Source organism: Orbicella franksi, chromosome 15 (genome assembly GCF_964199315.1).
Source record: "Orbicella franksi chromosome 15, jaOrbFran1.1, whole genome shotgun sequence".
Classification (NCBI taxonomy): domain Eukaryota; kingdom Metazoa; phylum Cnidaria; class Anthozoa; order Scleractinia; family Merulinidae; genus Orbicella; species Orbicella franksi.
In genome coordinates, this window is record NC_138159.1 from 7,937,040 (window position 1) to 8,079,400 (window position 142,361).

The window sequence follows — 142,361 nt, forward strand, 5'->3', positions numbered from 1 at the left end:
GCTGTTGGCCAAGTCGGGCTGTCTGATCGCGTCTTCCATCAGCACCAGGAACTCGCTTTGGGCTTCTTTCGCCCGGCCACCAGAACCGAGAATGCTGCTGCGGACGTTGACTTGCGCGCCCAGGACACAGTAAACGAAAGCCTCAATTGACTGGTTGATTCTCGACAACCCCGCCTGCGTCAAACCGTTCGCAGTGTTGGGTGCAAACCAGTCGAACTGCCGATCTCCAAAAACATCGGGCCGTATAAACTCGATAAGGTCCCCCTTAATCAATTTTCCACCTTCGTCGCTAAACTTGTTCCAATCAGGATACTTATAATCTGTTTTTGTTGGCGATTCCCCCCAAGGCTTAACATACAACACCCCCAGACCACTATTTGCACCCGAAGTAAACCTAAAGTCGCTTGAGGGGTCTATGCCGAACTCGCCGCATATCCTTTTGTACGAAGCAACGTCATAATGATTTTTCATCTGGTCGAACGTCGGGTCTCCGGGCAAAGCGCTTATGCTCTGAACACCTCCTAGCTGGAACAAAATTCGCCTGACCATGAAATACACGTGGAGTTTGTAGAAAGCTCTTATCTGCGGGGGGAGATTCATCCCGCTGTCAAAGATTTCGCGAGAAACTCCGCAACCCTGTGTCGCGCAGAAAACCGCGAAGTTGAGCTGCTGCGGCCAATATTTCATGTCTGGCCCTCCTAACCAGTGTTTTGATTCGGTTCCAGACGTGTGTTTGAGTTTGGTGTCTTGAAATATTTCTCTGAATTTCGTTGTGAAATATTGGTCAGGCGTGACGTAGATTTGGATTACATCGACGAATATTTTTTTCAAGCTTGGCGCTTTGCCGTCGAAAGGTACCGCAGGGATGGCCAATGAAACTTTTGAACCAAGTGGCGCCAATTGGTACGGAAAACCCCCGCTGTCTCCCAAACCAAGCGCTTCTTTCATTTCGGCGCTCCAATATTTCCTGTCTGAGCCGAAGACGCTTTGAAACGAGTCTTCGCTTTCTTTGAAAAACACCTCCGCGGTCACGTTATTTTTCTCGTCGACGCTTCCTTGCGAAACGAACCGGCTTTTGTCCGCTTTGGGAAAGCGGTTTAAAAAGTTTGTCCACGCCTTTTTCTTCGCAGCCTCCGCTTTTTTTAACGCAGGACCATTCCACAAATTAGCCATATTATTTGAACACAATTTATTTGTTAAATATAAAAATGGTTGTTCTCACTATTGTCACGCAACAGAACGGCGAGACTATCTATTTTGAAAAACCGATACCGAAAGTGCATTTCATGAAACTCATTTCTTGCAGTTTGTACAGCAGCTGGGACAATTTGAAAAAAGAATTTTCTGCAACCTTGACAGAAAAACAAAAAAAAGAAACCAACAAATTACTCCCGGGGCATTATAGTTTAGAAACATTTGCAACAGAAATTGAAAACCTTTTCCCCCAAAGTAATTATAAGTTGGAAGCAAAGATTTACCAACCTTTTGGCCAGCTTGTAATCAGAAATCCCGGGATAAAATTGATACATTTTGATCGAGATTTCGCCGATTTTCTTAGTATGAGGCAAAAGCAGGTGCTGTTTGTAAACTTCGCGAAAAAGATTATTTTCTCTCCCACGGCATATTTCATTCATTGCGACTTGATCGACAAACAGAAAAATGTGTTTAATGGCAAAAGGTCAGATATCTTGGCCTCGTTTGATGTGAAAGAGGAACCTTATGAACAGGTGCGCTACCAAGCTTCTCCGCAACAGGTTTTGCGAGACTGTTCTACAGACGAGTTCATAAATAGCATCACCATTAGCGTGAAAGATGAAAACGCCGAACTCTTTGATTTCAAGGGCTTCCCTCTTCTTTTTGAATTAGAGTAAAATTAAATTTCTATATCTACGCAATGTCTTCGGCGAATCTGTTGCCTCCAGGCGCGCCGCCTGCCGAGAATGAAAGAAGAATCTATCCAAGCCTTCCCGAAACGACGAATGCCGAGAATTACCGGCTAACCGAGATAAGCAGAATTGAAAAAGAAATATCTGCTGAGGTCGAGCATTACAGGCTTGTGTTGAAAAAATATAAAAAAGCCCGGAAAGCGCTTCACTATTCCGTGGTTGGCCTTGGCGCTGTCACGGCAGCTCTATCTTCTAGGGCTGTTCCAACATCACTCACCGGTGTTGGAATTGTTGTCGGCGCGCCTGTTGCCGGGATAGTCGCTTTATCTGGCGCAGTTTCCACTGGCCTGACCGTTGTCAACAAGAAGCTTGAACGCAAAGTTAATAAGCACTCGAGAATCCACTCTCTGGCAATTGCAAAACGTGACTCGATAAACTGCTCTGTCTCACAGGCTCTTAATGATAATCGGGTTTCTGACACGGAGTTTCAACTGATCACACGTGAAATGCAGAAATATCGCCAGCTTAAAGAGACTTTACGTTCGAACTTTGCACAAATACAAACAAATCCAATCCAGCCAGATATCGAAAAAACAAGAAACCAGGTTCGGGAAGAATATAGAAAAAAACTTGCGGATTAAACAGCAGATTTGAACTAAATTTTGAGAGAAAAAACACAAAACTTTCTCTTAGTCTTATCAAAAACAGGTGATTGTGTTACACCGCGTTACCTTCACGCGTAGAGGGGGCGCAGTCAAGTGTGAAATAGGGAAAATCCCTTGATCAGCAGTTTCTTTTTATCGCTCTAGTGAAATCTCTTTGTTCTACCGCGTTTCGTGTCCAATTTTTGGTCGAAAAAAGTTGAAAAGTGTTATTTTTGACCAGACCGAGAAGAAATACCGTATTCTAACAAACTGTGGACAAAAAATAGAAATCTGACTGTAAAATTCCTCTTGGCTTCAACATTCCTGATGGCTTTGAAAATTCCTGATGGCTTCAACTTAAGCCATCAGGAATGCAACCGGCTTTAACTGAAGCCATCAGGAATTCGCAACGGGAAGCTGTTGTCTGATGGCCTCAACCGTAACCGCGTCATGAAAGCAATCAACAACTTCGCGCGTAATATCGCGCACGTGTCTCTGCCACTCAGGCGTGAAATATTCATTCACAAGAAACGCAATCAAGTGAACACTGACAAGCATGTTTTTATGATATGTAAATGAAGCCGTGGATTTTTAAATGTAAATTCGACCGGTGGTTATAACGTCGCCGCCTTTTTCGCTAACGCTCCCGGCCAAAAAGGAACCACTCGTGCCAATCGTAACCATCCCCGGAGCATACTTTTAAAAAATTCTTGTACTCTGGGCTGGCTTCAATGAAATGAATTAACTCCATCGGAGGGTTAAGAGTCGCTTTATGAAGAGTTCCACTTTCGTAACAGGGGAAACAACATCCCTCGAAACGGCAGTTCGCATATTCAAAGCATATTACCATCGGTACAGTCTGCTGCCTGTATTGGCAGAGAGGCAGTTTTGAAATATGCACGTTAACCTTATCGCAACTCGGTTTTGGAATATGCTTGTGTACCTTATCCCAGCCCATTTCCTTTTTTTCCTTAATTTTTATCGCGATGTACTCCTTGAGAATCATCTCACGAAGCTCTGGAGGGAGATTTTGGATGAACTCGGAAAGTCCGCCGGCAGCCATGTCGGCGTATACACCGTGCATGCACTTCTCCAATAGGAAAAATTTTCTGGCGCACTTTTGAATAAACTAGTGAAGGGCACATCCGCGCATATTGATTACAGAAGTTGAACCTTCGCTGGACTCGCTATTTCGCCAAATTTTTCTGCTGTGCTGTTGCGTTACATACTCATACATTTCTGGCGCAGCACTCACGCAATACTGTGTCCTTGTCGAAAATTGGTTGTCGAAATTTGGTTTTGACAACTGCTGTTCTCGCACACACACATATATAGTGAGGGTTCTGGTCGCAAGCGAACGCACACAGTGCAAGCGTAACGCAACTCCGAATCTTCAGATGAGGAGTTGCGTTACGCTTGCACTGTGTGCGTGAGCGCTGCGCCAGAACCCTCACTATATATGTGTGTCGTGATTTTTAGCCATTTTAGGAGTTAACGTATTAGGAGAAGTGCTTGTGTAAATGTTTTTTGGCTCGGTTCAGATAATCAGTCGTCTAGATAGCCAAAGTAAGTTCCAGATGTTTACACTATTTTTCGGCCGCCATGTTCAGTTGGACGACTGAGCAGGTCCTCCAACATGGCTGCTGCTTGCTAGGCTCTATAATGTTGCGTGGAACATCTCGACGAACATATCGACTTTGGGACGACGCACACGCATTAAACTTGGAGAACTGTCTTCTTTATTTATCGTCTACAATATCACAATTTCTTGACTTTAATTTATCCAGTGAATGACTCTTGATTTCATCTTTTATTGCGTGGCAATGCACACTCGCTGTAAGTGAAAAAAATATCCTTAAAGTAATGGGCGTGGCCTGCAGATCACGTCGTCACTGGTGTTACTGATCATGAAAAGGTTAAAACACATGAAATAACTCTGAACTTACTAAAAATGACAACGTTATATGAGAATACATTTTTCTTAGCAACGGCTTAAAAAGACCCGTTAAAGCTTGTTAATAGGCCCTTTAACCATCAGTTTAGCACTTAAGTTGTACTAAATAAGATGAAGTCCGCCTCGATGAATCATTTGTCCTCTGTCATCTTTATATTCACAGGCAGAAACACAAGCACCGAGAAAACTTTGTCCAGAGGGCCGGAGAAAACGTTTCTAGAATAAACGGTCCATTCTCTGCTCTGCATAAATCTTGGTAACCAGAACCTAATGGTATAGTAATGGAGTATACCCCAGAACAATTGAACTATTTCCGAATTTGCTACGTCGCTTTTAACTTGGTTCCAGAAGGACTGCGAAAACTCCTCAAGCAAGAATGGGAATTCCTATACAAAACAACGCTTGGAGAATGGAAAGACACGCCAAAGAATGGTTTGGACTTTTTTAACAAGGAGTCTAGAAAAAGCCGTTCGAAGAATTCGCGCTATCTGGCGACTATAAAGAACGGAAACACGGCAGAATGGGACTGTAGTTGTTTGTTTTTCGCGATCCTGTACTCAGATAGCATTGGAAAAACGCTGAGTGCAGCCATCGGGAAAGAAGTTGATGATCTTCGTCAAGTCAGAAATGACATTGCTCATATCAGCGAGGCGAAACTTACTGATGCTGAATTCAGGGGTTATGTCGGAAGAGTGTTGCTGGCGTTCAACTCTCTGAGTCTTCCGATCAGTGATATAGAGGCGGTTAAAAACCAGACGAATTTTCCCACAGCAGAAGTAAGCAACTTTAAGGCACAGGTTGCTAATCTCCAGTCAGAATTGAAAGAAGTCAAATCTGACTTACAAGTTGCACAAGACACGATACAAAAAAAGGAAGAGCAGGTTGAATGTCTTACGCAAGAGATTAATTCCAAAGTTGAGTCTTTCTGCAATCTCACTTTCAAGCCATCCCACCAAATTATCAGACGTTCAAATGACGTCACAAGGATCATGACAAAAATGCAAGAGCTGGACAATGGAAGTAACAGAGCAGTCAGTACCATTTATTTATCAGGAAATCCTGGATGTGGCAAAACTCAAATTGCTCGTCAAATTGGAGAAGAGTTCTTCAAAATAGGATCAGGTGAAAGTGAAGGCTTAATATTCGTCGCAACCCTGAATGCCGAAACCCTTGAAACGCTAGCTGATTCCTACTTTAATCTGGCTCAACATGTGGGAATTCCCAATTACAGTTACACCAACCTGGCTACCACGAAAGCAATCAGCCCTGAGGAAAAAATTCAGCATCTCCGGTGTTTAATTTTACCAAAGTTTAAACAGGTCTCAAAGTGGTTAATAATAGCAGACAACGTTGTTGACCTGTCCTCAGTTTGTAAGTACCTACCTCAGACTGCCAGTGAAGAGTGGGGCCATGGTCAGGTGCTGATTACAACTCAAGATACCAGTGCAATTCCTACAAATGCTCCCTGTAGAAAACGTATTCAAACGACACTTTCGTAGATAAAGACTCTATTCAAAGACAAAAAAACTCCAGAATACAATTCAAGAACAACGACTTCGCATTAGTTTTGCATTCGTTCCCTTTCAGTTCAGTGTTCGAGGGGGATCAAATCGTGTAAGTCACGTGACAAGCTCGGTCCCAGTTTTCAACACACTCCCCCGCGTTGATTGACGTCATCAATCAAAGTTCAAAGTTCATTTAAAGTTGAAACAATCTTACGAGCATAAACTCTATATAACAGAATGAACTCAATACATCTATCTTAGTCAGAATTCACGACGACAACTGGGACATCCTCGTCCCTCACTACTGTAACAGGAACATTTGCCACTCGGGGCACAGGGTTGGCAGTTCCATTATCCAACCTCACTTCCAGGGGATAGAGCCTCTGCAATGGGCGTCTCCATTCCGCGGTTGGCGAATTACCAGACTTGACTCTCACCACTGCACTTCGAACATGACCATCTCGACCAGGAAGTAATCGTTCGATCTTCCCAAGCCGCCACTGCTGTCTCGGGGTTTTGTTCTCATGTAGACACACAATATCTCCCACTTGCACTTTACGGACAGAATTTGCTCTCTTTGAGTAACGATGGTACTCTCTAAGTTGTGTGAGATACTCAGACTTCCATCGGTTCCAAAAATGATCCAGTGTTCGCTGTAAGAATTTGGCTCTTCTTGTAAGTGTTCCTTCAGTTTGATCAACTTCGTTCGATGAGTTCTTTGATGGTACTGACAAAATTCTGCGGCCCACAATCAGGTGTGAAGGTGTTAATGGTTCCTCCATTTCATCGAAGACATATGTCAAGGGTCGTGAATTCAAGGCTGCTTCCACTTCTACAAGGACAGTAGACAGCTCGTCATAGTTTAACCGGGCATTTCGTATGACCTTCTTCAAACTCAACTTGACTGATTTTACTAGACGTTCAAAGAAACCACCCCACCAAGGGGCCGCTTCGACATTGAACCTCCACTGTGTACCGTCGCACTGACAATATGCCTGCACTCTTGAATCCTTAAATGTTTTCCCATTGTCACTGACAATCAAGACAGGAATTCCTCGTCTCCCTTTAAAGCGAGTAAGGGCTCTGATAAAACTTTCCGCACTCAGATTTGGGACAAGTTCCAGATGAACAGCTCGGGTTGCAGCGCACGTGAACAAAGCTATATAGACCTTGTTCAAATCTCCATTCTTTGAGAATACATCCTTGACATACATGGGCCCAGCGAAGTCCACTCCTACTCGAGTAAAAGCAAAGTCATCGCTCAATCGAAATTCAGGAAGAGGTGGGGGAGGAGGAACTGCATAGCTTCTGCCCTCTAACTTCTTACAAACAGAACATTTTCCTATCGCAGTTTTCACAGTCTGCCTTCCTTTTGTTACCCAGAATCTTGACCTTAGCTCTGTGAGAGTGTCCCTCACACCATTGTGAAGAACCTTGAGATGACAATCATTTATCACTAGGTAAGTTAGTCGTGAACATCTTGGAAGGAATATTGGAAAACGAGCATCATACGGAATCGGGGCATTTTTAAGACGACCACCACACCTCAGAATTCCCTTGTCATCTGTAAACAGTGATAATGAGATCTTGACCTGGTCAAAGTTCTTGTTGTTGTATACAGATTTCTGAACCTCCTTGATCCAAAGCTCTCTTGCACAATCCACCTCTTCATGCCTTATTACTCCATCCACTAACCTCTTCTTCATTTTACTTTGCTTGAGATTAGAAACAAATCGCACAACATATGCAGTGACTCGCACAAGTCTTTGAAGACTACTGAACCTTTCCAAGGGAATGATGCAATCAAGATTTAGTGGCTTTTCTGACGTCACCTCTCCAGAGGCAATGTTTGCAAGAACTGTACCATCATGCTGCTTTGTGTGGCTGTTACAGCTTCCCTTCTTCAGTTCTAGGCAAGGATCTGAATCGTCACTTGTGACTTCAGCAGAGTTCATTGCAAGACTTGGCCACCACTGCTTTTCCTTTCTAAGGAACTCAGGACCACTCCACCACAATTGGTTGGTGATCAGTTTCGAGGTCATCGTACCACATGAGCAGATGTCAGCTGGATTGGATTCTGTGGGGCAATAATTCCACTGAGTTGGCCTTGTAAGTCGACGGATCTCAACCACTCTGTTTTGAATGAATTGCTTGAATTCTCTGTTTACACCCCAAATCCACCACAGAACAATTTGCGAATCTGACCAGAAGAACACAGCATCAACTTCCAATGCTCCGTCAAATGCTGTCAACACAGTATTGACCAGTCGGGCCAGAACAAGAGCACCTAGTAACTCCAGTCGAGGTATGGTTTCTCCATTTATCGGAGCAACTCTGGTTTTTGACGATAAAAGCTGGGTGAAGACAGTTCCAGTAGTTGTTTCAAGGCGTAAATACACAACTGCTCCATAGGCTTTCTCATTTGCATCCGCAAAACCATGGAGTTGAATGCTTTGTAAATCTCCTGATGACAAGCCAAGGTGGTAGTGTCTCCTCACTTCCACCACCCCCACCTTCTTAGCATCTTGAACAAGCTTTAACCACTGTTCATGGATGAATGAATCCACGGGGTCATCCCAACCCACTCTTGTCTTGCAAATAGATTGAAAGATGATCTTCAGTAGAATGATGACTGGACTAATTAGTCCCAGGGGATCATACAACTTGCTTGTTGTACCAAGAATTGCTCTCTTCGTAACTGGACAAGTATTGCTAGTTTCTAGTGGAGAGGCCAGATCCAAGAGTAACAAATCATTTCGTCTGTCCCATCCAACTCCCAGTACTTTCAGTTTTGCTGTGCTGGGGTTCTTTGACGTCTCAAACAGGGAACTCGAGAAGGTTTGATCTTCCTCTTGAACAGGGTGCTCCTTGACAGACTTGCTTGTAACTTGAGAAGACTGGCTTTCAGATTGTTCAATTCTTTCCTGAAGGGCTTCAGAGTTGGAGACCCATTTTCTCATATTGAAGCCTCCGCTCTTGAAGGATGACTTCAGATTCTCATACATCTCGAAAACAGAATTGTCAGAATCATCTCCACCAACAAAGTCATCCACATACAGACTTTTCAGAACTCTCTCAGCAAATTCTTTGGGGATGTCAGCAGAAGTCAAGTGATGACGAATTGTTGCATTCAATAGGAACGGACTTGCGGAGACGCCAAATGCAACTCTTGCAAATCGATAAACTTGTAGGTTCGGGTGGCTGCTTGTGACATCATCAACCCACAGGAAACGAAGATAGTCACGATCTTTGGGGTGAACTGAAACATTTAGAAAAGCTTTCTCAATGTCTCCTATGAGGGCTGTCTTGTGAGCCCGGAACCTCAGGAGAATGTCATAGATGAGGGGAGATAGTGGTGGACCAGCATACAAACAGTCATTGAGACTTGATGTGTTCTTTCCTGATCGTGCACTGGCATCATAAACAATACGAAGTTTTGTGGTGTCCTTGTCCACGCGAATCACTTCATGATGAGGAATGTAATGTACTTTTCCCACACCATTGTTGACACCTTGATCCACAGGTTCCACAATTCCTTGTTGTTGCTGATCTTGGATGACATCATCATAGTGCTTTAACATCTCGGGCTTTAATTTCAGACGTTTCAGTAGTGAGACCAACCTTGATTTGCACAAAGCAAAATTATCTGGAAGCAGCTCATGGTCCTCTTTGAAAGGTAGCTGTACTTGATATCTTCCTTCAGTGAATTCAACTTCGCTAACAAATTTGTCATACAGAGACGAACCTTTATCTCGAATGCCAAGTGACTCATAGTCCCAGAATTTTCCAAGTTCAGAGGCAAGTTCATCTTGACCGACGACACTTGCTTCCACTTTCAGTACATGCGTCGCAGTAAGATTCACAGTGTTACCATTGTCACGGTTAGACACAATCATAGTGGGTCCGGAGAGGACATATCCTAGCTTTGTAGCAAGAGCAACAGGTTCCCACGGTGCACCTCTCACAATAGTACCTTCGACCAATGACCAATAATAATCAGCACCAATGAGAATGCGGATGGGCAAATCTCTGCCGCCACACCTGTCGGCTAAACTGAGGTCATGCAGATGTTCGTAGCTAGACTGAGCAAGCTCTGTGGGTTGTTGGGTCAGAGGGCCACATATGACTGGCACCACATAGGCTTGAATGTACACAATGGCATCGCATCTGGTTTTGATACCCACTTGAACAATTTCACATGTTCGTAGCCTGGCGTCAGACTCACCAAAGGTTTTGATTAGAAGTGACTCTCTACCAATTACTGATAACCCCAGTTTGTCTTTAAGGTCCTTAGTCATGTATGATCGCTGACTGCATGAGTCAAAAACCAGACGAACACTTAGTGGAAAACTGTCATTATCCGGACGCACAACTTCAGCGGTTGCGGTTTGCAACAACACCGACCCTCTAGACTGATCCACATACATACTAGTAGAGACACTGGCCACATGTTCTCGATCTTGCCCACCCAGGGTTGGATCAGGGTTACCACAAATTGCTACATGATGGGCACCTTGGCATTTAAGACACTTCATAGGTGCTTGACAGTTACGTGCCAAATGTCCTTGCTTGAGACAGAGAAAACACTTGCCCTTCCTTTTAAGAACTTCCCTTCTAGATTCAATACTTGTGACAACATTACATTTAGAGCTCTGATGATTTTGATTACAGAATGAGCACCAAACACGAGGAGACTGTTTATTCTCAGAACTGTCAGTGTACAAAGCTGATGTAGAAAATGGCGACTCACCTCTCTGATGTGAAGGCCTGGAATCCTTGTTATTGACAAGACATTGTTCTCTCAGTTGCAGTTCCTTGTGAAATTCACCCAAAATATCTTTCAGATTCCATGTCTCCGATTCCAAATTTCGTGTGATAGCGATCCGAAATTCCTCCGGTAATTTCTGCATAACGATTGGTGTCAAGAAGCAACCATACATTTCAGATGAGATTTCCATACTTTCCAATCCACGAACATGAGATTCCACTGTGTCGTACAAGCTTCGGAGTTTCTTTACTTCGCTTATCGATTCCACCTTGGGGAGTTTAGTGAGCACTTCCATGTGGCTGGAGATCACTATCTGTCGATTTCCGAATCTTTGTTTAAGCAGTCCAACTGCCTTTTCGTAGTTTGCACTCGTCAGGGCCAGACCAGCGATCGTACTACGCGCGGTGCCAGTAAGAAGTGACTGCAAATAATTGAATTTATCCACTGAAGACAAATTTGGGTTCTTATGAACCGCAGACTCGAAAGATTCCCAAAAGGGATACCAGTGTATGGGATTTCCGTGAAACTTCTTAAGCTCGAGCTTCGGCAACTTTGCCTTCGAAACGTGATCTTGAGAAGTTCCCGCGCTTTCGGAAGGAGGAAGTTGCGCCACAGAAGGGAATTCCTGACTCTTACCCTGCATTTCTTGAGCTTCCAAAACAGATTCTAACTCAACAATACACTCCTGAATGGAACTCATTATCTCACAGCTCTCAGAGACTTCGGTATCGATGGTTTTTACGTCGTCCACCAGCTCCACAATTTCGCGGTCGAGCGATTGAAGCTCCGACATTTTTGTTTCAAGGGCAGTTCGAAGAAATTTCAGCCTTTTCACTTCGATGGAATTGCCTTCAGAGATTAGCCCTTTGGCTTGTTCGATAGTTTTCTGGACGAACTTTCGGTGACCATCGCGAAATTTTTTCAAATTCCTCAATTTCGGCGGCATAATTAGTCGCCCACGTGCTTTCAGCTAGTGCAGCCTTGACTTCACAACAGCTTCCTTTGAGACGTTCTTCACAACGCTAGAATCCCAGTTTCAATTCCCGGGTCTCGGCACCAAATGTAGAAAACGTATTCAAACGACACTTTCGTAGATAAAGACTCTATTCAAAGACAAAAAAACTCCAGAATACAATTCAAGAACAACGACTTCGCATTAGTTTTGCATTCGTTCCCTTTCAGTTCAGTGTTCGAGGGGGATCAAATCGTGTAAGTCACGTGACAAGCTCGGTCCCAGTTTTCAACACTCCCCATACTTACCATGAGTCACTCAGTGCAGGAATGCAGCCCGGGGACGCAGCAGACCTGTTGGAACAAGTGTCGCAAATTTCCAATGACGAGCAAGTTCAAAAGGTCGCCAAGGTTCTCGAGTATCAGCCGCTTGCCTTAGCAGCCGCTGCATTTTACGTACAATTTGTGGGTCATGGTTCTCCAACCTATGGCTGGACAAACTACTTGGAAAGACTTACTGGAGGCAGTCGTGAAGTAACAGAAGAACCCCTCGCTGATAGGAATCCAGCCTATTCAAAAACAATGACTGCAACAATAAAACTGGCGTTAGAGAGCATTTTGGAAAGCGATGACGTTCTTCGTCAGACATTTCTCCTTTTCTCCCTATGTGATTCGGAACCTCTCCCAATTCATACAGCTGTCAAGTTTGTCAATGTTCGCACTTCGGGACAGACGGACGAGTTAATCAAAACAAAAATTTCAAACTCCTCCTTGATTATGGTTTTATACAGTGAAGATGGGGCACCCGGCTATTTAAGAGTGCATAACGTAGTTCATCAAGTACTCAGGAAAATGCCACTAATGGAGGCCACAGAGAAATATGAGTGTTTATCTGTTGCAATTCAGGTTTTCCACTCCCTTATTGAGTCGGAGCACAATCGTTTATATGAAAGTGGGGACGTTTGCGTATTGCTTCGTCGGATTACAACTCATTGCAAAGCGTTGTACGAAATTCTTACAAACATTTTTTCTCCTAAAGGTTTTTGGGTGAAGGAGTTAGCACCCTTCATTTCTCCTGACAATGTCGTTTCGTGGCTTAGCTCAGCTGCTTCTGTGTTTATTGATCTTAGTAATTCATCCAGTGCAATTCTGTTTTCAAAATCGGCCTGTGATTTTGTTCAATATATAAGTGGCACACGAGAGGGCGACGTAATTAAAGCAACTGTCTTTGATACCCACGGGTTAACATTATCAATGACATGCCAGTATAAATCATCAATATCTTACCACGAGGAGGCTATCAAGATCTACCGAGCAATTTACGGTGAGCATCATTTCAACGTAGCAGCAAGTTATGAAAAATTGGGAAATGCTTATCTCAACCTTGGACAGCACAATGAGGCAAAAGAATACTTCGAAAAGGCACTGATTATCACGAAAAAGATTTTCGGCGAGGAACATGCTGACGTCGCAGTAAGCTATAACAACTTGGGAGTTGTTTATGGCAATCTTGGACAGTACAATGAAGCAAAAGAATACTACGAAAAGGCACTGATTATCACGAAAAAGATTTTCGGCGAGGAACATGCTAAAGTCGCAGCAAGCTATAACAACTTGGGAGTTGTTTATGGCAATCTTGGACAGTACAATGAAGCAAAAGAATACTACGAAAAGGCACTGATCATCACGAAAAAGATTTTCGGCGAGGAACATGCTGACGTCGCAACAAGCTATAACAACTTGGGAGTTGTTTATCAAGATCTTGGACAGTACAATGAAGCAAAGGAATACTACGAAAAGGCACTGATCATCAGGAAAAAGATTTTCGGCGAGGAACATGCTGACGTCGCAACAAGCTATAACAACTTGGGAGTTGTTTATGGCAATCTTGGACAGTACAATGAAGCAAAAGAATACTACGAAAAGGCACTGATTATCACGAAAAAGATTTTCGGCGAGGAACATGCTGACGTCGCAGCAAGCTATAACAACTTGGGAGTTGTTTATGGCAATCTTGGACAGTACAATGAAGCAAAAGAATACTACGAAAAGGCACTGTTCATCACGAAAAAGATTTTCGGCAAGGAACATGCTAAAGTCGCAGCAAGCTATAACAACTTGGGAGCTGTTTCTGGCAATCTTGGACAGTACAATGAAGCAAAAGAATACTACGAAAAGACACTGATCATCACGAAAAAGATTTTCGGCGAGGAACATGCTAAAGTCGCAGCAAGCTATAACAACTTGGGAGTTGTTTATCAAGATCTTGGACAGTACAATGAAGCAAAAGAATACTACGAAAAGGCACTGATCATCGGGAAAAAGATTTTCGGCGAGGAACATGCTGACGTGGCAGCAAGCTATAACAACTTGGGAGTTGTTTATGGCAATCTTGGACAGTACAATGAAGCAAAAGAATACTACGAAAAGGCACTGATCATCACGAAAAAGATTTTCGGCGAGGAACATGCTGACGTCGCAGCAAGCTATAACAACTTGGGAGTTGTTTATGGCAATCTTGGACAGTACAATGAAGCAAAAGAATACTTCGAAAAGGCACTGATCATCAGGAAAAAGATTTTCGGCGAGGAACATGCTGACGTCGCAGCAAGCTATAACAACTTGGGAGTTGTTTATCAAGATCTTGGACAGTACAATGAAGCAAAAGAATACTACGAAAAGACACTGATCATCAGGAAAAAGATTTTCGGCGAGGAACATGCTAAAGTCGCAGCAAGCTATAACAACTTGGGAGTTGTTTATCAAGATCTTGGACAGTACAATGAAGCAAAAGAATACTACGAAAAGGCACTGATCATCGGGAAAAAGATTTTCGGCGAGGAACATGCTGACGTGGCAGCAAGCTATAACAACTTGGGAGTTGTTTATGGCAATCTTGGACAGTACAATGAAGCAAAAGAATACTACGAAAAGGCACTGATTATCACGAAAAAGATTTTCGGCGAGGAACATGCTGACGTCGCAGCAAGCTATAACAACTTGGGAGTTGTTTATGGCAATCTTGGACAGTACAATGAAGCAAAAGAATACTACGAAAAGGCACTGATCATCAGGAAAAAGATTTTCGGCGAGGAACATGCTGACGTCGCAACAAGCTATAACAACTTGGGAGTTGTTTATCAAGATCTTGGACAGTACAATGAAGCAAAAGAATACTACGAAAAGGCACTGATCATCAGGAAAAAGATTTTCGGCGAGGAACATGCTAAAGTCGCAGCAAGCTATAACAACTTGGGAGTTGTTTATGGCAATCTTGGACAGTACAATGAAGCAAAAGAATACTACGAAAAGGCACTGATCATCAGGAAAAAGATTTTCGGCGAGGAACATGCTGACGTCGCAACAAGCTATAACAACTTGGGAGTTGTTTATCAAGATCTTGGACAGTACAATGAAGCAAAAGAATACTACGAAAAGGCACTGATCATCACGAAAAAGATTTTCGGCGAGGAACATGCTGACGTCGCAGCAAGCTATAACAACTTGGGAGTTGTTTATGGCAATCTTGGACAGTACAATGAAGCAAAAGAATACTACGAAAAGGCACTGATCATCAGGAAAAAGATTTTCGGCGAGGAACATGCTGACGTCGCAGCAAGCTATAACAACTTGGGAGTTGTTTATGGCAATCTTGGACAGTACAATGAAGCAAAAGAATACTACGAAAAGGCACTGATCATCAGGAAAAAGATTTTCGGCGAGGAACATGCTGACGTCGCAGCAAGCTATAACAACTTGGGAGTTGTTTATCAAGATCTTGGACAGTACAATGAAGCAAAAGAATACTTCGAAAAGGCACTGATTATCACGAAAAAGATTTTCGGCGAGGAACATGCTGACGTCGCAGTAAGCTATAACAACTTGGGAGTTGTTTATGGCAATCTTGGACAGTACAATGAAGCAAAAGAATACTACGAAAAGGCACTGATCGTCAGGAAAAAGATTTTTCGACGAGGAAAATGCTGATGTCGCAAGTTTTAGCAACTTGGAAAATGTTTATCAAGATGTTGAACAGGTTTCTGGCGAGGAACTTTGTGAGGTATCCGCGAATTATTGCAACTCCGAAAGTGATGACGACAATTACGTCAGACAGCGGAATCAAACAAGGGGGAAACGTATTTTATTTTAGAAAATAGGCAAACAAAACAAACGAGCTGATCGGTTAGAAATCTTGGTTCTATTGTTCTATAGCAAGACAGAAACGTTTACGCAGTCACGTTGCTCGTTATCTTCTTTGGGCGCTCTTCTAGAAAAAAGACAGAAAACATTTTCTTTATGTTCTATTTAAACAATAGAGTGTTTCTGTCGAGGAACTCTCGGCTGATAGTTGCCCCGCGCAAATTTGATGTTCTTAAATTTGCCCGAGAAGCGAAGCTTCGAAGGCAAATACGCTAGTTTTAAGAACATCAAGTTTCCAAGGCGCTACTATCATACCGATAGTTCCGAGACATAAACACTCTATTGTCTTTATTGTTCACTACTAAATTTTCTTCCGCGCGCCAGTTCAAAAATCGTATTAAGTCATTTTCAACTTTTTTGATGAAAGCCGAGAAAGCCAAATGTAAAATTTGAAAAAGAAAACAGACGTAAACCCACTTATTACAATTTCAATTGCTTATTTTCTATAAGCCCGCTTCTTTACAGAAAAATTTTTATGGACGAGTACTATCCATTCGGGTATTTTCCTCGGACGGGCACTATGGGCTGATAGTGTCTCTCCGCGGACGAACACTATCGCGTCACGTGATCAATTTAAACCAATAAGAATCGGAGAAAATTTAGTTGTGAACTATAACGAGTTAGAGACACAATCCCGATAGTTTGGGAGAAGTCGGAAAAGCTGAGAAGCACTTGCCAATATATCAGCTCATGTTCCCACAGCATTTCTCGTTCTCCCAAGCTTCCACTCGTGTTTGTATTCAAAAAATGGCGTATTTCTGCGAGGAACTTTCGGCTGATAGTTGCCCTGCAAAAATTTGATGTTCTTAAAACAAATATTTGCCTGAGAAGCTAGTTTTAAGTACATCAAATTTCGAAGGGGCAACTACCAGGTGGATAGAGACATTAACAGTTGATCTTCTTTATTGTTCACCACTACATTTTCTTCCGCGTGCCAGTTCAAAAATCCTGCTGAAACATTTTCAACTTTTGAGATGGCGAAAGGTGATGAAGGACGTGAAAGCCAAATAGAAAATTTGAAAAAGAATCCGACAAATTGCGTTCAACCCGCGATCAGGCGTTCTTTTTGTAATTTTTTTACGAACGGGGCAATTGGAAAAAAGAACGCCTGATACATTTACTTCACGAGTCGCCTGCCGCCTCTTCGTTGCTTTAATACCTGCGAACAGCGATGTTATCTTGTGTCATGCTGTAAATGTGAGCCAATGGAATTTACCGGAAATTCATGGTGCCGGTTGGGAGCGCGAAAGAGACAAAGCGCAATGTACATGTTTACTTACCAGGCAAGTTGAAATGTCTCTTAATTCCGTTAAGAAACAAAAATCTCGGTTGAACATCAGAATCCTTATTGTCGGAATTAATCAAAAGAGTGGGAATAAAGATTACAACATACATACTCCTGGTGACTCCTCGCGACTGCGTCAACTGCACATGTTTTTGACCCTTTCGGAGTCATTATTGATAAATGACGCTCTTGCTTTTGCTCCAGATTCTGGACTACGGACAGACGACCCGTGAAGTAATTGTATCAGGCGTCCTTTTTTTCTCTCCTTCCCCCTGCTGTTTAAAAAAAAAACGCCTTATCGCAAGTTAAATTAAGTCTTTTAATTATTTTTTTCCATAAGCCCGCTTGCAAAAAAAAATTTCCCGCACGAGCACCATCAATCCGGGTATTTTCCTAGGACGGGCATTATGGACACATAGTGTTTCTCCGCCGATGAACACTGTCGCGTCGCGTGATTAATTTAATCCAATAAAAATAAGAGAAAATTAGTTGAGAACTAGAAAACTCGTCCGAGGTCTGGGTTCAGTTGTCTGTTTTCCTTTCTAAAATTTAAAATTTAATCTACATGTGGCTTTCACGTCTTTGATCTAAAAAAGTTGAAAGTAATTCAAAAAGAGAAAGTCAAGAAGTTGCGCGTGTAATTTGCTTTTATAAAATTACTTAAGTGTACTGAACTGAACCATTTTCTCCGTTGTCATTGTAAATAATATCCTGATGTTGTTGTTATTATTATTATTGTTATTGTTATTATTATTATTATTTATTGAAATCATATCATGCTGTTATATTTCCATATAGAGCGGTTTTCGTAAGACTAAAACCACAGTTATCACTCAAGCCAATCACAAGGGTTACGGACAACTCAGTGAACCAATCAAAACTCGAACTGAGTGAAGAAAGGGCACCATTTCTTTGAGCCAATCCTACAGTGTAGGAATGCAAAAGCAACTGCTTTTCGACAGTTAGATGAAAACCGCTCTTAAGTGTACAATACTTTCTGAGCTAAGCTTAGAGACAATTTATAATTTATATTCACGCTTTGCTTGAGAAGATACCACATGGCATCTCCAGCCGAGGAAGGCATGCACTTTCGGACATGTTTTACTTTTTCTATTTTGTTTTGACAAGTGTAAATACAAATATAATACATTTTATATCCAATAAACTGGACTTTAACCAATTTAATTCTCTGTTCAGTGAACCACCTTGATGGAAAACCTTTTTAGATGCCAGTCCGGTGTAGAAAACAAGACAGTATACGATCTCACATTGCGTTTATTTTTGTGTGGCTTACTAGCCACACTATGTTGGCAACCGAGAAGTTTTCCAGTTACTATAACATATGTCACATATTTGTAAGGTAATTTGAGGGGCAGAAGGAGAGGAAGAAGAAAACTGTCCCTTACCCCCACCCCTCTAGTAGCGTTGTATTCGCCTCGAAGGTGTGGTTTGGATCTCGCTTGGAATGAATACTTTTTAGTTCCGTAAAATGATGACATCTCGTTTCTCTTAACCCTGTTTAGCCGGTGGAGTTGGGGTGGGGAGCTCATAGTGCTCGCCCTCGCCGATGTCAAACGTTTTTAAAATTAAACAGTATTGAAGCTGCAGCGGTCTAAAATTGTGACCCTCCCTTAAAAGTTAATTCGCATATTTGTTAGCTCATTTGGGGGTCGAGGGAGAGGCGGGAATAAACTGTGCATTCCTCTCACAGCTCCAGCAGCCTTTTATGCGCCTCAAAGCTGTTGATTGATATGAAGAGTCTGGTCACCTAGGCTGGATCTCGCTGTCAATGAATCTGGGTGAAAATTACTGACAACTCTTTAGTTCCGGGATGAGTTCAGGTGATGAGAATAAGCAAGATCATCAACAAAGGAATATCGTCAATGATGTCCTACCAAATTCTTAGAACTTCTTTAAAGATTGTGAATAAAGGGAACGATTATCTGTTTATGAGATAGGGGGTGGTGGGAACTTGAAAAGGGTGCATACCAAAAGATATGGTTTCAAACGGAGTAAGCCAAAGAACATGGTGCTTTTGGGGCTCCTGCTATTAATTAACATTTAGGCACTGACTGCATCCATGATGGGTACAAAATATTCTACCACAAAGCCTAAAATCTCTCTGAAGTTATTATAATTTTAAATGTCCCCGGGGAAACATGACCCCAGACATCTCTAGTTTGTTAGGTACCTAACCGCATCAACTCGACCCCACCAGTCTGTTTGGTTGTAAATTCTGTCAAACTGGGTCCCACTATAGACACACGTCCCATCGATTAACAGTCACTCAATGCAATTGCAATAATCTTTTGCTATTACTATGTTATGTTCAGCTTGACAAGTTTAAGAGAGGCAGAAGAGCTCCCAACAACATGGATATCCTGACTGCACTTTATTTGCAATGGCTCATTACCACCTTATATAGAACTTTTTCCAAGGAACAACAAATACGAACGCGTGTTGGATGGGAAGAAAACCTGAGCTATTTCACAACTTACTGCGCCTTTCAAGAACATGCGGACTTAAAAATTCAAAGGTCAACAGACAACTGCGTTTTTCGCTATCGTCAATCAAATGTTCGGCGGAGGCTTCCAGCTTCGGATTTCTGCTAAGCGTGCGGTAATCAAATTAAATCGCTGAGCACAGTTCAGACAACGAAACAGTGCTCGGCAGTGGTCGGAAGCTGGGAGGAGCCACCGAACATTTGATTGGCGGTAGCGAAAAACGCATTTGTCGGTTGAGCTTTGAATTTTAGAGTCCGCATGGTATTGAAAGGCGCAGTAACAAATTGCAGAACAAAACCCTCGTATGTCACACTCGCAGTCACGCTCGCACGTTCACTTGTTTCGCGTTCATCCCCATGAATTTTCAAGGAAAAGATAGACTGCTGGCAGTCTACCAGTGATAGGGCATTTGATCAATTGTTATGGTGCCGACTGAAAAAGAGTGGTAATGTTTATTGATCAATTTGAGTTTCTGAAAAATGCTGGAAACCGCTGTAAGTGAGGGTAAGAAATAAACTTGCGGTAATTTTGCAGTGAAATAGGCATTATTACTCCGTAAAAGTAATCTTACACCAGCTGACGTGAAAAAAAAAATCGTGCAAGCTGAAAAAGTTAAACCAGCTCTCCCCTCCCTTTATCTTATACTTTATCCCCTATTAATGTAGGCGTGAGATTATCAGCGAAAACCGGCATAAAACTATTTGTTTACAACAACTTCGATAAAGCAGCTCAAGTGTATTGTTTAGAAGTTATTGAATTAAAACACTGAAATGTAGGAATCAGGAAGGCTTTATAACTCCTTTTCAGGATATCGCGCCGAAATAACTGGACAAGGGCCTTCAGAAGTTTTACACTAATAGGCGAATGGGACTGGGGGCCAGTGTTTTGTCCATCACTGTTTTACTCGTTAAACTTTGTTGATCCTACTTGTAATAAAACATGGCCAGTAGGCGGGCATCCCTAAGTTCTTGCATATATGCTTTTTGCCGCGATTTGTGGAGGGGGACTCTTTTCTCCCGCCTCAGGGTTTAACCCCTGTCAAAGCGAGTGGGTAAGAGCCGTTCAGAGACTGGAATAGGATGTGTTTTGAGTCTCCTAATTCACAGGGGATGGGAGAACGTTGGAAAAGGGCGGAACATTAGGGAGATAAAAGTACGGGAGGCAGGAGGTTTTGATCTCCTTTCCCTCCGCTCCCCCCTCCCCTCCCGCCCAATTGAATAATGCAGAAACATACTATCACCTATTTCTATAAGAAAGAGTTGTCGTAAATATGAAAGATAGCCATGATATATTAATGGAGCTTGAGATTGCAGCCAATTAAAATGCTGCGTTGGCATTCATTTGGAAATCTACCGGTCAGAATCCTTGCAATGCAATTATTTACTTTTATGAATTATTGATTTGATTAGTCTGCTGGTATTTTTAGCTATACTCTGTTTATTCCAGACCTTTCTTTGTGTGTCTACGATTGTTTGTGTGCCCAACCTAAACATTTAAAAAATGTTTCTGTTATCTGGTTACCTGGCATTTTGCAAGTATCCCTATTGTTTGTGTATTCAATTGTAAATGCTTTTTGTAGGCTGTGAGGAAAAAATAGTTTGTTGTTGTTGAACAGAAAGGGATAAAACAAGAAAACAAAATTATTCGGAATGATCCATCTGTTTTTATTATGTATAAAAATACACACCTTTTCCAAGGAATGTCTATTTACAAGCCATGTAACCATCAATAAATGTTTTTTTCAGGAAAGTATTAAACTACTACAGTTGTTGCTACATCTCACGATTTTTACCGACTTAACTGTGGATCTAGATGTAGACGCAATATTCTTTAGGATACAAATATGTGACAATTCCATCCAAACCTAGACTACGAGTAGTCCCTCCTTCGCTTAGTCCTTCGTGCGTGACCCAAAAGAAAACCACGGGAAAAAATGGCCACGCGAAATCCTTTCGCGCTCTTTGGGTTCCCAGGATTTCGCGCGGCCATTTTTCTCTCGCGGTTTTCTTTCGCGTCACGCACGAGCCCACGCACGACGGACTAAGCGAAAGAGGGACTACTCGTACAGTCTAATCAAAACCGTATAACTGTTACAATGCTATGATTGTGTTATTCACAATCCACTGGATTTAATTAACTACCAAGATAATGTGCTTGTGTTTAAGTTGTGGTTTCCAAGGACTGTTGTAAAGAATACAAAATCGAGCAAAACATTTAATCTGTGAATATCACAAGCAAAACTTGTTGAGTCAACATTAATTTTTGTGGTATTTTCAGTCTACGGATGAAACCGGAGCAGTACTTTCATATGGTATGTTTGTTAAGGCTTCACAATTAGGTTCCATGCAACTTTTGAGTTTGTCCATGAAACCCAAGTGTGCAACCATTAAAATGAAAGCTATTAAGTAGAACTTTGATGTGGTACTGTTTATTTTGCGTTATAAAGCGGTTTTAACTTCTAGGTCAGCAATGAAACCCTAGTGTGTGACCATTACACTGAAAACTATTGAGCAGTACTTTCAGATTGTACTGTTTATCATGCTGAGCTGGTTCAAGTTTGTGCATAGGACCCTAGTGCACAACCAGTCATAGTACATGTACAGTCATTCTGTTCAAGGTTTTAAACAATTTTTCAAAATAAAATTGACAGTTAATTTCTGATTTTTCTTTTCTAAAAAAAATGGTTAAGCTGTTAGTTTGCTTGATGTATGCACTACCTAGCTACAAATCTCATTTCCAGAGGCCACAATCGTTTTGGTTAACACCAAGAATCTAGACCTCAGAGAGAAATCGGAAGAACAGCTGTCATTAGTCACAGCAGTTCCTTTCTTCATGGACTGCGAGCAGTCTCCCTTTTGTTCGAAAAATCCACAGGACAGATCACAAAGGAATGAACCAAAGTGAGCGGAAAGCCGCAAGTAGCGCCGGTGTGTCTGTTTGGGTTCTTTCCTTGCAAATATTCATTCAAGCAAAAGAGAGACTACTTGCAGTCTACTGTCTTTATGCCTGTTCAGAAACCACTACTGAATTCAATCACATGCAGTGACAAACTGGTACCAGGATTTTCTGGTCTCTTGTGATTTTATCCAGAAGATATGCAGACTCTGGAGATAACATGGCCTTGCTATTAGTTGTACATTTAGTAATCTTCTTTTGGCAATTGCCTATGAACAGTCTGTAAAATTAAAGTAGGTGGCTAATTTAAATTATCTAAGATTTCAATTCCATGCCTAGTGTATTGTATTTCAGTTAAAATTGTTGTTCAAAATGAAATGGCCAACCTAGCTAGGACACTGAATCTCTTTAGGAATGTTATCTGTATAAAAAATTTTGACTCAAATCTTGGAAATCTTATATTGAGTGGGAAAATTCAAGCATTTGGCAAGAGACGAGTATTCTCGGGTCAATTCATGTATACTTCCTGGGGGTGGAGGCCTTTAAATAAAATATTTTGAACCGTCGCACGTTATGGCTATGTCATTTAATTTATTACTGTAAGCACTACATGAAAATGATATGATGACTGTCTTTTTGGGTGATGCAGTGTTCTAAATAGGTATGTGAAAAGAGGTATATTTTTCAATGAAAGGTACACAAAAGGGATACCTTTTCTGTGAAAATGGTATTAAAAAAGTGTTATGTGGTTTGACCTCTGGGTGGAGCCTCCCCATATAAATTTTGCACAGTCCCCCCTCCCTTACAGGCACATACTTCTGCAGGCTACTCTGTTTGTCACATGCAGATCGATGTAGTAAATTAAAATAAAAATCCCAAGCACTGAAGGCATAATACAGATCTGTTTGGGTTGAACAAAATTCTTATTTCTACAACACTGCATGATGAAAATTTTTGTTGCAAGCAATCCTCTTATAAAGGCTATCTCACTTTCTGCTCAATTAATTGTGATCACAGCTTGTTTCTTTAGAAGGCACAAACATTGGCACCTTCAGATAGAAAACAAACAGAGGCAATTCTTGTAATCTGCACAGCAGGGAGGAGGAGTTGGAGAGGAAGAGGATAAAAAGCAGCAAATCCAATGGTGAGGGATCAGGGAGGGAAATGTGTCATGTGTGATAAAATTCTCAGACTGCTCATACTTCAAAAACCCTTCAGCTCTATCACTTTCTTAGTTGAATTTTGCAGGTCAAATCTAAAAGAACAGCTCTTGACACAAGAGGTTCTTTCCTAGTGCCAAATGCCACCTAATAAACATACTGTAACATACTGGCTAACAAACACTGTGTCGAAAACTTTTCATCATGTCCACAAGAGATGTAAAGTTGGACGTGCTGTGAATGAAGGAATGATTAAGAAGTTCAAATGCAAAATCTCTTGGTGCCGGGTCACGCTCCAAGGTTCTCTGCAAAGATGACAGCAGGCGAGGAGACATCTGTAGAATAGAAGTAGAACAGAGATTATAAAGGAAATAAATCAATACTTGAAGTGTAGAGTTAGCAGTTTCTCAAAGTAACCCACAACCTAAGGAAGAGCTTCTGTAGGTTGGCACAGGTGATTGTGTGATTTTAACAAGAAGTTGATTCTTTCAAAACTTTGCAAAGATATTATAATAAGTTTTTCTAATAATAAGTTAAAATTGGGAGATTCTTGAGAATTTCTATTTGCCACATGCACTTAAGGTTATGTTAAACTTGAGACAACTGCTGGCCAGCTGATTCCCTCTCTTGATGCATGACATGAGGTCAGGCCATTTCACTTCACTTGTTTTATCAGCCTTATGTTCTTGCTTTATTTCTTCTTTAATTTTGACAAAATATTTTGGACAAGCACTTTGGGTCTCAGACAACCAAGAAGTTAATTCAGATAGTTGTCAGACTGACAAGTAAATGATGAAGTCTACATTTTTCTTCTACATGTAAACTCTGCCTTGAACAACAAGTCTATAATAATTATTATACAGTACAGCGGAACCCTGTTAATACAGTCACCAACAGGCCACAAAAATCTGGTCACATTAACGGGGTGGCCGTATTAAAGGGGTCCTTGAAATAAGAAAATGACTGACTGAGCTTTTGTTTGGGCCAGAATAAATTGGCCGTAATAACGAGGTGGCTGTATTAACAGGGTGGCTGTTAAAGGCAGGGTTCCACTGTGCTTCCTTTTAACAGGAAAGGAAAGAAAACCACAAAAACTTGACTGGGAAAACAATTCTTTTCCAAACTGCCTCTAGCTTAGAACTGATTGAATTAGCCATTTATTATAAACATTATCCATTCAGTATCATTTGTTTCCAAGCATAGCCTGCAAAGTGCTGCAATTTGCACACATAGTGCATAACAGGCCAAATTGTCATAAATGTATTTTAAGAGTCAGTGATTTTTCTCTACCAGTAATTTAGATTAATTTAACCTTATTTTTTAAAATTCTAATTTTCTTTTCTTTAAGTTGCTGTAAACAACGTATTTGATGTAAGATGTGTGAACAGTAAAATATTGTATTGTAAAAAAAAAATTATGCTACTAAATGCTTTGTTTCTGCAAGTTGTTTTTTTAGGTTGCTTAGTTGAACACTCACCTCACCATTCCCTTGTGTGATTGGTGGATCCAGGTCCCTCAGTTTTCTCATGGCTTGTAATGGAGTTTCACCACAATAAGGTGGTTCTCCATCAATCATCTCAAGAATCATGATCCCTAGGGACCAGCTATCAGCCTGTCGTGGAGGACACAACAAAAAGAAAGTAAACATACTGCAAGGAAATAATTAACAGCAATAAAACATGTACAATTACAGATAGAAATAATCTACACTTCTGCTTAATAGTCAAATTACAAACTTGAGTTGTTCTACAAGGCAGTACTGTAAGTCTGGAGAACTTCATGATCAAGATGACTATACTGTACTACTCCACAGAAAATGAGTAGAGAATACACTTTTAAAAGGAAAATTATATATTATCCACTGTTAACCACAGAGTGATGAAGTACATGTAAGTCTTCCCACTATATTCAAAATTCTTGTCATGAGGCTCGTTTGCATAGTGGTTGGTCAGAGTTCAAGTCCTGGCCAGGATTATTGCATTATGTTCGCAGTCAAGGTTCTATGGTTTAAATCACTTTGCCATTCTCTACCCAGATGTATGTTAAAAAAGTACCAACAAGGTACAATGTACAAAGAAAACCAATTTTCAAGAGTATCCTTAATAAAAATTGTTATGATGTCCTAGCCGAAAGTCATTCTTACTAGCACTGTAAAACATTTCTTACTAGCATTATAAATTTAAAATTAAAATAACACAATTATAATAACATTACAGAACATCTGTAATTTGAATATCCTCAAACATTCCCCCGCTTCAAACAACTTTAATTGTCTGTCGGGCAAACAAAAGACAGAATCCACTAATGCAACTGAAAAAAACACTAGTATGTCAGATAAATAATCCTGTTTTCCTTTTTTGTTGTTTTACTTATTACATATTGTATCTCTTTTTATATGTATATTTTTAAATTTCTCATATAGCTTTTAAGATTTTTGCATGTTTTACATTTTATTTTATTAATTATTCATTTATTTATTTTACACAGGACCCATGTTGATAGGAGTATTTATAGCTGAAATGGTTATCGTGCATAAATACATGCATGTTTATTTATTATTTATTTTCATTATTGTTACCTCTGTCCCATAAGGTTTCCTTGATATAACTTCAGGTGCCATCCAGTATGGAGTGCCGACAAGGGATTTCTTCTTAGCATTTCTTCTGTCACTTGGGCACAGAAACCAAAGTCAGACAACTTCACCTGCAGCAAGAAAAAATTTAAAAAGTTATTTCACATATTTTTGTTCAGTGCAAACAGATCCATACTTTTATAATAATTATAATCATAACCTGTGACCACTTACATGTACGCTGTGTGTACCCACTACATAATTTGATGACTTTGTCTGTTTCATACATGTAGTACTGAATCACATAATAGTAAAATAGAATAGAAGGCAGGAGGCTTAGATATTGGATGTTTTTCACATAAGGAAGTAGAGTCGCAGTAAAAGTTCACATACAATAAATTTAAAAAAAGTTCTGATTGGCTAACTGGCCCTATACCCACTTAGGGTTATGGTCAAAATCAAAATCAAAAAAATCTGATTGGCCAAAATATGTCTGAAAAATGCATTTTATCCACCTTTATGCACTTTCATTTGTGACCTGTGTGGGAAACAGGGAGATTCCGTCTTTACCCAGGAGACTCCCAGATAATCCGAAAGATTGGCATTACGTGTACATGTACAGTTGTACCTCTATTTTAATATAAGCAGCCACCTATTAAGCAGCCACCCCTTATTAGTGGCCAGTTGTTATCAAAGTCCCAAAATTATTGTCAGTAAAATATTGTAAATATAACCCCTATTAAGTGTCCACTGCCACCTTTTGGTCGTCCTGGTGAGGGTTTTTCTCTTGTCTTTACCCCTATTAAACAGCTCCCCAGAATTAAATGCACGGACTAAATTACCTTTGTTTTGAAAAGGCTATGGCAGATAAGAGTCCAAAATAGGTGACAAGTGATAAAAACATTCAAACACACTTTTATCATGACTGCCTTGAAGTGACTCCATGTTCACTAAGAAAAATATTCAAGGTAAACAAATGCCTTTTAATTGGCCACCTCCCATTTCCCTGAGGGTGGCTGCTTAATACAGGTTTGACTGTACTTTTATAAGCTATGAAAACAGGTTTCAACTGGGGGGATGGGGTACATGTACTTAACAAACTTTCATATGGGAAGGGTCTGATTGGCTAATTCTAGGGCATTATTCTCCTGTAAGGTCAATATCGCAGGGTCTTGGTTTGAGATTTTCCTGCATGACAGGACACACAGGGCTTCTACTGTAAGTACCACAGAGAAATGGTAGGAAATTTTCCTAGTATTCGTTACATACTCTCACTAGGGTTCTTCGCCTTGCGGCCAATGAAGGCGTCATAATCTGTTTCAGTGACATGCTGATGATATTAAATAAAAAATAAACCAGAAAGTGCCAATGGAATATGAGACAAGCTTTAAAATACAGTCATGATATTAATAGTGCTTTAAAAGTAAATAGTGCGTTTGATCGAGTTATTCCCGATGCTTTTAAATTTACCCCCCAAGAGTGCAAATTGGCACACAAGGTCATAACTTTGTGAATATTTGATAGACTTCTATGAATTTTTGCCATGAAAATTGTCTTGTGAAGATCTGCTCATTGAAGTCATAAAATTTTGACCCCCTTCCATCCAAGACATAGTTGACCACCCCCAGAAGTTTTTAGTTCCTTTTTCGGAATGCAAATGAAATGCAAGACTTGTTTCATATCAAGCTATACACAAAGAGCTGCTAAGTAAGCTATAGTTTAGGGGTGTACCTAATATAGTAAAAGATTGATACATTTTTGAAGTCGTTCATTTTCCCATTTTAAAGCAATTTCTCTCAAAATATCTACCTCCTCAAAGTGTGTATGACAGGAAAAATAATTTCCGCTTATTTGAAAGGCCTTTCAAAATACAGAAGAATGACGTTTTCCTGTTTGAAATATTGTTTTTCGTTTTAGGGATATTGACGTTTTTCTATTTACGCAAATTAGATCAGTGATGATATCATAAATATTATTGTCTGCAACTAAAAAGTGGAAAATACTAAATAAACGATATCTCTGGAAATATTGAAGCAGTGTTCTTGAAACTTGGCACCACAAATGTGCATCACAAAAGGAACAAAATGACACCCTTACTGCAGTTGCCATAGCAACTCTTTTGGTTCCAGTCTCTTTCTGTCAAAAAACCAAAAATCCCCATTTGCAACCTCTAAAGTGAGACAAAAAGTCCTACTTGGAACAGACATAGTTCCCATACTGTCTTACTCCCATCATTAGACTGGGTAGGGTAGATGGTTCTTGGTTCAAGACAAAAACTGGGAATTTCAGTTTTTATTACGACAGCACCAGTGGCAAAACTGTTGTCATGGCAACAGCACTAAGGGTGTCATGTTCCTTTTGTGATGCACATTTGTGGTGCCAAGTTTCAGGAAGTCTGCTTCAATATTTCCAGAGATATCCTTTATTCAGTATTTTCCACTTTTTAGTTGCAAACGATACGACGTCACCACTGATCCAATTTGCATAATAGAAAAACGTCAATATCTCTAAAATGAAAAAAGATATTTCAAAAAGAAAAATGCCATTCTTCTGTAGTTTGAAAGGCCTTTCAAATAAGCAGAAATTATTTTTCGTGTCATATACACTTTAATAGCTGCTGATGTCAATTCTTAAATAAGCTGATTAGTGGCTTTCAAATGGCATATTGTACACAGGCAGAGTGTCTTTATTTGCCGATTTGAGAAAAACTGCCGTTCACCTTAGGGGGTAAAGGGTTAAATGATGGCAGACTCTACCGACGCCAATAATCTGGAACAAAACATTTTATATCAGATCACGGCTAAACACACATGAAGAAAGACAGCTTGGGCAGGAAAAAAACACAAGAAAAAAACACTTGACCGGACAAAACTGGTAATGCTGATAAATCAAGCCTGCAATGATGAACAAATTACACAACATGAAACCTTCCTCTGCTTCCAAGTTCAGATCTACGAACTGAACTTAAAGATACCAAAGTGCCTACGAATGGATGTTGAGCACACGGAGCAGACGTAAATATCTTGTTTACCCAATGAAAGCCATCACAATAAACTCTGAGCTTGCATCGAGATGCTTGCCGGGCATAAAGGAACTTTTGATTAATCAATCTTAAACAGATCTTAAGGAATTAAAACCCAGATGACCTGGAATACTTTTCTGAGTATGTCGTTGGCAGTGGCACAGGCTACATGTACTTTATGTCAAAGTAGCACTGTGAAGTGAGAAGTAAAAAATTTTTCACAGATAATCTTGCTTAGGAGAAGTGCATTATTTACATATTATCTATTTACACAGGAAACTTCAACCAAAGACTCTGTTTTAATTAGTACAGTGTGTAGTCTTCTTGTTGAAAACCTTTTACTTGCATAATGAAATATTAAATGTACTTCCGCATCTCCCCACAAGAGTAAATGGTTTGAAATTAACCGTGAAATCCAATTACTGTGGAACTCACTGATTCACAGTTCATCGCTATTTATATTTATAGCAAAAGTAACATAATAATTTCAAAAATATACTTGAGAATGTTCTTTTTTTCCATCTATAAAGTGCAAAAGCCTAGAAATTAAGCGACGAAATTATAGATAGTCACCTCAGTTGGTTTGCTGTTTTCACTGGTTGCCCAGCACGTGACCAAGTTCAAGTTTCAAGTTTCATTTTTCTATAAACAGCAGACTAGGCTCTTGTACATTATGCTAGCATTTTTTCTAGCATTTTAGCGAGCCAAAGTGTGCATTATTCGAGCATTTTAGTGGCATTTTCCTAGAAAATTATTTTTTTCCACAAAAAATAGAAATAAAAGTTATTTTTTTACGAGAAAATGAAGCCTTAATTCAAAATTGAAAAAATTTTAAATGCCACCCTAATACAGCGGAGTGGAGACTGAGGAGAGGTTAGCGGTAGTCAAATCAAATTGAAGGCAGCCATCGGCAGGTATATTTTGCAGGTCGCAGGTTGCAGGTTGCAGGTTGAAATTCAATTATAACTGGAAAACTACTGGCACTTAAAAGAAACGTACAGGTGGTAGACTTACCATGACTGTTACATGACGCTGTTTACAGTCGCTCAGAAGGGTCGCTTCCACCTAAGTGCCAAACCGGCCAAAGCGATGGGAGGAGAGTATATTCCTATGATTTTAAGCCTGCAATGAATTATTGTTTTTGAAGAAATATCTGAAATATCATCTGAAATATCTGCTGAATTTGGTTTCTTCCCTGTGAGTACCAAAATGAAAGCACACTGAGCTTGTGCTAGTATATTCCGTCGGTTAAAATCTTATATTATTTCATCTCTTTATTTATTTCCTTCATTTGTCATGGCAATCCTCTGTTGTTGAGGGAAGACCCGAGCCAAATTTGGAAATGATGGAAACATCTGTGGAGCGGCCATCCAGATGACTTTGAAGAGATTTCACTGGTCTCGGCTTGTCGATCGATAAGTACTTATAGCGGATCGATCATGTTTTCGATGGACATGAGAACATCGCTCCAACCAAGTGCGATCACAAACATGTTGGGAAGCGTACAAAGTCTCTGGTTTCTGTACATAGCGTAGCAAGTTAGAAGATTGCCAAAGAAGGCCTCGATATTTATGACAGCGTGTTTACATTATGTGAAAGAGGCGAACTACTTTATGTAAGAACCCCTGACGAGTACATAGGTTATTAATTATTTTTAGTGCCAGCAGTTTTCTAGTTATAATTAAATTTCAACCTGCAACCTGCGACCTGCAAAATATACCTGCCGGGCGGCCATGTTTGTTTAGGCACCTTTGTGGAAAAAAAACCAATGTAGGAGCATTACACAAGCATTTTAGTGCTTTTTGCGGGACAACTGAGCATTTTAGTTGGAAAAATGAAGCATTAAGGGAGCGTTTTAGTGGGAAATAAAAAGCATAATGTACAAAAGCCTATAGCAGACAAATAATATAACCTGTTTTCACTGAATAAAGAATTTAATATCACGCTCAGGACACTGAAAACCTTTATTCTGTGTTATTAGTTCGCTCTTAAAATGATGGAAAGAAGAAAACTCGCACATCACGTAAGTCAATGCAGAGCCCTGCTTGTGTGGTTTCCTAATGGTAAATTTTTCACCATAAAAAACAGAGAATTAAAAACTCTTGCGAGCATCTGTGTAAGTCTAGACTTTCAAACTTGTCTGCCCCCTACCTTTGCAAGGCCCTTTGGGCCTCACATTTTTTTTGCCCGGCTGTCATAGTCTACTATCCGCCTGCTAAAAGTCTTATTGAAACCCCTGATAATGAATTTTAAAGAAAGAAAAATGAAAAACAAACTAATTCTAAACATTTCAGCAAGAAATCCTCTGCATCGAGTTGTGTTTACATTAAATACAATGTGCTATAATTTGCAGTTTGCCTAGTTACTTACATGAGACAGCCTATGCATCACTTATAAACAATTATTGGATGAGGTTTTTGTGATATCTAGAATAATCAAGGTTGAGGTAAGGGTTATCAGCCGAAGCCAAAGGCTGAGGCTGATAACACTAACTGAGACCTTGATTATTTTGAATATCACAAAAACCGAATCTAATAATTGTTTTATTATACATTGTTTTGAAGAAAATAACGACAAACGCTGGCATTATCTCACCGAACACAGTTATTTTCGACAAGCCACGTTTGTACTTCACTGTCCCTGAACTTGACATTGCTCTTGGAAATCATGCATTGCGTGCTCAACCTACAGATTATTCACTAATATGCTAGCAGATTAGCGAATAATAATAAAATTAATTTGTATTCCCAGTCTGGAAAATGGTCCACGAGGCTTTAATACAACAAGTAATCTATAAGAAATCGTATAAACACTAACACAAATTATGTTTATCGACAGAATCCACCTTTAAAACACAGTGCTAAAATTTAGCGTTCAAAAACATGCACAACTATTTGCTCTTGGACACTATTTGCTATGAAGACCAACCTAATGATCTAGTAGCTTATGTACTGACTGTGCTATGTAGTGTTAATGTTATTGCCATGTGCTGGAATTTACCTTCTAAAAACGCTTCCTTACGCTGCAAGTTAGTTTTCAATATAAAGGAGTAAATTTTGCTCATGATAGTACAAGAACAATCCACAGAAGAGCAAATAAAAACAGAAAACCGCAAAGTGTCTTACCTTGGAAATTACTACACCCGCCATATTTTCGAAGGCATCATCCTCTCCTGGGACAGCAGGTAAGCAGGTAAGGGAAGGTGGAATACCCGTTCCCTAAATTGGATGAAAATGAAATCTGAACGCAATAGGTACTTGGAGGCATCAAATGACCGAGGGGAATTAACGCTCACCCTTGGATAAATACGCTGGCTTCAGGATTGTGGTTATTGAAGAGGGTCATCCGGTGAATGTTTAGTTGCTGGGCCGGATGTGATGGGCACCATGTTGCTCAAGCCTGTTTGGCGGGGAGAAATCTAAATAACATCTAGTGAGGATCAACTTCATGTATCAGCGCAAAGTATACTATCCGACCAATACACCCCTAAACAGCACTATACATCCTCATACAGCACTATAAACCCCTATACAGCACTACACACCCCTATACAACACTATACACCACTATACAGCACTATACACCCCTATACAGAACTATACACCCAAATACAGCACTATACACCCCTATACAGCACTATACACCACTATACACCACTATCCAGCACTATACACCCCTACACAGCACTATACACCCCTTTACAGCACTAGACACCCCTATACAGCACTAGACACCGCTATACCGCACTAGACACCCCTATGCAGTACTATACACCCCTATACAGCACCATACACCCCAATAAAGCTCTATACCTCCCTATAAGGCACTATACACCTCTATACAGCACTATACAGCACTATACACCAAAACACAGCACTATAGACCCCTTTTAAGCACTATAGACCCCCATAAAAGCACTATACACCCCTATACAGCACTATGCACCCCTATACAGCACTATACAACCCTATACAGCGCTATACACCCCTATAAAACACTATACATCCTTAAACAGCAGTATACAACCCTATATAGCACTATAAACCCCTATACAGCACTATACACCCATATACAGCACTATACATCCCTATACAGCAGTATACACCCCTATACAGCACTATAAACCCCTATGCAGCACTATACACCCCTATGCAACACTTTGCCCCACTATACAGCACTATACAGCCCTACACAGCACCCTACACCCAAATACAGCACTATACACCCCTATACAGCACTATACACCCAAATACAGCACTATACACCCCAATACAGCACTATACACCCCTAAACAACACTATACAACACTATACACCCCTATGCAGCACTATACACCGATATACAGCACTATACATCCCTATACAGCAGTATACACCCCTATACAGCACTATAAACCCCTATACAGCACTACACACCCCTATACAACACTATACCCCACTATACTGCACTATACACCCCTGTACAGCACTATACACCCAAATACAGCACTGTACACCCCTATACAGCACTATACAGCACTATACACAACTATACAACACTATACAGCACTATACAACCCCATACAGCGCTATACACCCCTATACAGCACTATACACCCCTATACACCCCTATACACCGTATACAGCACTATACAGCACTATACACCCCTATACAGTACTATACAGCAGTATACACTCCTATACAGCACTATACACCCTGATATAGCACTATACACCCCTATACAGCAGTAGACGCCCCCATATAGCACTAGACACCCACAAAACTATAGCTAACACTATACATAACATAACACCCATAACACTATACATAGATACATCTAGAAACTGTTTTTCATTGAAGCGGTTGTCATTTTGTTAATAAGCGAATACTGCTACTCTACTCACTATCTACCACAGAATAGATAGTGAGTAGCGTAGCCAATAAGCTCACGGCATTCGTAATAGAACGCTGGCAGATTTATACTAATACTGAGCAGATGCACGGCAACATGGAATTTAATTATATGTACACGGTTTACTATGTATTTGCATTTGAAAAATGGCAAAACGACTGGCCATACTGTCGGATGGATGTCATTTTTCTTAAATAAAAATCAACTATCGACTGTCAACTCAACAAACGGAAGATATTTTACTTGATATCTTTGAAAGGTTAAGAAAACTATTAGCTGAGAAGGTTGAACAAGGTGATCGCTATTGTTCTATTCCCTAGCATCAAAGCATCTAGAAAACAAATTTTACCTTGACAATTATAGTTTATTATTTAAAAATAGATTGAAATGGGGATTCAAGCCTAATATATTAGCCATCATTAGTCCTATTCGAATAACCCCATCCCTTAACCTGAGCTACGGCCAAGGTGTATTCTATTCATAAGTACTGTTCGTGGTAAGAACAATACAGAAGTTGTTAATCAATAATTGGAAAACCCAAACAATGAATATTTAAAAGTCCTGTAAACCTAAAGCCACTTAATTCAGCCTGCTTAGCAGTCGTTCGCGTTAAAGAGGTTTTTTTTTGTTTGCACGAGAGGTCCTGCATAAGGATGTATAGTAATCTATAGCGCTATATAGGGTTGTATAGAGGTGGTTGGGAATGTATAGGGCTGAATACGTGTTTTAGAAATGTATCGTGTTGTACAGTGTCTGTATCAGGTTGTATAGGGGTGTTTTAAGCTGTATAGGGATGTAAAGTGCTGTATAGGGGTGTATAGTGTTGTATAGGGATGTATAGTGCTGTATAGGAATGTATAGTACTGTACAGGGGTGTATAGTGCTGTTTAGGGGTGTACAGTGCTGTATAGGGGTGTATAGTTCTGTTTACGGCTGTAGAGTGTTCTACAGGGGTGTATAGTGCTGTATAGGAATGTATAGTACTGTACAGGGGTGTATAGTGCTATATAGGAGTGTATAGTGCTGTATAGGGGTGTATAGTGCTGTAGAAGGGTGTATAGTGCTGTATAGGGATGTGTAGTGCTATATAGGGGTGTATAGTGCTGTATAGAGGTTTATAGTGCTGTATAGGGATGTATAGTACTGTATAGGGGTGTATAGTATTGTAAAGGAATGAAGAGTGCTATGTAGGGGTGTATATTGCCATATAGGGGTGTATATGGCTGTATAGGGGTGTATCGTGCTGCATAGGGGTGTATAGCGATGTATAGCGGTGTATAGTGCTCTATAGGGGTGTATAGTGCCGTATAGGGATGTATAGTGCTGTACAGGAGTGTATAGTGCTGTATAGGGGCGTACGTTGCTGTATAGGGGTGTATAGTGCTGTTTAGGGGTGTATAGTGTTGTACAGGGGTGTATAGTGCTGTATAGGGATGTATAGTGCTGTACAGGAGTGTATAGTGCTGTATAGGGGCGTACGTTGCTGTATAGGGGTGTATAGTGCTGTTTAGGGGTGTATAGTGTTGTACAGGGGTGTATAGTGCTGTATAGGGATGTATAGTACTGTATAGGGGTGTATAGTACTGTAAAGGAATGTATAGTGCTATATAGTGGTGTATAGTGCCGTATAGGGATGTATAGCGCTGTACAGGAGTGTATAGTGCTGTATAGGGGTGTATAGTGCTATATAAGGGTGTCTAGTGCTGTATAGGGTGTATAGTGCTATATAAGGGTGTATAGTGCTGAATAGGGGTGTATAGTGCTGTACAGGGGTGTATAAAGCTGTATAGGTGTATAGCGCTGTATAGCGGTGTATAGTGCTTTATAGGGGTGTCTAGTGCTGTATAGGGGTGTATAGTGTTGTATAGTGGTGTATAGTGTGTAGTGGTGTATAGTAACGTATAGTGCTGCATAGGGGTGTATAGTGCTGTATTGGGATGTATAGTGCTGTATAGTGCTGTATACGGTTTTATAGCGCTTTATAGAGGTGTATAGTGCTGTATAGGGGTGTACAGTGTTGTATACAAGTTTTTGGTGCTGTATAGGGGTGTATAGTGCTGTATAGGGGTGTATAGTGATTTATACTGTTGTCTACTGCTGTATAGGTGTGTATAGTGTTGTATAGCGGTGTATAGTGCTGCATAGGGGTGTATAGTGCTTTATGGGGGTGTATAGTGCTGTATGTAGGTGTATAGTGCTGTATGGGGGTGTATAGTGCTTTATAGGGCTGTATAGTGATGTATACGGGTGTATAGCGCTGTATAGGGGTGTATAGTGCTGTATAGGGGTGTATAGTGCCGTATAGGGGTGTATAGCGATGTATAGTGCTCTATAGGAGTGTCTAGTGCTCTATAGGAGTGTATAATGTTGTATAACGTTTATAGTGCAGTATAATGCTGTATGGGGGTGTATGGTACTGTATAGGGGTGTATAGTGTTGTATAGCGGTGTATAGTGCTGTATAGGAGTGTATAGTGCCGTATCGGGGTGTATAGGGCTGTATAGGGGTGTATAGTGCTGTATTTGGCTGTATAGTGGTGTATAGTGCTGTATAGGGTTTTATAGCGCGTTATAGGAGTGTATAGTGCTGTATAGGGGTGTATAGTGTTGTATAGCGGTGTATAGTTCTGTATAGGGGTGTATAGTGCCGTATCGGTGTATAGTGCGGTGTATAGTGCTATATAGGAGTGTATAGGGCTATATAGGGGTGTATAGTTCTGTATAGGGGTGTACACTGTTGTATAGCGGTGTATAGTGCTGTATATTGGTGTATAGTTCTCTATAGGGGTGTATAGTGCTGTATGGGGGTGTATAGTGCTGTATAGGACTGTATAGTGCTGTATGGGGGTGTATAGTGTTCTATAGGGGTGTATAGTGCTCTATGGGGTTGTATAGTGCTGTTTAGGGGTGTATAGTGCTGTATGTGTTGTCTAGTGATGTATAGGGTGTATAGCGTTGTATAGGGGTGTATAGTGCTGTATAGGGATGTATAGTGCTGTATAGGGGTGTATAGCGCTGTATAGGATTGTATAGCGCTGTATAGTGCTTGTTGGGGGTGTATAGTCCTGTATAGTTGTGTATAGTGCTGTATAGTTGTGTATAGTGCTGTATAAGGATGTATCGTACTGTATAGTCCTCTACAATGCAGTATAGGAGTGTATAGGGGTGTACACTGTATGCTATTACATGTAGTTTCCCCTCGACCCTCACCAGATGTTTTTCAGTATTCTCCGTTTGGCGGCGGCAAGAAGTTCGTCCAGCGGCAGCTGTGGGGGCACTTGCTCCTTCGTGTTAGCCGTTTCCAAACCGGCCGATTGTACAACTGGCGGACTCGTATGGTTAGCGAACTCGGTTGCGAGCTCTCAGAAAGCATAGCAAGCCACTGTTTGATGGCCTTTTTAAGCAAAGCCACTCGGTTTGTCTTTTGGAGAGCCTGTTCCGTGATGTGGAGTTGCTTTAGTTTCGCCTGTAGCATAGCTTCCTCATCGACGGTAATGTCGCTTGCAACATGGGCTTGATCCGCTGCTGCGCTGGCGAGTTCGTTTTCCGCGCCTGATGACTCCTGCAAAATTTTCAGAGCTGGTTGACGCCTCGGTAGCTGGGAGGCCTTGCGTACCCGGGCAGTGAGGTCCAGGCAGACCACAAATGTGGATGCTGTGGGGAATCTTGCATGCCGAGCATGTAATGATTCGTTTGTCCTCTTCTTTCTGGTCTGCCATACTTGTTATCAAGGAGCGTTCGAGGATCACAACGAATCGGTAAAACTGCCAAAATGCCAATAGTGCTTGCGATTGCTGGCTATTGCATACAGTGAATACTAAGAGTAAAATGCACGCTGAATATACTAGTGTGATTGCACTTTTACCAGCAGCCAGTGATTAAGTATCTATCGAACTTAGGTACGTGTACAGATATAGGTACATGCGGTGAAATTTCGATTACAAAATCGTTGTGCAATGAGGCTGACTGAGTCCCAGTATACACGTTTGTAATTTAGACAGGCCTCAGGTAGGATGCCGATGCCTTCCCTCAAGTAAGGGTATAAATTCATTTCATTACACACGGAGGATAAAATAAAATAAGATTAGCACCATAAGTTCCAGGGCTGTGCTCTAGAGGTGGCCAGGTGCCACAGGCCACTAACTTTGGCCTTTGGGCAACTGGAAAAACTTACTTTTTTCAAATAAGCTTAAGTGCTGGGCACCCAGGATTTCATTTCCTTTGATCACAGCCTTGATAACCCGTAGGTGCATGTACATCTATTTTCAATAGCATTCTATCCAGAAGGGAAGAGAAATACTCCTATTCATTTCATGCAACAGACACAGAGTTATGGTGTAAGTGTTGCCCGTACTGGCCACAACATATTGTAGCTGAATGTTCACAGGCGTTGCATGATGCTATTGATTACTGAGATTCACATGGTGTCTCTGACTTGGTTGGTTCTCACTTGCATTGTGTATAATAAATTCAAAGCCAAGCGACAATTAATTCAAAACATTTGTGAAGGTATACATGTACATGCACATACCTAGTCTTATTAAGTACATCATGTAACTTCTCTACTTTCTATCAATTCCCTTTAGGAAGTGAGAACTTATATCAAGAGATGACCTTCTTCTGCCATGGCGATCTCTTTATGACCTGGTGGACTTTACATTTCATTCAAAATATGAAGTGGCTGGACTGAAGAAACATCCCGTGTAAGTTTTGAGACCTTTTGATGCTTTTCTTGTGCAATTCAAGACAATTTGTGCCCTCGTCCGCTATCACATGATAGAAATCTCAAGCTCATAAACCAATTGTTTAATATAAGACTTTCAACACTTCCTGTGTGTGAAATTGTTATAAAGTGGATTTCCAATACAAGTTAAAGATTTAAGCTCAACTTTTACAAATTTCGATCCCCACATGCATAATATCATGCCACAGGGTTCAGTGGGCAATGAAGTGTGGCTTGGGCCATGACCCAAGAACATTTGATTTTCTTGCCTAGAGTATGTTAAATACTATACATGTACATTTTATACTTGATTACACAAGTGAAAGTTGAAGCAAAAATATTAAAATTTTTTATTATAATGATAGTAATAAAAGTGAACATTACATGTACTTGGTTAACAACTCACCTGGAGGCCCTTTTAATAGTTAGAATAATAATAATAATAATAATGATAATATTAATAATAATAATAATAATAATTACTAATAATGATAATAATAATGAAGACTTTATTTAAGGAGGGTTAACAGTTAATAGCCAAAGTCTAATAAACTTGTGGCCCTCGGAAAATAAAATACAAACATACTGAAAAATGAACAATACTATGAATACAAATATATAATATAACAAAGATGAAAAACCTAAAGTTACGAGAGATGTGAATAGTTGAATAACAATAATATTAGAAACTTCCGTTTAATATAGATATAAATAGATACAAAAGCTAAATCCTAAAATTGTCTAAATGTTGCTGCGCTGCAAAGATCGTTTTAAATAAATGAGTTTTCAAGGACTTATCAGAGTCTGATTTTCTGGTATTTAGAGGCACATTATTCCAAAGTCTTGCTGCTGATACAGCGAAAGAACGTCGTCCTCCAGTCTCACACCTTTACAGTCTGTATTGTTTTAAGTGTTATGTGTATGACACGTGAATAATAACAAACTTTTTTATTTATTATTTTCTATTATCTACCAGAGAACTTAAAGAGACAGTGAAGCATGTGGTCCGTGTTTCAAGAGTGTAATTAAGTTGTACAAAATGTACAGTATACTAGTTATGCAGTGTTTTTTGAAGGGTTTACCATGGAATATCCCATGAGTCACTTGCATTTCCTTGGTTTACACACAAGATTTGTTGGTGAGTTTGTATACCAAGAAGATCATACAAGTGCCAAGTAGGATATTTCATACATGTAGTACAGGTATACCAAAGAACATGTTGCATGTAACTATTATTTTAATACCATGCCATAGGAAATACAGTGGCAAACACAATTAACTCGGCACATGCTGGGAAAGTTAGATGTATTACTGTCGAGTATACAACACCTTTACTCTATTCTGATTGGGTATATTTTTAAATAGTATGGCACACTGTGTAAATGTACCTATCTACAGAATGTAGCATTTGTACATGTACCATGTTACTATGGGACGATTTTACATGCACACAAATTCTGTCTAATCAACATGTACATTTAGTTAACTGCAAAACTGTTTCAAGAAACAGGGATTTTAAACTACCCTTTACTTGACCCATACTTCAAATATTAAATCAATTACTAGACAGTCTGAGTTTAAGCACTAACATCACTTATTCAAGAGTTTGATTTAGGTTTACAAGAGTGCACTGTCTGCTGAAGACAACCATAAGAATTGCAGGGGATTAGATACAATAGGGTAGCATCCCAGTTCAAGTTGAGAGCGTGTCTGTATTGCGGCAATAGTCCAGTTTTGAGTTAATTGAGACTGCTGAATAAAAAGGGTCATGTGCAACATCATCTGTACAGGTATATGTACTGTGTCAGTCTCTTTGGCCATGTACACAATTTATTACCTTTAAATTGAAGAAAACCTGAAAATAATAGTTTATTAGCTAAAATATAGAAAAACACCAAAGAGCTACATGTAATAATAAACAATAAAGAAATACTGTAAGGAAGGGATTGACACAAATTTCAAATGACAAACTTGAAAAATTTAGGTTTAACTTTTCAATGTGCAAACCGTGACATAGTGACATAGATCCCTCAATCTGAAGTGAATTATCCACAAAATACCAGCACCAAAGTGATGAAGTGTAAGATGAAACAACATGCAGAGTTGCCCTTAGTTCATGCTCTCACCCATATTTACAAATATTTCACTTCAGATGGAGACAACTGTACAGATACATCTTTAGTCTTGTTATTCAGCAGCCTTGGTTAACTTTAAAGTGGACTATTTTCCCAGGTGAACTGCATATTACCAAAACCAGAGTGAAATGGTAGTGCTCTTCTTATGTACTGGATCAGAACAACATTGAACCTGCCTGTCTTGTTTTCAGGTATTTTTCAGAAGACTCCACCCAAGAGATGCTCAATGAGTGGAGTTGTTGATGCGTCCTTATGATGTTACATTTAGCAAAGCAATGTTTTACTTTTCCCTGTTTTTGCCAACAACACTCTTGCCTGAAAAGCACAACAATGGGTTCAAGTAGGTAGTAATTTGTTTATTGATCATAAATGCAGACATCAGAGGTTTCATTAAGGGCCGGGCACTGCACAAATTAACTGGCTGTGAGGAAGATTTTGCTTACCTGGTTTGACAATCTACTAGGTAAAGTTTTCTTATAAAGAAGTTCAGTTTGAAAGGTTTCACCTGCCTGTGAGAACGAAACCCCTGAGTTGTATAACTTTATTCATTTTCCAGTTTTTGCTTGTTTGTGTATAACTTGGAACTGTTGTTTGTTTAAAGCGCTTGATGAAAGTAGTAATATTAGTATTATTAGCTTAAACTGTAATTTGAAATTCTGTGATTAATATGACCGCATGAAGACTTGACACATACATGTACGTGTTCATGTACAAGACAGATTTTGTTCACCATGTTTGTTGTGCATGTTATGTGAGTGATAGACTTGTTTGTCACAATTGAATACTGCAGCAAAAATTCCATGCCATGCCCAGCAAGTATAAGTGGACAGTTGCCATATTAGTAAGCATTCCCTTTGCAATCAGTGAGCAATCAACGTTATTAGAATTTAGTGCAAATCTGTAATTTTTTTTGTTCTTCTATTTACATGCCTGTTAGGGGGAGCATCGCGTATGGTCTTGGGCAATAAAGATCCAGCTACCCCCAGTTGAGTTGGTGTGTATTTAAATGGCTGATATCCAATGACCATTAATCCTGTTAAAACTCTGGAAGGACAAAAATTAAGGTACATTGTATCCAATGTTCAGTTTTGATGGAATTTTATTCAGACATCACACTACACGTACTTGTTTGCACGTTACAACCACATGTACATGTTGATGATTTACATGACTGTATGGCCACTGTATCTGAATTTCACCTTGCTAAAGCTACATGTATGTGTATTAGCTTATTTTACGTATTTTAGCTACTTAAAAATTTGAGAGGAAATGAAGTATTAAATACAGTATATGTATGTATGTACATATGCATGTATACAATAGTTTTACTTACATTTAACTATGTTAAACTTACATGTACCACCATAAATTGTTTAATTTCTTTTTTCATTAGAGGGAGATTTCCAAAGACTTCTTGGGAGACCCCCATTCCAGAAGAATCTAAGCTGAAGGATGATGACCTGACAGCATTTTGTAGAGTGCCTCAAGCCTGCCATCATGCTAGCAGTGTTTAACAAGAGTGGAAGCTTTGATGCTGCTGGGGCACTCTAAAATCTGGCTCTGATCAAACCAGACATAGTTCTTTCAATTCTATTAGACAGGTAAGGTTTAGTTGGCCAAAATGTAATATTTTAGTACTTTTACAGTAATGAGTTTAGTGCGTCTCTCATATTTTAGCCTTTCCTGGGCCTTCCTCAAGTGGGCAATGTTGTTCAAACCCCTCAAATAATATGATCAATTTGGAGCTTAAGTATTTCCATACCTCTCCTTGAAAAACAGTCAATGAATTCTTGAATATATTGCTTAGGATTGTTTTGCCTTAATGCTGTTTTAATCAAGGAGGTTGACAAGCCACACATGTAGACATGACATTAGAAAGTTAGTCAAGTAAATTCTATCTTTAACATCCTCCAATACAGACCAATAACATTAGAGTGTGTACTGTCTTGTCAAAGGTTACATGTATATGTGGTTTTGGGTACCCTGACAGAACCTCATCAGTTGACTGCCACTTTAAACTGTGTAACGTCTGTAGTCAGGGCACTTGTCAGGGCAGATGAGTCATACCTGGCTGGCCACAGCCATGTTCTACCATTGCTACAGCTGGTGCTCCCTGGAATCGATCCTTATGACTTTAGGAAGGCTTTGGTGAGTGTAGATGTCTGAAATAATTGAGATCAGCAGGTCAAGCTTGTGGTTTGTGAGAGGACTATATGTTATTTGTCGGCTGAGAGGTCCATAGTGAAAAACTGTGACCGAGGTCTTTTAAGTCCGATGTTTGACATACTATGGTAAAAAGCTATCAAACATTGCACTGTAGTAATGCAATTTCTCTCTAATTATTGTTTAAGGTTGCATCCTTACATGTGTAAGTGATGGTTTGTTACCTGATCCACCAACTTGAACAATTTTTCATTTTGCTCAAAAGTTTCAAGATAGTAAGGGCCTCCTCCATGTACAGTATGCTGTGTTACACTGTCTTGTAATTGATAAGATGACTTTCAGTGAGTGGATTTGTATTTTATTGTAGTACCAGTAGATGTACAAGGTATAATACTTAGTTATGGTACTCTCAATGTGTTCATTTTTGTAGGGCACGCTTATGTTCATTTCCACCGTTGTTTGTCTGGTGCCTGTTGTGGACTGTTTAGAGGCTGTGGGAGTTGTAGAAATGACAGAGGTTACAGTAATGTTTTCCATGTTCTTTGCTGCTTTCATCAATTTTATGGTTTTAACTATGTTTTTGTAGTTACCCTTTGTAAGCAGAGATTAGTACTTGCGTTAAATTTTGCGAAAATACATATAATGTGGCTACGTTACAAATAAAGTTGCCAAGAAAATTACTATTAATATATTTTTTACATTCATGCAACAAGTTGCAGTTTTCTCCTACGTGTCTCCATATCAATTTATTACTAAACTCTTATTAACATTTTGCAGGATGAGAAAGAGTTGTGTCTTGCAATGGCTCAGTTTGAAGACTTTGTGCTACAATTTATGGACAGGTAAATTCTTAAACTGATGACATCAGACTTACTTTAGACTTCTCATTTTGTGTACATGTATGTAGTTTTATCTTGCCAACACTTACTGGTTCTCAAAATGTACAGTGATGTGTTGATCCCATGGTTAGCGTAACAGACTTCTGATTGAAACTGTTGAAAGCTCCTCTATTTTGACTGTTTGGTCAAAACTTTGAGTGTTGTGCAGTGCATCTCACAATCCACATGAACTGGTGTGTTGCTGTAACCCTTATCCAATACTAATTAAAGAATTCTTGCAAGGTACTAACATCCAACATTAACTATCACAGTGCTTCTCTCCATGCAGTTGTTTAAATGGGTACTGGCAAATTTAATGCTGGGGGTCACCCTGCAATGGACTAGCATCCCATTTAGGGGGGAGTTCAAATACTCCCGGTCGTTTCATGCTACGGAAACTGGAGATAAGCGCTGGTCTGATAGGCCACTTGGCTCGTATGCAGACTTTACTACTAACATCCAACCCAGGGTTCTCTCAGAGTAATTTTTGGATAATCCTTATCATTAAGTAAATTGTTTGTGACAATGATCACAACGTTTGCCTCAACAACATTGTGCTAAACTATATCTGGGTCTGTTATCATTTTAATTTATATTTCTGTTTTACAGATGTTTTGCAATGATTGACAACTCATCATTTGAGATTACGTCAGAACTGGATAGTACCACGATGAAAGCTGATCAGCATCACTCCCTGGAGGGCATGATGGGAATGGTCGTGGCCTCAACATCTCATGCTATTCTGATGCAGAGCTTGCCCAAGATTTTTCAGGTGAAGTTCTTTTGTGCAATCAGAATAACTGGTCTTATGATTTCCAGCTGATTTCGTTTCCAAGGAAATTTCATTAGCCAGAATTTGAAATGTGGGCATCCATGCAAATGTTCTGTTTGGCCTAAGGTACAACCCTTCTTGAAGAGTCCTGGGGCAAAATTTAAGCTTTTTAAAACATTCCAAATTTTCCTGAGTAACTACGTACACTGTACTCTCGATCCAATGCTTGGCTTGTTGCTTGTTGGGGAGCATTCGTCTCTTTTTTCGTTTTGCAAGTTTACAGACTTCGCCTTTGTCCATAGCTCCACGAACATTTCCACTATATGGACCTCATGCCAGTTCAGTGTCATAAATTTACTCACTGTGCATGTATTTATTTTTTGTTATTTCAGTGTGCTCTTGATCAGCTGTTTGCATTTTGTACCAACAAAGTACTTGAAACAAAGGAGGCAGGAAAGATGGCATCAGAAATGCGCCGGGTGGCTGCTAGGGTGAGTTTGAAAAAAATTCCAGCTGCTTGGTTAAATAAATAACTAAAGACTCTTATGCAAGTGTCCTGGTATTTAGCACTGCTCAGTGTGCTGGGGAGACTGTAAATCAAGAAATAAATACTATAAATAGAACTGAAAACTTGTTCAAATCCCAACTGGTTGGAGGCCGCTGACCAGTTGGCTGTTTACATGTACAAGACGGGTAGGAGTTGAACTAGGGACCACTGAACACAAATTCTAGTGGCAGGGAGAGGGATTTGAACCCAAGACCTCCGGATTACAAATCTAGTGTCCTAACCATTAGGCCACGCCGCCTCTTTGGTTGGTCAAGAGTCTATTTCTGAAAGAAATTGCTAGGTTCAATTTAAGCATTGTATTTACAGCGCTAGAGATGACTAGTCACGATTATTGTAAACTGGAAAAAAATTGAGAGGAAATTATTATTGTATCCACAATGTGTGATCTTATTATAGACTGGAATGCAAGACACCTTCCCATTAAAAACCACAGTTATGACTGTGGCAAATCCTGTGCCGGGGACACAAACAATCCAATGAACCAATCATAACTCAGCAAATTAATGCAGCCAATGCAGAGAGCATGAAACCTTGTGCGTGACGATTGGTTTTGGTTTCACTTCTGATTGAATGACAAAATGGCGTGAGATTTTTAGCCAATCATGTAACGTTTGTAATTCACGAAAATGCAAATTACTTTTCACACTCAAGTTACAACCGCTCTCTTACATGACAAGTAAATCCTGATCAGTTAGTTGGTGCCTGTAGTTGGTGCCTGTAAACGACGGTATGGACCCAGATGCGCTGAGGCATATTCCACGCAACTATTTTACGTCCTGAAAAGCTGGCTCCCCGGGGCTGGTTCATCCGACCAAGCCAGCATATTCAGCTACGATTTGTAAGCCCGACTGCGTCTCGGGTTTGTATAACTGTCTCGAATTCTCCTAACCCCCTCGTGTTGAAATGAGGCTATGTAGACTCGGAAAAAAGTCCTCTTTTTTAAAACAAAATTTCAGTCAGATCGGGCAGAAAAATCGCAGCTTGTGAGTTACTGTGGCCTTTAGTTTGTGTTACCGTAGTCTACCTGGATATGCAAGTGCTTAAAGCTATTCGCTGTAGTTGAAACTTGAGAACGTTCTCGTTGCGTGAGTTAGATAACATGACCACGATTATCGTTTCGTGGTAGGCAAGTTTGAGGACAACGATGTCCAATTAAGTGTAAAATCATCGAAGCATAAGTTGCATATTGTTAATATGTTCAATATTTTCTTTCAGTGGAAGGGGTTGCAGAAGAAGAGGAAGTTGATGATCAGCTGTTATGGAATCTCCAGATTTTATCGGAGGTTCGTACGTACCTTCTTAATATTTTCGCTCTTCCCAGACATTTTGAGTGTTTGTACAATACCCCAGGCAAGGAGCAAATGTTTGATAGCCAAACATACACATGTTACAGTCTGTTTGTTAATCAAACTTTCTTAACAAGAAAGAATTATTGTGATGACATGACAAACAGAATTATCTGTTGGTAATGATTTATTTTTCTCTGTAAAAAAAGAAACATTACGTGCGGAAATGGCGGCAATGTTGATGTACCTAAGCAATCCTGTGGGAGTTGAACTCTTTTCTGATGTAAACGCTTTCTATTTATATTCCAGTAAATGTGCATTACTGTTGGCCACATGAGTGAAAACTCTCTATTGGTTCTGACTAGTTGTTATTATTATGGTGTTTTATTGCATTCTCAACACTTAGCTCTAAACACACGTGGTTTCTGTTGTAGCCATTATTTACCGGGTTTCCATGCCAACGCAGAGACGAGTCTTCATGTAATCTTCATGTAATGACCCATATAATCGATCCTAGTGGTTGCAAAGAATACAACAGTAGTACTAACAACCAAAAATTCTGATGTTCAGCAAGTCTCTCTCTACAATTACAAAATTTTGGCCTCTGTAAATATGAAGCAATGATCGTGTCTTATTCCCCATGTGGAAATCTGCCTCCATGATCAATGCCATTGGAAAACGCAAGTTTGTAAAACCCAACGCTTCCATCATAGTATTCGAACACTCGCTTTGTGCGTCACTACAATGCAAACCATTGGAACTTACACTGCACTCACGAGAAACGAGAAAAGTCTCGAATGAGACGAGACGCGTCTCGAGAGACTGTGGTAACTTACTTTTGAGCGGTACTGTAAGCTTTGACCGATGCTAAAAACGAATCCTAGTACAGTCTTTAAACTAATTTTCTTCTTGCTGAGCTCAGCGGCAATATATTTCATCTATTTTAACTTGTTTCCCTCAGGTTGTGCGTTCCAGTGGATCATTACAGTATAAAGATAAACTCATTGCGGCAATTAAATCAACCATTCACCTCAAGTGCAAAGAAGCAGCTACTCTGGGAGCTATAGTAAGTAACCTAAAAGCCTGGTGGTTTCTAGAGGTCACCTCGCCATACATTGAAATATTTATAAATAATTACTATATTAGGCAAAAAGGAAAATAAATAGAATGAATGAATGAATGAGTTCACTCCATTATATTTACCAATATTATATGTTATTGTACATTGAACTCACTTTCTCTTTTCTGATTGGCCGAAAGCGTACAGTGAATTTTCGAAATCAGCACCTGTGACGTCATCTAGCTGCAGACTATACAATAATCATGTTTAGGACATTCAAGGTCACGGGTAATCATGTCACGTATGACAGCGGTGCATGATTTCTAAGGGTAATCATGTCAAGTTCGCGCGCTTTGTGTTGCTTGCCGTCAGAGAATTTCAACAATTTCGGATTTTTTGGAAACTTTCCCAAGAAATTTCCGTACCATGTGTCCCCTTTTCGAAATTTTCGGAGTTTTTGGCTAAATTAAAAGTGTCCCTTATTTCCAAGATTTTTGTACAGAATAACATCTGATATTCAACTGATTTCCGTGGGATGTGCCACTTCAAATTCCTCTTTTTTTTATTTTTTTTTTTATATCTGACCAGCATTTTTCTTGTTTCCCTGCAGCTCCTGGAGCACAGGTTATGGCCACTGACTAAGATTTACCCCATGGAGTGGAGGAGCGTGTTGGTTGACTTTGGAACACCACCGACATAGCATCTGTTTATTAGGGTGAGCTCGCTTTTGTATACGTTTAACTTTCAAGTCCGTATCACAAGTTGATACGAGTCACTAGCGAGCTTAGTCATCACATATACGGCAAACGATGTATTTTTTTTTCTTCTAATCTTAAATGGTTCACACAAAAGTGGAAAAACGTCTCTTTCTATTCACAGCAAATACAAATATTTTCACTCTACTGTACAAAACAGCTGAAGATAGGTGGCAAAAGTTTCATTTTTGTCGTTTGCCGTTTACCATAAACGTCATTCGTAACCTCTCCAATAGGACTTGTGTGACCGTGGGTAAAGAAGAACATCGACCTTTCTCGACTTGTCGCTCGCGGAATATCACTGTCTTGACAGCCTACAACTCGCGTGTAGTTATCATCAGCATTTTGATATGGTACCTCGGATGTGCTCAGGTGAAGATTAGACAACAAATCTTGACATATGATACGTTTGTCACTGTGGATATACACAAATTTACGCCCTGAGAAAAAATTGTAGGGTTTTTACCTAACCAAAGGCAAAGAAACAGCACATCAGACAGGATTAGCCTGCTCTCAGGCTAGTCAGACGGGAAAAATGTTAAATTGTATTTTTTTCTAAAGAAGACTTCACTAATGTGTTCTACTGAATACCATACCCCTCCAAAGAATGGCTTTTAGTCTTGGAACCCCTCCCCTCTAAACCCTCTAGAAATTTCAGTTTGGATTAATTTTATAGTTTTCTTTAAAGGAACTTTTGGCTTTTGAAACCCCCTCCCCACTGGAATTTCCAATGACCGTCTATGGAATGGGTAAGGATTTTTTTCAAGGGGTTGATTCAACAACTTCTGGCCAAAGATCGTTGAAATCATTGTGATTTACATAATTATACGATCAATCTTCCGCTCATTTTGAAATAACAGTGTAGGTAACTTTGAAACAGAACTACACACAAAGAGTCAAGTTTGTTCTATATAGACCTTATTCATTGTAGGAAAATAATTGTGTGTTTTTTAACGATGCGTATAGGACTGGGGAAAACCAGGAGACCTTTTTGACCTAAACATTCAGTGGCACATACCATCCGAGGAGGAGAAGCTTTTAGCAAAGGAGCTGTTGGACACGTTTCTACAACCAGTGCTGACGAGGCTGGAAACATTCCTGGATGAATCATTGACACTCTCAAGGTAAGTCAAATTCCCCCCAGCATTTTGACAGAATCGTTTGCTCTAAACTTCATATACATGTATAGTGGTCCCCTTTTTCACCGCCGTTTGCAGTACTGGAATAACAGTCAGTCATCACACATTGTCTGACAAAATGTTTCAAGTTTTATATCTAATTTCTTTGAGCTACCTAATGTAAGTAAAGAAATAAGATATAATGAAAGAAAAATTGGAACAAAATAGATAAATTTGTGTAATATTACAGGACAAAATTCATTTGCGGAAGGTGTTAAAGTCTGTAATTGTACGATATTGATTTGGAAGTGTGTTCCAGGATTTAGCCGCCTGGTAACCAATATAGGTAAAGCCATAAGTAGCTGTACATTATTTTAGGTAGGGATATAATATCAGTTCCTCTTAAGGGGTAATTGCTGGATTTACAGACTGAAGAAATCTTCTAAGTAGTCAAGGTATTTACAAAAGTTAAGACATTGAAAAACAGAAAGAATCATATTTTGCATGCGCCTGTTTGCCAAGTTGTAATTTGTAGTGGTGTTCTTCAAACTTCCCAGCTGCATCGTAGCTCGAAGACGCTCAGCTAAAAGCATGAGTTAATTTTTAAATGTGCTAGCATCCCACCCAGGGAGAGTAGAGTGCTTTGTGCTACAGAACATTTATAGCATTGGCCAATTAAGTCATAAAGCTCTGCTTTTTCTTAGCAGTGAAGTAGACTTTTCACAGCCTGCCTATTTTTCAACGTACGCCAAAGTAAAAGTGAGCGAAGCGAGCGCGGAGCACGATGGGTGTGAGCAAAGCGAGCCAAACGAAGATGTTTTTTTCTCGTTTCCCACTTCACGTCCAGTTCTCTCGTGATTCTATCCGCGCGTTCAAAGATCGAATAAACATACGAGAAAATAGAGGGCTGTGGACAGTCAAGGAATGAAGAACAGGTAAACATGCACTTACTAGAGTGAAAGAGGGACGGGTTGTTTTAGTGTGAAACCTAACATGATCTGCGATTTTACGTCTTCAGGGAGGAGCTTCAGCAGTGTCTAAACATCATCTGTGGGTGTCTGTCTGGAGCTGCCATTCTCTTACCAGACTGGAACAGACCTACACTGGAAAACTTGTAAGGACTGTCTGGTCTTCTATCTTACCACTTACTTAATCCTCTTGGTGCGTGTTATTATCTAATTAAACTGTTCTGATAAACGCAAGTTCTGTATTTCTTTACAGAGGCCTCAAGACCCTTGTGAGCCGAGGAAGATTTCAGAACACTGTCTCGATGGAACCAGGTATTGTTTGAATTCAGGATTTTAGCAATTAAATTTTATTAACTTGCGTTCGGTTATACAGTATGGTTACCTTGTGACCGCACTTCATTAAAATCTGTTCTTTTTGCTGACTGACTTAAACCCTTTCACCCCGTTGTTGGCATAGGTCCTTAAGGAAGTCTCTTCATTCCACTCTATCTTTTGACCGTCTCTCCAACTGTTTCCAGTTGAAGCCTGCCTCTCTCATCTCCCCCTCCACTGACCATCACCAGCTGTTCCCTGGCCTCCCTCTTCCGCTTAGGTTCCAAGCGCTTGGTGGTGTTGGTATTTGGTTTGGACAGAGTATCACCCAGCCAATTTAAGTGTTCCTTTAATTACAGTACAATTCTTACACACCTTGCGCTCGAAGTCACTCAAAATCTAGTATATTATTATCTTTTTCAGAAGTGTCCATGGGTGAACACAACTCGCGAGCTCGGATAGCAGAGCTGATTCATAGACTTTTAGGTAAGACAGTGTACCTCCAGGCCTGGGTCGTTCGAAAGGTGGATAGTGCTATCCACCGGATAAATCACTATCCAGCGGATAGCGAGGTTTGTTTTGTTAACACTTATCCACTGGATAGCGATTTATCCGGTGGACTGGATAGCATTATTCAGCCTTCGAACAACTGCGGCCAGATCTTAAATAAGTAATCAATGCAATAAGTGTTTTATTAAAAAGCGTGGGAAATGTACTTGGAGGAACTTTGTGAACAGCTTTGTGAAAGATGGGAGCCCAGTTGTTGAGAGCACGATGGATCTAATCAATGAGCGTTTTTTATTCTAGTTTAGAATTCTAGAAAGAAATTCGAAAAATTAGCCGTCGTGGCTCACGTTTTTCAAAATACGCAGAACTTGGTCACTTCACGTTCTTGTTTTGCAGAGAACGGCTACGAAATGTACGGAGATTTATACGCGCGTGCACAGCCATTGTTCTGCTCATTAAACCTTTTTGTTTGGTGGCGTTCTCGTTGCCGTCGTGGTTTGCTTACGCCTGGTTTTCACTAGCGATGCAAGCACAAGCGCAAGCACAAACGCAAGCAATAGGAAAGGCCCAAGTGAAGACGAAGTTCGACGCAATCATAAGCACAAGCAAAATCATCCGAACCTTTCAAACTGTTTAGGCACGAGGTAATCTGGATCCAGTGTTTTCATTGGTCAAACTTAACCACGTGTGGTAAATATCCTTGTGCTTGTGCTATGCCTGAGCGGTATTTGGTTTTCATTTGTTGCAGCACAAACGCATAAGCGCAAGCACAAGAAAAAGGAAGAATTTGATCCTTGTGCTTGCGCTTGTGCTTATGCCTGCATCAAGGCGGTTTTCACGATGAAATAAGAATCACTGAGTTTTCACTTGAGCTTGCATCGCTAGTGAAAACCAGGCTTTAAGCTCCCTAGTGTCGACGACAGGGCGCCGTAAACGCATGGACGAAAATGAACTATTGTGGACGAGGCTTGAATGTGGTTTTCACAATGGAGTGTCTTACATAAGCTGCCTAAGTTTGTACTTTCCCACAGCGAAGCTAAAGAGATTACTTTTGTCCCCAGAGCGCTTGTGTGTAAACTACATTCAATTTTTTTGTTTCCTGTAGATCATCTACTTTGTCATCACGAGGATGACACTAAAGCTCTTTTGATAATTTTCAAGGTAAGAAACGTGTTTTTCTCTCGCTGGTGATCGTTAGCATGAAACTGTTGCGGTGAAACTTGAACTGAAACAAATTGTTGTCAGGGGTTAAGTGTGATGGGATAACTCCTCTGAAGAATTGCAGTGATAATCGTGTAAAAGAATGTTGAGAAAACAGACAGCTGTGTAAAAATTCCCATCGATTTTCGTTGTAAAAATAATTCCTGTTTTAAGCTGTCAAATAGAAGTTTGTACATTGGTTATCATGATTGTATTTGTCGGCTATTTTACCATTATAACTTCAAATTTTGTCATGGAATCTGCACTCAGGTTTGAGTATTTTTAAGTGAATCATTAAACGGCAAATCAATCAATGTTCGCGGCTATTTATCTAGCCTGCGAGCGGGCTCACATTTGAGTTACACGCGCGATCGGAAAGCAAAGCGATCCGACGGGAAGGAGTCTCGTCTCGCGGCGCGCGCTTGTGCTCCAACGTGAGCGTGCTCGTAGACTACTATTTATCTTGAAGAAAAGCACTTCTTACGCGAAGAACCGAGAATAACATGTCAGACCACGGTTTACAAGACTATACCACGTAATACTAGATATTTTTAAAGGGACAATGTCTTGGAGTTCTCTATTCTAATTTCCATAGTATATTGTCAAATGCCACAAAAAAGAGAGAGAAAGATTCTACGAAGCAAAATAGAACAAGTATATTGGGAAAGAGGTACACATAACAAAGATGGAAGAGGAATTCAGATCAAAAAATTTGTTTTTGTGACAGTATGTCAAAAAATCGAAATTGCCATTCTAGCGAAATTTTAAATGTTTTGATCATATTATTTTTCTTTTTAGTTGATACACACTTATTTTTTATGTTGCAAGATAATAAAGCATGTTAGTATCAAGCTCCTGATATATCAGCCTGGACAGCTGTCCTTTTAATGGCTTCTTGTGTCATTTTGTTTGCACTTAACAGATCTATGATCTCTTAATGCTTCATGTTGGAGGCCAGAGAGACGAGTTTGATAGCAGGTAATGTATTATTCATCTTGCTTTTCAAGAAAGCCGGAAAACGTCCTTCTTGTAATCTTGTTTTTAAGCCTATTGCGAAGTATCTTCCATACATGTGTCATCTTCTGTTGGCAAGGGGAAGCCGTAATGATTTGATGGTTGGTGCGGTGGGCTCCGGTTGGAGTCATTTAGGTTCATTACTGTGTTCCAAGACAAGACACTTTGCTCGCACGGTGTCTCTCTCTACCCCAGAGTATTGTCAGAGCCAATTACAAAATACTGTTGGAGGGTGGGGGGGGGGGGGGGAAGGGGGGCAGTGGTAACCTTGCGTTTCGGGAAGTGTTAAAGGAACCTTGACATAAGCCATGTGTAAAGTAGAATGGATTAGTGCAGTTTACAGATGAACTGCAGGGGCGAAGTGTGTTTTTTTTTCTTTCTTTCATAGAAGCTTGTTATTGTGCCTAAGTTTCAACAGAAAGAGTTTTCTTTTTAGTTTACAATTCTTTAATTGTGATTTTCTTCAGATGGCGCAGTGCAAGTGCTGTGAAGAGAGCTATGGAAGACAAAGTACGTTGCATAATATTGACAAGGCCCTGGCGAACGAAAAAATATTCGTGCTGAGAGACGTCGGCGGAAAAATTGCTACCCCATTCACGTACAAAGGAAACAATTTTCGAGAACTATGTTTCCACAGCTATGTTTCATTCCACGTTTGTGGGGAACGAGAGGCGTTGCCCATTTGCTTTACATACTTACTTTATTGACTTTCCCTTTAGAGGCTTTTCAAAGACAATACAATAATAATTTAAAACTACTTAAAAACACTAAGATTCATTAAGATTAATTAACTAGAATTAGGAATCTATAAAATCCTTAATAAGTTTACGTTTAAGATGAAACTTAAAAGCAGATACTTTCTCGAGAGTTTTTAGAGAGCTATCCATGGAGTTCCAGATACTGACTGTTCTGTAGTAGAACGTTCTCTGGCCACTGGCAGACTTAAAAAGAGGAATGTTCAGCATTTGTGAACTTCTTGTGGCACGTCCGCTTATTTCTCCTCGCTTACTGAACTGGGAAGACAGATATTCTGGCACGCGAGATGTTAGACATTTGTAGGCCATGATAGCGCTCCTGAAATATAACTGAGTCGCGACTGGTAGCCATTTAAGCTCTTTTAAAGCTGGTGTGATGTGATCATATTTGTGTGTACTGGTCGCAATTCGAGCGGCAAAGTTCTGAATACCTTGTAATTTATTTATATTACTTTTTGATGTATTCGCCCACACGTTCGAACAATAAAAAAGTTTACTAAAAACTAAAGTATTTATAATAGTTAGTAGGGTGCATTTGTCAAAAACATGCTTTGTGCGGCTTATTTGACCGAGACAAGACATACAGGAGGAGACAGTTTTGGTAATGTGTTCGTCATAGGTCAGGTTCTTGTCCAAAATCACCCCAAGATCTTTAGCGGTGTGCTCCGGTACGAGTTCTCTTCCCATGAAGGTGAGGCTGGGAGTGTCCAGTCTGGAATGCATTTGCCTGCTTTACAAACTTGAGAGCTTCAAATTCAACAAAGCTGATTCAGATTTTGTACAAAATGTATCGAACCGTAATACTTTCATTTATTTTGACGTCCGTCGTAATGGCACTACCAGCTAACTGTGTATTTACTAGTTTTTACACCAGAGGAATCAGCCAATCGCAATTTTAAACAGGAAGCTTATATTCCCGATCGGACAGTCACAGTGACTGTTTTCGTTGACCAACCATTGGAGATCTAATAATGTTAATCAAAGTAATAATAAGTGGAAAATATCCAAATTTGCCATTTCCAAGTTACCTTGTTCCTCTGTTTCAAAATGAGTCTTCATTCAAACCTTTCATACGAAAATGAGTTTGATTTGCATGAAAACTAACCAGTAGGCGGAACACATTTTCATATGAATGGTTTCGCCCGAAGACTCGTTTTGACACAGAGACAATAGGCAACTCGCAGATGGCCAATTTCCACACTCTTATTGGATGATATCATTTATTATTTTATCGATTCAGCTTGCAGGAAAGAAGAAACATGTTCGACCGTTGCTTATTGAATGAGTGCAGCTGCAACATGAAGTGAGTTCTAAAAATGTACTTTTTCAACCAACCACGTCTTAACATATCTTCTTGAATGTCCTGTAAATAGTTTACTTTCTTCCCACTTCTTTTTCCCGAGTCTGAGTTTCGCAAAAAGCTCTAAAGTTCCTTCGCTATAAAATAATGTTCCTCGGTAGTTAAAAATAAGACATAGATGCCTATAGAGTTGTGTTCACGAACTCGACTTCATCGTTCGCACTTGCAAGAGACATTTCTTCAAACTTCGCAACGACAAGTCGCTGAAGATATGATCAAAGGACAGCAGCTTTCAAAAGTAAATTTTGGAAAGTTTGTGTTGAAATTTTATTGAAAGGTGTGATAATATTGGTATAGGTTGAAGTTAAAACGTGTTCAAAATAAACTATTCGTAGATTGTTAGTCAAGCACAAAATTGTATTAGCGCAACCTTGAGACAAATCTATACATATAAATCGTATTTCAGATGCGAATCCTGGACCGAATTTCAAACCAATTAACAACGTTACATCAAGTGTTGTTGGACGATTTGTTTAAACTCGCGACAACTGTTTACACAGAGGTAAGTCTTTTTACTTTCTACTGTTTTTCTTTATACAACAACAGCAATCTATGTTTGTGCTCGTTAGATTTACATATATAAGTCACCCACTGAGAAATGGCAAATGGTAGTGACTGTGCCATGCCTAAGTGTGAAAAAAACGAAGAATAATTAGGGAAATAAGCTAGGACGCCTACAGAGGTACATGTATATAGACACACAATAAAAAAATGAGCAAACAGCTGTGCACTGATTAACTGAAATTTAAAGTACGTCAATGTACGGGACCAGTCAATAGTTGAAAAAGATAGATTCGTTCAGGAAATTTTTGAAACATGTGCTGCTGTTACTTGTCAGTTTGTTTACAATATACTTTAACTCTAGAATCATGTCACAAACTTTCTTTATCCCTAGGTTCGTATCAAGGCTCAAAGAGTGCTATCGTCTTGCATCGATTTGTTTGATTACTTTGCTCACACCTTGGTACCACCAACATTATCTAAGCTTCAAAACAGCCCAGACATCTCCCATGAAGAATTCAAGGTTTGTGCAAACACGCAGTCACTGCTAAATCTTATATTCGTTGTGTATTGAGTACCTTCTTTCCAAACTACAAATTAATCGTCTCACACGTTGAGTGGTAACTCAATAGAAAATTTGCCAAGTACACACGTAAAGTTGGCATACACTATAGGGGAAAACTCATGAACGAAATGAACGCAGAATATCTTTGTGAAGCGATATTGTGCTTTTTTTTCTCCCTCATTTTCTGATGTTGTTTTTGTGTTATTTTCAGGGTGCGCTTTACGTGTTGCTTAATAACCGATGTTGTTCTTGATAGTACATTACTGGAAGATCATGGTTGATGTGTGGCCTGTTATTGTCCAGGTACGCATCTCAACGTTAGAATATTTTTCCAAACAACATAAAATCCCGGCGGGCTTGCCACAGGTCAGGAAATGGTCAGGGAAAAATTAAAACTCTTCAAGTTCACGGAAGTGTTAGGAAATTTTATTCTGAGTCAGGGAAAATTGACATTTTCAGGGACAGTCACGGAGAATTGAAATTATAACAACATTGATGCAATACCATTGGAGGCTCAGTGGAAGAAATATTTTAGGTCACTGTGATTTCAATAATCTTTTTTTCTTAGCGAAAAAGGCAAATTTGTTGAAAACGTGTCAGTCCATGCTGTAAGGGAGGTAGGAGACCGCTGCTATAATTATTTGGTCAAGGAAATTTTATATTTATCAGGGAAAAGTCATATTTTACTTTACTCTACACTTTACACTTTACTCACACAGTGCCTCTCTCCGCCTACGTGTATAAATGGGTACCTACAGCCTGACAAAAATGTGGATGGTGGAGGGGAGGGTAACCCTGCGATGGACTAGCCTCTCATTCAGGGTAGAGTAGAAATACTCCTAGTCGCTTCATGCAGTAGAAACCGTGGTGAAGGCGCTTGGCTCGTCAAAACGTCGTATCTGAAAAAGATGCTACAACTAACAAACCAAATGCCTTAACTTGAAGCTTTCGATAAGGACAGTTGGACGCATTTTGAGAGCCTTAAATAATTTAAAAACGTCACAGTGATCTGTGAAAACTAGTTCGTTGCTGTCAGTACAGACTTTACCATTAATGTACTCTACCGACTCGATACAATGCTGAGCAATCTTGTCCAGGGTCCTTTAATTTTTCCCGATAGAGATTTGACTTCTTAACATTTCAATACAAAGGCAAGCCTGTGAGTTAATAGAAAACAAGAACTGATCACCGAAGACATAACTCATATTCTCCATACTAATGTTATAAGAACTGTATGAAACCTGGTGAGGAGAATCTTTTTTTTTACCTGTGAACGTTTGCAGGCTGACCACTCTGAAAAGCCTTCCATTATCAACTTGATGACGATGCTCGCCTAGGAAATGGTGAAGAAGTATGATACGGTGGCTGTTAGCAGAATGGTAAGCCAGAGAAACATTTTTCCCCTGAAAAATGCGGCATAAAATTCAGCTGGTTTGAATTCACGCATCATGAATCAGGACAAAATGACCTCAGTTTTCAACCTAGCGTTGTGTGCACTGCTCTTGCAAAGTCTCCCCGCTACAACACAGAAATGAACCAATATCCGCTTCGTGTGCACCAGCTTGAGTACTGTCCCACATCGCGCAGAATGCCGCGACATATCCGGGACTTAAATGTAGAGTGCGCGCGAAATTTAATTATTAATTAGGCTGCCGATGGTTAAACAATAAAGAAAATGACCAGAAAATGGCCGACTAAGCATACTTGTTTAGAGTTTACATGCTTCATACTTGTGTTTCGTAGTGGTTATCATAGGGCTTTTGTAGATGAGACATTGATGGAATAAAGGAGACATTTTTTGAAATCTTACGAAAAGTGGATCTAGTCGTTTTCTTTTCCTGAATTTGGTCCATTTGAGGGAAAATATTGTATGAGGAAATATTTAGAGGAAGAATTTTACTCCTTCAAAGTGCCCTTCTTAACGGTTATCATACGGCTTTGAATGTATGTTGTTAAAGGAAGCTTTATGCCAAGTTTTAACGAAAAATAATGTTTCGAAGTGGTCGTTCTGCCAACTTTCGAACCCTCGTAACGATCTTTCAGCCTTCGTTCGCCTCGGAGACTAGAAGAACAATAGAGCGAAACTCTTTTGAATTTCCCGGCAGAATATTAATATATGCCAAGCGCCGCCTCCACAAACAATAGGACACACGCCGACGCTATAAGGCATTGAAATTGAGAGGTGATAAAATGTATCACTTAACGATCGTATTTAAAGTAACGCTTTGCGCGAGTTGCAATAAACGAATTTTCAGCTTGTCATCTGTGCAAGAAATGCAGCGCGTTGATCAGGAGCTCTTTTTAGGGCTCATTGAACCCCCGGTTAACCCCGCTTTCTTGCACATGTCAGGCAAAAATGATCTCAGAGAGATAAAAGAGTTAAAGGAAGCGAAGCAGAGTACTTCATCCTCAGCTGGTCTCAAAGAGATCATTTTTGATTTTCGTTGAAAAAAAGATCTCAGAGTGTTCGGAACGTCGTTTTAACATCACTTTACATGTAATTTCATCAACATAAGAAGTGTTCGGACGGCTCCCAGGTGTTTTCAGTTAAAGGATAAGTCTTCCACTGAATAAAATACTCTGCCTTGCCCCCTTGATTTCGTTGAGAGACTATGCGCTCAACTTCATAAATACCCATAACAACGGGCTTTTGCTTGGGTCGGTACTTAAAACTGAGGCGACGATCATAAGCGTCATCAAATAGTGATGCGTAAAAGCCGAGCTGCTGTCTCGTACGCTTTGACATGTTACTCCAAAGAGGATTCTAATAACTAAATACTCGAACCTGAGCCTTTTAAATGTTTTGATCAATTAAAACGGTTCCAATTTTGAATAATTATCTCACACATGCAGTGGAGAACAATGCTCACTCAGGCGTAAGACGCGCTGCGTGCCTTTGCTTTTTTGTTCGGCTCTGGATTTCAAACAGAAATGTCATTTATTTTCCTCTTCATCTTTCGAATAGATAAAGACCTGTGTTGTCTTTTAAGTCCTCGATCAACGACAGACTACGTAAACCGATCGAGTAAAAGACTACGTCTGATGAACTGCTTTGACCGGTCGAGTAAAAGAGGACAACGATAAAGTAGAAGAAAGTTTTATGCGCACCGTTCTTTCCATTTGGCAACGCTTTGGAAGAAGAAGTTTTTGTGGGAGAACTTTTGGCTCCCGCGCTCAAACCATTTCGGGTGTGACATATCAACAAAAAAAGTGAGAATGTCGCTGCACACGGCTTTGTTGACAAAAGTCTTTGTGAAGAGCGCAGGCCGCCTTTAAATTAGAGCGCTTTTGTTAGCTTATTACACCTTGGGATTTACTTCACACATCAGACCGTTTGATTGACAGCCGCCGATTCATTGACGAGAGCAGTCGGAATTCCGACAGCTAATATTTGTAATTATTATTCCACGCATTGCAAAACTGAGCACTGCAAGTATATGTCGCGAAAGACAATAGAATTCTGCGCGATGAGTACTCTTGTTCCCGATACGCAGACACGAATGGGATTGTACTCGCTTCACTTCCCCTCAACGTGTTCCCTAGCGTGTGCCAAAATTGATGACGTCCGACTGCTCTTATTCATAGGTTACCGATTCTGCAGTTGAACAAGCTAAGCGGCTCTTAACTTCAACGGGCCCCGTGCCGCAGAGCCATCTTAAACCAATCTCAAGTCCTACAGCGACAGCTCTTCCAAGCGACTTAGAACTCAAAGAGAGCGAGGACGCTTGGAAAAACACACGAGAGAATAATCTGAAGTAATCAATCTGTCAGTCAGTCAGTCAGTCAGTGATTTGTTCAATCAGTTGGTTACACAGTCAGTCGATCAGTGGGTGGGCGGGGCAGGAAAAAACCCAGGTCCGATTGCTCTGGGCAAGTAAATCTTGCCCTTGGGCAAGTGAATACAGAAGTTTGATTTTCCGGTGGGCAAGTGAAATTAGCCTGAGCAGTAGTCTTGTTATAGTTTATCACTGATTACAGACAGTACCTATTAAATGATGTAATGGATAAGGCATGCATATTGCACGCCTATTGGGCAAGTGATATTTTAGTTGGGGCAACTGAAAAATGAAATGTACTGGCCCAATGGGCGACTGGATTTCAAAACTTTTTTCCTGCCCTGCGTTGGTCGTTCAGTCGGTCAGTCAGAACTCAGTCAGTCTGTCAGTCACTCTGTCAATCCGTCGATCTGTCTGTCTGTCTGTCAGTTACTCGGTCAGTCATTCACTCAGTCCCTCAGTCCGTTTCTCCGTCAGTCAGTCACTCACTCACTCAGTCCGTCTGTCTGTCTGTCTGTCTGTCTGTCTGTCTGTCTGTCAGTCAGTCAGCTTGACTCCTTTTCTCGTTATTTCAGGAATTACCATAAACCTGTGAGCACTTTAGTGGATATGTTGGAGAGCGATGGCCTGTAAGTTGTAATGCTATGTATTTTCCATGAGTTGTCAATTCCTTTTGTCTTTATTTTTTGCATCACCCCAAGTACGTTGTCCCAAGTTACTCATACGGAGGGGGAATAGGGTGGGGAGAGTAGCTTGTAGCCAGTGGCGCCCAATCTGTCAGCACTTGCCTTCGTGGTCCCAACTAGGTATATCCATGAAGATTTGCATCAAGTATCCACGAAAACAGAAAGAAAAAAAAATCTTTTTGAAACCTTCAAGCCACGTACCTCTTCAGAACCTGTCATTTCATTCGCTCTTTGTTTCAGGCACCTCTATTATTTTAAGAGTTAGGTTCATTGCTTCTGCTGTTCGTTCTATTGTTTTCTCAGCCTTTGTGAGAGGTGCATGGGGCCTCGAAACCTGCCATTACACGAGCCTTCTTGTTATCGATACACACATTGACAGTAGTCAAAATACGTGTATCGTTGATATTTACGATAAGGAGCCGACTCAAGGTCAAGCAAAACACAAAGAAAGCTTTCCTGTTCTAACTTGAAATGTATATCGCTAGTTGGCTTTAAGTATTAAGGAGTTAAAATATTTTTAGCATGGAATTGATAACATATTTTTTCCTATTTTCAGACTCTGGCGTTATCTCCAGATTTGTTTCAGGTTTCTCAGTTTGTTAATTCATTATGATGTGCCTCTACCGGCAAACGCGGTGAAACTTTGTGTGAAATTCACGATGCATTAGCGATTCGAAAGGTAACTATTGAACAAGTAATACCTAAAATAACTCTTATTAACCCAATGAATCTCCAAGCCGATTAAATGTCATGAAAACTTGTATCCAAATTTCTGCCCTGCAAGATAGTGATTTCCTTGTCTTTTTGTTCGTTGAGAACCTCTGCTTGTATTCGTTTAATCAGTTAACTAATTTTGACCGCGTAAAAACTAGCGCATGACAGTGGGATTAAAACTGCTGTCCGTTTACGAGACAACATTGGCCGCCCTTTGATTGGTTGCAAAATTGCAGTTGACACCGGCGCATTTTAGTTTCTGTCAGTAAATAACGGTGGACAACTCGGAATTAAAGAAATTCGCCCGGAGTGAACCGAAAATAATTCAAAATAAGCTCGAACCTTTGATCTCCGTCAAACAGAGCGAGATCTAGTTAACTGAAAATTTGATTGCGTGAAAACGTTTTGATGACGAAGCACATGTTGTAGGAGGCTTCTTCGAGATAATAACCTTACCCAAGCATGCAGTTTTAGTCTCAAAAGTCGCTTATCTGTTACTGGAATCGGACTAAGGTAACAACTGTGGCTATACACTCTTTGATAAGTGAATAAAGATGGTGAATATTTTTTATATGTTTCTTAAGAAAATAAAAAAAACAGAACGTGGAATTTTTGGGCTTAGGCTGAGCTTTCTTAGTTTTTAGGTGAGCTTGGAATGTTCTGAAGATGTTCTTAAGTTACCAGTTCCAATGGTTTAGTAGTCTTATTATAAGAAGTAACCTCCATTAGACCTAAATGAAAAAGTACAGATTACCATACAACCGAACATGTTCAACAGTGAACCATACAATAAAATAAGTTCATGTTTTATGTTCAGACATTTTTCTGAAAGCATTTGGTCATTAGACTGAAAACACTCAAGTTTTACATTTTACTAGATTGTATACTGTTCCTTCTGAATTAAAATTGGGTTTTGCTATTAGCCGTTCTTGAAATTCGGGTTAATCAAAGCCTTAACTTATACTGGATTTTGTTTGGGGCATAAGAAGAAGCAACTTCTTGAGTGTTTCGACAAAGAAATGAAAGTTGAATTCCTTATCTGATTTTAGGTTGCGATAGACGCTGTTGGAGCTATCTTAAAACAGCAGAAACGACCACACGTCAAAATAGCCGATCCATACACTGTTGGTAAGACTGACAAAGATAGTTCATATTAGTATATACCACACAAGTGAATAGTGCTTTTCGCCCGCTCTGATTGGTTAACTCGGAGGTGATTAGCAAGTACTATTCACCTCCGAGCAGCCGGCGCGAAAGATTTTAAAATTTCCGACTACTTGTCACACGTAAAATATCGCTTTGGTCCGCTAATTATTCAGCTTGTGTGGTATATACTAAAACAATTATTCACCTCAGTGTCGGTGAAAGTAATGGATATTTATCCACCACTATTCACCTCCACTTCGGTGAATAATTGTTAATTATAGACTGTCAGGCCCGGTTGAAACGTTCAACTTTACATGTGCCGAACCATGGCCGAACCTAATATCCATTTGGGTCGACTCAAATGATTAAGGTCGACAGTTGATTCAGACGTGGAACTTAATGGAGTCGAACTTAATTTCTAATTCAACACAAAACCCTGGAAGTAAAATATAAATTATATTATGTATCCGTAATGTATGCATTAGATTCGGCACAGGTTAAGTTCATGTCTGAATCAAAGTCGAACTTTTGCTGTTCTATTCCACTGCCGTAGTTAGTTTTGTAGGCCACTCTTTCGGTAAATTGGAGACATTGTGTTATGGTGTACAGCCCTTCTTTGGAGCAACTACTAGTCAAGCAGCAAAATCCGCTAGCCTGGAGCTGTCGAAGGGAACGTCCAAATAATGGATTACGTAGTCTAGGCAGGGAGAAAAACATAAAGGTAATAAAAAAAACTAATAATAATCAGGGATGACCAAAACTTGAGGAAGTCGGTGAACATGAAAAATGTGTAACTTCAGATCAATGGGAGTATTTTTGTAGAGTGTTTTCGATGTCCCCGGTGATTAGCTGTTAAGGGCAGTTACCATTGTTAAGAGTAGTATAGGTAATCGTATGAATTCGAATCCTATTGTGGGTTTACACTACGTGTGATTTTTGAAAATTCTCTTAAAATTACACGAGACTTAAGGCGAGTGCAATCTGATAAAATTTTTAAATATCACGAGTAGCGTAAATCCTTAATTGCTCTCACATTTTAACGATCACTCGTTCATTATACGAGGGAGAAAATTATGAACGCGCGTGTGTTAATTTTCACCGCAGTACAAATTAAGAATTCACGATACATTTGTCTGCTCTCAGCCAATCGCAATGAAGGTATTTTCTTAGTCGTATGATAAATAGCGTAATACACAGTCTATTCTTGTTCTGTCTTCAGCTGGTCTACCAGAGCCCACGACAACAGTTATTCAGCCCGGTGATCGGGAAGATAACAGATGGTAAGATATGACTTTTAGATATCTGATATAGAGGTGATAAATATACATACTTTCTGGTGAAATAAATCTCAATTTTTTCCTATTCATTCTGCAGGCTGCAATATTCGTCTTGTGATCTCCCCAAGACCAAAAATGAGTGGGAAGACTGTGTTTTCATCGATAAAACTCACCCGGGCTACTATACATGGCCAAAGTAAGTATTTGAATAAACAGTATAACTATTTTGTAGAGTGTTTTCACTCACGTGGCCAGCAATCATGCGAATTGTTTGGACCTTCTAACGCCTCCAAACAACCAGAATGCAAGCCTTAGGGTGTTTCTAGTCAAACGCTTTGCGCCTCCACATGAAGTTACGACTTCAGTTCTCACAAGACGAGATAGTTTATTAATCTTCTAACTGCAGACCACTCAGTGTGGTCGGGCATTTGTTCACAGAAACGAAGTGTGTCACAGTTAGACTTGTTTTGTATTGTGGGATAAACAAAAGTCTATTATTTATTCTTGTAAAATTCTGTAAAAGAAACCTTCCCGTACGCTTCACTAAGTAAACAAATTTAACATGTGCCCGTGCATGCTTTGTCTAGAAAACTGCTGACCTATGCTGCCGCAGACCAACAGCCAATTCTAAGGAGAACGCGTGACCAACTTTCGGAGGTAAGTAAAATATATGTATTGCTGGGTTGTGTTTTATTATGTACATACACGGTCATCTATTTAAGAATTATTAGAGCTGTAGGTACAAGAGTATAAGTGTGGGAGTTTGGCGTTAATTCATGTAGTATTTGCAGTAATTCTCTTCACAACATGGGAATTCCTTCGAGGTCATAAAGTTCTTATTCCTATAAAACAGGGTAAATACCCTGTTCATTTAAGTCTTATATAGGGGGAGGGAGATGACTGACATTTCAGGCTAAGTCGTATAGTCTGATGAAAATCTTTGTTCGCCTGACAATAGTTACTCTTCCCACTCTCCCTGGAGAAGCATTCCGAAGCGTGACCACCCCAGAAAGGCCGCAAAAGTTCCAATCCTTGCTTTGTTCGTGTCCTCTTTGACTGGTGTCCCGAGTGACTTGTTTTGCTGCTGTTTTTGTTTTTTTTTCAGGAGGAGCAAGCAATTTACGATGGCTTTAGTCAAGAAGAATTTATGTCAAAATTCATCTCGTTTCTATCCTTGGAAGATAGGAAAGGCAAAGATCAATTCAACGTTCATCGCTTTGTGTTGTTCAAGGTCAGAGAGAAGATTTCTGTTGTTAGTTATGTCCTAAATAAAACCCATGAAAGTTCGCTCATCACACTTGATGGTAGAAATTTTTTTGGTCATTTTCTGAGCAATCGATGCAAAACTTGTTGGAAAATTGACCGGTCATAGAATTCTAACCAGTGAACACTAGAGAACGTTTGATTTGTATCGTTCTCTCGATTTTCCCGACCAGTGACTGATAATCGAGCCTAACGCTAGAGTTGCTTCGAAAATCAACCGAACCATGCATTTGGACGTCGTACGACAAATCTGGATGATATCGCTGGTCTTAAAAGTAGCAGTCACCAATAATCTCTCTACATAACCCAGAGGGGCTGGGAAAGTCGAAATGCTCATTTCTGTAACTGAGCTGATTTAAAAATTATTAAGCAATTCGCGCCAGTATTCGCGCGCCCAAAGTGGCGGGAAAAAATCGGCGCACATATCAGCTAATCACAAAACTTTTCATTTGCGCGTGTTCAGACAGTGGCGGGAAAAGTCAGAATGGGGTCCCCGCCACGAATTGTTAGTTGGTAGTAATCAGTTTTGTAACTGGTAAGAACTGGCGCAGTATCTTTCTTACTAATGAGTGTCTGTATATTTTTTCTCAACAGGGTCTATTTAGAAACTTTGACGACACATTTGTAGATTTAATAAAGCCTCATCTTGAACGACTTTGTATAGACCCACAGGTAAGGTAAACAGTGTACATGTAACTTCGTGTTCCTCGCACTGATCTCTTCTTTAGATGCTATGTGGCTCGGCATGAAATGCCTCAGCTCTTTTAATATAACCTGTTTGTGTATTTGTTTTTTATTCATCTGTAGGAGAGCAGTCAAAGGTGCGCTGTAGAAATTATCGCCGCTGTTATCCGCGGGTCCAAACACTGGAAATTTGAAAAGGTATAGACAAACATATGAGGCGTTTCGTAGGTATTAATTTACCTTTGGACACCCATATCTCTAGTTACATAAACCAGAATCAAGAGGTTTTCACTTGAGTGTCGAAAGTAATTCGCGTTTGCTTTGGTTTTACATTGCGACGCTAAGCGATTGGCTTAAAAAGAACTCGTGCTACTTTGTCAGCCAATCAGACGTAATACCAAAATCAATCTTGACTCGCTCACACACGTTTTCCCGCGCTTTGCGTCAGCTACATGTACTTGCTTCGAGTTCTGATTGGTTCACTGGATTGTCTAAGTCCTTTGTGATTGGCCAGAGTGGTTTCTTTGGTTTCAGTTCTACGACCCTCAAATGAAAACCGTTCTCTCGCACTGAGTATTCCAATCACGAACTAAGAGTGGAAGATGTGTTATAATGACACCTCGTGGCAGCGGATTGACGACTATTTCGCCACATTGCTGCCTCGTAAGCTTCTTACAATTTAAAAAAAAAACTGTAGCGAGAACCTCCCTCAGGAGAACTGTTTATTTGCTTTTCTTTTCTAAAGCTTAATATTCTTTGTTCTGCTCAAATTGTGTATATAACTGCGATGATCAATCATGTCTTCACATTTATTCTCTTGTTTATTTGTTTGTTTGTTTGCTTATCCCCGAGGTTGATCAGTTTTTGTTTTTCATATTTTTAGGTTGAAAATCTGTGGGACTTTCTAGTGCCTCTTCTGAGAAAGGCCCTATCGGCCATGAACGTGGAGACCTTGGAGGATTGGGGTACTTGCATGGCTACTGCTGTGGTGAGCTTCTGCTATTATGGACCAAATGACCTTTCCCAGTAAAATGTTGATAATTAGCGCCCTTGTTAGGAACATGTCCTAACAAAAACCGCTTCTTAAAGGAGCTGCGTCACCGTTCGAAGAGCTTGAAAAGTTTAGCCTAAATTTTTCAAGTTCGTCGTTTATGATCCGTGTCAATCTTCTCCATCCTTAACCATCCTTGTTCTTTTATGGTTTATTATTATCTCTTTGGTGTTTTTCTATCTTGTTGACGTACTATTTTCAGGTTTTCTTCAATTTAAGGTAATCTTATCCGTGGCCAAAATAACTCAAAATACCGTGACTGAGCTCATTTAAGACTGGTTCTCCCTGGCGCGTAAGCGTAAGCATAAGCAACATAGTCAAAGACAATTAAGTAGGGTCTTATGTCAGAGACATTTTCTGACAGATGCGCTAATCATCAGTGACTGCGTGTTCCTCATGCTTATAATTATGGGCCTGTGAAACCAGCCTTGAAAGACACCGTAATCTATGTACGTTGTATGCTTGTCCTTATGCGCTTGCAAAACCAGCCTTAAGCAAACGCAGTGTACAAGTAGGGATCAATAGAGTTAAACTACTGGTAAAAGTCAACTTTTGGGAGGTTTGTCTTTGATAGCAAATCATAAATTATTCAAGCTTGTCTCGAAACAAAGATAAATTTAACAAGCTGCCGTCGTACAACTGAAAGCTAGTAGAATCTCGTGATCGAGGAAGCTCGATTTTAGTTCACGATATTTACACTGTCTCCAATTTAGGACGTTCGCGCGAACATTTTCCAACATTGATTTTTTTCTGAAACGTTCACCACTGTAAGATGATGAGTTAGTTATGTCAGAAATGTAAAAAAATGGGGGGTCATCGACTTTGTTTTGGAGAGAACATGCCCGGAAGAACACCCTAAAATGAAAAAATCCCCTTCGTTAGCGAATAAGGCCACAGTGTCTGTAAGCCCAAAAATATTGCGATTAGATCTTGGAAGTGAAATGTTCTCTGCCAAATAATGTTTTTAAGTGGACCTATTAAGTGAATTTAGTCAACTGGTGAGGTTCCGTAAAGAACAAGTTCGCATTTGGCGACCATAGTTTCACGCCCCTTGCAGCCGCAAGATGGCAGGATTCGATGTCCCGGGGACAGAAATCTTGAAATTTTTTTAACTTCCCACATTGATTTTTTGTTCATTTTTGAACAATGTGGAGATAATTGTAAATAAAGTCTGTTTCTGGAAAGAAAAGTACGGGTCACCGAACGTCCAAGATCGTAAAATCCAGGCAAAGCTATAGCAATGGCCATCTGCCCTGTCATTGTTCATTTTAGTACTTAGTGCGCGTTCTCATACATGAAGTGGCGTGTGAATTTGCGTGCGCAGTAAGGATGCGCGGAAACAATAAGCGCGAACGTCCTTAAAACACATAACAATTAGCGCGAACGTCCTTAGAACACATAAGTTAGGATAAATACTTTAAAATATTTCAATAAACTTCATCGGGGATTTTTTGTTGCAGGAGAGTCGGGATCCACGTCGCATTCATCGTTTTCTAGAATTGTTGCTGGAAGAACCTTTGGACGATCAACGCAGCTCATTCTCTGACTCAAGGTGAGTTTAGTCCAGTTCTTAACAGTGGTCACATGTAATTTCTCCATACAACAACATTATATTGTCAAGCGGACAGGTAATGAGAAGAAAGAAAGCCATCACATTGTGGTGTCTTCAGGTGAAGAACTGTTTTTGCAATTCCTTGGTGATAATATAATAAGGTACATTAAAGACCAAGTATTGACCATGATGCTTATCGCGCGTCTGTTATTGTTTTCCAATGCTGCACGGTGCGCAATGCATCCTGGTCAAAACTGGGTCTTTGAGTTATCGCTACGTTAGCTGCTTTTTTTTACCTATAGTTGCAATTTTGTACGTGAATTATTGTGCTTTGCATTTAAGTTTTGCTCGTTACTTTAATTATGGCTGCGTTATGAACTTTCCTGTTCTTTCCTTAAATTCGTGAAAGTTGGGTAGCGTTACTTATACTTACGTAGCATGAAGTCTATGCTTTTCCCTTGAATGCATGAAAGTCGCGTTGTGTTACTTATAGCTACGTTACGTGAAATCTAGTGCTGTTCGGCTCAATACGTGATAGATACGTTGCGTTACTTATAACTACATTTTGTTATGTGACTTCTAGCGCAGTTCCCCGCTTGAAAATAGCATTTGCGTTGTGCTACTCTTCTAATTTTGTGTAGAATTTTAACGTTTAAAGCCCTATTTCTGACCTCTGTGTTGTTCCTTTTTCAGTCGTTTGTACTTCATTCAAGGAGCGCTTTGTCAGCAGGAATGGCGAGTCCCTGAACTGCTTCACCGGTTGATGGCTGTGGGAGAGACCCATCTGAACCATCCGTACAAGAACGTACGAGATCGACTTGGAAGGTTTGTATGCAGTGCAGGGCTGCAAGTGGTAGATGACTTACACATAAGGGTTAAACTGAGTCTGTTCCATCATTTTTGGGAATAACCTGGTGGGAGTAATGCTACTATCTATTGCAATGTGATGGTCTGTGACAGGTAGTCGCCAGATCCCCCACCTCCCTTCTAATGTTAGGCGTAACATTCATGGGCACGCTGGAACGAGTACTTTCTCGCGCAGGTCTAGTGCAATTCGCGCCATGTGCTTACTCTTTTGCGTGCTTCTGATTTCCTGGTTTTATTCCTTTGCCAAACACCGCCAGATACGAAGGCATGGTTTTGCTAGCAATCTGCCACGAATGATTACAAAACGCAAAAACACAATGCGCTTCTTACAGGGGCACCCAAGTCTTTTATGTATTTAAAACGATTTGTTTTCTTTGCTCTTTTTCAAATTATACGAGCTAACAGCTTCATCTTGTTTCCTTGGCAGTGTTCTTTGTAGCGTGTTGATGTACGACCTTAAACTGCGCAACAGTGCGCCGACACGCTCTCCAAACCGGAAGCAGTTTGTCAGCAAGGTACTTCCGCAACTGGCAGGATTACAGGAATTGGCGCGCGAAAAGGAGATGGGTGGAAGTGACGTCAGTGTAGCAAATGTCGGAGTTATCGAGAAAGACGTGGTAAAAGATAAGTCACGTGATAGTGACGACAGAAAAGAAGCCATCAAACGGTTGAAGACAAGTGAGTAATTTCATCTTGAAGCTAAAGGGGGTAGGTCACGCTGTTTTAGCTAATATTAATTTAGCTAATGATCTCTAAACGTCAAATTGGCAGAGCAAGAGTCTTTCATTTGCAAAATGACGGCCACATAACAACTGAGAATGATTTTCCAGCTGTGTAAATGACATTTTGATATAAACTGATATGAATTTGAAAAAAGGTCGGCCGAAGTTTTTCAAATTTACCCAAATGCAATCCATTTTAATCCTCTCCAGTTTTGTCCATCCATGTCCCTTCTTGGCTTTCCTGTGTTTTGTTTGAGTTCTATAGTTTTGAACCGTTTTTGTGATTTTTTAGTTAATTCTATGACCATTTGATCAGTGCTGAAATTGCCTAAAATTGCGTGACCTAGCCCCTTTAAGTAGGTCGGGTCACTTGGTTCGTTGGATGGATGAACTCGTTCCTTGGTTCGTTCGATGTTTGGTCGTCGTTCGGTCGGGTGGTCGGTCGGTTAGATAAGTCTTTCGTTCGTTCGCACGTTTCCTCCCGGCTTTACAGTTTGATTAGCCTTATTCCCAAGGATAGTTTAAGACTCAGTTTCGGGTATTTTGTTGTTGCTGTTTTTGTTGTTTTCTTGTTTAGTGTCTTTTTCTTTTATCTTGTTTTAGTGACAAACTGGCTCCTATCCCATGCAGTGCGCACCTTACACAGCTGCCCTGAGGAATTCTTTAATCTTCTGCCTGTGGTAAGCATTCTGGCAAATAATTTAGAGTAAATTAATAACTCAAGTGACCGCTAACGTCGTGTTTTTCCTTCAGATAATTCTTTTCGATTCTCAAGAAGACGATCCAGAACTTCAACACTACTGCCATAGGATAAGTAGAATACAAATGCAGCGGAGTCCCGGTATTCCGGTCACCAACGGGCCACAAAAATCTGGCCATATTTCTTTAAATAAGAAAATGACTGACTGAGCTTTTTTTCGGGCCAGAATAAAGTGGCCGTAATAACGAGAAGGTGGGATTCCACTGTAGGTTGATAACGTACGGTTCTACCTCACCAATCGATACCACAATATAACGTGAGAATAAGTAGTTTTATTATATGGCTAGCTCCGTGAGCGGGCAAGATGAATCAAATCCTGCGCTGTGATTGGCTACCCGAGCGGCAAGATGGAGCTATCTCGCCGATCTCGCCCGCTCGGGACTACCCGCCGTGTCCCGCAAGAAAAATTTCCCCGAAAGCCATATAGTAAATCCTTCATTGACGAAGCTTTGGTCAAGATGGCTGAATATTGGCCTCGTTCTTTGTTTGCAAGTTTATGGACCTCCACTACGTCTCGGTCCATAAACTCGCAAAAAAAGAACTTGACCAATATCCAGCCATCTTGACCTCACGCTTGGTCAATAACCCATATATGTTTTGTAGGAGTGGAGGGACGCTGCCAGCCATGTGGGTTGAAAGTGTTTTGTTTAACGTTTTCTCGAAACTCGTTTCTCCTCAGACCATTGCGTACCTCTCTCAAATGGAGCTGCCATTGAATATGATACCGTTGGCCTTGAACACCGTCAAACAAGTACGTTTTAAAGCGATTTGAAATATCTGAAATGTTAGTTGCTTTCTTGTTCTTATGACATTTTAGGCTAAACCTATTTAATTATTATTATTCCATACTCTTTGTATTGTTGGCGAGGTGGACTTTAGAACAACGAGACAACCAACAAAATGTTCAACGCCCTTGGTAGAATCTTATTTTCTGGTCACGCGCCACGTCTTAGCCATGAGTAAATCTGGTCACGCGCCACGTTCTCCTAGCCGAGTGCAAATCTGGTAACGCGTCACGTCCTCCTGGCCACGTCCAAATCTGGTCACGCGATAAGTTTCCCTTGTCACGCGTCACGTTCCGATGATTCCTCCTTGGTTTAGCCACGTGCAGTGTCACGATTTTTATTGACATGAACATCGCTTGGTAGAGAATCTCCAAAGAACTTTGTTCCACATTCATCGTTCACTCGATTTTAACGCGTATAGGTTTCAAGAAAGACCAAATTAAATGTGATTTCGTAACCTTATCGTACTTTCAAGCTTGCTGTTTTGTAGACATTTGTCATCAGTTTTTTTTTTTTTTCACTTTCTTTGTCAGATCGCTAGTAATAACTTGTGGCATCCGAGGCGAAGTGTCTGGAATACCTACAAGTCATGATTTTTGCCAACCTCTTCGCCATCACCAGTAACCCTCAGTTCGTTCTGGACGTGAAGGACCTGGTGCTCAGTCTCCTAGCAGACGAGCAATTAGAGGTAAGTGTGTTGTTGAGAACCAATCAGAATGCTACAACTGATGGCAACGAGCCCAACAGCCATCGCAGGTGTTTTAGTCATTGTCGTCCTGTTTGTTGCTGTTGTAGTTATCTTTTGTTGTCATTTTCCCTCAATTTGTCCTTTCTTATTACATTTTCATCTCCCTCAGGTTCGAGAGATGGCGGCTGTAACATTCAGTGGCCTGGTTCATTACGGCTTCTTTCAGCTTGATGACGAACTGCAGGTACGAGATTAACGCTGGCACTTCTGAAATTACTTTTAGTGCTCCTTGAAAGCTCTGCTTAACGTCTTTCATATTAATGGTCACACACTAGGGTTTCATCCACAGACTTAAAAGTTAGATCCACCTTGTACAGCATAATAAACAGTACCACATGAAAGTACTGCTCAATAACTTTCATTTGAATGGTCACACACTAGGGTTTCATGAAAGACTTAACAGTTAGATCAACCTTGTATATGGTCATAACAGTACCACTTGAAAAAATCTGCTCAGTAGTTTTCATTTGAATGGTCCTACACGAAGGTTTCATCCACGCACAGGTAGAAACAACAATTGAACTAAGGTACAGGGCTGTATGCTCAGCAATTCATACTCTGTCATCTGTTTTTTTACAGAAACAGTTCACAAAGATGGCAAACACCAAGCTTAAGAAAAAGAAGAAGGGAGTGATTGGTGCAAATGGACTGAACAATGATGCAGGTACGAACGACAAACTTGTTACAATCTGGTCGAATATCATCGATAATGCGCAGAGTGTGATCAAAATTACGATTATTTGCGTGGTAGCGAACATCTAAGATTGGTGATACGCAACGTTTTAAATTCATACGTCAAATACGAGACCCGACAAATTACGAACTCACAAGGTGACCAGCTTCCTGTTGGCTTGATAGCTTAATTGGTAGAGCACTGCACGGTATCAAAGAGGTCATGGGTTCAGATCTTGTTCAGGTCTCGTTATTTTCACAACTGCGTAAGTTGTGTACATATAACTGCAATGATCTTTCATATCCATACACCTTGCTGTGCTGTTGAAATACACGATGTTTCGCTGTCGATCAGTTCTGCAAAGCGGTCCGTCCGTTCAAGGGGCCAGATCTTGCGATTTAAAGCAATTTTAGAGCTGATCTGCTCACAGAATTAACTGAAATATCACTACAACAGCTTAACACTGAAAAAAAAAAAACTCAAAAGAAACACAAGAAAGTCAACAGGGGACGTGGATGGGCAGAAAAGTGTAGAAGATTGAAACGGATTACACTCAGGCAAGCCTGAAAACGACGACCAGACGTTATTCAATCTTATTTCAATTTGTGTGAAAGTGCCATTTATAATGCTCAATATCATCTTTGTTTGTTATATGTGGTCGTGATTTTGGCCATTAAAATAACTGTTGCTCTCCCAATTGGAAGTTTAGAAATCTTAGCGAAGCAACATGAACAGAACTAGCTAAAGTAACGTTACCCATCTCTTAACTCAATAAATAAATGTCGAAAACGTCCAGGTTTTGTTTTCCTCAGTATTTCATGACGTAACTGTATTCTTATCGTTTAGCGAAAGTTCTATACATTCTTTTGATCAAGTCTTTTATTCGTCCCCAGCCCTTATCCATCGTCACGCTGGAGTCCTGGGTCTAGCTAGTTGTGTCCAGGCCTTCCCTTACGATGTCCCCTCGTGGATGCCACAAATCTTGTTGGACCTTGGTGATCATCTTCATGACCCACATCCCATACAGGTAAGAGAAAATGGAGGAACGTGGGCAATGCGGGGGCTTTCTTTGTCCGCCTTGCAACTGGTATTGAAAATGTAGCGTGTTCTCTTCGTTTTGTTGGACACACACATATTCACACGTATTTTTTATATATTTAAAAGGGAGATAAATTTTCACTTTTGGGTATGCGGGTCTTGCCTAAACAAAGAATAATGAAATCAAGAAGTCACAAAGATTTCATACTTATGTATCGGAGACTTATACATAGAATGCAGATTGCATGCCTCTCTTTAACGCATAGCCATATCCAACAGATCTATTTGCAAATCAAGGACAATTTGTTTTAAATAAGTAGTTTGCTTTTGTGAATGAAATCCAAGTATGCGACCATTCAAATGAAAGCTATCGAGCAGAACGCTCCTCAGGTACTACTGGTTTGTCACTTCTATGTATGAAAGACTGGTGTGGGACCATTCGATTGAACGCCATTGAAAGGGGCATTAACTTATAAGTTTTTTTTTTGTCGTTTCGCCAGGCCACTGTAAAGAAAGTCATGTCGGATTTCCGTCGAACCCACCACGACAATTGGCAAGAACATAAACAGAAGTTCACGGAGGATCAACTGCTGGTGTTAACAGATCTTCTAGTGTCCCCATGCTATTACGCTTGAAAAACAAATAAAGGCTTGTTTACAGAACAAACTCTCTTGACGGTGTCAGGGTTGATAACAAGCCCTAGAACTGTGGCCATACACTTATCCTGTTTGTAAAAGAGATTTTTTACAAGGTTCTGTTTACTGTCGACATTTATAATTAATATGAAGTGTTCCAGTTATTCTCGCTTCTGATACACCGGAAGCGACGTCAGAAGAATCTCTGTGTCACGTGGTTGCGATCACGCTGGTTGGTCACGCAACCTTGATAAGAGGAAAATGTTGGTACCCAGTGTAACTCGCTCTACATGACAACTGCGTGACACTCTGGCACTCCGCCAGTCACGCATTCCCGTCCAGTGTATCGTGACGGGCCATCGAATTGTCTTCCAGGAACCGAAGAATTACGAGGTATAACTTCCTCGAGACTTAAACTTTTGAACTATGAACTTTCAATAATTACAATATTAACAGCAATTAGATTTTAGTACTGGATAGTTTGTTTACGTAAACTACATGTTTATCTTCAATGCAACACACGATCGTATACTTTGTGACTCGTACTGAGAAAGACTAGATAGTTTTCATTGAGATTTAAATCGTTCGCTTTCCCAATGTTTTTAGCTTTGGTAACTTCAAAGATTACGATTAAGTGCCGTAAGATTCGAATGCAACTCACTCGAAATTTCACCGCTCTTTCGCACTTACGGTGTCTTACTTCAGGGAAGTACGCCAATTTATGGACCTGTGGTACAATACGATGGATTACTAGTTGATAGTAGTCACTGCTGTTATCTCTTTTTTTTTCGTTTATTGTACGTTGGGTTTTATAAAATGAACGTTCTTAATGTGGAAATAAAGTTTTGGTACATCGGTACCTCGGGAACATACGATGTTTGCTGGCATATTTTGTTGTTTTAGTTTTGATAAAAGCCTCAAAATCACCTCTTGCGTTAAGTCTGATTAAACTCCGCGCCCTTGGCAACTGGGGTGATCACCAGAATAAGTCAGGTGCGCAGGGAGTGGGGAAAGCCTCCGCTGATTTCTGTTTCGTAAACGGTCGATGCCATTTTTAACGGTTGATGCCATTATTGATAACCAAGCCTTTCAGAATGGACGATGCCATATCTGCTTTAGTTTAGGCCTGGACAAGGTAGAAACTGGTTATAATTTGTTGATGGAGAAAAGCGCACTCACCAAATGCTTAATTGTTCATATTCACACCAGTTTGCTTGCAGTTAGCTTTTATTTGATGGTTGGGGCAACTCTATCAATATTTCATTAAGTGACGTTTTATAATTAAATTTTGCGGAGATTTGGCGGATCAACCCGGTAGTTTAGGAGCATTAGAGGGATGTTAGAGAACACGAGGTTCCGGGTTCGATACTGGGTGGTTACTTGCAAATTTCACTTTTAATTAAGTTGAGAAAACCTCGTTGATAGTTGAAAAAATTTTTAAGGGTCACGAAAATGGCAGCGACCGATCACGAAACGGACAACTGCTGCGCCTCAGTCCACGTCCTTCAGGCTGATCTTACGGTGCTCGCTACGAAAAACGTTCAGCTAGGCCTTTTGTCAAGTACTTCCGACGATTTATTTGAAGACCCTTAAAAATATTTAAGTACTTCAATCACAAGATGCAATATGAGACGCCTTTTCAAGCATTCACGAAATGTATAGGGAACGCATGGTCGGGGGGGGGGGCATAGGGGGGATCGAGAGTAAATGTATGAAGGGACACAAGGGTCAAAAAATGTACGGCTATGGTACTGGGAGGAAACCCTATCGGGAACCCCAGGGGAACACACGAAGTCATCGACGAAACGCGCAAGAAATTCACAGGGGAACGAATGCAAATACAATGTACGGGAATTTCAAAAAGAAATGTGCGAGGAAGTACATGAGGGAACGCTCAAAAGTTGCGGTATAATGAGCGAGAAAACTCCATTGAAGAATCCACAGTCGATGCATTCGCCACTTAAGAAACGAGAAAAAAATGGGCCGAGTCTCGTCTTGCAGTGGATTGTGCGACTGCATTGTTGTTCTCATAGCCACCTGTTCCTTAGCCGACGGGTTCTTGTAATGATTGCAATTAAAGATTCATGATTTGATTGGATAGATTCTTGGAATACATCACTGTTAAAATCTTACAACTGTTCGATAACAGTGCCTTAATATGTAAAGGAAGTTTAAAACTCTTACGGGGAGAATTCGTTGAAGTCCTCCAAATGTTTGTTTCCACTTCCCGTTCAGAATTTCATTCTTAATTCTCTGTAAGTGATGTAATCTAACGGTTTCAGTTAGAGATCAACCAGTGGGTCCTTTCAGAAAAAAAATCAGTGATGAATTAGTCTCAGTTCAAAAATCATGACATCATAAATCCAAAATCATTATATTATGTTTCTCCAGCATAGGGCGCATAGGGCTGACTGAGCTAGTACTAGTGAGAAAACAAGAGGGGAAGTCTTATTGTTCCTATAACAGCTTCAAAAGCGGCTACGATATTACACTCTCCCTAGGTTTCTTCTGGTTAACGGGTAGCACATTGGGACGCACGGTGTAGAGAACAAGCCAAGACAGCCCACGGATAACGTCGGGCGGCAAAAACCCCTAGGGGAAAGTCCTGTGCTATGCACAGCGAAACATATGTACATTTGCCGGGATACACTGGAATAATAAGGGGAACATATGGAGAAACACACCTAGTACTAAAGGAAGTGTTTGGGGATTACGCTGGGTGTCACTGCATGTGGGATTCAAAGTGAATGTAAGGCTAACGTCGGAGGAAACCCCCTGGGAAACCAGGAACTTACACACGGGTTTCGTATGTCAGAACGCGGAGGAGAGGGTTAGGAAAAACAAAACGCGGAAAGGGAAAAGCACGTGGAATGGTAGGGGAACAGGGAAGCTCCACCCCGAGGTTAGTCTCCTTCGCAGTTGTTTTTTGGGATGTCGCGTACCTTCCCTAACGTCATACAAATATCAAACTTTAAAAACGGTTTAAAGCAGTTCTTTTATTTTGTTGTATTTGTTTCTAGCTTATAGCTAATAAGCTTTGATTCGTATGCAATCAGGTCTTTACCAAGGGATGTCTATAAACCTGCAAAAATCGACTAATAAGATTATTACAAAAAATTTAATTAATTTATTTAACGAAATATGGCGGCCGCACGAATTAATCTTTACAAACAGTCAAAGGTATTTATTATATTTTTGAAGTGATATAATAGTTTTGCATAAGAATGAAAATCCAAGTCGTGAAAATATGCGGCGACGTTTTCTCAACGATTGGTTTTAGTTTGAAATCAATATTCATGACTACTTGTGGAATTTGCGTCAAACCAAACGCTTCATCATAGTGTGGAGACATGAATTTATGTGTTCCTGGTGACGTCGGATCTGGCCATTCTTCGTTTGAAGAAGATAAAGCAGGACGAGATGGATGTATTAATAATGTAATTGAACAGAGTGGAGTGCAATTTGGTCTGAAATCACAAGTATGATTTCAGACCAAATTGCACTCCACTCAGTTCAATTGCCACTTTATTAGATCCATTTTGAAATCGCACAATTTTATCACCTTAAATTTTAGATTTTTGGTGTATTGTTCCAGTAGCCGATTTGTTAAAAAAGCGGAACCGGAAACGCCTTTACGTCTAATTTAGTATGCAAAACGATGTCATGTGACGAAAACTCATTCGAGCATGACAAAGAAACTAGCAATTCTGATCTGAAGTCGAAAATAGTCTACCTCATGTATAAAAGTGCAATTTTCGTCGCCTGAATCAATTATGGAAGGCCTACCTTTCTTCTGTGGTTGAGGCTGCGACTTTTCATTGTCTTTGGAGAAGAAATTTGAAGGTGCATATCCTGTGTAATTCTGCGATCGATTTCTTTTGAGTGTTGAAACTCCCTCGAGTGTACGATGCCAAGTGGATAGTACGTTTTTTTCTTTTAAATGCCGTTCAATGGTATGATTTTAAGGGGTCCAGCTCGTTATCATCTCCGTTTCTTTTTGTAACCTCGGCGTAGGACTCAATACTCAGGACCTTGTCAAGTTCTGGAAGCGCCATTTGTTTTACGATATTTCCAAGATGGCGGGACTGGCACCGGCTTCGTAAGACGTTCGTTCATTCACTATTTTGTGCAGTGTGGCGTATGTTGACTATGTTTATTCACAGCAACAGAGTTGAGCAGTTTTGCTGCTTCGTTTGAAACTACCGGAAACCTGGAAACATCTACCTTCTTGAGATGACTCTGAATTTGTTGTTGTGTGGTTTTCGTTTGTTTATGTTTTACTGGACTCAGTATCATACGGATCTTGAGCAATGTTGAAGAAAAATCGCCAAAATATTCGTCAAAATGGACACTGAAAGCTGGGAACTTCCATGAAAGTAGGTTTTCAGCCTAAAGGAGCTCATAATCGTCATTCAGAAACTAATTAATTAAATTTGTCAAATTTTTTGGAAAAAAAGCTACAATAACAACAAAGTTTCGGCAATAGTATTTGCAAAATTCTCCACACAGTGGCTTTTTGCCTTTCATTTTCCTGAAATTTTATTGATTACTGTAAACTAATCTTGAAATCTGATGGGTTGTTATGTTTTACTGGCCCATTCTCATGGGCTGAGAAAAAGATGCGATTTAGAGCAAAAAATAGTGCGATTCGTGAATAAATCGCACCATTGAGAACCAATCATATTGCAAGGATATCCAGTGATTTCAAAATGGATTTAATAAATAATGGTAATTGAACTGAGTGGAGTGCAATTTGGTCTGAAATCATACGCGTGATTTCAAAATCGAACGAGCGCGCAGCACGAGTTCGATTTGAAATCACAAGTATGATTTCAGACCAAAATTGCACGACACGAAGTTCAATTGCCACTTTATTAGATCCATTTTGAAATCGCATAATTTTATCGCCTTAAATTTTTAAATTTTTGGTGTATTGTTCCAGTAGCCAGTTTGTTAAAAAAAAGCGGAACCGGAAACGCCTTTACGTCTAATTTAGTATGGAAAACGATGTCATGTGACGAAAACTCATTCGAGCATGACAAAGAAACAAGCAATTCTGATCTGAAGTCGAAAATAGTCTACTTCAGGTCATTCTCGTGCCCAGAGCCTCCGTTTCTTTTGGTCACGTGGTCGGAGAAACGGAGGGCTCTGGTAGCAGCCATTACCGGATGTCCGTAAATCACGGACATCCGGTAACGCATGCGTAACTTTGGCCTGCATATCTGCTCATGCTCAGAAACTAATCCTGAGGGAGGGGAGAGAGGAATAGAGTGTACTCTCCAGATGTAAACAGATCGGAACATTGACGTGTTTTCACTTCGCTGAAGTTTAAATAGGTGATTTAAAGTTAGAACGAGAGTAGAAAGCGGCCTTAAATGCCGTCGCCGCTTCAAACACGATTGCAAGCTTGTCTAATATTTTACCAACGGATTTCGCTGCGCATTTTGTGGTGGACCGTCTAGAAAAATTCAGGGATCGATAGCTGTGTTCTTGTTGTTTCTTCTCTTCATATTCGGTAAAAAGGAGAAGTTTAAAGAGCGAGGTGCATTTGTTAAAGCTTTCAAGCAAAGTAATCAGGATACCACATGTATTACGTCTATCGATGACACGGTGAAATTTGTTTATGGACACACTGAAGCGTTTGTGGAAATCAGCCGTGGAAATTGCATCACTGACCAGAGGATTTAAATATACGCCGTGCTGATAGATGAAGGGAGAATCTTTTAATGGTAAGAACTATTTACTTCCTGGTTATCTACATAGGTTTGTAAGCTGCAGTGGAATAAAAATCTGTTGAACTCAGGAAAGTTTTGTTGTATTGGAGTTTTGTTCATCTTTCCTTGCAAGGAATGTAATAAAGGTGCTCACTTTCATATGATCTATCGTGCCCTCATTTTTGCAAGTAACCCCATTCTGTTCTATTTTTTTTCTTTACAAAAAAGGGTCTTACACAATCATTTAACTGTCAAATTAAATCAATCAATCAACTTTTATTGTGCACTATTTACAGAATTAATTTACATAATTAAATAAATATGAGAAGAGAAATCTATTTTGCATATGGCTATAGAAAGAAAAAAAAAAGTATGTGTGTGGTAACCGGGGTATAGGGAAGAAATTGGTTTTTGAAGTAGTTACTACCGTGTTAAGGTAAACGCAGTGAAAAAAAATAAATAAATAAAAGTCCTACGTCAGTTGTTATTGAGTGGTTATATATGTCTGCTGGGGGCTTCCATAATGGCTCTGCAGCAATTTTAATTAGCTTATTTGGAACATCTAATGATGATTTTTGTACATTCAGACTTGAGAAAAGCCTGGTCACCTGAGCTTCTGTGACTGGAGACATCACAAAACTAGATATAGGGCTATACCCACCATTTTCTCCCCCAACCTCCACTGCTTTTGTTGATATATGTTTTTTTGTTCATTTTATACCTTTCAATCAGCTTATATAAAGCTTAATCTTTTGGGTGCTTTCAACAACAACAATAATAACAATTTATTTCAGTATTCCCATATGAGTACATGGTGTTACCAAAAATATAAAACAGCCAAAATGATGTAACTATAAAATTAGTATTTGGCATTGGTATACATGTAGAGGTGCCTGGTGTGAAGAGAGTGATTCATATTGGTGTGCCACAGTGCACATTATGGAAGATTTTTTTTAGGAAACTGGATGAACAAAATGAATGGGAAATAATGCAATATTCATGTTACTTCATGCTAATAATAAGGCTCTTCAGCCTGTTATTCGACCATGTACAACAACAAATCTCGAATGCATACTTTCTACTTCTTGTGGTTGATCAGAACATCAACCACATAGCTTTACTATTAACGATGGTTCTATCTCCATCTCCTTTTTTTCAGTATTATTTATTGAACTGCAAGAGCAACATTCCTATTTGAATTATCCATATATTGTTATCCTTTGAAGAATTTGTGTCGCACTATTATGGTCTGAAAATTAACAAAGAATAGTAAATAATGGCAGGAAATAAATAATCTTTCAAAGGCTAACCAAAAGATTATGATATTTTTCTTATGGGGATATTAACGTAACTCTGTACACCTATAATGTTTGATTTGTTTTTAGTAGAGTTTCCAAATTACATTTGGAAACCCACTAGTCTGATGATTCATTCATCATTTATATTTTGTTCACAGTTATTTGCATTGATGATAAATTATTGTTATTTACTGATTAATGTTATTGTGAAGGAATAAAGTTTTGCTAATTGCAGTTGCTTCCTAACTAAAGTGGGGAGAGAGGAAAGGGCCTCAAATTTCAGCTATGGTTATTTATGGTTATTTTCCTTTACTCATCATTTCCACAAGTAAATTATTAAAAAAAAAAAAATTTGGGTCGGGGCTCTGAAGCAAACTAAACTCTTGCCTGACCACAAAAGGTTTGTTCGTGTTTTTTTGAGGGGGGAGACTATAGGGGAGGTCTCAATAATTAAAGAGAGGGGAGCTAAAAAACAGATATTATATATATCTATAACAGCAGAAGCTTCTTAACAGGTACACGTAGTAACAGATACATACATAACAATCTGTGGAAGAAACAAACCAAATTTCATGTTCAGACCATTTGCTACATCATCCAAGTACATAGCAGAGTATTATAACACGGACCTTTGACTCATTTGGGCAATTTAATATCATTCAATACATTTTGGACTGCTAGAATCTGATTTGCTTGATCTTTGAGAGAGAGAAGACTCACCTTCAGATTTCCAGTGCCACATTTGCTCAGCAACAGTGATATTTCTTCGTCTTTCCACCAGGCTCTAAGTTTCCTTTAGAGCTTTTCATAAAGGAAGACAAACGTTTTTTGAAACCCACTGCCGATTCGAATTTAATTTTATGATTTCTTGGGGTATGGTCAGCGACAAAGTAATTGTTGTATTAGCTGCTTGATTCTCAGAGTTTTAAACGTTTCTTCCCACCTTCTCGGCTGCTACAACAAAGGACGATGATTACGATCGAGAATTACATCGTTGCAGGCGATGTACTTCTTTGGTTACGTGAAAAATTTTACGATTCCTTCGGATCGATCGGGAATGGTCACCATTTGTTTTGCTTTTTTTTCGTAAAGCGCGCCTGTGTAAACTGAGCGAAGGTGCCGCCATTCGGGCCGGAAGTAAAATGGAATGCGTAGAGCTTTGTAATTTTCACTTCTGCTGCGCATTCATTTTTTGTCAGCCAATGAAAAAATTCGAATTTTTGGGTGCATCCAGAGCTACTCGTCAACGACATTTTAAGACGAGTAGCACTGGGGACGAGAATGACTTCAGTTCTCGTCGCCTGAATAATTATGGAAGGCCTACCTTTCTTCTGTGGTTGAGGCTGCGACTTTTCATTGTCTTTGGAGAAGAAATTTGAAGGTGCATATCTTGTGTAATTCTGCCATCGATTTCTTTTGAGTTGTGAAACTCCCTCGAGTGTACGATGCCAAGTGGACAGTACGTTTTTTTTCTTTTAAATGCCGTTCAATGGTATGATTTTAAGGGGTCCAGCTCGTTATCATCTCCGTTTCTTTTTGTAACCTCGGCGTAGGACTCAATACTCAGGACCTTGTCAAGTTCTGGAAGCGCCATTTGTTTTAACTAAAGATATTTCCAAGATGGCGGGACTGGCACCGGCTTCGTAAGACGTTCGTCCATTCACTATCTTGTGCAGTGTGGCGTATGTTGACTATGTTTATTCACAGCAACAGAGTTGAGCTGTTTTGTTGCTTCGTTTGAAACTACCGGAAACCTGGAAACATCTACCTTCTTGAGATGACTCTGAATTTGTTGTTGTGTGGTTTTCGTTTGTTTATGTTTTACTGGACTCAGTATCATACGGATCTTAAGCAGATGTTGAAGAAAAATCGCCAAAATATTCGTCAAAATGGACACTGAAAGCTGGGAACTTCCATTAAAGTAGGTCTTCAGCCTAAAGGAGCTCATAATCGTCATTCAGAAACTAATTAATTAAATTTGTCAAATTTTTTGGAAAAAAAGCTACAATAACAACAAAGTCTTGGCAATAGTATTTGCAAAATTCTCCACACAGTGGCTTTTTGCCTTTCATTTTCCTGAAATTTTATTGATTACTGTAAACTAATCTTGAAATCTGATGGGTTGTTATGTTTTACTGGCCCATTCTCATGGGCTGAGAAAAAGATGCGATTTAGAGCAAAAAATAGTGCGATTCGTGAATAAATCGAACCATTGAGAGCCAATCAGATTGCAAGGATAACCAGTGATTTCAAAATGGATTTAATAAAAACATTAATGGTGAGTATATAATTTAATCTTGTTGCCCTTCGCCAACGGAACAATTACCTTCCTAAAGTTAAGTTCTTCCTTTCGCTCGCAATAATATTCTCTTTGCTGTGTTATAAACACCTTCGTTCGTAAACCAAAGAGTCGTAGTTTTGCCGTAATCTCTGCGATGGAAAGTTTCAGTGAAGGATTAAGAAATAATTTTGCGCAATTAGTTCGTAAGATGTTTGCGCTGAATTTGTTTGCTATTTCCTGTTCTTCTCGTTACCCGTTGCTCTCAGGTCATACGAGCTTTGGTCGCTCCTTCGGGACCTGGTAGCAACAGTGTAACTTGGAAGTACATTTGAGGATGACCCGCCGAACGAAAGAAGAGATTGAAATAAACGAGGAGTTAGTGTTACTCAACAATGGAGATGGCAACGAGATAAGAATTTTAATTTCATAACTTTCGATTAAAATGGTGGCAATATATTGTTGTAAGGATTGCTTGACGAGGCTTTTTTTTCCATAGGCAGCCCAAGCTCTCTCTATGAACCACACAAGCAACACAATATGGCATCGAATTATGAGGGTTTATATGGGATTTTCTACAAGATATCCATGGAGGTAGTTAAGAGTGAAAATTCTCAATAAAACTGGTCTACCTTATTCCATACGTGTGTTGTTTGCTCCTGGTGTGGTTATTTTACCGATTGAACTTGATTTAAGCGACTTTTTTGAATTCCGAGTTTCCCTTTATAAAGAGAGGACAAGGCGAAACACCTCAGTTGGAACAGCCTGTCGAACGAAGTCAAAAATCCCAGGCTAAAATGTACCCACCGGCCACAAATCCACCGCGTGTACCATTTGTATTATCGTCTGACAGAGAAAGATATGAAATGGCAAGCTACTAACAGTTGCTGATCAAAATCGATTGGATATAAAATTGAACTCGGTTAGTTGAAAAGGTATTTCACGTTTACTTTGCGAGATTTGAAAATCCATTTCGGAATTAAATTTCATTTCGTCGTCTATTTCATCCATTTGCCATTTCACCTTTTTCATGTCTCGAGGAACTCTTGCATCATCTCGCACAAAAACCAGCGCGAAGTTCGTTGAAAAATGAAATTTGAGACTGTTTGGCAAACATTTGAGATGGAAAAACTATGTTGAAATACCAAAACTGCTTTTCAATGCGAGGTGATGCAGTAGTTTTGACGCGATTCTGTCAACTCTTGCCTTTGAAACATTTTTGTGATCAAAAACTTCTGAAGGGCAAGCTGTTAAATTTTTTCTCAAAAACGTTGTAAGGGGAAACGCTGTGCAAATTTTTCAAATTTTCCCGCCAAAAGTCTTAATTTTTAAACCCGAATTTTTTCCATCTCACGTTTTAATTCAATTTTACTGATTTTCAATTAATTAATTAGTTACTTATTGCAGAACAATAAAATTTAATGAAATGAAAAAAGCAAGTGGTGGTTTTTGTGTACATTATCTTAGCATTGTCAAGAAATATTAAAGACAATAAAAATACTACTGCAAGTAGTAGTCAATTACACACAGGTCTTCAATATAACTTTTATTGGTTTTTTACTATAATACAATAGCTGTTATTACAGTTGAGCCCACGTTTCAGCGGTGTTACTTTCAGTGCGCGCGAAAGCGAGGCTTTCGGGTCAAACGAAAATACCTCAACAAAGGATCGTCTGCCCTTTTGACCTGTGGACTGTTCTCTTCGTTTGTGTTTGCGGATCTGGTCGTTCATCTGGCCTGATTCTGTCGTGAAAAACATGGTAAGGCGCTGCATTGTTTATGGACGTGTTAACAGAAGTAACAAGCCCGAATGTTCAAAACTGTCGTGGCATTCTTTACCTATAAACAATGCTAAGTTTCTTCGAACTTGGTTGCGTAAAATGAAGAGAAAAGACCCTCCCGTGTCGAAACATTCTTACCTCTGCAGTGAGCACTTTTCTGAAGATTGTTTTATGCGGTGTGTGGGAGGAAAAAGGTATCTGAAAAGTACGGTGGCCCATTAGGGACAACTTTACAAACCAGAAAAACACAAAATAACAAAAAAATATCACTGCAAACTAAATCAAAGATACTACGAATGAAGTCAAACCAGCACTGCCAATGAAAGATCGAATGCACTCCTACAATTAACGCATGCACACCGCCAAAAATTAAACGCACACTGCAAATGAAAGCAAAACGCACACTGCTAAGAAAAGTGAATTGCAGACTGAAAATGAAAGCAAAATCAATCCCCAAATAAAGTAAAAAAAAAAATCTCACTGCAAAAAAGCTGAACGCACACTGCAAATGAAAGCAAAATCAACACTGCAAACAAAAGTTAACCGCACGCCACAAATGAAAGGGAAAAAAACTATGCGCACGCATTTCAACGAGAAGGCCTGAGACCTAGTAGTAAGCTATAAGATTCGCGCCCTTTTTCGAAGACAGAATTTAATAAATATGGCGTCCAGTGGAAACTCGAGTAGCTCCAGCGAAGACGAATCGGCTGAAACAACTCAACACGGCGATTTACCTCGTGGGTCAGAAAGAGATGTTATTACGTATTACTTTTACAGAGGTCTTACGTATAGGCATATAACTCTGATGTTGGAGAAGCAACATAATATTACAATGAATCAGCGAACTCTTAAGCGAAGGCTGAAAGACTACGGACTTAAGAGACGTGAAAAAGTAGACGAGGAGCTCAAGGAACGCGTCAGGGATCTCATTTTACAAGACATATGTTCTGGTCCTGATAGCCTTAATGGCTACAGGACTATGTGGCATGTCTTGCGTCTCAGACACCGGATTAATGTTCCACGGCGATTAGCAGAGTCACTATTAAAGGAGGTCGATCCTAAGGGAGTGGAACACAGAAGGAGCCGTTGCCTTCAGCGCAGGATGTATGTGTCACCTGGATCCAACTTCCGCTGGCACATGGACGGGTACGATAAACTAAAGCCGTTTGGCTTTTCCATTCACGGCTGTGTCGACGGCTTTAGCCGAAGAATTATTTGGCTCGAGGTCCAACGATCGAACAAAAATCCAAAGTGTGTAGCAAGCTATTTCATCAAGCATGTCAAAGCAGCACACGGATGTCCAATGCGCGTCTATACTGACCCCAGCACTGAAAACGGTCTGGTTGCTGGAATACAGTGCTATTTGACGGCTGAAGGATTGGATGAATATGCAGGATCGAAGGCTCACAAGTATGTATCGAGCACTAGGAATCAACGTATTGAATGTCAATGGTCACATTACAGAAAACAACGTTGAAGTTGGTGGATCGACTTCTTTCAAGACCTTCATGAATCTGATATTCTCGATCTGACCAGTGACTTGCATAAAGAGGCTATTTGGTTTTGTTTTGCTGATCTGCTCCAGACTGATCTAGATAAGGTAAAGGAATATTGGAACAGTCACCGGATCAGGAAGTCAAAGCATGCCACTGTTTCCGATGTTCCTGACATGATGTACTTCCTGCCTGAGGATTTTGGACAGAGCGACTGCTTGGTTCCAGTATCCCCACACAAGATCACAGAAATGGAAAATAGGTTTGAAGGATTCGATAATGAAGATGATGAAACTGACCCAGTTTTCTGCGAGTATTTTCAATACGTCATGGAAAAAAATAGCTTATCCCACTCTACAAGCATTCTGGAAGCAGGAATTCTTTTTTGAGAAGCTAATCAAGTTCGCAAAAGGTGAACCCTAAATTCTCATGTTCTGTGACCGGGCAAAACACTTTGCTAAGGGCTCCTGTGGAGAGAGGAAGGAGGCAAGAACATAATAGTTCACGCACTGCTTCCAGCCAAATAACATCTTGTGGGGTAGCAGAAAATATCCCTACTCACCCCAAGGCCTTGGAAAGTCCATGGGGGAGGGGACTTTCCAAATCCAAAATCTTCAAAGAAAAAAGTTTGAACCAAAAGTGGAATATCCGGAAGGCTGGGGTCAAACCAACAACAAACCTCTGCGGGAGGAGTATGGATATTATCTGGAATAACACAATCATTTCTCACCATAAAATGGTGAGGGGCATCCTCTTCAATGGGATATGGGTATCATTTCACCTTCCTAGTGTAATGCAAACAAGTTTGCATGTTCATTAACTATGTTTCATTTCTGCATCTATGTCTGAGATACACTGAGAATTTTGAACAACCCATCTTCAATGACACATGCATGTAATCCAAACAACAGGCTGCTTGCAAGTTACAGAATTTTAACAAATTTATTGACACCATTAACACTCAAACATTCTGTCAGAAATGGCTTTGGCCAACACTTGGAAACCACAAAAGGTCATCTAAACTCTGCCAAAGGTCTTTTCGTGTGTTATTGCAGTGTCCATGTTAAATTTAAAATCACTGTATGTGGTCATGTGAGCCACCGGTAACTGTACCCAAAGGGCACAAGTAGAAACTGTTGGGAAACAAATTTGGTGGTCAGTGCTGCAATGAATGAATTTTACTGTTATGCCAAAGCTCTTCTTCTCTGAGGGTAAAATTGGCCTCATGGTTTTCCCAGTAAGAAACTGGAAAATATCTTTAACACTCACAGGGCTGTTGGTAGACTCATTGTCCCCTGTACAATAAGACAAAATATAAAAAGCTATCAGTACTAGTTTATGCTAACAACTAGAAACAAATCTATCAGTACTGGTTTATGATAGGTCTCTTTTCACTCTCTAGATTGTGAGTGAAACACAAAATGAGATATACTAACTCTGGGAGAGGGAAGTTACCCCCCTATAAATATTGCAGGTGTGGTTGATGAAAATTTTAAAAACACCCCTAAAACAACAAGAACAACAGCAACTTCATTTCACCTCAAAGGTACCAGACTCTCATTTGGTGGGTGTTGCCTCCTAAGAGGCACAAATTAAAAAAAACACTGGCATTACTGTTTAAAAGGGAATAATTCAGAAACAAAAGCTATTTGCAAAACAAAAAACCTTTCCAGTTACTTCCATTTTTTACATCCATAAACTTAAAGGTACCAGGACAGCTCTAGCAGCAGTCATTTAGGGTTAAAGAACCCTCAGTGGTAACAATCCACAAATGGTACCCATGAGATCCCTGGCCTTTTTTGGGAGAGTATTAGCTGTTAGCTCTTGGAGAATGATGGCCATGTCCTGGCAGCATGTCCCCATATATGGTATTTTCTTAAAAAAAAACAAAAACAAAAAAGCAAACAAATCGATAACATTTATCGCTTTAGCCAAAAGTGGACTTTTATAGGCAACCCTGACTCACTTTGGCGTCCTAAACACCACTCTTGGAAGAATTGCTGTTCAGATTAAAATCGCTATTAAGGAATATACACTCATTTTGAAAATTGCAATTTTTGCATTAAATGGCCAATTTGAGATAATAAGGTACTCACAACTGTCTTCTGTTTCTTCAACATATCGATTGAAATGAGCCATTACAGCTGTTTCTTTTACTTTCTTTGTGGACCCTGATTGTGAGTATTCAGCATTTAATGTGTTCATCAAGTATGTAGATGTGACCTGCATTCAAACCAAAACATTTAATCAGACCATTAACTTTGGGAATTCATTTGGGAAACCAAATAAACTGTTCAGTTATATAGTAAAGAATTTAATACAAAAATTATATGCCAAAGGATGAGGGTGAACAACAAAAACAAGACAGGGGATACATGACTGATTGTGTGGAACACAGCTGTCTAGGTACATCAATAAACTCAAATGCTCATCCCTTTGAATGGCAAAATCTTCCAAACTTAGTGAGGGACATAAACAGCACAAGTGATTAAAAGGGAGGAAGGAAAACTTTACAAAGATAAAAAAAAACAAGGCAGGTGTCATCCAGGAAACTCTTACATTGTAATCCTCTCCTGGTACAACGAGTTTTTGCATCAGTGAAGGATATTCTTCCATGTATCTCAGAAAACCGTGAAGCTTCAGCCCCTCTCTCATCTGATCAAGCTCAGCTTTCACTCGCATAATGGTGTTCTGAAGTGTTATAACCCTAAAAACAAATTCTCTCTGTTACATATGCAAAGTCAACCATGACATGCAATATCACTGTCAAATTTGAAGTGAACAAATGCGGAAAAGTTTCTGATCCCTAGGTAGTTTCTTTAAAAACTGTTAGATAATCAGTACTTACATCTATTTCACATTTCAAATTTCAGGGTGTTTTCCCGAAGTTATAGAAACAAAGGTAGAGGTTAGGGAGAACAGTGCAAAACTGAACCACTGTCAGCTGTTTCCATTTCTGTTTGACATTCTCCCAACTAACTAGTACATGTCTTTCCTTGATCTTTTAAATACACAGAAAAAATGTTCTATTTATTAGTAATTGTTTCATCCATGAAAAAGCTGCAGCATTTCAATGGAGTTACAGAGAATCACTGCCTTTGGCCAAAGTAGTCCATAATAGCTGACAAAGGACATGGATGTAGCATTTCAAATGAAGCAATTACATGCAAAAATGCAGCAGTTAAATACATCTTGGGATACTGTAAATGCTTGTACCTTACAATAGTGTCCTTTTTCTCCAAAGAAATTTTGGATGTAAAGCCAGTATTCATTAAAACATCCATATTTGCATCATCTTGGAAAATGACTTGTAGTTCTTCATCGCAGTTCACTTCTTTAACCTGGTGACATATCATTGTCAGAGGTGGTTTAATACCTAAGACTTATTACATGTAGATATAACTTACTACTATGATCTCTCTCTGCAGTTTGTTGGCATTTTAAAATAAAAAATAAAATGGCCTTTTTTTCTGATGTAAATGAACATCCTGTAGAGAGAGTTTTGGGAGAATTTTAAAGTACTGCCATCAATTTTTGCTTTGTTTTTGCCAACAACCTTTGCATGAACTTTGGAAAGTGGTGCTGAGTTTGTGTTGGTTAATCATCATGCTACATATATGCGGGTTTTGTATTACTCTAATCTGTTAAATTTAAATAACAGAAATAAAATGAGGATGATGATGATGATGATCAACAAGACATTTTCGATGAATATACAGCACACAAGTAATCCATATAAGAAAGTGAGAATGTTGTGCAAATCAGTAGCAAAACGAGCTGAGATATACAAATGTAAAGCTTTATGTCAAGCCATTGTACAAGGGAATATTATTACCCTTTTCGCTGAAGTCCTGACATCTGGATTAACAATATCATCATCTGCTAGTGATATGTCTGTGATTTCTGGAGTACACAGATAGCTGTAAACCCAGTTAGCTAAGAAGGCAGGTGGTGGACCCTCCTGGAGAACTGACATTGCCATGACTTGTCCAATGGCTTTGAAAGAGCCATTACCCACAGCCTCAACATGGGGTCCAGGTGACAGACTGCTGTGTTCTGTGCCCTCAAATAAGTTGGTCTGCACAGCTGCAACAAATGCTGTAGAAAATAATATTTAAAGAAAAAGTCTTCAAATGTATGCTAATCAAACAGACTTAGTTACAAGACACATCTTACTTCTAAGTATGTTCTTGATATTTATGGAGGAAAATAAATTATTCTGTCCAGCTCAATTAAAGCTCAACAAAGGGACATATATTTATCTCCATTAAATAACTGAGTTACAGCCACCCCCACAGTGAAAAAAATTCCTGAGGTTTCTTTGCATTCTAATAATTATTTTGGCAAAAACAGATTACTGAAATTAATATCACTGTCTAAATTACCAGATAAAAGCTCCTTCCGCAGCCCTCCAGTGTCTATCCCAGACTCTCCAAAGAATTGTACTTTCGACACACCCTCCAAACTTTTTTACGTCTTAGCTGCCTGATGCCATCCCACAAAAGATCTTGTCTGTTAACTCTTACATCAATTCGTTCCTGTTGTTTAACTTTTCTGTAGAGGATGTTTAAGATGTCATCAAGGCTGTGGAAAAATAATATTATTTTTTGATACCAAATTAGGTTAATGTACTCAATAATCACTAAAAAGCTAATCGGGTTGAGTAAAGGATATTAATTTTGACATATAGGAGGTTAAGGAGAAAAAAGTACTTAATTAGTCAATAAAAAAAGAACAAGAAAAATAAGCAAACAAGCAAGCAAAGAAAAAAAAAAACAGACAATATGCTTAGCTGAAAAGAAAAAAAATGAAACAGACTTTGAGAGAGATGTGATAAGTATTTTACAGGTTATTTGTGATGGACTTGTTTTCATCCCAGTAATGGTTCCCAGAGCAAAAAGAAAAGTAAACCAGCACTTGACAAGAAAGTATTATTGAATGCCTCAAAATTTATAGTAACACTGTTGAGAACCAAGTTTAAAGTCACAAGGATTTAATGGATTCTCCCTATTGAAATGAAAGGAAAACCTGCTGTAGCTTCTACGAAGAAGCATGGATGCAAAACATCCACTTCTCAATTCATGCCTAAACCACACAGTGAATATGGGCAAGTGATATGGGTAGAGTTTTGTAACACTGCTAATCAAAATGTTATTCAAGTCCTGAAGTTCAAGAGGAAAGCACATTCTAGCATGAAACAAACACATTTAAAAGAAAGACATCCATCCATATCTCTAAAAATGCAATAATGAATTTATGCTTGAGCTGAAAATAACTGTTCTCACCTTTCTCACAAGTGAGGTGGTGTATCAACTCCCCTCCCTCTCCCCCCTTTGGACTACATACCTACAAATGGGATCAATTGGTTCACTGCTCAGTTCAGTCGCTAGAAGTTTCTCGGCAGCTCCATCTCTTGAACCAGCATTTTCAAGGGCCTGAATGATTTCTTCTTCTGTGTTTGTTGGAAAAGTTTCTTTCAAAACTTGTACATCACTTCCCTCTGTAATGAAATGTAATCAGAATTATCATTTTGCTGTCATTTTGTGTCACATCAAGGCTACATTTTTTGGAGACACTAAATGAGAAAAATGCAGAAATTGGATACCTCAGTCAGTTGTGTGACTCTTTTTTGTGATAATAACTTGTAAACATTAAGTCTTGTCCACACTTGTGGATAATAACAAGGCCCAAGCCCGGAAAGTTCACACATGTGGAACAAACATAAGTGAACAAGACAAGTGCAGTGGAATCAGAGGAGATCTGGTGACAACAGATCATATGCTTGTGCTTATTTTGTTTCATGCTGTATCACTTATTTGAAATTAAAGCTCAAATACAAGAAAAGAACAAAATTTCTATGTATTATGCTTGTGCTTATCCCACACCGGTCACACACGTTATGCTTAAGACTGTGATTATTGCACAATTGCGTATCAGCTTTTGACCTTCATATCAAGTTTCACATGAATTTTGATTACCACCTTGACTTGTTTGGATTAAATGTTCCCGAGTTTCTTCAACCACTCTTCAAGGACGAGAAAAAAAATAGAGAAACCTACCAGTTCGCTGATCCGTGATTAAAGGCTCAGCGGCAGATCCAGTGGAAGCCCAAGGGAACCGATCCATTTCATTGTCGTCATTTATATCATCGACAACCAGAACTGTGCTCTCAGTTGCCATTCCTTTTCGACATGCCCCAGAGAAACCATATGCACGCAAATGCGATTCTTTGGCAGCAACTTCGAAAGTTTCGCTGTCACTTTCATCTGACTTGTTAGTATAAAACTCTTCAAGAGGTATAAGGTAAAATGTTAATCGCTTGAATTCCTTGCCGATTGCTTGCTTGTAAGCTGCAAGTGAGAACTTGTCATTTGTTCCAGGAACATGAATCACTTCCCGAAAGTCTGGATATAGCAAAACATAAGCAACGGTCTCGTCAAACGTCTGATCAAAGCTGGCATGTTTTGCCACTGCCCTCTGCATGATCTCTTCTTTGCTGGCTAGCGAATTTACTGTAATGATCTGAGTCTTCCCACGACGAAGCTTTATCACTCCATCTGTTTGGGCTGCCAAACCAACCTTTATTTCTACATTTGCCGATTTCTGTGAAGTAGTGCCCATGGAATAGCGGGACTGGTTTTTTTTTTATTTTCTTCTTGGGGGGTTTAAAACCGTGTTGACGTTCCTCTTCACGCTTTCGATAGAACTCTTCGAACGCCTGGGTACGTTCTGACGACGACGAATGATCAGGGGAATCCGAGTTCAGTAGACTTGTAGAACGACTGGCAGCTTCACTTATCTCGCGTCCCGTTCCTGATGTAGAAGGAGAACCAAGCATTCGGGAAACCTCCTCACGAACTGCTGCACGAATTTCGTCCCGTACATAATGAGACGCCATCTTGGTTGTCACCTCAAGGAAAAAGGAGAATACTAAAAAACATCTGGTGAGGGTCGAGGGGAAACTACATGTAATAGCATAGAGTGTACACCCCTATACACTCCTCTACTTAACAAATAAAGAAGCCCCGACTGTGCTCTGTTCTGTTGTAAAGCACGCAGGAAGCGGTAGAGCACGAAAGAAGTGTAGGGGAAAACACGAGACGTAGTCGAGTGTTTTTCCCTACTTCTTGAGTGCTCTACCGCTTCCTAAGTGCTTTACAACAGAACAGAGCACAGTCGAGGCTTCTTTATTTGTTTTATGATAAAGAATCAGATAATTTCCCCACGCATTCGGCTGAATTTTCAAACCAAGCTTTATTTTCCAAACGAGCAAAAGTGGCGTCAGCCGTGTACTGTTCTCTGATAAAGCACGCTAAAATAAGCCAATCACAATCCTTGTTAGAATTGTTCAAATAATTTGATTGGCTAACGAAGCGACAGCTGTCAATCACAAACTGGACTTCAGCTAAGCTTTCAGTTTCGAGAAGTTTGAGCGGCTTCGAGAGAAGAACGATGCCTTCAAAGTTCGCTTTTAAGTTAATTTTTAAATACGGATCTCAAGGCAGGTAAAGATTTATAGTCCAGAGGAATCCGGCCGTATTGTGGCCCATGAAAACGAGCACTTTTCCAGTGGAAATTACGAAACGCGGAGCTCAAAGCTTGTGGATGAAAGTGCGAAATGCCGGGTTGAATTTGAAAGGAGCTACAGTTATTTACGGCTTGTAGCCGCATGCAGCAAGATTGCCCGAACTAGCGTAAAAGTTAGAAAGACTTAACGGCTCCCACTGGTTCTACTTCGAGCACAGAAGAGAATATCAGAACAAGTTTTGCACTGACCACTCGTCGGTTTGCTTCGCTGAGATGACCGGAGAACGAGCGTTACTACACTGCATGTAAGTGTTGTTTGAGCAAATGAGCATTTTTAATTGTAAATTTACAAAAATAAAGCTTCTCATCATAAACAGAGACAGTTCAATTGTTTTCTGTCGTTGTTTTACTTCTTAGTATAATTTCTGCCTTCGTAACAAAATTAATGTCTTTATCGAAGCACTGTTTAGGTTGAGAATTTGTGTATTTCGCTACAGCTGTACATGTTTTGTCGGCGGGAATCTAGCAAAACTTGTTATTTTAGTACAGTTTTAACACTACTGTTGCTAACAATGGTCTCTGTGAGCCATATTTACTGCAGAAAAATAGCTCGCTTCCAGTGCGTTTGTCTGAGTCACAGGGGATGTTTAATTTGGGTCAAATTTGTCAAAATTCCGAAGCAAAAATTTGGAAGCCAACTTACCGTCATCAACCCGTGCTCTGTTCTCTGATAAAGCATGCTGTTTCAGCCAATCAGATCGCGCGTTATATGGAAACTTTATTATAATGCATTGTAGAGGACTATACAGTACGATACATCCTTATACAGCGCTATACACAACTATACAGCACTATACACAACTATACAGGACTATACACCCCTAAACAGCACTATACAGCGCTATACAATCCTATACAGCGCTATACACCCCTATACAGCACTATACACTCCTAAACAGCACTATACACCCCTATACAGCAATATACACCCCCATACAGCACTATACACCCCTATAAAGCACTATACACCCCTATACAACACTATACACCCCTATACAGCACTATACATCCCTATACAGCGCTATAAACCCCTATACAGCACTGCACACCTCTAAACAGCACTATATACCCCTATACAGCACTATACACCCCTATACAGCATTATATCGCACTATAAACGCTATACAACATTATAAACTCCTATACAGCACTAGACACCGCTATAGAGTACTATACATCCCTATACACTCCTATACGGCACTATACACCCCTATACAGCACTATACACCCCTATACAGCGCTATACACCCGTATACATCACTATACAGCCCTATACAGCACTATACACACCAATACAGCACTATACACCCCCTACAGCACTATACACCCCCATACAGCACTATACACCGCTATACAGCACTATACACTCCTAAACAGCACTAGACACCCCTATACAGCAATATACACCCCATACAGCACTATACACCCCCATACAGCACCATACACACCCATACAGCACTATACACCCCTATACAACACTATACACCCCTATACAGCACTATACACTTCTAAACAGCACTATACACCCCTATACAGCAATATACACCCCCATACAGCACTATACACCCCTATAAAGCCCTATACACCCCTATACAACACTATACACCCCTATACAGCACTATACATCCCTATACAGCGCTATACACCCCTATAAAGCACTGTACACCCCTAAACAGCACTATACACCCCTATACAGCATTATATCGCACTATAAACGCTATACAACATTATAAACTCCTATACAGCACTAGACACCCCTATAAAGAACTATACATCCCTATACACTCCTATACGGCACTATACACCCCTATACAACACTATACACCCCTATACAGCGCTATACACCCGTACACATCACTATACAGCCCTATACAGCACTATACACACGCATATAGCACTATACACCCCCATACAGCACTATACACCCCTATACAGCACTATACACCGCTATATAACACTATACACCGCTATAAAGCACTACACAACCCTATACAGCACTATACACCCCCATACAGCACTATACATCCCTAAACAGCACTATACAACCCCATACAGCACTATACACTCCCATACAGCACTATACACCCCCATACAGCACTATACACCCCTATACAACACTATACACCCCTATACAGCACTATACATCCCTATACAGCGCTATACACCCCTATACAGCACTATACACCCCCATACAGCACTATCCACCCCTATACAGCACTATACACCCCTATACATTACTATACACCACCATACAGCACTATACACCCCTATACAGCACTATCAACCGCTATAGAACAGTATACACCCCTACAGAGAACTATACAACCCTATACAGCACTATACACCGCTATACAACATTGTACACCCCTAAACAGCACTATACACCCCTATACAGCACTATACACCCCTATACAGCCATATACACCCCTAAAAAGCACTTTACACCCCTATACAGCATTATAAACCCCTATACAGCATTATACACCCCTATACAGTACTATACACCCCTGTACAGCACTATAAATCCCTATACGGCAATATAGACCCCTACATAGCACTCTTCATTCCTTAACAGTACTATACACCCCTATACAGTACTATACATCCCTATACAGCACCATACACCCCTATACAGCACTATACACCTCTATACAGCACTATACACCCGTATATAGCACTACACAGCCTTATACAGCACTATACACCCTTCTACAGCACTATACACCCCTATACAGCACTATACACCCCTGTAGAACACTCTACAGCCGTAAACAGCACTATACACCCCTATACAGCACTGTACACCCCTAAACAGCACTATACACCCCTGTACAGCACTATACATCCCTATACAACACTATACATCCCTATACAGCACTTAGATTACTATACATCCTTATGCAGGACCTCTCGTGCAAACAAAAAAAACCCTCTTTAACACGAACGACTGCTAAGCAGGCTGATTAAAGTGGCTTTAGGTTTACAGGACTTTTAAATATTCATTGTTTGGGTTTTTCAATTATTAATTAACAACTTCTGTATTGTTCTTACCACGAGCAGTACTTATGAATAGAATACACCTGGGCCGTAGCTCAGGTTAAGGGATGGGGTTATTCGAATAGGACTAATGATGGCTAATATATTAGGCTTGAATCCCCATTTCAATCTATTTTTAAATAATAAACTATAATTGTCAAGGTAAAATTTGTTTTCTAGATGCTTTGATGCTAGGGAACAGGATAATAGCGATCACCTTGTTCAACCTTCTCAGCTAATAGTTTTCTTAACCTTTCACAGATATCAAGTAAAATATCTTCCGTTTGTTGAGTTGACAGTCGATAGTTGATTTTTATTTAAGAAAACTGACATCCATCCGACAGTATGGCCAGTCGTTTTGCCATTTTTCAAATGCAAATACATAGTAGACCGTGTATATATAATTAAATTCCATGTTACCGTGCATCTGTTCAGTATTAGTATAAATCTGCCAGCGTTCTATTACGAATGCCGTGAGCTTATTGGCTACGCTACTCACTATCTATTCTGTGGTAGATAGTGAGTAGAGTAGCAGTATTCACTTGTTAACAAAATGACAGCCGCTTCAATGAAAAACAGTTTCTAGATGTATCTATGTATAGTGCTATGGGTGTTATGTTATGTATAGTGTTATGTATAGTTTTGTGGGTGTCTAGTCCTATATAGGGGCGTCTACTGCTGTATAGGGGTGTATAGTGCTATATCAGGGTGTATAGTGCTGTATAGGGGTGTATACTGCTGTATAGTGCTGTATAGGGGTGTATAGTGCTGTCTAGTGCTGTACACGGGTGTATAGTGGTGTATAGGGGTGTATAGTGCTGTATAGGGGTGTATAGCGCTGTATAGGGTTGTATAGTGTGGCATAGGGGTGTATAGTGCTGTATAGTGTTGTTTAGGGGTGTATACTGCGGTATAGGGGTGTATAGTGCTGTATTTGGGTGTATAGTGCTGTATAGGGGTGAATAGTTCTGTATTTGGGTGTATAGTGCTGTATAGGGGTGTATACTGCTGTATAGGGATGTATAGTGCTGTATATGGGTGTGTAGTGCTGCATAGGGGTGTATAGTGCTGTATAGTGTTGTTTAGGGGTGTACAGGGCTGTATTTCGATGTATAGTGCTGTATAGTGCTGTATGTGGGTGTATAGTGCTGTTTAGGGGTGTATAGTGCTGTATAATGGGGTATAGTGTTGTATAGGGGTGTATAGTGCTGTATAGGGGTTTGTAGTGCTGTATAGTGGTGTATACTGCTGTATAGGGATGTATAGTGCTGTATATGGGTGTATGGTGCTGTATAGGGGTGTATAGTGCGATAGAGTGCTGTATAGGGGTGTATAGTCCTGTATAGGGGTGTATGGTGCTGTGTAGGGGTGTATGGTGCAGTATTAGGGTGTCTAGTGCTGTCTAGGGGCGTATAGTGCTGTATAGAGTTTTATGGTGCTGCATAGGGGGTGAATAATGCTCTATTTGGGTTTATAGTGCTTTTTACTGCTGTATGGGGGTGTACAGTGCTGTATAGGGGTGTATAGTGCTCTATAGTGGTGTTTAGTGCTGGAAAGGGATGTATAATGCTGTATAGGGGTTTATAGTGCTATATAGGGGTGTATACTGCTGTATAGCGATGTATAGTGCTGTATGTGGGTGTATAGTGCTTTATAGGGGGTGTATAGTGCTGCATAGTGCTGTTTAGGGGTGTATAGTGCTGTATAGGGGTGTATACTGCTGTATAGGGGTGTATAGTGCTGTATAGGGGTGTATAGTGTTGTATTTGGGTGTGTAATGCTGTATAGGGGTGTATAATGCTGTATTTGGGTGTATAGTGCTGTATAGGGGTGTATAGTGCTGTGTAGGAGTTTATAGTGCTCTATAGGGGTGTATACTGCTGTATAGGGATGTATAGTGCTGTATATGGGTGTATAGTGCTGTATAGATGTGTATAGTGCTGCATAGTGCTGTTTAGGGGTGTATAGTGCTGTATAGGGGTGTATACTGCTGTATAGGGGTGTATAGTGCTGTATAGGGGTGTATAGTGTTGTATTTGGGTGTGTAATGCTGTATAGGGGTGTATAATGCTGTATTTGGGTGTATAGTGCTGTATAGGGGTGTATAGTGCTGTGTAGGAGTTTATAGTGCTCTATAGGGGTGTATACTGCTGTATAGGGATGTATAGTGCTGTATATGGGTGTATAGTGCTGTATAGATGTGTATAGTGCTGCATAGTGCTGTTTAGGGGTGTATAGTGCCGAATAGGGGTGTATAATGTTGTATAGGGATGTATAGTGCTGTATAGGGGTGTCTAGTGCTGTATAGGGGTGTCTAGTGCTGTATAGGGGTGTATGGTGGTGTGTAGGGGTGTATGGTGCTGTATTAGGGTGTATAGTGCTGTAGAGGGGTGTATAATGCTGTATAGGGGTGTATAGTGCTGTACAGGGTTGTATGGTGCTGTATAGGGGTGAATAGTACTGTATTTGGGTTTATAGTGCTTTATACTGCTGTATGGGGGTGTATAGTGCTGTATAGGGGTGTATAGTGCTGTATGGGGGTGTATAGTGCTGTATAGGGGTGTATAGCGCTGTATAGGGATGTATAGTGCTGTATGGGGATGTATAGCGCTGTATAGGGATGTATAGTGCTGTATAGGGGTGTATAGTGTTGTATAATGGTGTACAGTGCTGTAACGGGATGTATAGTGCTGTATAGGGGTTTATAGTGCTATATAGGGTTGTATACTGCTGTATAGGGATGTATAGTGCTGTAAAGGGGTGTATAGTGCTGTATAAAGGTTTATAGTGCTATATAGGGTTGTATACTGCTGTATAAGGATGTATAGTGTTTTATAGGGATGTATAGCGCTGTATAGGGTTGTATAGTGCTGTATAGGGGTGCATAGTGCTCTATAGGGGTGTATAGTGCTGTATAGGGTTGTATAGTGCTGTATAGGGGTGTATAGTGCTGTATGGGGGTGTATAGTGCTTTATAGGGGTGTATAGTGCTGTGTTTCGGTGTATAGTGCTGTATAGTGCTATATAGGGGTGTATAGTGCCTTATAGGGAGGTATAGAGCTTTATGGGGGTGTATGGTGCTGTATAGAGGTGTATAGTACTGCATAGGGGTGTCTAGTGCTGTATAGGGGTGGCTAGTGTTGTATAGGGGTGTATAGTGCTTTACAGGGGTGTATAGTGCTGTGTAGGGGTGTATAGTTCTGGATAGTGCTGTATAGTGGTGTATAGTGCTGTATTTGGGTGTATAGTGCTGTATAGTGGGGTATAGTGTTGTATAGGGGTGTATAGTGCTGTATAGGGGTTTATAGTGCTGTATAGGGGTGTAAACTGCTGTATAGGGATGTATAGTGCGGTATATGGGTGTATAGTGCTGTATAGGGGTGTATAGTGCTGTATAGGGGTGTATAGTGCTGTATAGGGGTGTATAGTGCTGTTTAGGGTTGTATAGTGCTATATAGGGGTGTATAGTACTGTATAGCGGTGTATAGTATTGTATGAGGATGTATAGTGCTGTTTAGGGGTGTATTGGTCGCATAGTATACTTTGTGCTGATACATGAAGTTGACCCTCACTAGATGTTATTTAGATTTCTCCAAGGAAAAAGCGCGCGAATTAGAGCTTACTACGTAGGTCTCAGGCCTTCTCGTTGAAATGCGCGCGCATAGTTTATTACCCTTTCATTCGCGGCGTGCGGTTAACTTTTGTTTGCAGTGATGATTTTGCTTTCATTTGCAGTGTGCGTTCAGTTTTTTTGCTGTGCGATTTCTTGTTTACTTAATTTGGGGTTTGATTTTGCTTTCATTTGTAGTGTGCAATCCACTTTTCTTTGCAGTGTGTATTTTGCTTTTATTTGCAGTGTGCCTTTAATTTTTGGGCGGTGTGCATGCGTTAATTATAGGAGTGCATTCGATCTTTCATTGGCAGTGCTGGTTTGACTTCATTCGTAGTATCTTTGATTTAGTTTGCAGTGATATTTTTTGTTATTTTGTGTTTTTTTCTGTTTTGTAAAGTTGTCCTAATGGGCCACCGTAGAAAAGTGGATCTGTTCCTACAAGATTCAGTTTTTCACCGGTGGAAAAGTCAAGGCGGAAAGCTCCTGTTTATCGCTCCACTGCACGTGAGACAACAAAGCACCAAGTCAAAGACGAAGTTATACTGAACTCTCGGTCTAACCCTGTCGATAATTTAGTTGAATTAGAATCTGTTAATATTCCATCTCAAGAATGTGGATTTCCTAGTGTCACTGCTGATAAAGCTGAGGTTAAAAGCAAAGAACTTTTAATGGAGCAGCTTAAAGAAAAGGAAGAAGAAGTGAGGCGCTTAAATGAATGTTTAGAGGCTCAGAGGAAGGAACTCGAAGAAGAACTTATTGAAAAAATGAAACAACTTGAACTAGAACGAGAGCTTAGGAAAGAGTTGGAAAGCATTTTCCAACAAAGTCTCTTTAACATTGATAATATCAAGAGTAATTCAAAGTTGTTGAGATTCTATACTGGGTTTCCAAACTATGGAGTTTTCAGCTTAGTTCTTAGCTTTTTAGGTAGGGATGCAGCCTCTAAACTTGTGTACAGCAACACTGAACAAAACGATGCTTAAAAAAGAGAGAAGGCAGGCCCAAAAGGGACCTTGTCAGTGGAGGAGGAATTTTTTCCTTGTATTATGTCGCTACAAAGTTTGTCTACTTGAGGAGGATTTAGCTCCAAGTAACAATTATTGTTACTTTGACAGAGCTTATGTACTACAGATTCAAAGAATTAGACATCTTCCCTGACAGACAAATAATTGAGTTACACAAGCCTGCATGCTTCAAAAACAAGTACAAGGGAACAACAGTAATCATTGATGCAACTAAAATGTACATAGAAAAACCTAGTAACCCAGAAGGACAACAGCTCACATTTTCAACTTACAAGAACACTAATACCCTCAAGGCATTGGTTGGTATTACTCCAAGTGGCAGTGTTTGTTTTATTTCAGATCTCTATGGTGGCTGTATTTCTGATAAGGAAATAACCAGTAAATCTGGTTTTATTGACAAATTACAGAGAGGAGATGAGGTCATGGTAGATCGGGGGTTCAATATTCAAGAAATGTTAGCCTTGAAAGGTGTCAAGGTGAATGTTCCTCCCTTCATAAATCAGTCAGGACAGTTTACTAAACAGGAAATGCTGGCAACCCGAAGGATTGCAACCCTCAGAATTCCTATCGAACATGCAATTGAATGTATAAAGAACTACCATATTTTAGACTTTATTCCAACAACTCTATGCAAGAGTGGCCTCATTGACATGATTTTCTTTGTGTGTGCAATGTTCACTAATTTTTTGCCACCTCTTGTAAAGTAAAAGTCTGCCTTTAGATAGTTTTTCCCCGATTATATCTAGTGCCCTAGGGTTTGGTTCAGGCCTCTAGGCCCTTGGTGAGGTATCTTACTAGAAGGGGGCTTTGTAGAGTTAAGAAGCTTGCAAGCACAGTTGCATTGCATGTTTCATAAATAGATTGTTGTAATTAGCATATTTACTTAAAAGAGTACCTTCCTTGATTAAGATGTGGCAAATGAGCTCTGCCTTCAAATATGTAATAGTAAAATACAGAATAACTGTGTTGAACACATGGGACAAGGCTACATGCTACATGTCATTGTTTTTAATCACACAAGATCAGGACTCTTTTTGTCAGCATTAACCTAAGCTACCAGTTCCAGTAGGGAAGGGGTGGGGTGAAAGGGGTGTGTCCTCAAGTCTTGTGTTGACAGATTTTCAGCTTATTTACAAATCACCATGATCAATGGACAACTACATGTATTTTTCTCTTCTTCATTTCAGTTATATCAAATAATAACCTGTTTACTCTTTTCCTAACATAACAGGTTTACATTGGTGCATTTTTTTCAGTTTAAGTACTACATTACTGTATTACTGTATACAATAACAACTCTCAGTGGAGTACAATCTTGAAAAAGCTGCATCTCTGGGATGTTACAAAACTAGATACTGACTGCAGCAGGCATAGGTGATCTCACCAGCTTGCTCTCTGGAATTGATCACGGTAACATTGAGCTTGTACTTTATATGGATCACGTCTCCATTTTCAGTAGTGGCAACTTCGATATTTTGTACATGACCATGTCTGAATAGTCCAAATGCCTTACTATTTAAATTTAAATTCTTATAGTCTTTATTGCCTTCATTATCTCCTGATTTTCTCTTAATGACGTGATTCATCATGTTCTCAATTGTGAATGGTGGAAATTCAGCCCTCTGGATGGAACATCAGTTTGCAGCCTGTGGGAACTCGTGTAGAGTGTTCGGAAAACTCGTGCTCGACGAGGAAACAACTTTATTTTTCGCATCAGATGCAAAGTATTTCCAACTTTCAGTGAAATTGTTTTCCCATCCATCTTTTATGTAAGTCACAACTCTACAAAAAAGAAAACGTTATATACGTTCGAGAGGGCAAAAAACTGTTATTCCTGCACGAAAATAGGGTAGGAAGAAAGATCTTACATCCTACTGCTCAACTGTGCATTAGTTCACGTTTGCAGGCGTCACTCGAGGCACTCCCATCTTTTGCTGTTTCTACACGGTATGAAAGCCACGATCTCAGCCTAGGCTTTGTCAAATGACGAGGGCAGTTTCCGCTGAGTAATTGTAGCCTCTTTTCTTGTGAGAAAAATGCAAAATCCGGAGAGGAACCCAAAATTATTATTATTTTTCTCGAAGTTTCCTCATATGGCGCTTGTATTCCCCTGGAGTGTTGACCCGAAAGCCTCGCTTTCGCGCACTCTGCAACTAATACCGCTGTACCGTGGGCTCAACTGTAACAACAGCAATTGATAAACCAGACACCATTCAAAATTGCAGACTATTTTTTCTAACGACAACTCTACTAGAAGACTTAGTTTCTTTTCGGTTTCTTTTCAAATTTTTTTCTTGGCCCTTTTAAAAGCGCAACCTTTCATACCAATTCAATGCGTCCTCCAAAACCACTAAGTTTTCAGTAAATTAATTCTAGACAAGTAATTTCAACGAGTTTAATAACGAGACTTCCGGGCTGAAAATTCGGTTCCACGTTACGCTAACATTCTACCTTAATTTTAAAGCTACAAACTTGAAATAGTTCGCGGCGTCCTCGAAAACTAGCAAGATATGAGACAATTTGGTAGATACTAGACAAATTGACAGTAATTCCAATATCTCCTTTTGACTCTGGAGTTTTGTGTTGTGAGATCACTTATACGAGCTCCGCCCTAACAATCTTGTCGCAAGAAACTCGATCGAGATAAATTTTGTCTTGAAGTTTACCATACTTATAAAACCTGATCCACGGAAGAAACATCTAAACGAAGTTCTTTACTCTCCTTTGCTTCTTTCTCCAAGTTAATGTCGCTTCACGTACACTTGAGATGACACCCTGAAAGAACGACAAATAGAACATTCAATCAACTAAAAGCCAAAGAACAAAATATACATTGCAGTGTATACAGTCTATGCTCGACTAAAGTTTAAAAGTTAATTCTCTCACCAGGAATGCGTTTGTCGTTTGGATATATCATCATCATAGAAATACACAGAGTTCACATAATGATATAAATTATATATAGCACTCTTAGTCTAAAATTCACCTTCCTATTTGCAACATTTGCAGGCGAAAAGCTCGCCGGCAAAATAGCACGCTTTAATTTTTTTTACGGCAAAAAATATTTGCGACAAAACGGGCAACATTTGCATTTCCTTCCCGAGGATAAATTCATGCCTGGTTAATAGTCGCCAAATCTTTATATAACTTGAGAAATGTCTGCAAATAAAAAGCTCTCGGGGAGCTTCATATTTTTACAGCATTAAAATAAAGGTTATGTAATTTGCCGGACGCTTATGACCAAATGCAAACAAAAATTGAATCAAAACGATCAAACTGTTGTTCAAATACAATACTTAGTAAACAAGCGAAAACGGTTTTCTTAGAATTACATGCAAGACAAGTAGTGCATTAGAAATAGATTTTACAGTTATTTACGGGTAATTCTGGTTTTCTCTTTTTCAACTTTGATCTGACAACACGACAGCTACAGCAAGTTTTGACAAGACTGCTTTTATGAAACTAAATGTAGGACAGGAAACGACTTTCACTTTGACGGCTATTTCAAGAACATTTCCCAGTGGTATCTGAAATCCCAGGGAGAAATTAGCATACCGGTGGAAATCCGAAAATGTCACGGCAAAAAATCAGTAAAGGAATGAAAAATGTCATGATTTGAACACAGTTATGAAGCATTTCTCTCCCACTTTTAAAGTTTTAGCATATGACGAGACTGACGTTTGCAACCAGAGTTATTTCACGTGCACTTTTAGGACACATGCAGTTCTCTCATGTGGTACTGTTATTATGCTCTACAAGGTGACTCAAGCAACAAAATTAATGGATAAGATCCCTATGTGTGTCCACTCAAATCGAATCTTTGCAGTATTTTCATGGACTTTCTATAGAAAAATAAAATTAGGTAACTTTTGTTTTTACTTTGGCACTCTTGAATTAAGAAAGTACAAGGTCTTCTTCAACTAGAACTTCACGTCCAAATTTCCAGCTTTGCTGTCATTTCTTTTCCAGTTTTGTTCTGCGAATTTGGTGATATATCAAGACAATATTCTCCAGTTCATAACCTTTCTTGTCATTGCTTAGTCCTTATTCAGAGTCCTTAATCAAGAAACAAGTTCTCCTTACAGGTTTTGAGTTATCTAGACAATTGTAATTGTCTTTTATTAGGGCTGAATATCAACTGGGACATCGTACTGATTTCTGCTCCAGTTGCTGACGCCTATGAATTATTTATTGCTAACATTGTTTTATTATTTTATCACTTTGGTTTCCTATGTATGAGTATGCAACAAATTCAATAAAGTTAAAAGTTACAGTTAATTAGAGCTCACTCTCTAAATCCTCTTTACTGATTGCTTTTTTTTTTTTCATGATTATATTTGAAACTGTCAGGAGAAATTTTAAGCTCATCGTTCATGAGGCTTAATGGCTAAGGAAACATTTATACCTGAACCGGAAAGCAATTGGTTTTTGATCCAGGCCCATCGTCTCACAAAGTAAAAATTCATCAACAACATTACCTCAGGCATTATATTCTTAAGGAATATTTGTATGGCCTGACCCTGAAGGGATAGGGTATCCGGTTAGCCAAATAACAAAGGCTTCTTGAAATATTTGACCAGTGGAAAAAAAGAAAACATCTCTATTCGTTTCAATTCTTTGATTTTTCAATTATTCCTAGTGCATGGACCATCAAGTGATTAAAAACCCTTCCTTTCAAAAGAATATTGTGACTCACCTAATAAGGGGTCCAATATCTTGATTTAAATCTTTCTCCTCATAGCTTTCATTGTTTCTTCTCTGTTTTGTATCTAGTAAGAAACAGGAAATATTGTAACCCTTGTGACATCCTTCAGCACTTAATTTCAAAAACTACACAATTAAAATAATCTATCAGTTATTTTCATTTTTTTTTTTTACATACATTTGAAACCTACAGGGGGCAAGGTTTAACAAATGAAATCAAGTAAGGTTACATGTGGGTCCGCATCAGGCCAAGTAATGTAAACCACCAGAGCTTTATTGATCCAGGTCTCTGTCACATCCAGCGATAATGAGTATTTCTACTCCCCCCTGGATGGGATGCAAGTCTGTCGCAGAGTTAGCACCCAGTATTAAATACACCCAGTAGCCATTTGTACACCTACGAGGGGAGAGGTAGTGTGAGAGTAAAGTGTCTTTCCCAAGAACACAATGCAGAGGCCCTTAATAGCCATTGCCTAAAAACCCAGACAGCTTGATGTGCAGTGCAGTAAACCAACCATTTGACCTCCGTGTCCTTCTTACCACAAAACAATACTCCTCAACAACAGTACCCCAGGCTTTATAACCTTGAATAATTTTTCTATACCATACCCCAGAGGGCTAAGGTATACGGCCACATAACAGTTTGTTGAAATAGCTAAAAAGTAGCGAAACTCTGAGTGACATCTCTATTCATTTTAATTTTCTGCCTGCATTGTGCACAATTATTCCTAATACATGATTACCAAACAAAAATAAAATTGCAACTGACCTACTATGGGATCCAATGTATCAATTTGATTCTTTCTCCTCTTGAGTCTCAGCACAGCTCTTTTCCTCGCTCCTCTGTTTTGTATCTAGTAAGAAACTGCGTTTGTTAAAATGTTGTAACCTTTATGTAATTCCTTGATCACTCAAGTTTGACAAACTAAACAAGCAAAAATAAGTCATCAGATTTTTAAAGTTTCAACTCTACTTAAGGGAGTTTGACAATGGAAGTGAGGTGAAGTCTTCAACAGGCCAAGTAAATCCAAACTACCACACCTTATCCCAGTTTAACATCAACTGATAAGGAATCTTTCTATTCCTACCCCCACCCCCACCCTGCTTACATGGGTGCTACAGCTGTAGTTTATTGCAACAGTAGCCCCAGTATGAAATTCACCCAGTACCCATTTGTATATCTGGGTGGAGGGAAGCACTCTGAGAGTTAAACTTGTCATGTCCAAGAACACAATGCAACATAATAGCTGAGTCAGTAGGAAAGAGCCAAAAACTCATAAGATGCATGACGCTATGCAATCACTTAAATCATACTTAAATATGAGGCTCAAAAGACTCTTAAAAGTGTCAAATAGTTACTTGTAAACTAAACGTTTTTGGGCTTGGCCCTTCTTCAGTAGGTGGAGGAAGAAGGGCCAAGCCCAAAACGTTTAGTTCACAAGCAGCTATTTGACACTTTTAAGAGCCTTTTGAGCCTCATATTTAATGTACAGTAATAGCTGAACTTTTAAACAGTAACACAAGTAGCATTGAGCAAGTGATAACCACTCCAGCAAAACACAAAGAAACACAAAGACTCACGTGATAATGGAATCTATTGCCTCAATATTAATCTTTCTCCACATAAGTCTCAGCATACAGCATTCTGGTTTGTATCTAGTTAGAAATGGGAACTGTTTTAACCTTTACATGTATGACAGCCTTGATCTCATAAATTTTAAAAACAACACAATTAAAAATACATGGGTGAGTTTGGACTATAACGGCACGGTACATGTAAAGTCTGCATCAGACCAAGTGATTCAAACCACCACAGATTATCCCAGACTATAATCCATCAAATATTTTTGCTCACGCACAATTGGTCTAAATGCATCATGTGACTTAATATTCGCCCGCTGAAACTGGGGAATATATGAGTGATATTCCCCAATTTTTAAAAACCATGCATGTTGCAAAAAACATTTGAAGGATAATAAATCACAATAGCCTCCATTTGGCGTGAAAATATGCTCTGATATTTGTCCTTGGACATTACCTGTTCCTCGAGGCTCACAGTTTTCCTCAAGCTACGCTCTTGAAAAACTGTTCACTTCTCGGAACAAATAATGTCCGCCAACAAATATCAGAGCATATTTCCACGCCAAATGGAGGTTAAATTGTTTATTTATCCCAGATTATCCCATATGCCAGTCCGTTGCAGGGTTTCCACCCAGTATTAAATTTACCCAGTACCCATTTGTACAACTACAGGTGGAGACAGGTAGTGATAGAGTCAAGTGTCTTGCCCAAAAAGACAACGTAGAGACTCTAAACGTTGGCTCAAACCCAGGCTTTTTGATCTGTGGTTCAGTGTACTTAACATGACATTACTGTGTCCCTCCTGCCACAAAAGAATACTTGTTGACAACAGTACCCCAGGCATTGCAGGAATTTTTGTACATCCTACTCCAAAAGGGCTAAGGTGTATAGCCACCTAACAACAGTTTTTTGAAATAGCTGAACAGTGAATTCTCTATTTGTTTAAAATCTTCCACCTGCATTGTGAACTGCATGCCTAGTACATGAATCCAAACACAAAGAAATTGAGACTCACTTAATATGGAATCCAATGCTTCAATGTGATTTTTACTCCTCTTGAGTCTCACATAGCCTCCAATGTTGCTTCTCTGTTTGTATCTAGTAAGAAACAGGAAATGTTTAATCTTTACAACAGCCTTAATCTCTTAAGTTTTACAAACTACACAATTAAAACTAAGTCATCATATTTTCTTTTAAAGTTTCAACTCTAGGCGCCTGGTTCGACTCACATTTTTCTATGTCAACCCATATTTCTAAGTCTTGTAGTACGGCATTTTTCTGGTTACATAATATCAAGAGAATAAGCCACTTTCTGCCCAGGGATAAATTAGAAATGGTATTGCATGCCTTCGTTACAAGTAAAATTGATTATTGTAATGGACTTCTCTATGGACTACCGGACTGTGAAATAGCTAAATTGCAAAGAGTTCAAAACGCTTCAGCTAAGCTGCTTATGTCATGTAAAAAGTATGACCATATTATGCCCATTTTGATACATTTACACTGCCAGGTTACCAGTATGATATAGAATTAATTTTGAAATTTTATTACTTACTTTCAAAGCCCTCTATGGCATGGCACCAAGTTACATCATTGATTTAATTCATATTAAGACTATTACACGCTATTCACTGCGCTCTACTGAAGGTGTTTTATTAAAGCATCCTTCGTGGAGAATGAAAAAGTCATTTGGTGACAGATCCTTCAGTGTGGCTGCGCCCACTCGGTGGAACGCTCTTCCTGTTAGCCTCCGCATGATCAAATGTATTTCCACTTTTAAGTTAAATCTTAAAACTTATCTTTTTAAATTAGCTTTTAATATTTCTTAAATATGTATATATAATAAATGATGTAGTGTTTTTTTTATTATTATTATTTTTAAATTTTATTGTAGATTTTTAATACTTGTATTGTTTTAGGTTATTTATTGTTGTAATGCGCTTTTGATCACCTGGTATGTTAAAAAGCGCACTATAAATCAATAAATTATTAATTAGTATTATAAGGGAGAGGTTTGACAATGAAGGTAAGGTAGAAATTATCTGTGTCTGGCCAAGTGATCCAAAACACCACAGCTTATGCTGGTTTTGGAAGCATATAAAGTGATTAGAGGTACAATGTATTTCTCCTCTAACGCCACCATTTTTTTTTAATTGCAATACTACACTTTATGTACAATTTTACAAAAACTGAAGTTACTTACAGCACTATCACTACTTACAAATTACAAATTACAATACCAATAAACATTGCTTACAACACTAACAATATAACAACCTTTTTAACAGGAGTTAACTCTAAATACCAACGATATTACTAATAGGGACAAAAAAAATTAATAATAATACAACTAAGAGATACAATACTACTGCTGCTGCTAATACACTATTCTAACAACTGACGAAAGTAAATATGAGCAGGAAAAAAAATATATAGGATCATGATATGCTAAGTTAAAAGCTGTTCAAATGTAATGGAGAACCTAAACATTGTTCAATTAAATTACCTCTTAAAACAAAAGTTCAAAGGAGAGATCAGGGAGTTATAATGACTAGAGTATTTTGTGCCACTTCTGTTGGAATGCGTTTTGTGTTCCTGTAATAATTGAAACATGTTTTTCTACTTTTTAATTGCATCTAACCCGATTAACGTATTCTATTGAGGATGGTCGAACATTTTTGTACTTACAAGAGTAAATGTAAAATCTAACAAGTACTAAACAATGATTGAATAACAAGGCTTTCAACATAAAGTTAAAACTTGTGAGGCTGGTATTAAATCAACAGAGACGAAAAATTGTTGAACGCTATTCCAAAAGGCTTTGGTGATCGGGCATTCCCAGAAAAGATGAAGCAATGCTTCTTGTGCTGTTTGACAAAACAACAAATTTTGAATAGAAAAGAATTTGTAGCTATTCTCCTGTGGAGGAATTTGAACTGAAAATTCCTTAATTTCATGCTTAATGTACATATCCTAGGTAGTAGATAAATTGACTCCCAGTCCAAATTTTCCAAACCTAACCCTAAAACCTCTAACGCCACCTCCTAGATATAAAACATATGTGTACGTGCACATACACTTTATTGAGCATCCCTGAAAAGTGTTTTTCAGCATCAATATTAAAATACAGAAAACAAACAATGCCAGAAAAACTGGGTACAATTATATTGTTCACATCCCTATCTTAACATCACAAATTAATTCACTAATTAAAATTGTCTTAAAAACTTTCATGTCTGTTATTTGCTTCAAACCCTCATTTAGGTCTTTCAATATTTTTACTCCCTGGTAATAAAAGGCATGCTGGCCGGCAGCAATTCTTTAAGATGGAATATTAAGGCTGCCCCCATCTGTCTAGGTCTGTCCTGGATAGTAGACCAAGTACAAATTTATCTGACAAATGTATTAAGACATTTACATTTGTATGGATTGCATATTAACTGCATCAATGACAAAAAGTCTTTGCTTGACATTACACTTGCTAGTTTCAGTGTTATGCGCATAGACGATATCTCTCAACCATCTTTTGACATGTCATCTCTCGACATGCTTGTAAACAGCTAAAAGACTGTTTAGAGTGTAACAGTTAAAATGGCAATTTTTCCAGTTATTAGTAGAGGAAATGACAAATAAATGATAATTACTGACCTCAAATCCCTGAAGACTGTGCACTTTGAATGTTTCCCAATTTGAGTGTAGTCGATTGGCTCTCAATTTTGACTTCCAGTAGAATTAGGCCGCTATCACTTTTAATATTCAAAAGATGTTAACATTCAAAACAGTTGATTTATCTCTCACAGAATGAATTCTTGATGCTCCTAGCCTTATTCGTTACGAAAAGTCGAGTTCGACCCTAAAGAAATCGGTTAGGCTTGCATTTTTTATGTAGGCCAGGTTACATTGCATCTCGAGAGATGGCGTGCCAAAAGATGTAGCCTATGCACGTAACACTGAAAGCGGGTGTGTAAATTTAGCCAACCAAATGATCTTAAACCTATTGAGATACATGTATGATCATATTTTTCGCAACCCCAAACAATCAGGCTGCAAAATTTTGAACAAGCTGAGCGTTATAGATGTTAGTCATAAAATGATGGGATGCTAGTCTGTTGCAGGGTTACCTCCCGCATTGAATTCACATAGTTGTGGACCTGGGTCACAGGAGAGAGGCACTGTGAGAGTAAAAGGTGTTGTCTGAGAACAAACCAAAGACTGCTTGACGTGCAGTCCAGTGCACTAACCATCAGACCACAGTCTCTCTTCAATTTCCACAATAACAAGTTATAAACTAAATAGCATGAAGCTAAATGGTTAAGGAAGCACTGATACATACATTGGAAGGAAATTTGATTTGGGTCCCTCCTCCTACAAATAAGCATTCATCAACGACGGTACCCCAGGCACAGCTACATGTAGGTTATTTGGTCACAAACATGTAACAAAGCTGAACAACAGTGAAACAACCACTTCCCTGTTTGTTTCATTTTTGCCTGCATTATGTGTTGACTGTTCCTAGAACAGGTTACAAAAGTAATCATACTTATTATTAAAACAATAACCACTCTAATCAAACACAGAGAAATCACATGATCGACTCACCTTATGTGGGATCTAAATCTCAAAGTGAATTGTTTTTCCATACAATTCTCAGCACATAGACTTTATTGATGCTTCTCTGTTTTCTATCTTGTAACAAATAAGAAAGGTCTTAAAAGCATTCAAGCCTTGTACAGTTAAGCAATGAAAAAACTGCAAATTGAAACAAGAGGCACCTGTCTTAAGATAAATGGTAGAAAAACAGCACAGGGGAAACTTTGTTTATAGCATGCAGAATGATAGCAACCACTACCCAAAAATGAATGCAGGACATGTATGCTGGGAAAATAAATAACTAAAGGCTTTCATGTAGATCTATAACAGCTGCCATGCAACCAGAATTTGCCTGCCATGCAAACTGCTAAGAACCTGTTTCTACTTAAAGCAATATACTAAAAAAATAAAAAAAAATGTGTAATAAATGAGTGTCATCTATGAAATTTTCCATGTTTATACATTGTTAGACTCTAGAATAAATGGAAATTGAAGTTTTACTAGTGATCACTAGAGTGCTAGAGTTAGTTATGATCAAGAAGATTACATTATACGTACAGACATACATGTATTAAATTAATATTTGGTTCCTATTTTTAGTCTATTTTTTGTTCCTATTAATTTTTAAGTCTAGTTTAGTAATTTAACCCATCAGTCTGAACCTAAGTTAACTATCTAATCTTCCTTACATACATGTAAGTGGACACCCTGTATTGTGTGGACACTTGCAGACAAAGTTCCAAGGGTGTCCACTTATCGGAGGTTTGACTGTATTGCTTCTAGCAGTGGGTGCCTGAATATTAATTCTTTCAGGCTTTCTTTGTCTTGCTGTTATGTGTTACCCTCCGTAAATACAGTAGTTTTTTTTATACATGCACATGTAATTCCAAAGATTCTTGTCACGTGTATGATTTGTTTTATAATATTTATCATCTCATGGTTTCCCTTTGTTTTGCATAACAATAATGAACAGCAGTTTCATTAACGGCCGGGCACCAGACAAATTGACTGGCTGTGAAGAGAACTTTCCCCAGCGGCTTCACTCATAATTTATATTGTACTGTTGTTGCCCTATGCTATTTCTGTGAGGTTAACAGTCATCTAAAAAAATTAGGTTATTTCAAGTCATACAAAACACAATTTTGCTGGTAAAAGTATGCATTATCTCCGTCGTATCTTCAAATTGGCCTGCAAATTTGCCTAATGATGCTTTGCGGAAACATGTTACACACACAAGCCAACTTGAAAAGTGTCAAATTACACAGCAAATAACTCAATAATTTTCTGCTCCAGCGAAGAAAAGGTCCAGAGGTAGGTGGAGCTTCATGTGAAATAAACTTTGGGGCACAATCTGTTTAAAGGGTTTTATCTACTTTGTGTCACAGTAGCACTGTGAAGTGAGAAGTAAAAAGTTTTTTGCAGGTAATCTTACTTAGGAGAACTGCATCATTTACATACACCTAACTGCAATAATGTTGTCACAAAAAAAAAACCAAAAAGCCAAATAGGAATTAATTTGGGAAATTTAAATTTCCATTGTTCTTAAATACTGTACATGAATAAAAAATACATTTTTCATTCATGCTATTCATGTACGTTATAATTATATTTCATTCATGTACAGTATCTGAAAACAATGGAAATTTAAATTTGGCTAATTAATTCCTATTTGGCTTTTTGCTTTTTGCGTTTTTTTATATTAACACCCAAGTCACTAGTGGAGGGAAGGTACCTACGAAGCCTGGGGGCTGCAACTGCAGTCACATCCCAAGGTGCTAGAACACCAGACTGGCCTGCCCAACCTGCGACCAAGCCACGAGCCCCCAGCGTGCCAGGCCCCCTACAGGCACCTGTCACACTAAGCCAGATGACTCAGTGGAAAGAAAAAAAAACTGCTGAAAAGAGGGGGGCAGGGGGATAGGGAGAACCGCTCTACTACTATAATTCAACCCCCAATGCCATGCTAACAGAGCAACGAACACACTGCAAGCACATGGGACGACAACACACATACTAACCAAGAATACCACTGGACAATGTCAGCCCCAGGGCTTCCACAGCCACATAACATCTGCAAACGCTACAGAACACACCAAACGCTTAACAAACCAAGACATTAACAAACGCCTACAAAAAATGCTACTGAACACTCACCAGACTAGCTCCTGGTCATAAACTATGTAAAATTTCATTGAACTATATCAAACACTACAGAATGCACCAAACGCTAAACAAACGCTAGCAGACAGCCAAGGCACTAACAACCGCCTACAAAAAACGCTACTGACCAGACAAGCTCCTAATCTTTAACTATGTTAAATTCCATTTAACTATAAATTATACAACGTTAAATGCAATTAGGTGTATCTATTTACATAGGAAACTTCAACCAAAGAGCCTGTTTTAATTAGCAGTCTTCTTGTTGAAAACCTTTCACTTGCATAATGAAATGTTAAATGTACTTCCACATTTCCCCACAAGAGTAAATCGTATGAAATTAACCATGAAATCCAATTACTGCGGAACTCACCGGTTCATGGTTCGTCGGTATTTATATTTATAGCGACAATAACATAATAATTTCAAAAACATACTTGAGAATGTTCTTCTTTTTGTCGTCTATTAAGTGTTAAAGCCCAGAAGTTAGGCAATGAAATTAATTATAGATAGTCACCTCAATTGGTTTGCTGTTTTCACTGGTTGCCCAGCACGTGACCAAGTTTGAGTTTCAAGTTTCATTTTTCTGTAAACAGCAGACAAAAAATATCATGCTTGGGACACTGAAAACCTTCATTCTGTGCTATTAATTCGCTTTTTAAATGATGGCAAGAAGGAGACTCGCACATCACAGAAGTCAATGCAGAACCCTGTTCGCGTGTTTGCTAAATTTTTTACCATTCACTATATTTATATATATAAAAAAAACAACAACAAAAAACAGAGAATTAAAAAACTCTTGCAAGCATCTACGCAAGTCTAGAATTTCAAAATTTTCTGCCCCGTACCTTTGCAAGGCCCTTTGGGCCTTACACTTTTTCTGCCTGGCTGTCAAAGTCTAATGTCCACCTGCTAAAAATCTTATTGAAACCCCTGATAATGAATTTTCAAAAAAGAAAAATAAAAAACAAATTCTAAACATTTGAGCAAAAAATCCTCTGCATTGAGTTGTCTTTCAATTAAGTACAGTGTGCTATAATTTTCGGTTTGCAGTTTGCCTAGTTCCTTACATGAGGCAGCTTACACATCACGTATAAAATTAATTCGTATTACCAATCTGGAAAATGGTCCACTGAGGCTTTAAATACATCAGGTAATCTACCAGAAATTGTTTCAACACTAACACAAATTATTTTATCGACAGAATCTACCTTTAAAACACTGTGCTAAAATTTAGAGTTCAAAAATATGCACAACTATTTGCTCTTGAACACTGTTTGCTATGAAGACCAGCCTAGTGATCTAGTAGTTTATGTACTGACTGTGGTATGTAGTGTTAATGTGCTCGAATTTACCTTCTAAAAACGCTTCCTTACGCTGCAAGTTAGTTTTCAATATAAAGGAGTACATTTTGCTAATGATAGTATAAGAACAAGCCACAGAAGAGCAAATAAAAACAGAAAAACGTCAAACGTCAAAAAAACGCCAAAATGTCTTACCTCGGGAAACACAACACCCGCCATTTTTCGAAGGCAGCTTGCTTTTGACCACGTGATCCTAGATTGTGCTGACGTATTATTTACAGGAACTTTTCGATTTATGGCCATTTCATGAACATCCACTAAAACACTAAAGCCATTTCTCTGTCTCAACCTAACTCAGAATCAACAAGAAATATCTAACTAGGCATTTTCCTATGGATTACGTGTAAAAATTCGGCGAAAAGAAGCACTTAAGAAACTTCCTCCCGAGTCGAGTCTGAACTGATGCGGTGTTAGGTTACGTGAGCAGCCTTCGAGAATTTGAACGTTTTATAAGGGAAAGTATGGGGAACGAAATACGGTCGATTTAGAACGCTAAATATTCCGAAATATGAACATTTTACACGTAAGATTAATAAAAGTTACTCATTTCTTGTGTGTCCGTTGTGATTTTTGGTGATCTTTGTCGTTCTAGGCTTTCTTTGCCATCACTGTTATTCCCTTCTCCGATATTTGTCGTGAGAAATAAGATGTTGATCTGACATTCAGGAGAAGACTGAAGTAGTTGCCGCAACGGATACATCGAGCGCTTTCCTAAGACCGTGTTTTAGTTTTTACTTTTTCTTCAACCCTGCTTTTTTGCTACTAGGAACTTTTAGAAACACTGCTAAAGCAGTGAAAACAAGTCATTATTTCTTTGGCTTAAACATGAGGAAGGGAATTCATAATAAAAAAGCTAATTATAGTGATGACCACTTCATATGTTGACCTCTTTGTTAATCAAAGCATTCTGAGATGACAAGTCATCTTTTTGTGGACTTCGGAATGAGGGCAGATCAAATAACGCTTCACAGAGCACATTCTATTGATCAAATTTTTCAATCTCGTTTGCTTTACAATTTGGATTCACGGCATTACCCAAAGAACGAAATGAACCTCAGAATTTCTGGGACAGTCTTAGATTCCGCCATACAGGACAGTTGTAAGTACAGTACATACATACATGTCTCCATGACAAGGAAAATGCCAAGGTTTAATGACGAACTCGCGAGATCTCGTGTGTCTGATGTTTGCAATCAAAACGAGAAATTCCGGCGAAGTCTTTGAATTCTCAGTGCCGTAAAGAAGATCAATTTCTCTGTCGAAAAACATCTGCCTAAGAAAATTGCCAGTTGTAGGTTTTAGTCGCTGTGATACTTCTCATTATGCAAGCTCGCTCTTTTCCACTAATGTGCAATGGACATTTGATGATTTCCCGTAGCAAACAAACCGGCGAAGAAAACTCCGCCATTAGACCTTGCTCACCAAGTTTTTTAGTCAAAAAGCAATGGATTGAAGTATGTGCGATTGGTTGTAATAAGTTAGTTCTGGTTCTGCCCTAATGTGACACGCAAATTCTCCCTACTGGTGTATATGTATTTCTTATAGTACGAACTGAGAGAATTTGTTTCAGTAACAAAATAATTGCGTCAATGGCAATTCCTTATTTCAGCCGACCTGCTCGCTTAATTTTGCACTGTTGTTGTAAGGGGAGATTAGATGTGATCACTGTAACATACTGAACAAAACGAAAAAAGGTAAATTAATCGTAAGTAAGGGCGAAACAGAAAGTTTACAGTTCTTTTGAAGCTAGGACCGGAAATCGACAGTATTCAAATGTTGTTGTTTTTTTTGGCAGGAGGGGGTCGTGTTAACAACAGCCACATAATGCAATGAAAATGAAATCAAAAATAACAGAAAGGGGAGAAAATATAAGGGAAATCGATTCTTGTCGTGATGGAATGTTACATTTAGTGAAGGGAAATTCTAGAAGTCTACTTCAGTCTAGTTCAAGTTGACCCTTTATTAGGTTTATGTCTTGTGGTCAGCTCGTGATTTCTAAGCCATCATTGTCAATCCCGTATTTTGGCGACATCAGGTAACCCGTCGCTCGCACATTTTTACTTTCATTTTCTATTGCTGAACTTATAAAATGTAAGAGTATAAAAATGTGTGTTTTAGAATTGTTACTTTCTACTGAAACATTCCATTTTCTGAGGCAGTTTCATTTCGTCAATGTAATTTACAGTGTGGTCTTCAAAAACGCAAAATATGCTTATAGACTAAGGTTGATTGCCGCCGCTATCAGTCTCGAGTCGGTCTTTGTTCCTCAAAAAGCGGCTGGTAATCGAGCCAACCTACACAGCGACAAGACACAAACTTAGAGTTGAAGATCAAGTTGTTTCAGGAAATTCAATTGGCAAGGAAGGATACACTGTACGTGTTTAACACACGTGAGGTACTGATCACTGCGGCAAATCAATTCTCTCTATATAAGCACAACATAGAGATGATTGTCACAGTGTCACTAAGGGTAAAAAATTTACAATCTTGGACAATTTCAATGATGGGAAAGAAATGGCTCTTTTTGGGTTTAGCGCCGGTCTATCGTTGATTTTTGATTCGTGGGGAGGGGTGGTTTTATTTCTTATTTGATTCTGACCAGGATTGTCGTAGGAAAAATGCATGTCACTCTTATAGGCTCTTTCCGTTTCCTTCAATCTGACGTCGAAGCTTTCTGATTTATTCACAGGTGCTTGGTAAAGAAATAAAAAGGAGGAAGTGGCGATTCCTTTGTGGTGCTGACTTGAGCCGAAGCATCAGAAGGTAGGACTTTGTCATTTGATAACAAGGTGGTAACAGATTCACGTTTCGATTGCCTGAATAAATAGTTCGTCTGAGTTGTTGTTAACACTGTAAAAAGTCTAAGGAAAAAACTATTTATCCAAAGTAGGAAGGTTGTATTAACGTCAATGTTCATTGAATTGTTATTGCAGATTTTGATCATTTGAAGAAACAGGACAACAATTCAGCAAAACCAAGTCTGTTTCAGGTATTTTACACGTTTGTTGTTCAGAGGCATTTTAATTTTAGTTGGTAATTTCCCGCAGTAAACAAACCGGCAAAAAAACGTAACCTCTGCCATTATAACGTGCTCACCAAGTTTTTTAGTCAATCGTTTTTATACTGTCCTGATGTGACACAGAAATTCTCCTTACTGGTGTATATTCTATTTCTACGAGCTGAGGGAATTCTTTTTAGTGACAAAAAATTGTGTTGATGGGTCTTCGCATAATTTTGCGTTGTCGTTGTTCTGAAGAGGATTAGATCTGATCGCTGTAAGGCACTGAACGCAATTGTGAAACATGAAGTTTTTGGAGGGTATTATATTTGATGAACTAGAACCTCAGCAGGATATGTAATTTCTAATTTTGGGATATGGCAAAGTAACATAAAAATCGGCAATACACTTCTTGGCAGCGAATGTTTTGCGGCCGAACTTCAAGATAAATCAAATAGCAATCTAAGCGATTTTGTTCCAAAGAAGGTTCTCTTTCCATCCCTATAGTCAACTGCAAAACTACCATAGTAAATGTTTGTCGTACAAAGGTCACTGCGAAAAGCAAAACAAACCGATCTCTCAATGAAGTCCTCTTGTTGCCATGTTATACAATTAAACCGCCGCGATTACTGCAAATACTTGGCCGGGAACGTGTCCATTATTGAGTTGAACTTTAATGAATATCGCTTGTTTCGCGGTCTCGTTCAAAACCATCAAATGTTAACATTGCTCAGGCAGTCATACAATCACTGACACATTGTCCTTTGAAAGCAAACAAATTATCTCTCGTGGACCTCTCCAAGGAGTTCTTATGATTGTTGGTAGGGGTGATCAGTTTAAAAATTCTCTAGACCTGTACACTTGACTTTACCGAGATACGTCGTGAAACTGTCTATAAGGTTGAACTAGGGTTACTTCCCATTAGAAATCTGAAAAAGCGGACTGTGGAAAACCTCGCTCAAATTGTATTTTTATCGTAAACTACATTTATTAAGAGTGTGTCCACGAGAAAACCAGGCGAACCAGGCAGGAGGTGATACAGCTCAAATCACCGGTTTCGCTCAAACTTAGCACAAATGTTGGGTTTGGGGAGTAAATGATTAGGCAAAAAACAGTGGGTCAGAATATTTTATTCCCTTCGTGAGAGCAGTCAATAAGGTTCTCAAAAAAAAAAAAACACATAAAATGTTTGGGACTTCAATATTTTTTCTCTGCTGGCGTATTGTTTACATAGAACTTTTCGATTTATGGTCATTTCATGAACATCCACTAAAACACTAAAGCCATTTCTCTGTCTCAACCTAACTCAAAATCAACAAGAAATATCTAACTAAGCATTTTCCTATCCGCGATTACGAGTAAAAATTCGGCGAAAAGAAGCACTTGAGAAACTTCTTCCCGAGTCGAGTCTGAACTGACGCAGTGTTAGATTACATGAGGAGCCGTGGAGAATTTGAACGCTTTATAAGGGAAAGTAGCGGTATGGGGAACGAAATACGGTCGATTTAGAACGCTAAATATTCCGAAATACGAACATTTTACTTATAAGATTAATAAAACTTACTCATTTCTTGTGTGTCCGTTGTGATTTTTGGTGATCTCTGCCGTTTTAGGCTTTCTTTGCCATCACTGTTATTTCCTTCTCCGATATACGTTGTAAGAAATAAGATGCTGATCTGACAATATATAAGATGAAGACTGAAGTAGTTGTCGCAACGGATACATCGAGCGGTTTACTAAAGACCGTGTTTTCGTTTTTACTTTTTTGTCCAACCCTACTTTTTTGCTACTAGTAACTTTTAGGAACACTGATAAAGCAGTGAAAAACAAGTCATTATTCCTTTGGCTTAAACATGAGGAAGGGAAGTCACGATAAAAAGCTAATTATAGTGATGATCACTTCATATGTTGACCTCTTTGTTAATCCAAGCATTCTAAAATGACAAGTCATCTTTTTTGTAGACTTCGGAATGTGGGCAGATCAAATAACGCTTCACAGAGCACATTCTATTGATTAAGTTTTGAATCTCGTTTGCTTTACAATTTGGATTCACGGCATTACACAAAGAACGAAGTGAACTTCAGAATTTCTGGGACAGTCTTAGATTCCGCCATACAGGACAGTTGTAAGTACAGTACATACATACATGTCTCCATATCATTGCATAAATTGCGTTTTTCTTAGCATATTTAGGTCTAAGAAAATACGAATTAAAACAAAGGTAGCAAGGAAACTGCCAAGGTTTACGAACTCGTGAGATCTCGCGTGTCTGATCTTTGCAATCAAAACGAGAAATTCCGACGAAGTCTTTGAATTCTCAGTACCGTAAAGAAGATCAATTTCTCTGTCGAAAAAGACCTGTCTAAGAAAACTGGCAGTTGTAGGTTTTAGTCGCTGCGAAACTTCTCCTTATGAAAGCTCGCACTTTTCCGCTACTGTGCAATGGACATAAGATGATTTCCCGTAGCAAACAAACCGGCGAAGAAAACTCCGGCATTACAACTTGCTCAACAAGTTCTTTTAGTCAGAAAGCAATAGATAGAAGTACGAATGGTTGTAATTAGTTAGTTTTGGTTCTGCCCTAATGTGACACGCAAATTCTCCTTACTGCTGTATATGTATTTCTTATGGTACGAACTGAGAGAATTTGTTTCAGTAACAAAATAATGGTGTCGATGGCAATTCCTTATTTCAGCCGACCTGCTCGCTTGATTTTGCGTTGTTGATGTAAGGAGAGATTAGATCTGATCACTGTAAGGCACTGAACAAAACGAAAATAGGTAAATTAATTGTAAGCAAGTGCGAAACAGAAAGGTTACAATTCTTATGAAGCTTCAAAATAGGGCCGGAAATGGACACTATTCAAATGTTGTTGTTTGTTTGTTTGTTTTTTTGGCGGGAGGGGTTCGTATTAACAACAGCCACATAAAGCAATGAAAATGAAATCAAAAATAACAGAAAGGGGAGAAAATATAATTGAAATCGATTGTTGTTGTGACGGAATGTTACATTTAGTGAAGGGAAATTCTAGAAGTCTACTTCAGTCTAGTTCAAGTTGACCCTTTATTAGGTTTATGTCTCGTGGTCAGCTCGTGATTTCTAAGCCATCATTGTCAATCCCGTATTTTGGCGACATCAGGAAACCCGTCGCTCGTACAGTTTTACTTTCATTTTCTACTGCTGAACTTATAATATGTAAGAGTATAAAAACGTGTGTTTTAGAATTGTTACTTCCTACTAAAACATTCCATTTTCTGAGGCAGTTTCATTTCGTCAATGTAATTTACAGTGTGGTCTTCAAAAATGTAAAATATGCTTATAGACTAAGGTTGATTGCCGCCGCTATCAGTTTCGACTCGGTCTTTGTTCCCCGAAAAGCGGCTGGTAATCGAGCCTACCTACACAGCGACAAGACACAAACTTAGGGTTGAAGATAAATTTGTTTCAGGAAATTCAATTGGCACGGAATGATACACTGTACGTGTTTGAGACACGTGAGCTACTGATCACTGCGGCAAATCACTTCTCTCTATGTAAGCAGAACATAGAGACGACTATCACAGCGCCACTAAGGGCAAAAAATTTACAATCTTGGACAATTTCAATGATGGGAAAAAAAATGGCTCGTTTTGGGTTTAGCGCCAGTTCATCGTTGATTTTTGATTCGAGGAAGGGGTGGTTTTATTTCTTATTTGATCCTGACGAAGATTGTAGTAAGAAGAATGCATGTCACTCTTATAGGCTCTTTCCGTTTCCTTCAATCTGACGTCGAAGCTTTCTGATTTATTCACAGGTGCTTGGTAAAGAAATAAAAAGGAGGAAGTGGCGATTCCTTTGTGGTGCTGACTTGAGCCGAAACATCAGAAGGTAGGACTTCGTCATTTGATAACAAGGTGGTAACAGATTCACGTTTCGATTGCCTGAATAAATAGTTCGTCTGATGTTTGTTGTTAAAACTGTAAAAAGTCTAAGGAAAAAACTACTTACTCAAAGTAGGAAGGTTGTATTAACGTCAATGTTCATTGAATTGTTATTGCAGATTTTGATCATTTGAAGAAACAGGACAACAATTCAGCAAAACCAAGTCTGTTTCAGGTATTTTACACGTTTGTTGTTCAGAGGCATTTTAATTTTAGTTGGTAATTTCCCGCAGTAAACAAACCGGCAAAAAAACGTAACCTCTGCCGTTATAACGTGCTCACCAAGTTTTTTAGTCAATCGTTTTTATACTGTCCTGATGTGACACAGAAATTCTCCTTACTGGTGTATATTCTATTTCTACGAACAGAGAGAATTCTTTTTAGTGACAAAAAATTGTGTTGATGGGTCTTCGCATAATTTTGCGTTGTCGTTGTTCTGAAGAGGATTAGATCTGATCGCTGTAAGGCACTGAACGCAATTGTGAAACATGAAGTTTTTGGAGGGTATTATATTTGATGAACTAGAACCTCAGCAGGATATGTAATTTCTAATTTTGGGATATGGCAAAGTAACATAAAAATCGGCAATACACTTCTTGGCAGCGAATGTTTTGCGGCCGAACTTCAAGATAAATCAAATAGCAATCTAAGCGATTTTGTTCCAAAGAAGGTTCTCTTTCCATCCCTATAGTCAACTGCAAAACTACCATAGTAAATGTTTGTCGTACAAAGGTCACTGCGAAAAGCAAAACAAACCGATCTCTCAATGAAGTCCTCTTGTTGCCATGTTATACAATTAAACCGCCGCGATTACTGCAAATACTTGGCCGGGAACGTGTCCATTATTGAGTTGAACTTTAATGAATATTGCTTGTTTCGCGGTCTCGTTCAAAACCATCAAATGTTAACATTGCTCAGGCAGTCATACAATCACAGACACATTGTCCTCTGAAAGCAAACAAATTATCTCTCGTGGACTTCTCCAAGGAGTTCTTATGATTGTTGGCATGAGTGATCAGTTTAAAAATTCCCTAGACCTGTACACTTGACTTTACCGAGATACGTCGTGAAACTGTCTTTAAGGTTAAAGTAAGGTTACTTCCCATTAGAAATCTGAAAAAGCGGACTGTGGAAAACCTCGCTCAAATTGTATTTTTATCGTAAACTACATTTATTAAGAGTGTGTCCACGAGAAAACCAGGCGAACCAGGCAGGAGGTGATACAGCTCAAATCACCGGTTTCGCTCAAACTTAGCACAAATGTTGGGTTTGGGGAGTAAATGATTAGGCAAAAAACAGTGGGTCAGAATATTTTATTCCCTTAGTGAGAGCAATCAATAAGGTTCTCAAAAAAAAAAAAAAGACATAAAATGTTTGGGACTTCAATATTTTTTCTCTGCTGGCGTATTGTTTACATAGAACTTTTCGATTTATGGTCATTTCATGAACATCCACTAAAACACTAAAGCCATTTCTCTGTCTCAACCTAACTCAAAATCAACAAGAAATATCTAACTAAGCATTTTCCTATCCGCGATTACGAGTAAAAATTCGGCGAAAAGAAGCACTTGAGAAACTTCTTCCCGAGTCGAGTCTGAACTGACGCAGTGTTAGATTACATGAGGAGCCGTGGAGAATTTGAACGCTTTATAAGGGAAAGTAGCGGTATGGGGAACGAAATACGGTCGATTTAGAACGCTAAATATTCCGAAATACGAACATTTTACTTATAAGATTAATAAAACTTACTCATTTCTTGTGTGTCCGTTGTGATTTTTGGTGATCTCTGCCGTTTTAGGCTTTCTTTGCCATCACTGTTATTTCCTTCTCCGATATACGTTGTAAGAAATAAGATGCTGATCTGACAATATATAAGATGAAGACTGAAGTAGTGTTAGATTACATGAGGAGCCGTGGAGAATTTGAACGCTTTATAAGGGAAAGTAGCGGTATGGGGAACGAAATACGGTCGATTTAGAACGTTAAATATTCCGAGACATGAACATTTTACATATAAGATTAACAAAACTTACTCAATTCCTGTGTGTCCGTTGTGATTTTTGGTGATCTCTGCCGTTTTAGGCTTTCTTTGCCACCACTGTTATTTCCTTCTCCGATATACGTTGTGAGAAATAAGATGGTGATCTGACAATATATAAGATGAAGACTGAAGTAGTTGTCGCAACGGATACATCGAGCGGTTTACTAAAGACCGTGTTTTAGTTTTTCCTTTTTTATCCAACCCTACTTTTTTGCTACTAGTAACTTTTAGGAACACTGATAAAGCAGTGAAAAACAAGTCATTATTCCTTTGGCTTAAACATGAGGAAGGGAAGTCACGATAAAAAGCTAATTATAGTGATATTCACTTCATATGTTGACCTCTTTGTTAATCCAAGCATTCTGAGATGACAAGTGAACTTTTTTGTAGACTTCGGAATGTGGGCAGATCAAATAACGCTTCACAGAGCACATTCTATTGATTAAGTTTTGAATCTCGTTTGCTTTACAATTTGGATTCACGGCATTACACAAAGAACGAAGTGAACTTCAGAATTTCTGGGACAGTCTTAGATTCCGCCATACAGGACAGTTGTAAGTACAGTACATACATACATGTCTCCATATCATTGCATACATTGCGTTTTTCTTAGCATATTTAGGTCTAAGAAAATACGAATTAAAACAAAGGTAGCAAGGAAACTGCCAAGGTTTACGAACTCGAGAGATCTCGCGTGTCTGATCTTTGCAATCAAAACGAGAAATTCCGACGAAGTCTTTGAATTCTCAGTACCGTAAAGAAGATCAATTTCTCTGTCGAAAAAGACCTGTCTAAGAAAACTGGCAGTTGTAGGTTTTAGTGGCTGCGAAACTTCTCCTTATGAAAGCTCGCACTTTTCCGCGACTGTGCAATGGACATTAGATGATTTCCCGTAGCAAACAAACCGGCGAAGAAAACTCCGGCATTACAACTTGCTCAACAAGTTCTTTTAGTCAGAAAGCAATAGATAGAAGTAAGAACGGTTGTAATTAGTTAGTTTTGGTTCTGCCCTAATGTGGCACGCAAATTCTCCTTACTGGTGTATATGTATTTCTTATAGTACAAACTGAGAGAATTTGTTTCAGCAACAAAATAATTGCGTCAATGGCAATTCCTTATTTCAGCCGACCTGCTCGCTTGATTTTGCGTTGTTGATGTTAGGAGAGATTAGATCTGATCACTGTAAGGTACTGAACAAAACGAAAATAGGTAAATTAATTGTAAGCAAGTGCGAAACAGAAAGTTTACAATTCTTATGAAGCTACAAAATAGGGCCGGAAATCAACACTATTCAAATGTTGTTGTTGTTGTTGTTGTTTTTTGGCGGGAGGGGTTCGTATTAACAACAGCCACATAAAGCAATGAAAATGAAATCAAAAATAACAGAAAGGGGAGAAAATATAAGTAAAATCGATCCTTGTTGTGACGGAATGTTGCATTTAGTGAAGGGAAATTCTAGAAGTCTACTTCAGTCTAGTTCAAGTCGACCCTTTATTAGGTTTTTGTCTTGTGGTCAGCTCGTGATTTCTAAGCCATCATTGTCAATCCCGTATTTTGGCGACATCAGGTAACCCGTCGCTTGCACATTTTACTTTCATTTTCTATTGCTGAACTTATAATATGTAAGAGTATAAAAACGTGTGTTTTAGAATTGTTACTTCCTACTGAAACATTCCATTTTCTGAGGCAGTTTCATTTCGTCAATGTAATTTACAGTGTGGTCTTCAAAAACGCAAATGAAATATGCTTATAGACTAAGGTTGATTGCCGCCGCTATCAGTTTCGAGTCGGTCTTTGTTCCTCGAAAAGCGGCTGGTAATCGAACCTACCTACACAGCGACAAGACACAAACTTAGGGTTGAAGATAAATTTGTTTCAGGAAATTCAATTGGCACGGAATGATACACTGTTCGTGTTTGAGACACGTGAGGTACTGGTCACTGCGGCAAATCACTTCTCTCTATATAAACGCAACATAGAGATGATTGTCACAGTGTCACTAAAATTTACAATCTTGGACAATTTCAATGATGGGAAAAAAAATGGCTCGTTTTGGGTTTAGCGCCAGTTCATCGTTGATTTTTGATTCGGGGAAGGGGTGGTTTTATTTCTTATTTGATTCTGACGAAGATTGTAGTAAGAAGAATGCATGTCACTTTATAGGCTCTTTCCGTTTCCTTCAATCTGACGTCGAAGCTTTCTGATTTATTCACAGGTGCTTGGTAAAGAAATAAAAAGGAGGAAGTGGCGATTCCTTTGTGGTGCTGACTTGAGCCGAAACATCAGAAGGTAGGACTTTGTCATTTGATAACAAGGTGGTAACAGATTCACATTTCGATTGCCTTAATAAATAGTTCGTCTGATGTTTGTTGTTAACACTGTAAAAAGTCTAAGGAAAAAACTACTTATCCAAAGTAGGAAGGTTGTATTAACGTCAATGTTCATTGGATTGTTATTACAGATTTTGATCATTTGAAGAAACAGGACAACAATTCAGCAAAACCAAGTCTGTTCCAGGTATTTTACACGTTTGTTGTTTAGAGGCATTTTAATTTTAGTTGGTAATTTCCCGCAGTAAACAAACCGGCAAAAAAACGTAACCTTTGCCATTATAATGTGCTCACCAAGACAACAATTCAGCAAAACCAAGTCTGTTCCAGGTATTTTACACGTTTGTTGTTCAGAGGCATTTTAATTTTAGTTGGTAATTTCCCGCAGTAAACAAACCGGCAAAAAAACGTAACCTTTGCCATTACAATGTGCTCACCAAGTTTTTTAGTCAGTGGTTTTTATACTGTCCTGATGTGACACAGAAATTCTCCTTACTGGTGTATATTCTATTTCTACGAGCTGAGGGAATTCTTTTTAGTGACAAAAAATTGTGTTGATGGGTCTTCGCATAATTTTGCGTTGTCGTTGTTCTGAAGAGGATTAGATCTGATCGCTGTAAGGCACTGAACGCAATTGTGAAACATGAAGTTTTTGGAGGGTATTATATTTGATGAACTAGAACCTCAGCAGGATATGTAATTTCTAATTTTGGGATATGGCAAAGTAACATAAAAATCGGCAATACACTTCTTGGCAGCGAATGTTTTGCGGCCGAACTTCAAGATAAATCAAATAGCAATCCAAGCGATTTTGTTCCAAACAAGGTTCTCTCTCTATCTTTATAGTCAACTGGAAAACTACCAAAGTAAATGTTTGTCGTACAAAGGTCACTGTGAAAAAACAAAACAAACCGATCTCTCAATGAAGTCCTCTTGTTGCTATGTTATGCAATTAAACTGCCGCGATTACTGCAAATACTTGGAACGTGTTCATTATTGAGTTGAACTTTAATGAACATCGCGCGTTGCATGGTCTCATTCAAAACCATCAAATGTTGACATTACTCAGGCAGTCATACAATCACTGACACATCGTCCTTTGAAAACATACAAATTATCTCTCTTGGACTTCTCCAAGGATTTGTTATGGCTGTTGGCATGGATGATCAGTTTAAAAATTCTCTAGACCTGTATATTAGACTTTACCGAGATACGTCGTGAGAAATAAGATGCTGATCTGTCTATAATATGAAGCCGGATTGAAGCAGTTGCCACAATGATTAACCGGCGCTTTACTTAAGACCACGTTTTAATTTTCACTTTTCCTTCAAGCCTATTTTTTCTACAACAGTCTAGTAATTAACAAGAACATAATGCACACACACATAAAGCAGTGAAACACAAATCATAATTTTTTTTTTTAATACATGTATATAGTTTTTGCCACAGGAAGGGAAGTCAAAATGGAGGGCAGCTAAATATAGTGATGAAACGTTCTAGAGCTTTGATCATTACTTCGTGGGCTAACCTTTTTGTTGATCCAAGCATTCTGAGATGACAAGTGAGTGAAATTGTCGACTGTTCGGAATGTGGAAGATCAAAAAAATGCTTCGCAGAGCACATTCTAATTTTCAATCTCGTTTGTTTTTAGTCAAAAAAGAATGGATAGAAGTACGAACGGTTGTAATTAGTTAGTTGTCGTTCTGCCTTGATGCGACACGCAAATTCTCCTTACTGGTGTATATGTATTTCTTATAGTACGAACTGAGAGAATTTGTTTCAGTAACAAAATAATTGCGTCAATGGCAATTCCTCATTTCAGCCGACCTGCTCGCTTAATTTTGCACTGTTGTTGTAGGGAGAGATTAGATCTGATCATTGTAACAAACTGAACAAAACGAAAATAGGTAAATTAATTGTAAGTAAGTGCGAAACAGAAAGTTTACAATTCTTATGAAGCTAGGGCCGGAAATCGACACTATTCAAATGTTGTTGTTTTTTGGCGGGAAAGGGTCGTATTAACAAAAGCCACATAAAGCGATGAAAATCAAATCAAAAATTACAGTTTGGGGAGAAAAAAGAAGGGAAATCGATTCTTGTTGTGACGGAATGTTAAATTTAGTGAAGGGAAATTCTAGAAGTCTACTTCAGTCTAGTTCAAGTTGACCCTTTATTAAGTTTATGTCTTGTGGTCAGCTCGTGATTTCTAAGCCATCATTGTCAATATGTGGCGAAATCAGATAACCCGTCGCTCGCACGTTTTTAACTTTCATTTTCTATTGTTGAACTTATAATATGTAAGAGTATGTAAAAAGGTGTGTTTAGAATTGTCACTACCTACTGAAACATTCCATTTTCTGAGTCAATTTCATTTCGTCAATGTGATTTACAGTGTGGTGTTCAAAAATGCAAAATATGTAGGCGCGATTGCCGCCGCTATTTCATTAGACTTGGAACGTGGCCTACCATATCAGGTCCCCCATATCAGACCCCAACGTACCAATTCAGACCCCGATCATATCAGTCGGGTTTGACTGTTTTATGTGTCGCGTTTAACTTTATGTTAACTGTTGTGCTAAGTAATACAGTAATTCTTCAGTAGTGTACTGAAATTATTATGAAATATGGCTATTACGAATAACAAACTGCAAGTTCACTGGAAGAGAAAGTCGCCATTGTTGCAACTTCCATTCTAGCCTATAGACTTCACAGCATCGCGTTTCTTATTACCGCATTCTGGTACTATTTTGTTAGGAAATATATAAATTATAAATACTTTTAAAATATAGTTTTGAAGCAAGCATCCGTCCCAAAACGTTCTAAGATAATTATATGTATCACTTTGTTTCAAGTCACGCAACCAGCGTCTTGAAATTTTTGTTGACCTCAAAATGCCTTTGTTTAGTAGCAGACTTCGCTGACAGATTGGTATCATGTCCGTCTCAGAACGAAGTTATTATCCGATTGCTTCATGTAGTCACGCAATTCTCACACTCGCATATTACTCGTTTAATGTACCGAAGCTTTTCTATGCAATAAGGTAGATCGACGAGAAGTGTATAACACGTTGATAAAGATCAAGCGTAAGGTGATTTTATAGCATTTCTTTATTGGGATATTTGTATAATTTCACGCCCGAAATTTTTATAGTTATATTCATCCATTTCGCGAACTTAGCCCCGTTCACTAGGGTTAGTCACTCGGTAATCTAACTAGGCCCCAATCAATAAAGTCGTTTGGGTTTTAACACGCGTTTTAATCTCTTCTCTTAGCTTTCACTGTTACAACGGGCGTGTAATAGCTACTCTGAATGCACGAAATAAATGTTTCTCTTTATACTGTTTCATTAGACAATGTGATTGGTCGTTGCTAGGTGATAATCAGAAAAACGGGTTGATCAAAGTCTGTCACTAAATGTCCATTGTCTCTTGACATGATGTCTAGACTTATAATAAAAACCACAAAGAAACACGCACGAAACACGAAGTCTCCGACAGACAGCACTGGAAGGCCTCTTTCACTGTTTTTAAATACCGGTTTAAGCAATGTCGTATAGGTGAAAATAAGTCGTCTACTTGCAACCAGAGGGTATGGACTCCCATTAAATGACCAATTTATTCCACGTAAATACATGTCGTTGACTGAAATTTTAAAATGAAGTTTCACGTTTGGCCTCTCCTGAATCAAATAAATAAACCCCTTCAGGCGACTGGTATGTCTGCTCATAAATGTGCGCGGCTGAGAGATTGCCCGAAAAATGAATCTTTGGCGAAGGTTCGAGGGTTTCTGATGATTGTTGTAGTCGCGCACGAAAAGCGTGGGGTCTGAGATTGTAGGTGTCATGTTCAGGGCCTGATATTGTAGTCTCGCGCGAAAAGCGTGGGGTCTGACATTGTCGAGGCCTGATATTGTAAGCTCGCACGAAACGCGTGGGGTCTGAAATTGTGGGTGTCATGTTCGGGAACCACGGGGATTGATATTGTAGTCTCGCGCGAAAAACGTGAGGTCTGACATTGTCGGGGCCTGATATTGTAAGCTCGCACGAAAAGCGTGGGGTCTGAGATTGTAGGTGTCATGTTCGGGGCCTGATATTGAAGTCTTGCGCGAAAAACGTAACAACCCCGGAGGGGTACTTTGGGAATTTCTGGGTGAGGATGTGCCGCTGGGACCCTGGAACCCTTAGCCTATACCAGAGTTAGTTCAACTGAATTTTGCTACCCTATACTAGAGCGAACTCCCCAAATCCCTTCATCTATCGACACTGTTGAGGCTGATTTGCGTAAATTTAAACTTGCCTATTTGATTTTTTTTATATTTTTGAGTGGCAGTTCCTGGTTTCCTTAGTCTAGATAAAATCTTCAACCAACTAGTCAGTTTTGTGAAAAATTATACCCTATTCTAGACCCAAACGCTCTGATTTATATACCCTATCCTAGAGTAAACTGCTTGAAAAACATACCTTTCACAGCGGCACATACCTATATAGCCCATATATGGCAGTGCCCCCCCCCCCCAGGGTAGCAACCGACATTGTCGGGGCCTGATATTGTAAGCTCGCACAAAAATCGTGGGGTCTGAGATTGTAGGTGTCATGTTCGGGGCCTGATATTGTAGTCTCGCGCGTAAAGCGTGCTGTCTGACATTGTCGGGGCCTGATATTGTGGTCTCACACGAAAAGCGTGGGGTCTGAGGTGGAGGGTCTGAGGTGGGGGGTCTGAGGTGGTGGGTCTGAGGTGGGGGGCTTGGGGCCTGAGATGGGGAGGTCTGTGATGGAAAGTCTGAAGTGGAGGGCCTGAGATGGTGGCTTGAGATGGGGGCCTGAGATGGGGGGTCTCTGAAATGGGGGGTCTGAAATGGGGGGCCTGCGATGGGGAGAACGTTCCAAACCTTGATAGGTTATTTCCTTCTCCAATATATGTTGTGAGAAATAAGATGCTGATCTGACAATATATAAGGTGAAGACTGCAGTAGTTGTCGCAACGGATACATCGAGCGGTTTACTAAAGACCGTGTTTTCGGTTTTACTTTATTCTTCAACCCTACTTTTTTGCTACTAGTAACTTTTAGGAACACCGATAAAGCAGTGAAAAACAAGTCACTATTCCTTTGGCTTAAACATGAAGAAGGGAAGTCACGATAAAAAGCTAATTATAGTGATCACTTCGTATGTTGACCTCTTTGTTAATCCAAGCATTCTGAGATGACAAGTCATCTTTTTTGTAGACTTCGGAATGTGGGCAGATCAAATAACGCTTCACAGAGCACATTCTATTAATCAAATTTTCAATCTCGTTTGCTTTACAATTTGGATTCACGGCATTTCCCAAAGAACGAAGTGAACTTCAGAATTTCTGGGACGGTCTTAGATTCCCTCTTGATTGACAGCCCTATAACGTGTACGCAATCAACCGAGACTACTTTCGCGGGAATATGTGGATACCACGAATTGGCAGGCTACTCAGATCCAAGTATTTTTATAATAATAATAATAATAATAATAATAATAATAATAATAATAATAATAATAATAATATTTAGTGAGGGAATCCAACTCGCCAAAGGCGGTTTTCAGTGGAGCCCTCCTAAATAGTATTAGATGTGATTCTATTAATTTATAAGTAAACATGGGCCACGGAAAACTCTGTTTACCAGTTCGTAAAAGCGAAGAACGAATGAAAACACATCAATGAGTGAAGAAGCGAAAGTTGCCCTCGCGGATGAAACTATAGCTATCGTATCAAGCGGGCAAAAAGATCGAGTCAAGAGAAGAGAAAGGTTCTGTAAAAATTTGGGAACTCGACAGCGATGACAGCGACGTTTACATTGACTCTTTTGTTGAGTCCGATACCGATGAATCGCCCAACTCATTGAGATCCATTGGAATATTATCCATACACATTTGCTCCGCCGCGCTTTCTTTTGTTCAGTTTGTTCTCGTCGCCCAGCCACTCTAGCGTTCGTATCCTTTTTCGTCTTCCCCATTTTGCCAGACCAGCTTCAAGAAAAACCGAGCTACAGAAAAATTATCTCTCAGCCTTGAGCGCATTGCGAAACACAAGGGGTGTTTTTAGAGATTCACGCGTAAATTTCACCGCGAGTTAATGGTAGTAAATTTTCCAAGCTCTGATTGGCTCAGTGATCTGAGAACCCAGTTGAAGGCGTTTGTGGGCGGAGTTTGTTTGCGAGGCAAGAGATTTTTCTTAGGGCTGTTTTCTCGAATAAATTTTTTCGCTTGAAGCAGACACTTTAAAGAGTTACAACTCAAAGGGAATTTGTTTGATTGCCCTCAAATTTGGACAGTAGCTAGATTAACATATAAAAAACAAAAACGTGTCTGCGAATTGTTTATTTCGAAATATTTTTTCTCCGAGAGCAATTTTTGTACGATCACTTCACATTTTTAAAACCCTATTTCGAAAATGTTCTGTAACTTTTTACTGCAATTGAATGTGGCAAAACGCAGACACGCTTTTTTAGCGCTTTTTGTCCTGAAACCGAGGAAAAAAATAAATTGGCGAAAAACAAAATTCGCTTTGACTTGTAGCTTCCAAAAGGTGATTAGAACGCTCGTATTTAGTGGCCGTGAAAAAATCGGCAGTTCATTTTATTTCAAAATTTTTGGTATGGTTTGACAGCCAGCTCTATAAGCTTTAATTTGATATAGGGGTTTAGGTATCTACAGTTTAAACCGGACGCGCTACATCGCTTGGACGTGAGACACCCCTGAAGGTATACGGTAACCTTAAAACAAACGTAGCAAGGAAAATGCCAAGCTTTACGAACTCGTGAGATCTCGCGTCTCTAATCTTTTCAATCAAAACGAGAAATTCCGGCGAAGTCTTTGAATTCTCAGTGCCGTAAGGAAGATCAATTTCTCTGTCGAAAAAGATCTCTCTAGGAAAATTCCCAGTTGTAGGTTTTAGTCGCTGGGAAACTTCCCATTATGAAAGCTCGCTCTTTTCCACTATTGTGCAATGGACATTTGATGATTTCCCGTAGCAATTTGAACAAACCGGCGAAGAAAACTCCGGCATCATAATTTGCTCACCAAGTTTTTTAGTCAAAAAGCAATGGATTGAAGAACTTACGAATGGTTGTAATTAGTTAGTTCTGGTTCTGCCCTGACGCGACACGCAAATTCTCCTTACTGGTGTATGTGTATTTCTTATACTACGAACTAAGAGAGTTTGTTTCAGTAACAAAATAATTGCGTCAATGGCAATTCCTTATTTTAGCCGACCTACTCGCTAAATTTTGCGCTGTTGTTGTAAGGAGAGATTAGATCTGATCACTGTAAGGCACTGAACAAAACGAAACTGGTCAAATCAATTGTAAGTAGGTGTTAAACAGAAAGTTTACAATTCTTAGGAAGCTAGGGCCGGAAATCGACATTATTAATTGATGTTTTTTGGGGGGCGTATTAATAAAAGCCACATAAAGCGATGAAAATCAAATCAAAATACAGAGAGGGGAAAAAATATAAGGAAAATCGGTTTTTGTTGTGACATAATGTGAAATTTTGTGAAGGGAAATGCTAGAAGTTTACTTCAGTCTAGTTCAAGTTGACCCTTTATTAGGTTTATGTCTTGTGGTCAGCTCGTGATTTCTAAGCCATCATTGTCATTATGTGCGGAGATCATATAAACCATCGCTGGCACGTTATAACTTTCATTTTCTATTGTTGAACTTATAATATGTAAGAGTATGTAAAAAGGTGTGTTTACAATTGTTACTTCCTACTGAAACATTTCATTTTCTGAGTCAATTTCCTTTCGTCAATGTGATTTACACTTTGGTGTTCAAAAATTCAAACTATGCTTGTAGAGTAGGCGCTATTGTCGCCGCTATCTTTCGAGTCGGTCTATGTTCCTCGAAAAGCGGCGGGTAATTGAGCCTACATGCACAGCGACAAGGCACAAACTTAGAATTGAAGATAAATTTGTTCCAAGAAATTCAACTGGCACGGAATGATAAACTGTAAGTGTTTGAGATACGTAAGGTAATCACTGCGGCAAATCACTTTTCTATATAAACACAACAGAGAAACGATTGTCACAGTGTCACTAAGGGGAAAATTTACAATCTTGGACAATCTGAATGAAGGAAAAATGGCTCGTTTTGGGTTTAGCGCCGGTTCATCGTTGATTTTTGATTCGGGGGCACGGGTGGTTTTATTTCTTATTTTATTCTGACCAAGATTGTAGTATGAAGAATGCATGTCACTCTTAGTTAAGCACTTTCCGTTTCCATCGATCTGGCGTTGCAGCTTTCTGATTTTTTCACAGGTGCTTGGTAAAGAAGAGAAACGAGGAAGTGGCGATTCCTTTGTGGTGCTGATTTGAGCGGAAACATCAGAAGGTAGAAACTTTGTCATTTGTTTAACAATGTGGTAACAGATTCATGTTTCGATTGCCTGAATAAATAGTTCGTCTGATGTTTGTTGTTAACACTGAAAGAGGTCCAAGGAAGAATCTAGTTCTCCAAAAGTGTCATTTACGAAGGTTGTGTTAACGTCAATGTTCACTGGATTGTTATTGCAGATTTTGATTTTTCGAAGAAACAACATTACAACAAATCAGCAAAACCAATTAAACAACAACGACAGCAGAGTCTGTTCCAGGTATTTTGCACATTTGTGTTTCAGAGGCATTTTAATCCTACTACTTTGCTTTCGCGCTCTCAAGTCTCACTGGTTTTCAAAAGATACTTATTTTGGCCTTGATCGCCCCACGGCACGAAGGCAATCAATCTATCATCTTACAAAATTGTACATCTTTTAATGTTTTCCTTTTTTTAGATTAAAATTTCACTGTTTTTCAGTCCCAACTTGCACTATTATGCAATGGACTTTCTCGCGCATATTTTAGTTGGTAATTTTCCACAGTAAACAAACCGGCGAGAAAATCTCGGCCATTATAACTTGCTCACCAAGTCTTCAGTCAAAGAACAACAGGTAGAAGTGCTAATGGTTGTAATTGGTTTGGTCCTGATGTGACACACAAATTCTCTTTACTGGTGTATGTCTGTTCCTACGAACTGAGGAATTCCTTTTAGAGACAAAAAAATGTGTTGATGGGTCTTGATGGCAATTCCTTATTTCATCCGACCTGCAGGCATAATTTTGCGTTGTTGTTGTGAGAAGGATTAGATCTGATCCCTGTAAGGCACTGAACGCAATTGTAAAACATGAATTTTTTAGAGGGTAGTATATCTGATGAACTAAAACCTCAGAAGGTTATGTAATTTCTGATTTTGGAATATGACAAAATAACATAGAAATCGGCAATACACTTCTTGGCAACAAATGCTTTGCGGCCGAACTTCACGATAAAGCGAATAGCAATCCAAGTGATTTTGTTCCAAACAAGGTTTTCTTTCCAGTGTAGCTAGGCAACTGGAAAGCTCCAAAAGTAGATCGTTTGTCGCACAAAGGTCACTGTAAAAAAAAAACGAAGCAATCTCCTTATGACATTAAATCGTCGCGATTAAATACTTGGAACGTGTCCATTATTGATTTTGTTCCAAACAAGGTTTTCTTTCCAGTATAGCTAGGCAACTGGAAAGCTCCGAAAGTAGATCGTTTGTCGTACAAAGATCACTGTAAAAAAAAACAAACCAAACAATCTCCTTATGAAATTAAATCGTTACGATTAAATACTCGGAACGTGTCCATTATTGAGTCAGTGAACGTTCCACGGTCTCGTTCAAAACCATCAAATGTTTTTTTGGCAGTCATACAATCACTGACACGCACATTGATTGCCTCCCTTGCACTTCTCCAATGAGTTCTTATAGTTCTTGGCATGGGTGATCAGTTTAAAAAATTATCTAGACCAGTAAGCTTGACTTTACCGAGATACGTCGTGAGAAATAAGATGCTGATCTGCCTTTAAGGTGAAGACTGAAGCAGTTGCCACAAAAATAAATCGAGCGCTTTACTAAAGACAGTGTTGTAGTTTTTACTTTCTCTTCAAGCCTACTTTTCAACTACAACGGTCCAGTAAAATTATGGCTCCTGCCAGTAATTAATAAGAACATAATGCATATATAGATAAAGCACTGAAAAACAAATCATTAATTATAACTTATATATGTATATATAGTTATTGGCTTGAACGGGAAGGGAGGTCAAAATGGAAGGCAGCTAAATACATTTAGTATCACCCAACTAGTGGACTAATGCAAATCCTGCATTTTGATTGGCTACGCTACTAGGGGACTATTAGTAATAGTCCTCGAGTAGCGAAATTGGCGCCATCGAGCGTGGCGTTTTCTTTCGTTTTATTCCCAAATACATATTTCTTCAACTTGCATTTGCTAACTTTATCATTACCTTTTCTGTCCGACTAGTTGGTTGATACTAAAACAATTAGACCCTTCGCCCTCAAGGGCCACGGGTCAATAGCCCATTCGGCTTCGCCTCATGGGCTATTGACCCGTAGCCCTTGCGGGCTACGAGTCTAATTGTTAAGTAGAGTGATGCTAGAACTTTGATCATCATTTCGTGTGTTGACCTTTTTGTTGATCGAAGCATTCTGAGATGACAAGTCATTGAAATTTTAGACAGTTGGGAATGTGGACAGATCACGTCCTCAAATATCGCTTCACGGAGAACGTTCTAATTTTTAATCGCGTTTGCTTTACAATTTCGATTCATGGCATTACCCAAATAACGAAGTGAACTTTAGAATTTCTTGGATGGTCTTAGATTCCGCCATGGACAACTGTGAGTACAGTACATACAAGTTACTCATCGCGCTATCATTGCAAATTAATTAAGTTTCGTTTAGCGCATCTTGATGTTAAGACAATTCAAGTGTGTATACGAACTCGAAAGATCCCGTGTCAGTCTCTGCAAACAGAACGAGAAATTTCCGAAGCCTTTAAATCTCAAATTTGCTGTACAAAAAAATTGATTTTCCAGTCGGAAAGAGAACCGTCTGAGAAACTGCGAATTTTAGGCTTTACCAGTTGCGGAACTCCTCATACAAGCTCACATTTTTCCCGCTATGGTGCAATAGACTTTGTCGTGCACATTTTGGTGATTTCCCAAAGCAAACATACCGGCGAAGAAAACTCCGGCATTGTAAATTGCTCACCGAGTCTTTTAGTAAAAATAAAAAAGCAATAGATAGAAATACGAACAGTTGTAATTAGTTAGTTCCCGTTCTGCCCTGATCTGACACAAATTCTCCCCGGTAGTGTATATGTATTTCTCATAGTACGAGCTGGGAGAATTTGGTTCCTTATTTCAGCCGACCTGCTCGCCTAATTTTGCATTGTTTTTGTAAGGAGAGATTAGATCTGATCAATGTAAGGCACTCAAAAAAGCGAAAATACGTAAATTAATTGTAAGTAAGTGCAAAACAGAAAGTTTACAATTCTTATGAAACAAGGGCCGGAAATCGAGATTATTGAAATGATGTTGTTTTTTTGGGCGTATTAATAAAAGCCACATAAAGCAATGAAAATCAAATTAAAAATATAGAAAGGGGAGAAACTATAAGGGAAATCGATTCTTGTTGTGACGGAATGTTAAATTTAATCAAGGGAAATTCTAGAAGTCTTCTTCAGTCTAGTTCAAATTGACCCCTTATTATGTTTATGTCTTGTGGTCACCTGGTGATTTCTAAACCATCATTGTCAATATGTGCGGAGATCAGATTACCCGTGGCTCGCCCATTTTAACTTTCATTTTCTATTACTGAACTTATAATATGTAAGAGAACGTGTGTTTTAGAATTGTTACTTCCTACTGAAACATTTCATTTCCTGAGTCAATTTCATTTTGTCAATGTGATTTACACTGTGATCTTAAAAAATGCAAAATATGCTTATAGAGTAGGCGCGAATGCCGCCGCTATCTCGAGTTCGGTCTATGACCTAAACAGCGACAAGACACAAACTTAGAATTGAAGATAAATCTGTTTCAGGAAATTCAATTGGCATCGAATGATACACTGTAAGTGTTTGAAACACGTAAAGTAATCACTGCGGCAAATCACTTTTCTGTATAAACAGAACAGAGAAACGATTGTCACAATGTTACTAAGGGGAAAATTAACAATCGTGGACAACTTCAATGAGAAATTAAGACCACCCGTCCCTCCATTTCAATGAGAAAAAATGGCGCATTTTAGGTCAGTTTAGCTCCGCCTCATCGTTGATTTTTGATTCGGGGAGAGGAGTGGTTTTTATTTATTTTATTCTGACTAAGACTGTAGCACGAAGAGCGTGTTCCTCTTAGTTCAATAGTGCTTTATCAGCACTTTCCGTTTCCTTCGTAGTTTCCAGTTCATAGTAACATAGATATACACTAGTAAGGAGAATTTGTGTCACATAAGGCCAAACATTGAAATTTTTTTATTTATTCACAGGTGTTTGGTAAAGAAAGCAAAGAAGGACGTGGCGATTCGTTTGGAGTGCTGACTTGAGCCGAAACATCAGAAGGTGGAAACATTTTTATTTGTTTAACAAAGTGGTAACAGATTCATGTTTCGATTGCCTGAATAAATAGTTCGTCTGATGTTTGTTGTTAATACTGTAAGAAGTCTAAGGAAGAATCTACTTCTCCAAAGTGTCATTTACGAAGGTTGCGTTAACGTCAATGTTCATTGGATTGTTACATTGCAGATTTTGATCATTTGAAGAAACAACAGGACAAAAGATCAGCAAAACCACTTAAACAGCTACGACATCAGAATCTGTTCCAGGTATTTTGTACATTTGTTGTTTATAGGCATTTTAATCCTACTACTTTGCTTTCGCGCACTCATGTCTCGCTGGCTGGCTTGTTTTGGGTTTAGCGCCAGTTCATCATTGATTCGGGGGGAGGGGTAGTTTTATTTCGTATTTTATTCCCACCAAGATTGTAGTATAAATACTGTGTTACTCTCAGTTAAGTATTGCTTCATCAGCACTTTCCGTTTCCTTCGATATGTCGTTGAAGTTTTCTGATTTATTTACAGGTGTTTGGTTAAGAAGAGAAAGGAGAAAGTGGCGATTCCTTTGTGATACTGATTTGAGCCGAAACATTAGAAGGTAGAAACGTTTTTATTTGTTTAACAGTGAGGTAGCAGATTCACATTTTGATTGCTGAATAAATAGTTCGTGACCTCTGATGTTTGTTGTAAAAAGTTTAAAGAAAAATCTACTTCTCCAAAGTGTTATTTAGGAAAGTTGTGTTAACGTCAATTTTAATTGGATTGTTATTGTAGATTTTGATCATTTGAAGAAACCACAGGACAACAAATCAGCAAAACCAAGTCTGTTCCAGGTATTACGCACATTTGTTGTTCAGAGACATTTTAATTCTACTACTTTGCGGCTTTCGCGCTCTCAAGTCTCACTGGCTTTCAAAAGATATCTATTTTGGCCTTGATCGTCCCACGGCACGAAAACAATCAATCAATAATCTTACAAATTGCACATCTTTTAATCTTTGCTTTTTTTAGATTAAACTTTCTCTGTTTTTCAGTCCCAACGTGCACTATTATGCAATGGACTTTGTCGCGCATATTTTGGTTGGTAATTTCCCGCAGCAAACAAACCGGCGAAAAAACCTCCGCCATTGTAACTTCCTCACGAAGTTTTTTAG

At 39.3% G+C, this 142,361-nt stretch overlaps 7 protein-coding genes, 2 long non-coding RNA genes and 3 pseudogenes across 13 annotated transcripts in view; 6 read left to right on the forward strand and 6 right to left on the reverse strand.

Moving 5' to 3' along the window:
• Positions 1-1,184, reverse strand: part of LOC145470722 (uncharacterized) — a 1,214-nt gene extending 30 nt beyond the window's left edge. Inside the window, exon 1 of the mRNA XM_081454547.1 lies at positions 1-1,184. This exon is cut by the window's left edge and continues 30 nt beyond it. Coding sequence (XP_081310673.1) covers positions 1-1,173 — 1,173 coding nt within the window. The 5' untranslated portion in view covers positions 1,174-1,184.
• The window catches only part of LOC145469189 (uncharacterized), a 57,542-nt gene extending 41,847 nt beyond the window's left edge, over positions 1-15,695 (forward strand). Inside the window, exons 12-14 of the mRNA XM_081452886.1 lie at positions 4,648-5,951; positions 11,995-13,019; positions 13,902-15,695. Coding sequence (XP_081309012.1) covers positions 4,766-5,951; positions 11,995-13,019; positions 13,902-15,695 — 4,005 coding nt within the window. The 5' untranslated portion in view covers positions 4,648-4,765. The remainder of the gene's footprint in view (positions 1-4,647; positions 5,952-11,994; positions 13,020-13,901) is intronic.
• The window catches only part of LOC145470708 (uncharacterized), a 119,143-nt pseudogene extending 100,774 nt beyond the window's left edge, over positions 1-18,369 (forward strand). The window contains exon 8 of the transcript XR_014042524.1: positions 17,192-18,369. The product of XR_014042524.1 is annotated as an uncharacterized LOC145470708 (transcript). The remainder of the gene's footprint in view (positions 1-17,191) is intronic.
• Positions 6,247-11,948, reverse strand: LOC145470370 (uncharacterized). Its single transcript, XM_081454200.1, has one exon. It carries the CDS (start codon positions 11,701-11,703, stop codon positions 6,247-6,249), a length of 5,457 nt encoding a protein of 1,818 aa, XP_081310326.1. The 5' UTR covers positions 11,704-11,948.
• A 4,770-nt stretch (positions 18,370-23,139) lies between the features above and the next one.
• Positions 23,140-26,384, reverse strand: LOC145470733 (serine/threonine-protein kinase PAK mbt-like). Its single transcript, XM_081454563.1, has 3 exons — positions 26,331-26,384; positions 25,230-25,364; positions 23,140-24,087 (listed from the first exon to the last, which is right to left on the reverse strand). The coding sequence occupies exons 1-3, from the start codon at positions 26,370-26,372 to the stop codon at positions 23,926-23,928; spliced, it is 339 nt and encodes a 112-aa protein (XP_081310689.1). The 5' UTR covers positions 26,373-26,384; the 3' UTR covers positions 23,140-23,925.
• Positions 26,385-38,249: 11,865 nt separating this feature from the next.
• Positions 38,250-76,123, forward strand: LOC145469190 (proteasome activator complex subunit 4-like; annotated as a pseudogene). Its single transcript, XR_014042288.1, has 48 exons — positions 38,250-38,269; positions 38,823-38,939; positions 39,936-39,980; positions 41,286-41,434; positions 42,488-42,572; positions 42,970-43,242; positions 43,688-43,774; positions 44,035-44,099; positions 44,745-44,907; positions 45,300-45,402; positions 45,447-45,473; positions 46,655-46,758; positions 47,723-47,827; positions 48,432-48,536; positions 49,543-49,700; positions 50,713-50,808; positions 50,916-50,974; positions 51,398-51,460; positions 52,587-52,642; positions 53,604-53,659; positions 54,163-54,205; positions 55,691-55,753; positions 56,217-56,312; positions 56,706-56,834; positions 57,088-57,179; positions 58,160-58,255; positions 60,462-60,631; positions 61,228-61,281; positions 61,895-62,017; positions 63,102-63,180; positions 64,418-64,478; positions 64,573-64,671; positions 65,063-65,132; positions 65,581-65,706; positions 66,333-66,410; positions 66,546-66,620; positions 67,306-67,410; positions 68,934-69,025; positions 69,719-69,850; positions 70,320-70,570; positions 71,218-71,294; positions 71,368-71,423; positions 72,053-72,125; positions 72,693-72,847; positions 73,017-73,091; positions 73,487-73,571; positions 74,474-74,607; positions 75,119-76,123. The product of XR_014042288.1 is annotated as a proteasome activator complex subunit 4-like (transcript).
• A 9,614-nt stretch (positions 76,124-85,737) lies between these two features.
• LOC145469502 (uncharacterized) lies at positions 85,738-88,240 on the forward strand (annotated as a pseudogene).
• Positions 88,241-88,760: 520 nt separating this feature from the next.
• Positions 88,761-94,552, reverse strand: LOC145469503 (G2/M phase-specific E3 ubiquitin-protein ligase-like). 2 transcript variants are annotated; one of them, XM_081453247.1, is made up of 6 exons: positions 92,203-92,286; positions 91,653-91,915; positions 91,034-91,158; positions 90,377-90,524; positions 89,914-90,040; positions 88,761-89,112 (listed from the first exon to the last, which is right to left on the reverse strand). In XM_081453247.1, exons 2-6 carry the CDS (start codon positions 91,797-91,799, stop codon positions 88,835-88,837), a joined length of 825 nt encoding a protein of 274 aa, XP_081309373.1. In that variant the 5' UTR covers positions 91,800-91,915; positions 92,203-92,286; the 3' UTR covers positions 88,761-88,834. The 2 variants fall into 2 exon arrangements, with proteins under 2 accessions (XP_081309373.1, XP_081309372.1); XM_081453246.1 differs by lacking the exons at positions 88,761-89,112; positions 89,914-90,040; positions 90,377-90,524; positions 91,034-91,158 and adding exons at positions 93,164-93,317; positions 93,877-94,552 and having other exon boundaries at positions 91,826-91,915; positions 92,203-92,401.
• Positions 94,553-102,721: 8,169 nt separating this feature from the next.
• Positions 102,722-103,785, forward strand: LOC145469192 (uncharacterized). The gene is made up of 2 exons (XM_081452887.1): positions 102,722-102,905; positions 103,169-103,785. Exons 1-2 carry the CDS (start codon positions 102,722-102,724, stop codon positions 103,783-103,785), a joined length of 801 nt encoding a protein of 266 aa, XP_081309013.1.
• Positions 103,786-104,160: 375 nt separating this feature from the next.
• Positions 104,161-110,457, reverse strand: LOC145470737 (uncharacterized). 2 transcript variants are annotated; one of them, XR_014042529.1, is made up of 6 exons: positions 110,379-110,457; positions 109,364-109,438; positions 108,552-108,636; positions 107,775-107,847; positions 105,745-105,853; positions 104,161-104,860 (listed from the first exon to the last, which is right to left on the reverse strand). It is a non-coding gene; the product is annotated as an uncharacterized LOC145470737 (long non-coding RNA). The 2 variants fall into 2 exon arrangements; XR_014042528.1 differs by having other exon boundaries at positions 104,161-105,853.
• Positions 110,458-118,362: 7,905 nt separating this feature from the next.
• LOC145470738 (uncharacterized) lies at positions 118,363-121,406 on the forward strand. Its single transcript, XR_014042530.1, has 3 exons — positions 118,363-118,573; positions 120,164-120,237; positions 120,408-121,406. It is a non-coding gene; the product is annotated as an uncharacterized LOC145470738 (long non-coding RNA).
• Positions 121,407-142,047: 20,641 nt separating this feature from the next.
• Positions 142,048-142,361, reverse strand: part of LOC145470729 (uncharacterized) — a 1,775-nt gene continuing 1,461 nt past the window's right edge. The window contains exon 1 of the mRNA XM_081454553.1: positions 142,048-142,361. This exon is cut by the window's right edge and continues 1,461 nt beyond it. The gene's annotated coding sequence lies outside the window, so the exon portion shown is untranslated.

Bases quoted from the DNA above. Each gene is read 5' to 3' on its own strand.
- LOC145470370 (XM_081454200.1), bottom strand. From the start codon at position 11,703: ATGCCGCCGAAATTGAGGAATTTGAAAAAATTTCGCGATGGTCACCGA.
- LOC145470733 (XM_081454563.1), bottom strand. From the start codon at position 26,372: ATGGCACCTGAAGTTATATCAAGGAAACCTTATGGGACAGAG. The intron at 25,365-26,330 runs GTAACAATAATG...CCTCCACGACAG, and splicing joins GGAAACCTTATGGGACAGAG to GCTGATAGCTGGTCCCTAGG. The intron at 24,088-25,229 runs GTGAGTGTTCAA...TCTATTCTACAG, and splicing joins TCACACAAGGGAATGGTGAG to ATGTCTCCTCGCCTGCTGTC.
- LOC145469503 (XM_081453246.1), bottom strand. From the start codon at position 94,438: ATGGGCACTACTTCACAGAAATCGGCAAATGTAGAAATAAAGGTTGGT. The intron at 93,318-93,876 runs GTAGGTTTCTCT...ATTTCATTACAG, and splicing joins AATCACGGATCAGCGAACTG to AGGGAAGTGATGTACAAGTT. The intron at 92,402-93,163 runs GTATGTAGTCCA...ATTTTTCCACAG, and splicing joins CCAATTGATCCCATTTGTAG to CCTTGATGACATCTTAAACA.
- LOC145469192 (XM_081452887.1), top strand. From the start codon at position 102,722: ATGGAGCAGCTTAAAGAAAAGGAAGAAGAAGTGAGGCGCTTAAATGAA. The intron at 102,906-103,168 runs GTAATTCAAAGT...TTACTTTGACAG, and splicing joins TAACATTGATAATATCAAGA to AGCTTATGTACTACAGATTC.